General features: G+C 41.2%; 7 protein-coding genes and 4 non-coding genes across 12 annotated transcripts; 2 read left to right on the top strand and 9 right to left on the bottom strand.

Annotated features, from left to right (window-relative positions):
* The first annotated feature begins 17,104 nt into the window (after nt 1-17,104).
* LOC115786865 (protein RD3) lies at nt 17,105-19,770 on the top strand. Its single transcript, XM_030739328.1, has 3 exons — nt 17,105-17,355; nt 17,671-17,978; nt 18,302-19,770. The coding sequence occupies exons 1-3, from the start codon at nt 17,350-17,352 to the stop codon at nt 18,672-18,674; spliced, it is 687 nt and encodes a 228-aa protein (XP_030595188.1). The 5' UTR covers nt 17,105-17,349; the 3' UTR covers nt 18,675-19,770.
* A 440-nt stretch (nt 19,771-20,210) lies between these two features.
* On the bottom strand, nt 20,211-27,418 carry stx5a (syntaxin 5A). Its single transcript, XM_030739733.1, is given in 13 exon segments — nt 20,211-21,493; nt 22,163-22,284; nt 22,738-22,841; nt 22,992-23,078; nt 24,247-24,328; nt 24,439-24,495; nt 24,780-24,896; nt 24,995-25,065; nt 25,160-25,215; nt 25,485-25,558; nt 26,702-26,721; nt 26,724-26,878; nt 27,372-27,418. Coding segments are annotated over 13 exon segments (1,152 nt in total). The 3' UTR covers nt 20,211-21,333.
* Nucleotides 27,419-32,319: 4,901 nt separating this feature from the next.
* Nucleotides 32,320-50,537, bottom strand: vegfba (vascular endothelial growth factor Ba). Its single transcript, XM_030739326.1, has 8 exons — nt 49,626-50,537; nt 45,022-45,073; nt 44,732-44,928; nt 44,555-44,628; nt 44,416-44,451; nt 39,418-39,504; nt 37,776-38,069; nt 32,320-37,285 (listed from the first exon to the last, which is right to left on the bottom strand). Exons 1-8 carry the CDS (start codon nt 49,701-49,703, stop codon nt 37,264-37,266), a joined length of 840 nt encoding a protein of 279 aa, XP_030595186.1. The 5' UTR covers nt 49,704-50,537; the 3' UTR covers nt 32,320-37,263.
* Nucleotides 50,538-54,122: 3,585 nt separating this feature from the next.
* Nucleotides 54,123-58,965, bottom strand: dnajc4 (DnaJ (Hsp40) homolog, subfamily C, member 4). Its single transcript, XM_030739244.1, has 8 exons — nt 58,903-58,965; nt 58,411-58,478; nt 58,101-58,204; nt 57,875-57,965; nt 57,363-57,535; nt 55,751-55,912; nt 55,203-55,289; nt 54,123-55,107 (listed from the first exon to the last, which is right to left on the bottom strand). The coding sequence occupies exons 3-8, from the start codon at nt 58,190-58,192 to the stop codon at nt 55,011-55,013; spliced, it is 702 nt and encodes a 233-aa protein (XP_030595104.1). The 5' UTR covers nt 58,193-58,204; nt 58,411-58,478; nt 58,903-58,965; the 3' UTR covers nt 54,123-55,010.
* Nucleotides 58,966-59,949: 984 nt separating this feature from the next.
* On the top strand, nt 59,950-65,087 carry nudt22 (nudix (nucleoside diphosphate linked moiety X)-type motif 22). The gene is made up of 7 exons (XM_030739308.1): nt 59,950-60,042; nt 61,784-61,939; nt 62,017-62,596; nt 62,669-62,791; nt 63,418-63,515; nt 64,572-64,665; nt 64,809-65,087. The coding sequence occupies exons 2-7, from the start codon at nt 61,851-61,853 to the stop codon at nt 64,953-64,955; spliced, it is 1,131 nt and encodes a 376-aa protein (XP_030595168.1). The 5' UTR covers nt 59,950-60,042; nt 61,784-61,850; the 3' UTR covers nt 64,956-65,087.
* On the bottom strand, nt 63,968-73,146 carry LOC115786850 (heterogeneous nuclear ribonucleoprotein U-like protein 2). 2 transcript variants are annotated; one of them, XM_030739305.1, is made up of 10 exons: nt 72,560-73,146; nt 69,860-69,936; nt 69,496-69,738; nt 69,293-69,405; nt 68,926-69,192; nt 68,562-68,684; nt 68,327-68,428; nt 67,035-67,203; nt 65,426-65,671; nt 63,968-65,323 (listed from the first exon to the last, which is right to left on the bottom strand). In XM_030739305.1, exons 1-10 carry the CDS (start codon nt 73,015-73,017, stop codon nt 65,172-65,174), a joined length of 1,950 nt encoding a protein of 649 aa, XP_030595165.1. In that variant the 5' UTR covers nt 73,018-73,146; the 3' UTR covers nt 63,968-65,171. The 2 variants fall into 2 exon arrangements, with proteins under 2 accessions (XP_030595165.1, XP_030595167.1); XM_030739307.1 differs by having other exon boundaries at nt 65,430-65,671; nt 72,560-73,017.
* Nucleotides 73,147-74,966: 1,820 nt separating this feature from the next.
* On the bottom strand, nt 74,967-84,680 carry LOC115787487 (transmembrane protein 179). Its single transcript, XM_030740220.1, has 4 exons — nt 84,209-84,680; nt 81,970-82,107; nt 80,319-80,397; nt 74,967-78,248 (listed from the first exon to the last, which is right to left on the bottom strand). Exons 1-4 carry the CDS (start codon nt 84,529-84,531, stop codon nt 78,057-78,059), a joined length of 732 nt encoding a protein of 243 aa, XP_030596080.1. The 5' UTR covers nt 84,532-84,680; the 3' UTR covers nt 74,967-78,056.
* A 23,794-nt stretch (nt 84,681-108,474) lies between these two features.
* trnaf-gaa (transfer RNA phenylalanine (anticodon GAA)) lies at nt 108,475-108,547 on the bottom strand. Its single transcript has one exon. It is a non-coding gene; the product is annotated as a tRNA-Phe (tRNA).
* A 1,807-nt stretch (nt 108,548-110,354) lies between these two features.
* Nucleotides 110,355-110,427, bottom strand: trnaf-gaa (transfer RNA phenylalanine (anticodon GAA)). Its single transcript has one exon. It is a non-coding gene; the product is annotated as a tRNA-Phe (tRNA).
* A 992-nt stretch (nt 110,428-111,419) lies between these two features.
* Nucleotides 111,420-111,492, bottom strand: trnaf-gaa (transfer RNA phenylalanine (anticodon GAA)). The gene has a single exon. It is a non-coding gene; the product is annotated as a tRNA-Phe (tRNA).
* Nucleotides 111,493-113,255: 1,763 nt separating this feature from the next.
* Nucleotides 113,256-113,328, bottom strand: trnaf-gaa (transfer RNA phenylalanine (anticodon GAA)). Its single transcript has one exon. It is a non-coding gene; the product is annotated as a tRNA-Phe (tRNA).
* Nucleotides 113,329-116,600: the final 3,272 nt, after the last annotated feature.

The following is a 116,600-nucleotide window of genomic DNA, read 5'->3' as shown; positions in this document are numbered from 1 at the left end:
GTTATATTTTCTAATTAATTTATCACTTAATTTATACTTGAACTATTAATTAATCGAGAGAATTTATTGCTGATGCAAAGTTTTCAAACTCATTGGCAGTTTTAACACATTCACTTTATCATCACCCTCTTAAAATAATAGCCTATAATCAATTTTTAACAAAAAAGTAATTTTTGCATAATTATTCATATTTTCATATATGGTTCAATTTTGCATTTTCTGAAAAGCTGAAGAAAAAAAAAGACTTTGGCGGTTATGTTAGGTAGGTGACATTACGTGAGTATGAATGGTTGTCTATCTCTCTATGTGGGCCTTATAACAGACTGGCGACCTGTCGAAGTCTACCCAGCCTCTTGCACAATGACCAGCTGAGAGAGGTTCCAGCCACCCCAACCCTGAATTTGATAAGCAGTTAAGAAAGTGCATGTTGGATGGATGTGCCCATTCTTTTCATAGTCTACATTTAAGGGTTGAATTGATGTTTTTTAAACATTCATTTTCATTTTTATATCTGCCTGGATAACCGATTTACATGACTTTATAAACTTTTTGTATTTTGTGTGTGCATTATGAGTTGGTGTAAAATGCAAACAGAAATCTATACAAATAAACATTATTACTGCCACCAAAATAACTCCTTAGAAATCACAACACTGCAATAATAAGATGCCTTAACATTAACATTATGGGTTCTGAATGTGACTGAACCCACTAACTTTTTAAGTGGCCAAAGTTTATAGCCATGTTTGTGTCTCTGTATAAATATATATACTGTATGAGTCACTTCTAGTCTTACTTTTACATCTTAACACATTGTTTTAAGTGTTTTTTCTTTGAATACCTTGCTTATTCCAGATTAAGTGGTGATTAAGGACAGTCTCACATTGAGACAGTGTTAATTAAACAGGGGGAAGCAACAGTCTCTTTACTGCACAACTTATTGACACCAGATGGTTTTAGGCCCACTGTTTTTCCAGCTTTTTAAAGAGCCTGATAATATTCAGGGAAGAGAAATGTTTTGTTAAATGAGATCAACACCTCTTCCATGTCAAAAACAGCAGAGCCTCAGGAAAATATGGAACATTAGCACTGATATAGGACACGTTGTTTTCACCAAAAGTAATAAAATCACCACTAGCATTAGCAGTAGTGTGTGTGTGTTTACCCGTTCACTGTCCTGGGCTATGCGTGTATGTGCCAGGCTAAGTTCGTTAGAGATTTTCTGCAGGCTGAGCTCCTTGGCTGCTAGTTCCTTCTTCATCTGCACCACTTCATTCTGAATGGACTTCAGTGTCCTGTCCTTCATCAACAGCTCCTCCTCCAGAGAAGACATTTACTTTGAAATTCAGAAGACACTGATGGATGGACCAGACACAGAAAGTAGTATGGTTAATAACCTCATTTGGGTATTAAACAACTCAAAAAAACTGACAACCTTTTATAATTAAACTACAAAAAGGAAGAACTCCAAAGAAATATATAAAACATAAAAAAAAAAAACCAAACAAAAAAAAAACACAATTTCAAACTATTAAAAAGTTTGCAATTCTGTGTTAATGTCATAGAGGCAGCAAATTAAGCTTTATTAAGTAAGATATTAATTTATCTTTTTAGAACCTCAAGAGCTGAGCCAGAATTTGTGAAACTGTCATCTGTGTTACTCCTAATATCTTTCAGTAAAACAAAACAAATAAACAAAAAACAAAACAAAAAAACACTGCTCACAAATATTGAGCTGGCATCATAAAAATAGGTGAATGGTGGCTGATTGGGTGGAGGGTGAACGAGAAAATACAGGCAAATAAACACTTGAAAAACAAATGAACCATTTCCATTACATTAAGGATATCTTGATTTTTGATAAGAACAGACGACCAACAGTCAACAACACAGCAACAATTCACAAATGGGGTCAATCTATACAGGCTGTGCAATGAAACAATGTCATAACTCTGTATGATACACTTAGCCCCAGCCTGTGGAGGCCAGATTGCTGATTTTCAAACTCAAGCATAAAAATCGATTGTGCATTTTGTAATCTATTGTCTGCCTATTTTAACATCTCTATTTGCACATGTTTATCCACCAAAGTTACAACTATAATCACAATATCTTCCACTGCTAATATAAAAAGAACATAATGTGTTTTGCCACATACAACCTCAACATAAAGTTACTCAGAATAAATCCTACACTGTATATAAGTGAAGAGGAGAGGGCCACATTATAGAAACACAGCTGCAAAAAGGCACACCTAAAGTAAACACTATAACCCCACACCCACCCCTCACGCCAGTGACCCAGCAGCTTTTATTGTTTCACATTGACCGCTCTCCTTCCTCGTCTGAACAAAAACAAAAACACCCGGTGAGAGAAAGAGTGTTACATCACAATTATAAATTGTAGTAAGAGCTCTACATTATGAAGCTGGCCTGGGAGCAGGCAGAGGAATCTGCGGCTGAGCCAGTGATTTCTACACAACCTCTTATGTAACAAGTGCAGTTGAGGTCACACATGTGCAAGAGATTCATGATGACAACACTGTTCATTTATACTGATGTTGTTGTCACTTTAAAGTAAACCATAAATTATAAAATACCATCATTTGGTCAAAGATTATAATAATATTTTGAGTGAAGCGGGCAACCCCTTTCAAACAGAGAGACTGTGCCGTGTTAATTATGGCACCTGACAGTGATTTTATCCTTTATTGTTGGTAAAGTAAGTTAAAAAAATAAGAGTTCATCTGACCTCAGTTTGCTGGACAACTCAAACCCTCAGTACAAACTTACCACCAGCTATGACTGAGTGTTTGCTGGCCCTGGATCAGCCTGTCTATAGACACAAAATTGGCTAGTAATGTTGACTATAGTAAGCAACACCAGAGGGAAGAATAATGGTTTAGTGAGGTAGGTTGAGCATTAGCAAGCAGTTTTCAATCTCATGAAGGTGGTTCTCTTTTATTATGACATGATCACCATGGTAACTAATGCTGGACAGCCATAGACAGTATACAAAGATGGATGTAGCTTGCATATGAAAAATGTAGCAAACATAGTGGTGTATTCTTTCTAATGTCCAGCAGGAGAGCAACTCCTCTGCTTGTAAAAGGACTTCTGGTTGTGTAGAAGTCTATAGGAAAACTTCCCTGGGCTCCATCGCTGTGACCTCAGTAAACACACTCATGATGACTTTACAGGCTCAGCAACTAGTTTCAGATCATCTTACTATAAGACACAAAATCTCTGTCTATCCATGAACTCCTCCTACACAATCAGGAGCTAAGCAACCAAACTTGATAGACAGGTATATCTTAGGCCCCCGAAGATTCCTACCTATATCAGATGTAGTAACTACATAGCAACAGGCTAAAATGACATTTATAGAGCATGACCTGAGAACTGCACAGGACCCCCCCAAAAAATGTCTTATTTTTTTTTTCCTACTCAGAATTTACTTATCTTCAGTGTTTATTTATTATTAAAAAAAAAAGAAAGATCTACCACCTCTATTTTTTTTTTTACTTTGCTCATTACCACTAGGTATATCAGTTTAGCAACAGAAACAGAATAAAAGATATTGCTGCATGGGCATGTACTAGTGTTTATCAAAACATGGTTTTGCAAATTTCTGATTTCGGTCACTTGGAGTCAGAAAAAAGAAGGATTATCCAGAGTATGCTCATTGGTTGACAACTTTACATTATCAAGTTGTTAGCTAATGAGCATGAGTTGGCATCAGTTTTTTAGTCAAATCCAAGCCTCACTCATCCTATCCAGTTTCAAAACACTATGATGGCAACAGCAAAAATGTTGAGGCTTCATAACCGCACTAACCAACAAGTGACATAACGGTGGCAACATCAATCATTTTAACTGTGCATGTCTAACCCACCCTGGAATAGAATAAGTTGATTTTTATTTTATTTTAAAATTACTTTCATGCAACACAAAAAATTTACAGCAATTAATAATTTCAAACTGCTGCAATTTTAAAGAGTTCAGATTAAAACTGGTCACAAGTGTCACTCTCAATTTGCAATATACATTCTCAGCTGATGGCAGGTTATGTTATATAAGCAACCTGTTGAGACATGCGCTAGTGATACCACCGAACAACGCCATACAGTCTACTACCACAAACTGGATGAGTTGTGTTACCTACATGGAGTCAGTTAGTGATGCATTTTTATGCTTGATCCTGATTTGCTGCCAAGTCATTTTACATTTCTTTGATTAGATCAGAAACTAAACTGATTTCTATGCATCACATGTCATGGAACAATGTCAGACCAGGTTTGAAATTTAAGCACTGTAATGTGCAGCTGTCACCCTAGAAATAAACTGAATGAGTACAGTGCGCCCTCCTCGCTTTCCAAATGTCAAAATAAAGTAAAAAGACCACTTTTACACGAGCATACACAGAGCCTGAGGAACAAAAAGTTGATAACTACTATTATTATACCAGGGATTATATTTCTCCACACAGATTTTAGAGGCATATTAAACTATCAAGCTCTATAAAAAAAATTAAGCAGTTTTATTAATTGGGATTTAATTCACTGAAACATAAAATACATTGTTCTTTATCAACTCCTCAGAAATAACAGGAAAATGCATAGGTTTCTGTTAAACAGGGTAAGGCCTTTATTGTTAGCAGTCAGATGGTGATTAGTTGCACTGGTCACTCAACAAAGACCAATTCTGAGCAAAGATAAGCCCTAGATACCCACCATCTCTGATTGTGGTTTTAGGTTTTGTCAATCTGGCTAATGTAAAGAAAGCCTTTCTATGTCAAATTTGCTTCATAGTACACCCCTGTCTAAAACTATGTTGTTGACGACTGTATCCTTCAGACCTACGAGAAACATCCAAATGAAAATCTAAACTTTGAAATCAGAGGGTAGTTTCACAGCAGGAGTACTGAGTTAAGTAGATAACAGCATATCCATGCTGATTCCTGTTGTTATGGTAATCCAGCTAAGTTTGTAATCTTGTTTTAGGATAAATGCTGCTGGGCTGACTTGTGTGTGTATATATTTGTAATCTGCAAATGGCTGACACCGAGTTGTTCCATCCCCACTCACTGTCTGTCTCCGTCCTGTGATCTTTCCCATAATTCCCCTCCTCTGACGGGCCTTGAATTGTGGCATCAGGGGAGGGCGTCGAAAAGGGAGGGGGTCTCCTCCTGGCTGCTGGTTTTGTGTCATCTCGTTCCCATGGAAACACAGCCGAGGGAGTGGAGAAGGTGTCCGATTGGTCAGACGGGTGGCTGTGGCGTGTGCTCTTCTGTTGTCGTGACAATGAAGGCGTGGGTGTCTCAGAGAATTGAAGCCGCTGCTGAGAGGAGGAGAGAAGGTTTATGTAGAAGAAAAAAGAGCAGTAGCATAAGCAGAAAGAGGCTTCACAAAAACAAGGCTCAAAAGGTTTGAGCTTTTCTGACTAAAACCAGCAATAATTTAGTATCTTGTCTGAGTAGCCAAAGCCTGTTAAAGAATATCCCTCTGTATAAAATTCAAAAACTATTAAACACAATCAATACAGTGCATCAGTATGCTGAATGGCATACTCCTTTTTATGATGAACCTGTAATTTAAGTCAAACCCATAAATAAAGTCCATCCATCTTCTTTCACTTATCCTTTTCAGGGTCAGGATGGAGCCGGAGTCTCTCCCAGCTGGACAGGAACTTCTTAAACAATTACTGATCTTATCTTTTAGGAGCAAACACATTTATGTGCAATTTTATTTTATTTTTTTAAACTGAGCCTTCAGTAAGAATGTGTATTTAAGGGCAGAGTTAGACTTGGTCATTCTCTTTCATTTTTGCCCATCTTATCCTTTTACCTGACTACCAGAAGAAAGTACCTTGCTGTAAACCACCTAAATTCAACGAGACACAGCTCCATCGTAAGGACACCTCTGAAACCAGAATTCTCCCTGTTCTTATTAGAGGGCCAGAATAAGAGTTGAAAAATAAAACACTCTAACATGAAGCTGGCACACTGATGCTTTTGAACCTGCTACAAAAATTCTTAACTACAGATCTATCACATTTAAAGGAACAGAAATTAACTACTGTAATGTTTCATCCATTTTAGCCATAACAGAACTCATCAGCCACTTCATTTTAGGCATTTAGAAGGCTTCAGGAAAGCAAAGTACATTTTGCAATAACTCACATTTAAGAAATAGATACACCCACCTGGGCCAGTTGGAAAGACTTAATTAGTTAAAAGGAAACCTAATCAAATAAGGAGGGATGTTATGCTTTACTAATAAGACAAATCCTACAAGTAGAGAACACCAGCTTTCAGCTACAATCCACGGCAGTCTTGGATTAGCGTACACACAGCTCAGTGTAAGAACATGTTTGGACTTACTCGGACATGAGGAGCCCGGCTCTGCCCTTCATCTCTGTGCCCTGGTTTCTCTTCCAGTCGGCTTCCTACGGGGCAAAAACAACCCATATGGACTGAAATTAGTACCTACAACTGATCACAAATGCTGATGAGGAACAACAGCTGTGAATTACCAAGTGGTTTAGTGACAAGCACGGAAAGACAAACACACTGTCCCTAGGGAGCAAAGGGCTGGGAAAGCACTGTAGCTGAGGCAGTTTATTTATATCCACTGCTCATTTGGGAATCTGGTGGTTTATCTATTTAATTTTCTTGACTGTAAAAGGTTTTAATAAAAGATGATGAGTAGACTGCCATAGAGATCAAACCAAGTAATCATTGTACAGTTTAGAAAATTGTACCATTGTGTTCCCAGGGTGAGGTTGTATTCCAGCAGGGAGTAGAAAACAGAGAGGTATCTGGTGACCTTATGCTGTTCTGCAGCTTCTCCAACTCAGCTTCCAGCCTACCACACAAAGAAGACAGGGTGGAAGACTTTAGAGTGGGAAGAGAAATGGTGAGATTTCTCACAGGAAATGAGGGCAACGGTCAAATACTCAAATTTGCTTAGTAAGATTCTGAACTTAAGTGAAGAGATCCAGAACTATCTGTAGCCATGATAAAAGCTCGTTGAATTCTCCACATACTAAAGAAGGGTTCTTCAAAACTTAGTTTAACTCTTTTAGCTGAGGATACATAGAACTACCCTTTATGAAAGGAAAGTATGCCCTCCCACAATTCATAGCATGAACCATCACTGAAATCAAGACAACAACAAAACTGATAAGTGGTGCAGACCACCCTGTACATGCTCAATTCCAAATAATTTGGGACGCTGGGTAAAATATAAATCTCATAAACCAGGGCTTTCAAATCATGCCGGCGGCAGGGGCATTTTCCACCTACTCCACCACTCTGCGCCGTCTACTTTTTTTGCGCCATCCACCGTCTCTATTTCCAGTGACATATGGACGCATGTAGCAATATTTACGTTCTTTCAATCTGAGCCATTTGATTGGTTCACAACTGCCACGTGACTACTCATATCATCTGCTGCCGTCATGGCTTCAGTCTCGGTCATAAGGCGCCTGCTACTTTGGCATGCCCCCTTGCTACTCCAAAACAATTTGAAAGCCCTGATAAACCCATTTTCTTCACAATAGAACACAGAAAACATATCATGTTTAAAGTGGGAAAATGTATAATTTTAAGAAAAATATTAGCACATTTTGAATTTGATGGCAGCAACATGTTTCAAAAAAGTTGGGACAGGGCCATGTTTACCACTATGCAGTATGAACAACAGTCGTAAGCTGCCAGTTCCATAGACACTAATGCACTCATCTCATCTCATCATGCTCTCCTCTGAAGTCCGGAGAAAACGGCACTTTTTTTTTTTTTTTTTTTTTGAGATTCATCTGACCACAGAACAGTTTTCCACTTTTCCTCAGTCCATTTAAAATTAGCTTTGGCCCAGAGAAGACAGCAGCATATCTGGATCTGCATTTGTGGATAGCATGGTGAACTGTGTTCACAGACAATGATTTCTGGAAGTGCTCCTGAGCCCATGCAGTGATTTCAATGACAGAATCACACCTGTTTTTAAAGCAGTGCTGCCTGAGAGCTCAAGATCTTGGACATCCAATACAGAGTTTTGGTCCTGTCCCTTGTGCACAGATATTTATGCAAATTTTCTGAATTGTTGATGATATTATCTAATGAGGAGATGATGAGATATTCAAAGTCTTTGTAATTTTACATTGAAGAACATTATTCTGAAATTGTTCCACAATTTGTAGATGCAGTTTTTTACAGATTGCAAATCATTGCATTCTGTTTTATTTACACAGCTTCCTAAATTTTTCAGAATTTGAATTGTACATGGTACATGCACCCTCAGTTTAAGTGTTGCTGTATTGCCAGCCTTCAGGATTATCACTAATTAATTTCGCTTTAGTCACAGATTTGTGAAAGCTTTAATAAAAGCAGGAGTTACTGAAAGGGATAATGAGTGGACAGGATGACATTTTTATTTTCTTTGTCCAACATCATAAGAATATAAAGGGTAAAGTATCTTTGTAGTTCAACTTTGGGATATTATAGTTTGACCACAGCAGACCATAAAAGTCCTTATAAATTCTCCTTTGCACCTTTCCTTAACATTTTCCATCAAGGTCAAGGTAAAGTGACCAGGGAAAGACATTGAAGGTCATTTTTTTTGGACAAGTATGGGCCAGTGGAACAGGTGTTTTTGTTAATATGGTACCATTAACAGTTAGTATCTCATTCAAGTCATAAATTAAACCCACTTGTATGCAAAGTGCAGGACAGAACATAAAAAACCAATTTAATTATTACTTTTGCAAATTTAATATCAGATTGATTAATATAGGGAGTTAATGGGAAATCCCAATTTCAAATAGCTTCCTTTATCTGCCAATTTTTTTAAAATATGTATTTAACTGCCAAGTTTGATTCAAACTAAATTATAAGAAAGATGCCAAACTTCACTATACATATTGAAAACATTCAGTGAAATTTTATAAAAAATACATGACCAAAACCAGGCAAATTTGAGAATGAGCAAGAAAAAGCTTCTTGTCTCCATTTCTCACTTATACTTACCTTTTGATTTCCTGTGTGAGTTTGTTGTTGAGGGTACGAGCACCATCTAGCTGGCCCTCCAAAGAGCATACTTGGGCCTGCTTAGTCTGAAGCTCCTGTGTGAGGCGTTCCCTGCTGGTCACAGCTGCAGTGGCCTCCTCCCGAACGCTCTGGAGTTCTCTCTGCACCAACTGTAGCTCCCCACGCACCTCCTCATACTTGGCAGGAAACAGGGAGGAAAGAGAGAGAGAGAGAGAGAGAGAGAGAGAGAGAGAGAGAGAGAGAGAGAGAGAGAGAGAGAGAGAGAGAGAGAGAGAGAGAGAGAGAGAGAGAGAGAGAGAGAGAGAGAGAGAGAGAGAGAGCGAGAGAGGGAGAGAGATGGAGGGAGAGAGAGAGAGAGGAGGAGAAGAGAGAGAGAGAGAGAGAGAGAGAAGAGAGAGAGAGAGAGAGGAGAGAGAGAGAGGAGAGAGAGAAGAGAGAAGAGAGAGGGTATATTTAAGGAAATCCTGCTATAGATAACTCACCCTTCATGACAATATTTATACAGTATTATTTACAGAAGATTACAGGAACTCTATTTCCTTGAACAGCAACCGCAGGTCAATTTTTTTCCCTCTAAATTCATATATAATATTTCTTGAAAATGAACATTTAAAAGCTAATGCATGGTTTTATGCTTTTGTGAAATTCAGATGAAAAAGTGTGCATTTAAAAAAGCACTCTAAAAACACTTTTTTTCTACAACACATTATGTAACGTCTCTGCAGTCTGCCTAAGCACTTAGTGTTGTAGCAGGTGGCATGTGCAGCTTCTTGAACCAATGCCAGTGGAGCCGTGGTCTGCGATCAGTGAGAGATTCAGCTCTCATAATTTCAATAATAACAAGCTTTCCTAATGTTAACTATTTAACATACTGTTTTGGAAAAAGTATAATGGGCAGCATGGTGCTGCAGTGGTTAGCACTACTGTCTCACAGCAATGAGATTCTTGGCTCTAAAAATCAAAGTCCAGTTTAGAAGTATTCCAAAATTAGATTATTTCTTACAGACTAAACCAAACTCTCAAGGTCAACAGTACCAAATCATGAAGTTACTAATTATGTTTCACAGTAATTTGTAATGCACATTGTGTGGGGAACAGTAAAATCTAAGTGTTCATACCTTCACAGTTTGCTTCTCAAGGCTTGCATGGATATTGTCCAGCTGCAGCTGTTTCTGCTTGTTTTCTCTGGACAGCCGTTCATGATGGACCTGCAGCTCCTTCACCTTTTGCAGGACCCTTCCAGACAGCCCCACCGTCCAGTCCTCCTCAGCCCAGCTCATTTCTCTCTGCCTAGGTATGATAGGGTGGGAAAATGACATCAAGAGTTTGAATTAAAGTTCATTTTTATTTTATTCACTTTTTAAAATGAAAGGTCACTTGGTTTCTAAACAGGGTGACAAAAGACACAGTGCTAGCTAACCTTTCTTATTTACACTTGGCTGATCCAGAATAAGACAACTTCTGGAGTCATAGGATTCACCAGAACAAAGAGGAAGTACAACCCATTTATAACCCAAGCCATGTGCTATTTTTAGTCTTAAAAATGTTTTCATAGTTTTTTATTTATTATTATTAGCAGGAACTAGCCCACTGGTGTGGCAAGCATAATGGAAAGTTGTGAAATCTATGCATGTTTTTTTTTTTTTTTATTTTATTTACAGCCTTTGGTTTTCCACTTTTAATCCCTGATTATTTTAAACCATGATTATGTTTCAATGTTTAAGAATATCTCTCACAGATATACAAAACAGTGTAGGTATAATAAATGCAAACAGTTTTTTTGTATAAAATATTATGGAGTCATAACTGAACCCACTCTGCTGCTAAAAATAAATAAATAAATAAAATTTGAAGGCTAAGTGTGTAAGTTTGTGTTGGTACAGGGGATCCAGTTGAGAGCATGTATATCTAAACATGCTTCAATCATGTGTGCCTCTGACTGTGTGTTGTGTTGCATATTTAATGTTGCTATGGCTTTGATCCCTCATGGAGAAACTGGTTGTCACTGCAGGGCAGCTGTGACTCAGTGTTTCCCCAACACAGCCTGCTTGCTACGCTCAAGCAGCAATGAAAGCTGAAAGTAAATATAATCTCTCTCAAATTTCTGCTGGGACACTAACTAGCTCATGCCAAGCTTCTTCATCAGGCAATGTCACATCTGATGGCTGTTTTAAAGTCCAGTGTACAAAACATTGCGTTTGCAAGCAAAATAAAAAAGCGAGAGCATTGGAATGAAGAAAAGCCTGACTGAAAAGAGGTTTATTAAAAGCTCAGCTTTGACTTGCATTATAGCTCCAAGGCTGTCAGCACCAAACTCAAATAGTTTCTGTCATAGCATACGACTCACGTCACCGTTTACCTGCTTCTTGGCAGAAATACCCGACTATGACTGAGAGGAGCCAGTCACATAACACCCAGAGTGTCTACAAAGACTGGACAATAACACTTTTGTACAGGGACTTAAGTGTGTTTTCAGTTTCATCAAGATGAAATGCTAATCTGAGCATTACTGAGAACAGTATGCTGGTGCACAAGCTGCTTAGAGCTAAAGGCAGCAACTATCTATCACTACTAATCTATAGCTTAGACTAAAAAAATATATAAGTGTGGAAAAAAAGAGGATTTTCCAGAGTCTGAGTGAGTGTATAATTTGTCTGAGTAAAAATAAACTAAAATTTTTAATCAACAAAAATATAATACAGAAGAAAAGCAGTGTTTGAGAAGAGAGAACCTGAGTAGTAGTTCACAGTTTGTCATTAACTAATTAAAGACTCTAATCAAAGCATGTAAACAGCTGTTACCAACCAGGAATAAGTTAGACCTGCAGGTGATCTTGAGGTAGAAATTCAGGTTTTTCATGCAGTGCTAGTTTAACAATACAGGACATATGACTGTGTCAGGGTGAAATTACAGAGTCTTGAACATATTTTTCCTTTTCTTTTTCACAGACCAGAGACAGAATTGGGCAAGTGGTCTCAGACGCATAAAGTCATGTGAAAAATAAAGTTTTCACAGGACTACATGTAGTACTGTGTATACTTAGTTTTTTCACAGGACTCTATAAAGTCCTGTGAAAAACTACCTTTCTTTTTCACATGGCATTAAAACATCCTGTGTTGTCATTCCATTTTCTCTTTGAAGAACCCATTTGCTCTTCTTTCAAGATGGAAAAGACATCTCACCTACCTTAAGTCAGAAAACAGACACCGACTTCAAACTAATAATTTATGCAACAAATTATGTTTTTTGTTCCTCCACTAGAGGCAGAGAAGGCAGAAGGTCTTATAGACAAAGTAATCATATGATAAAAGAAAGCAATTCTTTAAAACAAACATCAATGGATTACTAGATAAGACATGAGGGAATGTGCATTAAAGAATATTATCTATAATATTAAGTTCACACTATTGCTCATGACACCTTAATGAATAAAGCATTGAATGTCATGAGTATACAAAAAGATGAGCTATTTTTTTATTCATTCCTACAGTGAGAGCATTTGTGTTACAGCAGCCAAAATATTAATACTTTTCACTCTGTTACACAGAGCCATTTAAATGTCATCTGATATTTGCTGTTTTTACTAGATTTAATTGTTTTATTTTACTTTTTATTTAAATTTGTACTTATCTGGCTTTACTGTGTTTGTACAGTACAGAGATATTTGTTTTGTCATATTGTATTCTACTTTATTTTACTCAGCTACACACTACTTATTTAAGCTATTATAGGTTGTGTTTTAACTTTTTTAACTAAAATAACAAAGGAAATTCCCAACCTTTTGGCATAAACACAACCTTCAACAGAATGGCTCATATACAATATAATAAATACACTGTGACGAAAGCAATAGCAACAAAAAAAAAAGTAAAATAAAATAAAAATCACCTATCTTGAATCTATGTAGATTTATGTTCATCACATAGACTTTGGAAATATGAAATATGATTTTTCTGATTTTAAGCGAAAAATATTCTCAGTGAGTCTTCATCAATTAGACATGAACAAATAAAGGATGAGGGGAGGAGGAGAAAGAGTAGGCAGAGACCCAGAAGTTGGACGCTGGCCTGATCACGAGGTTCAAACATGACGCGACAACTGACAACTTCAAACAAAACGTCAGTTTAAGTTTAACAGCCACGGCGGCAGGCAGTGAGTCACAGCTATACTAAGCCGATACTAACTTTTCCACCGGTTTGGGGCCATCAGCGTTGAGTGACACACAACTGTAGCGGTGATGCTACCAGCTAGCCATGCAGTAAAGCTACTTACCATTCACTGCTTCAGTTACAAAGGGCGCCAGCCGCCGGGGAGGCGCACACACACAGCCGTGACAGGGTTCTGTTCCCGCTGTTTGAACCAGGCTCCGGCTCTTCGCTGCTCATCAACGATAACTTCAAGTTTAAGCCAGCAGGAGCTAAGCGCTAACGTTAACTGACAGTCTTCAAACGTTAGGGATGAGATGCCGCGCGTCTCGTGCAGCTGACAAGTCGGAGTCGCTGGGGCACGAGGCGGAGCGGGGCGGGGGCTCGTGACGTAGCAGGGGAATGTTTTGGGAAAAGTCCTCACGGGGGTGTGAACCTCTGATGACCCCTAGCGACGTCCGGTGCCGGTGGAAACGTGATGCCGCTAACGGAACTGACTGCTCTGTAGCTAATATACTGCTAATATAGTGCTACTACACATACACACACACACACACACACACACACATATATATATATATATATATATATATATATATATATATATATATATATATATATATATATATATATATATATATATATATAATATATATATACTAATAAAAGCTTGTATAACATACAAATGTATATATTTATCATTCGCTGTATTGGCGAATGCATGCAGTTTTTACTAAACATGTACAAATTTATATAAATCCAATGTTAATACTCGAGGCTAGATAAACATATTTACATTCATTAACAGTAAAGGACATCAAGAGCAAGATCTGAGATTTTCTAATTTTTGTTTCTGTTTCTGTTTAGTTTGAGTCTTTGTTTTCAATTCACTGTTTTTTCAGGTAGTTTCCAAAGCGAATTTGTTTTAGTTTCGTTAATGTTCAGTGCTTTTTTTTTTTGCATTTATACTAAGGAGAGTATTTGTCACCGTTTAAGAAGCTGATATTACAACTACAGCTCTTTTTCTTTTTGAAGGCACTTGACTCACTCACAGTTATGTAGACAAAAAAAAAAAAAAGACTCAATAAACAAATGCACTAAAAATCATCAGGCAGATTGTGATAACAAAAACTATCAAATTGACAAAGCATATAACCAAAGACCTGTATATTTTTCTATTTTTTTATTTTTTTTTAGTGCTGAATATCATTTCAGTTTTTTTTCAAAAGTATAGTTTTTATTTTTATTTTAGTATTTTTTTAATCTACTAAGACTTAAATCTAAATTTAGTTTTAGTTTATTTTTAGTCATAATAACCTTGATAAAACTGTTACAATATAAGAAAAAAAAGGAATAAATAATCTGCTTTTCTTATGTTAACCTTCATCAAGTCATTGACAGTATATACAGGTGACCTGATCTACCTGTCAATCTGCCAAATGATACTGAAGAAAGAGCTAAAAAGATTTCAGTTTGATTAAACTACATTTAAGAGATACTCACACAGAATCAGCATTGCACACAGACACACTCATTAGATTTGAAGAACTGAGTGGCGAGGGAACAAATTACCCATCACACCTGAAATAAACACCTAGAAACATTTAACTTTTCTTTGATGTCAACAGAAGATTAGCAAAGAGCTACTGAGCGTGGGGGCTCACACTTTTGAGAAAACACATAATAATAACAAAATTCTTAAGTATAATCGTTGAGTAGTTACATGTACTTTAAGAGTCCAAAAACACTTTAATAAAATGGTACAGGTAAGAAATGGTTAGATGGATAAATTCTGGGTTTTCCACAAGTAAAGAAACAAAGTAGCCTAATAAAGAAAGTTTCTCTGTGCTACAGTGAAAGCTTGAAATCTTATCTTAGTCACGCTGGCACTGTTTGGCAGGGGCAAAGCAAGGATCCACCCCTGAAGTTTGGCTGCTCCACCCAGTTAAAAGGATATGCACTAACTTCCATCCTTTAAATACTTTATTTATTTTAATATTTATTTGCTGCTGTTGTTCAGTTTATGTAACAGTCCAACAAACCATTTAAACTGTAATTGTTTCATAAGTTTTATCAACATTTAAAACAGAACAAAACCAGAGTATCTGCTAGTCATTTGGGGGATATAAACACAAAAGGCTTATTAATGTGTGAGTCCACATGGTGTACTTCTACATGAGTCCACATGGTGTACTTCTACATTGTAGCCATGCCTGCATGTGCAAATGAAAAAAATGAGAAGCTAAAAAATCCACTGTATTGCTCATACTTGATCATCACAGTATAACACAGTGACAACAGGTGGACTAAAGAGGCAACAACAAGACAGCCCCCAAAAATACAAATGGTGGTGGTGGCCACAGACTGCCAGAGCCCTCCGAAATGACCTCCCCCTAGGTATTCATGTGCATGCACAGTGCTCTTCCTGCTCCTCTTCACAAAAAGGAGCAGATACCAGTCCTGCTGCTGAATTGATGTCCTGCTCTCCACCTGTAACAGTCTGTCTCCTGGTATCTATCTACACTTTTTGGACTGTGCTGGGAGACATAGCAAACCTTCGTGCCATGGCACTTATGGGTGTGCCATCCTGGAGGAGCTGTCTATGCAACCTGAATGGGCTGCTGGTGCTTTCTCATGCTACCAGCAGTGACAAGGACACTAGGAAAAATCAGAACTAAAGAAAAATCAGTCAAGACAGATAAAATGATTCCCATTTTGGGGGGCTGTCTTCTTGTTGCCTCTCCAGTGAAGCTGTTGTCACCTTTATTTGCATCTGAAATGAACCATAATGGCTTATGCTTCCTAACTGGAAAGATTGAGATCCCTGAAGTTTAACTGACTTTGTTATACTGTGATGATTGAGTGTTCCTTTAATTTTGTGAACAGTGTGTTTAGCCCACAGCAATATGCCACGCAGATGAGAAAAGAAGGACACGTCAGTTTCTTTCCCTGCCCAGTGTAAATAATGGCCTCAGCTTGGCCACTCCTATGAAAAATGCCTGAATGTGTGTTTGACTGGTGTTATGATTTTCCTTTGTTTATCAGATGTTGGGTGAGGACAATAGATGTGAGCCTTTAGAGTCACATCTTATGTACAGTTGCAGCATTTTAAATCATCAAATTAATTAAAACAACCAACACACATTGATAATAGTCAGAATTGTTTCCCCTTCCATTACAGCAGCAGCACCAGCAGCACTGAGTGTCGCAGCTGTAATTAGATTATGACAGTTATTGCAACTACTCATTCTTCCAGGTAGGCTCTGGATTTGAATGTAATCTGGGATTTGGTGGCTCAGTGCTGAGTGGTGTGGAAACCCAGGCACCACACTGCAGTTACCTTATCTACAATACAATGTCATATGCTAGCTGGTGGGACAGACGGCTAACACCCAGTGTGTGAAAGTGAGATTAGGTTAGTAGTTATGTAATTTAGTGTAACAACAGTCTGGTAATTGCCAGTGTGTTTGAAGGATTATTGTCTGTCCACTGAAAGACTATATTTCAGACTACCAGTATGCTATTTTAAAGACTGTACTGGGTATAATGGTATGTCTACCAGTTTGAAACCAAAATTCTGCTGGTTTAAGTTTCGTGACTGACTGGAAATGAGTCTGTCACACTCTGAAAGTGGTTGGAAATGTCTTTGAGGAAGGTATATGTGACCTGCAACCTTCACTACATCTTTACTGCAGACAAGAGATAAAATCATGAAAAACATGCAAAGAGAAGTGGCAAAATCAAAATAACATAGCATACCAAAGTCCCTATGCTGTTATATAAATACCCCACCTGAATTCTGGCTGTCACACACACAGAAACACAAACACACACAGTTCTCCCAGGTGTACACTCATGTCATGAGGTAAGCTCCTCTCGTCACTCATTCTTTATTAATACAGGATTACATGTATTCTCAATCCCACACTGGCACACATACTACACACACCCCTCGCAGAAATACACACACTGTCTGTCAGGGACCTTCACTGGTAGCAAAGCAGTCAGGTAGCTGTGAGCCACCAGCTGGAGTCTCAAGATCTTCATCCACTTTGAATGTCGCAAGGCCATGCAGGCCCGCTGCTGACAGAGGCTTCACCAAACAAGTGTTGGATATTCATCAGAAGAGAAGATACTGCGACTTTGTAACCCTTGTTTCATGAAGGTAAGACAACAGTTACATATATCCACTAACAAGCAGGAGAGAAGTTAGAACAGTAAGCTCATGTGTCATTGAGAAACATGTTTGCATTAACATAGGACCATTCTAACTAATATGATTTTTTTAAACTTAAATAGACAGTTAAGGTTTTCAGGTATTTTAGATCACATCAAAGTTTTAAACTTTACAGATTGGCTGCTGAGGTGACTTTAATGGTCTCTATGTGATCATTTGCTTTAAATACTCTGAACTCAAACATGCTGAAGGTCACATCTTACAGATTGTTTCTTTTTCACCAACTCTGTGCTTCCTTCCCAGATGTTTCCTTGGTCTGCTGTTTTCACCCTTGAGCCCAAAGTGCCCGGCCAGCGAACTACTGAGGAGCTGGTAACCAATACTCTGATGCTGGAGCTGGGAGCCATGGTCAAGCGCACTGAACGTATCCGCTTAGAAAGGGCAACAGAGGGTCGGCGCCGCCGTCGCAGCTCTTCCTCTACAGCAGACTACAGCTGGCTGGCAAGCACCCCGACCCCACAACCCTACGAGCTCACTCCCAATGACCTGCTGGAGCTGCAAGACCTCTGTGCCAAGATCCCTCCTGCACAGTGTGGGCCTGTGATCGTCAGGTAAGAAAGAGGGGCTGACATAGAGATAGGCTGGCAGGAAAAAGATGGAGCTGAAAGTAAAACCCAGAGACACTATTCAAAGAAGAGAGAGCTGCAGGATTCCAGTCTAATCCTTATTATACTCTAAGCAATAACTTGCTGATCTACACAACTGTCAGATCCACAGTTATTAAAGTTAACCTTTAAAAGTTAAGGTGAGGCTCATATTATTCTGTCTGCTTCTGCCTGCTTTGGTACCTGTTGTTTTTGTTTTGCCTTGCCTACAGAGAAGTGTGAATCTAAGTCTGCTCCTATTACATTTAACTCCCTTCCTGCTGCTGCAGGTTCAGGAGGCTGGTGTCACAGATGGAGCCCGAGGTTCATGAGGTTCCTCGGCTGTTCCGCTCTGTGCTGCGCGACTGCGTGGATGAGATGAATGGAAACGATGAGGTTCCGACTCAGGACGTGCCATTTGAGAAGCAGCAGCGCAGCAAGAGCCTCTCCTTTGTCACTTTCCGCACAAAGTTCCGCACAGGGCATTTCCTAAAGGGCAGCACCTTGAGAGGCTCCAGGGGGAACCTGCAGCAGCAGGTGGATTGGTCTGATGATGAGGAGGATGGCGAAGGGGAGGAGGAAGCCATAAAGTCCAGGGCGAGGAAGGGAAGGAGTAAGAGCATGCCGGAGATCACCCCTATAGAGCAGAGTGCTCAGGGTTGAGAATAGGTGGGGGAGTCAGGAGAGAAATAATGCAGAGGGCCATGTGCAAGGGAGGGGAGGAGAATCTGTAGGAGTCAGAGAGAAAAGTAGGTGAGTCCAGATTATACAGGACAAGCATTAATATGGGGAAGAAAGGACAGAGGAAAGGTAGCTGTCACGGAAACAAGGGACAAATATAAATTTGAAAAATGTTTCTTTCTAAATTTTTTTGCTTCTTTCAAAAGATGGAAAAAAGTCAAGAGAGGACTTAAATAGATTCCCTCACTGGCAGCTTTAGAGAAAGAATTATTGTTCTGATGATTTCTGTTGGGTAAATGTGAAACTGCTCTTTGATATTGTTTTATGTAAATAAGACCAAACACACTAAATACAAATTAGTTTTGTGGGTATTAAACCAAAGTACTGGACAAACTAACATTTTGATATGACTATGGCACTATATGAGAAATCCATAAAACACTAGCCCTATTACAGTTTCTAATGAGAAAGGCATAAATCCCTGTATCAAATCTGAGGGGTCCTATTATGCTCATTTCACCTCATATTTTTGAGTAGTTTTGCCTAATTCACACTTCAAAATAATCCCTCTTTGTCTAAGACTGGGCCTGAAACAAGCTATATTAGCTCCTTGCACTTTAAGACCGCTTTATTCTGATTGGTAACAGATGGGTGGGGTTTCTGTGCCTGAATACAGATCTTCTTTCGGCTGCTCTCTTGCCACAGTGGATCATCTCTCTCCATCTCAATCTATCCCTAGCATCCACCTCAGTCCCACCAACCTCCTCCATGTCTTCCTTTACTATGTCCATGAACCTTCGTTGTGGTCTTGCTATTTATCTCCTACCTGGCAGCTCCATCTTCAACACTGTCCATTATATCCACTATCCATCTCCCTCCCCTCCAATGGCTGGGGTGACATACAGATCCAGGAGACAGGGAGAAAGAAACAAATGAGCATTTAGAGCAGTCTGAATTCTGAGTTGTTGGTTCACAGGGATTATTGACCTCATAGTTTTAAACATGAGCCATGTTTAACATGAGCATCAATCATTATTACTGTACTGAGATAAATTAAGAATAATAGGTAAAAAAAAAACAAAAAAAGGGCTGTCTGATAAATAAGGAACACATCACATAAACAAAAACACATTATGTAACAGGACAGCCATCTTCTGTAGACTCAGCAGCCACAGTCTGGCTCAGATGACCAGCTCAGTTAACAGGTGCTCTCCCATCAAGCAAAGCCTTGCAAGCAGAAAATAACTAGATTCATATTGTTGTTACTACACCATGTTCTGATCTCTTCTGTGTAATTAAAACACTGCTTTTTCACAAAAATGTCTTTTTTTAAAAAAAACAGAAGCATCAAACATTTGAGACTAAATGTTTAGATGCAAATCTGTCTGACATCTGCATTGTTGTAAAAATTAAAAAAAAAGAAAGAAAAAAAGACTAAATATAAACTGCAGCACCAGTCACAGCTAATTAAAGCACTGCTGACTAATCCTCTTATCACGAGAAAATCTCACACATGAATGCCAGCACCCCATTACTGTTTTATTAATGTGCAATACATCATTATAACTATTTGCACTTTATACACCGAAGTCAAGGCATTTGGCTAAAAAAAACAAAAAAAAAAAAACAAACAAACAAAAAAAAAAGCAGGAAAAATAGGAACTTTTTTTTTTTTTAAAAGCTGTGGTCATTTAAATAACATCCTGTACATTAGGAAGATAATGAGGTGCACAGGTATCCAACCAGACACTTCCAGGGAACCAGTCACTTCACAACCAGTGTTACCCCTTCATACGCACTGATCCTTCTGCAGCACTCGGTGAGTAAGGTTTAAACCTTTTTGACCGTTAAACCTCCCCGAAGGCTGCTCACCACACAGCTTCATTTAAAAACAGTGCTGTTACATAATATTTCTTACAGCTCCTGGCTCAAATACACTGCAAACTTCCCTTCAGCTGGCTATGACTGCCTTCTTGGACCACAGCGAGTCTCTCTGTATTGTGTCACAGTTCAATAACAGTACCCATTTGGCAAATGAAGCAAAATAGAAAATAACTGGATTAAAATAAAAAAAATATATATTCCACATCATAGCTGAATGGTGGTGGGTTAAGAATTGCTGATAAATGAGAGACAGTTATGCTGTTCCAGAAAAAGGCAGGTACACTATGAAGCAAAATAATCTGAGGATTAAGTCCAGTTCTACTGTTTGGCTTTGAAATAATAATTAGAAAGGATGACATGTAGTAAAAGGGGTAAACAAGAAATCAACCATAAGACAGTTTGCAGAATCAAACCATTAAATTAGAGCCATTTGAGTAAATGTTTATGAATAGTTGGTCAAAGTACAATACAGAGCAGCTTTTTGCTCTCTCTCTCTCTCTATACAAAGTGGGAATTTTTAGACCATTTATTTATTTTATTTGAGAGTTCAACATCTTCATTCTCCACTGAAGTGTCTAATTAAGACTGAAAGTTTGTGGCTTGGGACTAACTGACAGGTCCATATTTGAGTGGATCCCAAAAGCCTCCATGAAACCGTGATAGAGAAGTCTCAAAATACGTCGTCCCAGTCTAGCTTTAATTTTATTCTCCCTCATTCGGAACGGTTTTCCCCTGACGTCGACCGCTCCTCTCTCCTTTAAGCAAAGAAGACGACAAAGATGATGAAGAAGACGACGAGGACCAGAAAGATCTTGATCATCAGCCAGCGGTTGGAGGAGACCGACTGGAAGTATTTGAGGATCTCTGTGTGGGCGGCCTCCACGTTCAGCTGGGTGTCCTCCACGTTTGCGTCGATCCTGTGAAGACACAAGCCAGTGAAACTGTGGACTGCTTTTACCTCTCATCAGCTTGTATAAAATCTGTCTATTTTTCTTTTATTTTAAAGACTAAGGAAAGTCCAATACTAACTCAAATAATTTTATTTCACATAATACATCGTCTGAACATCAATTTCATAGGCTTATATGCTTACTGACACTGAAAAATAACCTTATTCACAATATCAGTATGTTTGTCATCAATCACTAACAATGACTTCCTTTTGATTTAAGATATCAATTTCACTGTGTACCAATTAATTTCGAAATATAACATTTTTTGCTCCTTCCATTTCAAGTTATGAAATCAGAATTTTCTCTTTAATGTCTCGTTTGTATCAAAGAAAGTTGGTAAAAGCTTTTGTTTCAGGCTCCTCTGACTGGCATAAGTTACCTTAAAGTATTTGCTCCAAATCTTCTTCTCACTCACTGAAGCATGCTCTTTTTTGTTATTTCAAACCATACTACTTATATTTTCAATAAGTTACTCCTTTTCCTTTATTCTGATTATCACATTTTATTCCTTTTCTAAGTCCTCTGAAAACAAGATGCTATAATAAATGTGTCACTTCCACCCTCTCTCATTTTCACTCATGTAAAACTCTCTTTTATCCCCCCGAACCTCGTCAGTTTCCATTCCTAGCTCACCTCTGGATGGTCTCCTCTTGTTCCTTGACCATGTGCGCCAGCTGCTGGAATATGGAGCCCAGTTCCACGATGGTGCTCTCGATGTTCTGCATGGTGTCTGCGCGGCTCTGGATGTACGAGTCCTGTAGCCACAAAAAGGACACATAGAATTTTAATCTAATATTTAAGTTAAGTTAATCTTGCATAAAAGTCAGTCTTGTTGTGGTAAACCTCACTACAGACTTGATTTTTTTTTGTGCAAGCACATTATAAGCACTAAATATCAGCTGAAGGCAAGAGATTTGGAGCCAATATAGATTTGCAGAGAAACAAATAAATATTGGTGTCAAAATTTAGAACAAACATGCTTCAAACATTTAATTTTCTATACATTAAAAAATGATGTAGCAAGAAATCTGCCCAATTTTAAATGAATTTATTTTATCAGAGATCAGTAAAAAAAACTGACATTGGTAATTGGAAAAATGCTGATTATCTGCCCTAATATTCTACCAGTCCAATAATCAACTGTTCCCTCATAAGCACATGTTCTTCACCATCTGTCTGACTTTAGCAAAAAAGCACCAACATCCTACCTGCTCATCAATAAGTTGGAGCTGCAAGGGGTTTGTCGGAGAGTCCATATCAATGGCCACATCCCCCCGGCTCCGGGACTCTTCCTGCATCAGGACCGAGCCATCTGCAGGGACACACACGCACACAAAAAAATACAACACACACATGATCACAGAAATCTTCTATGGTACGGGGGGAAAAGCAGAAAGAACAGCGGGCACATACAGTAGCTAGTTATACCCGCTGGGAGAGTCAAAACATTCCCGGGAAATACCTTTTAAATTTGCGGTTGTATAGCCCTGGCAGTCATTGCGCGGCTCACGAGCTGCATGCGGCTCCTGGGCCCCTTTTTTGCGGCTCCCTAAAATATTTTTTCATTTTTGCATTACAGAGGACCAAATACAATAGTAATCATTCACAAGGACTTTGAGCAGTTTCCTATTACAACAGGTGCTGTTTGGAAAAGTACACTGGCAGTCAAAACTTCTCCACAACCAGTGCCATTTTTGAAAAAACTCAAGCAACATGCTCAGTGTAAGTACATCAAAATTAGAAAGGATAAATGAACGAGTGAATGTACACTAAAAAGTTGTCTATTCTGTTAATAAGTGATTTTTTTGTGCATATATTTGTCTGTCACAAGGGTTATACCAAGTACCTTTTAGGAGGTATTTTTCCCATTAAACTTTAAACACTGAGTCAAGTAGAGAAGCTTAAATATTTATCCCATCATCTGTCAAATGATAAACAAAATCGGCTAAGTGTCTCATTTCAGAGATAATAATTGAGCCAATTTTCATTTGGACCTGGGTTATCCCCAATAAATTTATTTAAAATCATTCTTAATATCCGTCTTTTTCCTTTCTAAAATTTCAAAGCATTTACAGTGAGCATTTTACATGGTATTTAGTCAAAAATGCTGAAATAAAGGCTGTTTATGAACTTTTTACTGGCAGTGTAAATGCATGTACATAAGCACTTGAGCTCGCTGCGCTCATTAGAGGGTCTCTGGTAAGAAGCCTGTTCAGCAAAATGTTTAATCAATCATTTTAGCAGAACGATGAATTGAGCAGGAGCCAGCCATGTCGAGTATTTGCCTCCAAGACACAACAAAGAACCAATCACGGTGTGTTCACTCTAATACACTCTTTGTATGTGTCGAGTAACGACTGTTCTCATTTGCTGGAGGAGTCCACACTTTTAGATGATTGCACATGACCATAAATGTAACATTACATTACATTACATCAGCCAGTCCAAAACCAGCCATGTTTCCGGTCCGCTTTTACCCTCGCCTGTATTACAGAAGCTAACGTGCTGCATGTCGATACTGCCAAAGTTTAAACCACCTGCAGCCCTTAAGCTCCACAAAATGTGGTTGAGGCAAAACTTTTCACACAAACAATATTCAGGATAGAGTGAACACGCCTTCATTAAGATACAAAGCATGCATTGTTTACTTTAATACTAGACCCTTGTTAAAAATCAGAATGAGCAACTTGAAACATGAAGCTGAGATGCAGACTTACTGAAGTTGTTGGCCATGAGAGGAGAAGACGACACTGGAGGCTGCGAGAACTGCTCTCTTCTGCTACGCTGCTGCTTCAGGTTCTGCAGAAGAGTCAAATGATGAAGAGTCAAAGACAGAAGAAACCACTGCCTTATACAGAGAGCTTTACGTATTATCACTGTTTGCCTTTGAATGTTGACGCGGTTCTCACCTCTGTTCTGACTTCTAGGACCGATTTGAAGTCATTGGACATAGACGCCAGCTTTGACTGCGAATAACAAAAAGGTAACAAAAGTGCTGCTTCATTTAGTTATTAAAAAATATGAGATTCAAAACTACTGAAAATTAGTATTCTTTCAGTTAATTAGCTACATATGTTCCTGTTTTACTTGTACACAAAGAGCTTCATTAAAAGGTTCAAAGGTTGAAGTTTCTTTTTAGATCAAGTTCAAATTCTCGTCCCAATGAGCAAAACACAGCTTAAAAATTAGAGTTTAGCAGGATTTTAAATAACTACTTGCACATATATAGTACAAAATAATATGGCTATACCTGCAATGACACCACTATAGTGTTAGAGTGTGTTTGGATGTGTCGGCCACCCGGAGCTCCACGGGACCTCACCAAGTCCTGCAGCTGTGCTATCTGTTTGTTTAGACTGTTAATGTCCTAAGACATAAATGAAGAAAAGGGGAATTTAGCATATGACGCTTATTAGATATAAACAGGACTGACATGCTTCACTGAACAGTGACAATTTGACTCACTTGCTTAATGATATACGTCAGCTCCTCGATTTCCACCGCCTTGTCGTCAAATAGAGATTTTCTTTTTGCCACTAAAACATTAAAATAACAGCATGTAGATAACATTGGCGGTAACACACTCAAACATTTGAAATGAAGCTGAAATGACATTAAATGAACACTTACAAATTGTGAGCTTTTCCAGTTTGGCAAACGTATTGCTCAAGTCTTTACCAATTCTCCTACAAGGATAAAAATCAAAAGTTAAATCTCCATCATGTACAGACCAAATAAGTATGTTTACTTAGATAAATCAGATAAAAAAGCCCTAGGCAGATCTTTTCACTCGAACTCAGTAACTACAACTAAGAGAAACAACTTTTTATATGCTGTGACAGACAGTGAAGACAATACTGTATGAATACAACAAATGTAATAGTCAATATGAAAATAAAGGAACAGCAAATATGTATGAGGAAACATATGAGAAAACAGACTTTGAGGAACTTACTTGGCCATAACCGTAAAGTCACTGCGCTGCCTGAGGGCACTGAGCGCTGGCTTACTGGGCTGGACTCCATTCTGCTACAGGAGGAACAAAGTAGAGGATATGAGATGGAGAAATACATTTAAAAGAGGGCATGACGTGTAACTTGTGATAAGAAGAAAACTTATTTTAAATGAATCAATTAGTCAAACAACAGAATTTATGATTCTGATTTTGCTTGACCTAAAAAACAAACAAAAAAAAAACCCTCCATCATCAATTCAATATGAAATAAAACCTAAATATTACATTATTTAAAAAAAAAAAAAAAAACATGGCTAAATAAATGTGTCTAATGGTTTCACATTCTAAGTGCCGATTATTATATCACACAAACATGCATTATTGAGATCAATAAAAACAGTGATATTTAGGGGTACAAAACTATATCATAACAAAAAGAATGTGGTTCTTTAAAATAAAATACAGAAGACAATTTGAATTTGTTGAGATGTTTTTACCATCACTACCCAGGGTTACCTGCATCCAAAAAAAAAAAAAAAAATGCAAGCCTTCCTCCAAAGAAATAACCAAGACTGTGATTTACCCAGTAGGGTTTTTAATTTGCTCACTTAAAATGGCTTTTTAGACTACATTTTTCTTTATTAATGATCATGATCAATCTTAACTATTAAGTAATCATGCCTCAAAGGCCCACTTTGAGCCTGGAAAAGAATGTAAATCACATTTGTCACTGTTATTTGGGTATTCACAGAGAGGAGAATTACAAGGAACCAAAAGCAAAAGTAAAGCCAAGTCCAAAATTACAAGATACAAAAAAACAGAACAGTAACTGTTATTTGAGCTGCCCTGTTATAAAGTTTTGAGCTAACTCTTGTCTACTCCCACATTACTTGATCTTACTCTGCGTCATTGTGGTCAAAATTGCACAGCAAGCATCCGGAGGATTTGGTGCATTTGTTATTGAGACTGGGAAGACATGGCGCGTTGTATTTGTATTGTAATACCTACTGTAGCCTTGTCCCCGGAATTAGATTAAAAAAACAAAAAAAAACATGTAAACTTATAATGGGAAAATGTTTTAAACTAAGCTGAAAACGACCAAATCAACTCTGAAAATAAATTTAATTAAAGCTAAGAAACCCAATAAACAATAAAAATATGAAACTATAATAGGTCTGGGAGGGTGATGAGTGGCTGTCTTTTTAGACACAACAGACCTGTCTGCCCTGGAGAGATTACAGGCTGACTGGAACTCGAGTGTCCGGTCACGGCACGTCAGTTGCCGCTGATTATGAGTCACCAGCCCGCTGTAGACCAAACACCGCCTGGGCTGCCGGGTCCTCCTCCTCCTATGGTCTATCTGATGGATAAATAGAAACCTCCCGTACGGACAAATTCACACCAAGAGTGGTTATCCTTCATGTCTTGGGGGGGAAAAGCCACCTGTTAGCTTCACAGGCCGACAGCTTCAAATTCAACAGACAAAAAAGACAAAAATTCATCGAAAGGACCGCGTCAGCGGGGTAATAAAGCGCGAATAACCGCGCAAAGGCACACATAAATAAACAGAGGAGCTAAATATAAAAATTCCTTAGTAACGGTGATTATGTGGAGCCTGGACCGGCTCTGTTTGGTATGAAGGCCGCCCGTCACGACACACAGCTGATCGCGGCCTGACCGGCTAACCAGCGGCTAACTTTAGCTCCAGAGAGCTAACCGGGCTTCCAACGGTCCCTCCTGCCTCCTCACCTCGGTGAAAACCGACTTCACTGACAGCGTGAGCTTTAATTTTATTCAATAAACAAAGCTAGTTGGGTTCTAACTCACCTGAATCGGTATCGCAACATATTCTAAGCCCTTGATTTTGTCTGATGAACACTACTCTACCCAGGAGTTAAAGTTCCAATCCGGTCAATTTCCGGCACTGACGTCATTGCCACGTCTACTTTACCGAGGCTGGAAATACCTTAGTGCCAGATCACGCCACGGGGGTCGACAAATCACCTGCTGAGAGGGCGCCAACAGGAGGACTTCAGTGCAGGAAACTGTACAGAAATTATTTAGTACAGTGTAACTGCTATAGCGGCCCAGGAGTGTCCTGTCTTAGCTGACAGGAGTGGCACCAGGGTAATTTCAGTTACTGTTGCCTTCCTATCAGTTTGAATCAATCCATTCTTCTCTGACCTCTGGCATCAACAAGGCCTTTTCTCCCAGGGAACTGGAGTCTGGAGTCTGTGATGATGGTGGGTGAGAGGAGGATGTTAGCAAAGCTGAAATACATTATGGACAACCCCCATCACCCTCTGCATGAGACCGTGGGTGTGCTGAGCAGCTCCTTCAGTCCTTGCTGCAGGAAGGAGCGCTTTCGCAGGTCATTCATTCCAACAGCAGTTAGACTTATAACACATCATGATGTCATGAGTCACTTGGACACGCTACCTCCACTTCCATCACTTATGCACACAGTGTACCTTTACATATAGTACATACACATTTTATTTATTTACACTCCCACCCATAATGCATAATGTGTATGCTGTATACCAATTACCGGCTGCAAATGTTCGGTATATAATGTTCTTGATGTCTGTATATAGTGTTTTGATGTATATGTGTCTATATGTGTGTATATGTATATGTGTATTGATATATATTTTATATAGATAGTGTTTTCTATTTTATTTTATTCTATTTTATTTTACTTCATCCTTCTCTGTCTACTTGTAATATGCATGCCTGTAATATGCAATTTCCCCATCGAGGGATCATTAAAGTTTTATCTTATCTGGTCTTATCTTAGTTAACTTGAACTTCAGCCATGTCTGGGCCTTTGTGCAGCTCCTTCTTCTGATTGGCTGCCCCTCATGGTAGGTGAGGCTTCTGTGCTCACAGCCAGAATTGCCTGTCTGATATAACCATTTTAGGATATCCTTTGTCTGTGATATCATACAGAGCAAAAACAAAAAAAAAAGTCTGAAACTGAGTGCCAGTTGGAATGGCTGTGGCTCAGGAGGTAGAGCAGATCATCTACTAATTGGAAGGTCTGTGTTTTGATCCCTGGCTGCTCCAGTCTCCATGCCAAAATATCTTTGAGCAAGATACTGAACCCAGAGTTGCTCCGGATGCATCAGAGTGTCAGTGCTAGATAGAAAGCATTTAGATGTAGAAAGCGCTTTCCATGGCTGCTATCAGCAATAGAAACTATGATATCATGATGCTAGTATCACTTGTTATAGAATAAAAGCCCCCTTTTTTTGGTATATCCCACCCCTAATGATAAGCACAACCATTTGTTTTTCAGCTATTCTTTTTTAGATTTGCTGCTGTACTTGGGATCATTGTCCTGCAAATCAGATGGCCTTACATTTGACTCTAGAATACGTTAGGAGTTTATGGTTGACTCTATAACTGAAAGATGCCCAGGTCCTGTGGCTGCAAAGCAAATCATCACTCCTCCACCACCGTGCTTGACAGCTGGTGTGAGGTGTTTGTGCTGATATGCTGTTTGTGGTGCTGTGCATTATTGCCAGAGTTCTCCACTTTGGTCCAAAGGACATTGTTCCACAAGTCTTGTAGTTTGTTCAGATGCAACTTTGCAAACCTAAGCTATGCTGCCATGTTCTTTTAGAGAGGAAACAGTATGCCTTCTTCAGTGCTTTCTTCTGGAAATCCTTCCAAAAACACTGAAGAAGTCATACTGTTTTTCTAATTGTTCTGTCATGAACTCTAACATTTAACACGCTGAGGCCTGTAGCATCTGAGCTGTAGCTCTATGTTTTTTTGCAATTTCTCTGAGCAACCCACGGCATGAGCTTTGGGTGAATTTGTTGGGTGGTCCACTCCTGGCAGGTTTGGCAGCATTATGAATGTTTTCCAATTGTGAATGAACTTTCTCACTGTAGAATAATGGACTTCAAATTTTTGGGAAATGACTGTATAACCATTTCCAGATTAATGGGCAGCAGCAAATGCTTCCTTAAGGTGACTGCTGGTGTCTTTCCTCTTTGCATTATGTTAACACACACCTGAATGCTCCAGACCTGCAAACTGCCAAATCTACTGCTTTTATAGAAGTGCTCACAGTTTGCTTGCTCACAGTTCTTAGTTTTTCACACACTGCTTCTGCACTTTGGCTTAATGTTTGTTCAGTAATGACATGGTGTAATATGTCACATTTTGTTGTTCATTTATGGCTGTGTTTACCTAATTTTGAAACCTGAATTGTAAACAGTAGAATTATAAAGAAGATCACTGTGTCAATAACATCTAAGTCAAAGAAGATGTGCCATTGTTACATTTAAATGCTGAAGGAAAAATTAAATCCTGAAGTTTCTGTGAGAGAAGACTGAGCAAACAGAGAGACACAGAACATGATTGGCTGCTGCCTCAGGTGATTCGACCAACCTGCAGGTACGGTATGGAAAGGGCGAGATAACATCCAGCAGGCTCTCTGATCTCCTCTCATGCCTACTGGTACCCGCATCCTCCGCCTGACGGGATCAAGCATGCCCAGACCACAAGTATGTCCTCTCCCATCTCCCTGATAGACCCCCAACCACAAACCCCACCCTGCACCTTTCCACCTACTACAGCTACACCTCATTCACCTTTTATACCTCACTTTAAACCACCAAATGTATCTCTTCCTCCCACTTTGAAATATCACTGTATTGTGTGTTTTAATCTATGCTGAAGGGAGTGTTTCCTATCAGGACAGAACAGTTTCTCCTTGAAAACTCCCTTGTCTTTGTGATTTCAATTCTTCTTCTTTTTTTTATGTATTACATTCACTGCTAAGCTAGATCTAATTTTATCATTCATAGTGTTATATTGTTTATGTATTTTCAAAACATTTATACTTCTTTTGGTCCTGATTAAATATGTGGACAATCTTTGGCTGGATTTCTGTAATGAAATCCTGTGAGTCTGAGCCATTGGATAGACTGCCATTCCCCTTAGGATTATTTGCAATAACTCATTAATCTCTGGCTTTTCTTACAGCACCACCATCATGTCACAGTATTTATTTGTCCAGTATTTAAAGCTAAAAACATTCCCATCAGCCTTTGTCACACATAGTTTTTAGTGCTAACTGGGATGTGGTAGCATGTTAACACATTACTTTGTTCACAGAGAACAAAATATAAGTATATATTTTCAAAATTGAGAGGAATTAAACTTCCTCATAACACAGACGTCTTCCTACTACATTCCCAGCCTGTTGACTCTATGCAAACTGTTTCCCATGTAGTAACAAGAGCCGTAAATCTTTTATCAAGGTTGATGTCCTTCACTGGAGTGAGAAAGACAAGGTCTGTGGATCCATGTTTCTGCTGAAGATAACACAGTTTGTTTATTCTGTAAAATGAAAAAAAGTTCTTTGTGTTCACAAGAGACTTTGAAAAAAAGCTCTCACTTTCCTGTCAGATCATCAGAACAACAGAAGCGCACACAAATCTTCTTTACTCTGCACATACTGAGCTAAATCTCACTTTTTTAAAAATTTTATCTGTGTTTCTCTCACATACACAGGAGAGCTGATACTATCTAACAACACACACAACACTCGCAGGCCAGATAGCGTCCAGTACCTGCTTGAACACAGCTGCTGCTACAAAAGCAGGGAGGAAACCATGGCTGGAGTTATTAGAAAAACAATGACGCCAAATGCAGAGAAAAGCAAGGTGGAAAAATACAGGAAAGCCTGATACAGGAGCAAAGACTGGCAGGGACAAAGTGATGAGTGCAGAGTGATGGAGACAGACACCAAGCTACTGGCATGCAGGAAGCATGCAGGAAGTCATGTTAATGTATGAAATGCACATGCACATTAGCAGAGATCATGTTTCTGCCTTTCATAACACAATTCTTAACATTTTTACAGGGTTTTGAGGAGGTGCAAGTGCCTTCTAAAAACTGCTTTTGAGGTTTGGTTGCATCGAAATTCATGACTCACTCTGTCCTTTTCGCTTTCCCTCTCCGTCTCACTAATCTTGCTGCTATATTTAGTCTTGGCGTTATGCCCTTCGACAGATAGGTTGGCAGCAGCACGTAGCTCATCTCCTCTCCAGTCTTTCCCCTCCTTTCCTTGCCTCCTCCAAATCAGATCCTGCAAGATCCAGCTGCCATTCACAAAGAGATGTTAACATTTAGCACACACTGCATCAATCATTACTAATAAGTCTGTTAGACGTGATCTTAAATATACATTCTGATATACAGGCAACCTGTAATTAACATTATCACCAGCCTCAGGTCTGAAGTCTTCTGCGTATGATGAAATATTCTGAGGGACTGAACATCACATTCCCAGCATCTTTCATCATCTTTACCACAAACGCCTGTGAGTGAAAGGCACTGTACTCGCCAGCAGGGCTGCAGACAGGTATGTGCACAGAATACACACACAAAATCTTCCCTCAGAGGCTCTCACACACTTGCAAATACAAACTGCTGGTATCTTTGCTGAGCACTGGGGCCACAAGTAGCACAAGTAAACAGACTCACTTGCACCGCAATAAAGCATCATAAATCAAACTGCTTAAGTAGATGCAGGTATCTCATGTGTAATTTTTCCACTCAACAATGTGGAGGCTGTGCACACCTTTGTACTTGCCCAGCTTCTGACTCAGCAGTACAGATGAGAGGAGGTGAGAAAACAATATTATGTCTCATAACACCGTGTCACATCACATACGCAGTTTTTCTCTGTGCCAAACTCCCAGGGTGGCACTGTAATGAAAAATGCCTGTTTATCTTTCATTACGTCAAACGAGGGATTAAAAGAAAAGAAAAATACGGGGTGGGTGGGGGATGGAGCGGAGGAGAGGGGGTGGAGGTGAGGTCAAAGCACAGGGACGTCAGTTAGACAAGGAAAGCAGAGGTTTTTATAAAAAATAAGACATTTCCTTTAATCACATCTGTAACATCACGGCTGTATCCTGGTATCATGTTGAATATATTTGATGATGCAGTATACACTTTAATGTGGACATTAAATCGATTAATTGGCATTTATATACTAATACATGAAACATAAAACTGCATTGTTTTCTACAAAGACATAGTAAAAGGGCACAAATGGCATAGCAGCAAAAAAAGAGTGTAGTTTCATTTTCTATACATGAGCTACAGTATTACAATGTATTGGCAGAGAAGAGATTTGTTGCAAGGTACAGCAATACAAATGAAGTAACAAATACGTTTCTAGAGTATGTACTACGTCATACACATTGTCATGGCAGGATATTAGAGATTATAAAAGTTATATAGTTAGTAGGGGTATCTATAGGCCACTAAGACACCGGAGGCTAGAACAGGGCTAACAGTACGATTTAGACTGTGCAGGTACAAAGCACAATGATGTTTAATGCTCACACAGGATCAGGACATCTGATATTAATATTAATATTTCCAGGTGTTACAGCTTAAAGAATTGTGATGCTGAAATAACATTTGCAAGTACATGCAATAACTGTAGTTGCTTTTACTGTTCAGAATTAGTGCTTTGAAATAAGAAAATTTGGTCACAAGAAGTAACATTTGGAGCCTGAGTGGCACCCAAAAAGTTATCTCAGCACCACAACTCCCTTAGGTGGAATGATGTTGATTTTTCACACGTCTGCATGAGTGGAGTCCATTTGCTCCTTCAGCTCTGCCCTCAACATATGTATTTATGTTTGCTTGTTATCACCACTGGACTAATCTACAGTATATGTAATCTGTACTGAGGTCCCTGAAATCTTAGGTTTCCCAAAACATTTGACTTCTTGTTCACAAGATACATTTTGTTCCCTATTATTAATACATGAAGACTGAAAAAGAAATATCGGCTCTTGCAAATAAAAAATTAATGAGCAGACATAGCTGCAGATGAGTTTAGAGGAATAGTTTGAAACAGTGCTTCCCAACTTTTTCTAAACTGGATATGGACTACATTCAGTTTAGCATTTAAACTCATGACGAGAATCTCCAGTTTCACCACATCACAAAGGTGTTCTATTAGACTTAGATCTGGTGACTGTAGAGGCCATTTGAATACAGTGAATTCATTGTCCTGTTTAAAAAAAGCAATTTGAGATGGTTTGGACTTTGCATTATCCCGTGGAAGCAGCCATCAGAAGATGGGTACAATGTAGTCATAAAGGGATGGACATGATAGGCAAAAATACTCAGGTAGGCTGTAGCATTTAAATGATGCTTAGCTAAGGGGCCCAAAGAGTGTCAAGAAAACATCCCCCATGTTTTCATGCAGTTTAAATGAGAAATTCTGTCCCTACCAACGTGGCAGCAGAAGTCAAGACTCATTAGACGAGGCAACATTTTTCCAATCTTCTATTATCCAATCTTGGGTGAGCCTGTGCAAGTTGTAGCCTTAGTTTCCTGTTTTTAGCTGACAGGAGTGACACCAGGGTTGGTCTTCTGTTGCTTAGATGCTCTTCTGCATTAAACCAGCCTGTTTGGCACCAACAACCCTGCCACATTCAAAGTCACTTAAATCACCTTTCCGCCCCATTCTGATGCTCACTTTGACCCTAAACAGGTTGTTTTGACCATGTCTATGTGCCTAAATGTACTGAGTTTCTGCCATGTGATTGGCCACTTAGATATTTGGATTACCGAGCAGTTGAACAGGTTTACCTAACATAGTGGTTGGTGAGTGTATTTAGCTAGCCATTTCATTTGTAATGTTTGTTATCAATTTCAGCTGTGCTGTCTCTTCCTACTGCTCATCCATTATTTTTAAGTTGACAGTTAACTTCAAACTTGTTCAGGTTCACTCAGCTTTTTAATTAAATTTGAATTGCTGTTAATTGTGTTATTTATTTCCAGAGTAGCTAAACTTATCTATCCACATATTCCTAGACACTGGCTAAGTACCTGGTTGGGAATTATGTAAAAAAATTTGCTTTCTGTCTGCATGTAGATAATAAGATTGATATTTCACCATGTCTGCCCAAGAGCTAAATAAGCAGTTAGACTTTCAGCTAGTAGTTTAGCTTAAAGATTAAAAGTAAACAGATGGCTTTGCTAGGTCCGAAAGTTAAAAAATCTGCCTGTTGTGCAGAACTTTTAAAGCTCGTTATGTATTAAATCTGTCCAAAAAACCATAGTGAGATGCTGCTGCATTGATTTACCTCTGGACGTAAGCGGTTCCCCTCTGTTTCCAGTCTTCATGCTAACACTAGATATGAGAGTAGTATCAAACTTGCCATCCAACTCTAAAGTGTATTTCCCAAAATGTCAAACTATTCCTATAAATTCCAAGATTGTTCAGCAGTAGTTTGAAGCTGCAAAAGCTTTGGGAAACCATTTCCTCTTCCACATTATCACACAGTGTCTGGTCTGTACTCAGAGGACCAGTTCTCCTTTCATGAAAACTCCTATAGGTTCCTCTAAACCAGTGATGATCACTACAGATCTGATGCAACTCCAAGTCTCTACAGCCGAGACAATGCTTATTGCTAAAACTATCATTATCTTACGAAGAGGTCTGAAATATCACAGAGAAAGTAACAATAATGCTCTAATACTTGGTCATTAATATGCTATGATATAGAGGTAGTGATTTAAGCACTGATCGACAGTAATAAACACTGAACGATGAATTTGAGCACGAAAAAGTAATCTCATCTGAGGAGAGTATAAATACAAAGCTTATCACAACAGCCACAGAGGCAAGTTGCGCCAAGGCTGACACATAAATAATTCCCAATCTGGACTGCACGCTGTTTCAGGGTGACTGTTCCTCAACTAGCAGGATTGTACGAATCATGGGGCAGAGTAAAGACATGAATTGAGGAGTTTCAAAGCTACTGTTTCCCATGGTGCTAAGACGTCACAAACTCTCACAAGTTTAACACAACACACAGGCTGTGAATGGGTGTCAAACAGGGTTTTAAACTCCATGACCTGCCACTTTAGGCCATTTGAGCTCAGGCTTTAGCTCGTCACAATGACTGACAAGCTGCTCAAGACCTCATCCTTTCTGAAGCAGCCATGGTTCAAATCCCTGTTCCCACCCAGCAGCAATGAACCAACATGGAGTTAGACCAAGAGATTCAGTCAGAATATAAACAAGTTATGTTCCAGCTGAACAATACTCTTTCCATCCTGGCTCTAACACGCAAAAACAACAGCCGTGTTTTCCTTTCACTGCACTGGGGATGGCTGTTTGCTTGGTTTCTGTGTGTTACTGACAACACTACCCCACTGACTGTTTGAATCGCACATTATGATGTATAGTCTCTGCACCCATCTCTGCCGAGTGAGTTTGTGTGTGTGACTCACACATTTGTGGCCTGTGTGAGTCATCTCTGTTTAAATTCAATACATTTGGGTATTAGCTGGCCACCCAGTGTGACAGATGTGGACGGATTAAAGATGAAAAAAAAAAACTAAACAAAAAACAAAGACAACTTCTGTAATATAGAATATCTTTCAAATCAACTCAACAGAATTATAATAACATATAAAACAGAGGCAAGTAATACAATACTTAGTGAAGACTTTGCAGTAAATTGCAAATAAACAACTGACATATATTTGCACACTTGGTGTGGCACAAACAAAAGCTTATGGCTACCTGCATTCATTTCACATTGCGTGTGTGTGTGTGTGTGTGTGTGTGTGTGTGTGCTGCAGCAATATCTGAGTGTGTGTAGCATCATCTGTGTTCCTCGTTTTATAAGTGTGAATGTTTGTGTGTGTGTGTGTGTGTGTGTGTGTGGTGTGTGTGTGTGTGTGTGTGTGTGTGTGTGTGTGTGCGTGTGCGTGTGTGTACGTGTGTGTATGTGTGTGTGTATGTGTGTGTGAAGTAGTGGACAGCCGCCAGGCCTCATTATTGTCATTCTCCTCACTGCCTAAAAGAGAGGCAAAGAGAGGCGATGCGGCTCTTTTCAATCGAGGAACCGAGGAAAGACCGAGACAAAAGGCCGAAATTAAACAAATGCCGGAAAGCAGCCTGGAGAGCCAGCTTTGAATAAGAGAGAGGGGCTGCACGGTTAACCCATCTGGATCTTTTCAGACCACACAGACCACACAGATATACTCCATCCCAGCATGCAGCTCAACCATAGGTCCATGCACATTAGGGTGCCAGTTTATGTGCATGTCCTATGACATTCTTGTATGTCTGTTGTATGTGTGTATGTGTCCATCAGTAATCTGTTGCTGTTGTTTCCCTAATCCTCTGCAAAATACCAGCCTTGACTTAAACCTGGAATCCGTCTCCATGTGCAGTTTCCTTGAGAGGACACCTGTGTATGACTGCTCCTCTGCATCCACATTGTTCTCATGGAGTATAATCGCGCTCGTTCCCACTGTTCTCTTATGTTTACAAGTTTAATTGCAGGTGGAAGGAACTTCCTGGATTCCAGCCTCCAAAACAACAGGGCAGCATGTTCACCTGCAGGTTTGTGTACACCATGAACAACTTTGTCTGTTTATTCCCGTGCCTCTCAAAGTTGCCACTGCCATCCTCCACTCACTGGTTGTGTTTTGCGACACTGCATGTCAGTACACGCCATGTAAATGTAGACTGATAGAATCTTTCCCACAGAAGCAGGAAAGGCGGAAAGACGTTTGCACACAGCAGATTTATGCAGTGATGATGAACTTGTTGGAGCTCTGCTACAGGTTCTTCTGTGTGCTTTCCCTTGGTTTGAGATGCTGCATGTTCAAGCGTCTGTATGGTCAATTGCACTGATGCTGAGAGTGGGCGAAGAATCGACAGGGATTTGGTGGAGAGATGGAGGTGAAAAGAAAGTGGGTGGACACATCAGGTCCTCATGGCTTCACACCTAGAGCAGTAAACAATAAAAAAAGAGGAAGGTGAAATCTTTCCTGACAAGACTGAGTCTCACATGTGAGCCTGGATATGAAGTGAGCATGTACTTTTTTTTTTTTTTTTAATGTTTTTTGTGATACAAGCCCTTGTCTAAATCAACTTCTTTATCAAATATAGCCATGTTAGGAGCTATATGGGATTAAGTGTCTTGTTCAAAGTTATTTCAACATATGGATGCACTGAAATTCCAGCTACTGTGAGAAAAGCTTTCATACTGCAACAAATGCTAATTCTTTATTCCTAAATCATTGCATTTTTGGAGCAATGCATAACCCATCTATCTTCCCCTGTCTGTGTGTATTGTGTCTAAATTGCAGTGTTATATGATAAAGAAAAAAATTATATATATATATATATATATATATATATATATATATATATATATATATATATATATATATATATATATATATATAAATAAATTTGTTTCCATGGGGACTGACTTGCAGCGGCGAGGGTTGAGCTTCCGGCCTTTTCGGCTGCAGGTTTCTGCCGCAATGGTGCAACGACACTGACATGAAATTGCATCCAAGGCCCACTTCCTCCCTCGGCACGGGCGACAACGGGTTGTAGGAGAGGGGGAGGGAGAGGGAGAGTGAGAAGGGGAAGGAGAAGGGGATGGGGTGGAAGTGGTAGAGGGAGAGGGAGAGGGAGAGGAAGAGGAAAAGATACTGGTGGGAGGCAGTGATGGTGGAGGAGGAGACGATGTGGTAGAAGGAGCTGGAGGAGCATGGGTTCTGGATGGAAGAGGGATTTAGGAAAAGTGTGGTTAGATGCTGAATTTATTAATGAACTTTTTAAGAAAAGCCAGTGAATACAGACTTAACTGACACATGGCAGACTATAATGTTTTTCATGTTCCCCAACATTTGCTCATTAGCACTAAACAGCAAAGAAATGTTTTTAGTTTTGTTCAGACTTGCTCATTAAAAGGTTGGAATAATTAAAAATGTCCCAAATAGCAGTTTTGGATGATACACTACAGACATTTAGCAAGTTTAAATACCATAAAAAGTCCCTGTCATTGTGCAAACAATAAAGGATCAAACAACATCCTCTGAAGGACATAAACGTGTGTACAAAATTTCATGACAAAGATATTTCAGTCCAGGCCAAAACTGTCCAGACTGAAATATTTCAGGCTTGTTTGAACGTGCAAACTGCCAGTCTGAAACAAAAACCCACACAATGGAGTGTGTGGGAGGCGTGTGACTAATGTGGGATAAAGTTTCCTAAGCTGCTGACAAACTTTCTCCTCTTTCTCATCATCTGCCCATTTTTTTTTTTTTTCGTATACGAGGGCTTTAGTTAACTCCTCTAGACACTCTGAGCTTTCCCTCTCTGAGGTCTTACTCTGAGAAACTTGCTTGCATCACTTGGTCCATTAACCGGCACTGCTTCTGCCTCTGTCTTCCCGGGAGGCTGGCGGCCTTAATGAAGTTACTTAATGAGGCAGAGAGGGCTCGTCTTTGTTCCCGTCCCGGTGACCACGCCTGCCTCTGGCATGGACAGAGGAGGTAGCATTTGGGAGCAAATTACACAGATTTCACCCCTGCCAGAGTTTGAATAAAGCCTGTTTTGAGTGATGGATGGGTGCGGAGAGACATCACACCAAAGCCGAGCCACCTCTGGCCCCTAGAGGCCGGAAATGACTGACAGCAAAGTGAAGGGGAAGCAGATGAAAAAGAGTGGAGAGGAAAACATTACCAACTCTTTTATGCTTCATTCAAAGAAATCATGCTGCTTGTGGCTCCATATCTTAGAGAAAAAATTATATAATATAGTGTGTCACACTAATAATGACAGTAGATGTTGACTACTGACTTGAATACTGTGATTATGGAGTTCACCTGTGTACGTGGGAGACCTTGACTTTTGTGGCTGTAAAACAAATTGTCCTTCAGCTATAATGTAGATCAGATAACCCAGTTTTCCTCTAATCCAAACATTCGCACTGATTCTGAGAGTATCCAGAAAACACTGACAAAGAGAAGCAATGCACATTTAAGCCTCACACTTTAACAAACATTAGTAAACTACAGCAAAGACAGTTTAAAAAAAGTAAGCACTTCATATTAAACATACGCAGCTCTGGTGGCTCCAGATGTCTTCTGGTGGGACTTCCTCCCCCTCTCCTTTTTCTTGCCTTTTCTTGCTGGCTTCAGATATGGCCTGGGTACACCAAACAGACAAAATGTCACACAGTTGGTCAGGAGTTAATGTCAAACTAATTGTTTTCAGTTTTGAAATCTTTTGGAAGAACAAGCTCTAAAATAAGTAATCCTGTAACTACTGAGTGAACATATTGGATGTGTCCTTAAATGAACTGTATGCCCCTGTTTCATAACTTTTTAAAATGTGAATCTGTTCTTTGTCTTACTTTTTGGGATATAATAACATGATTTTACAATTTGTCAAATTTTTATGTCACCAAAGCTGCTGGTTTAGCTTAAATTTTACATACTAATAATTTTTTACATAAAACTTATATTGGGAAAAATATTTGTGGTATTATCTTTTTAATTTCCCATATTATGCAGTAACCTGTATTCTGTTCAGGCAATTAATATTATTTTCATATTCTCATTACACTGTCATGTTTCAGGAAAGAGGGGTAATGCAAGTGAAAGTAATTAACACAGGTGAGATAATTAGATACAAAAGAAGTAAAAAATAATACAAGACACAAAAGAGAGCATGATATTAGAGGCTGGGGACCAAGCACCAACAGAAAGATAAGGCAGAAGGAGGAATAAACAGGGAAATATTATGGAACCTAGAGCTACTGCTAAAAATAATCAAGACATGTACCAAAGCCCAAGAACATCAACCTGAAACTCACCCCAAGGATAAAAAAACCCTCCATGATATCATAATTACTCAATGTCACAAAAAAATTATGAAATTGAAAACAGAACCAAAGCTCCAAAACTCATGAACATAAAAAAAAAAAAAATAAGAAAACAATGACATAAATGTAACCTGTTACCTGCATTTCCAGCTCCATATTTTTATTCTCGCACTCTACTAAAACGGCTTTGATTCATAACTCAAAATAATCCTTATTTACAACTGGGCCTTGGTGAAGCCAAGCCAAACAAGATATTTTAGCTCCTCTCCTTTAAGGTCAACTTTCCTCTGATTGGCTGCCCCTCACAAACAGAAGGTTTGAACATCAGGTGGGTGGAGCTTCTGTGCCCACAGCCAGAGCTGTGTGCATAAGATCACCAAATTAGAGATGTCTCCTCTCTATGACATCATACAGATCCAACACTAAAAAAAAGATCTCTTGCACATGTAATATCAGCTGCAGTTTAACATCAGTGGCCACGTCAATGCATTTCAAGGACCTAGAGGTGGTGAATAATTATTTAAATTGACTCCAGTATTGGGAAATTCAGAGAAACTTTACAACTTTTCTTCTACTCAGCTATAATTCAGAATTATTTTACTATGCCGCTAAATATGTGAAAACCTGAGATTTAACTCTTTTTTCAGAACCTCTGCTGAGCATAAAGGCTATAATTTGATATACTGTTATTAGCCACTAAGGAGGTTTTTTTTTTCTTTGTTTATTATTCATATACTTCTGAACAGATTTACCAAAAATTAGCGGGGCTTAGCCCACCTAAGTAGTGATTAATTTCTGGAGTCAATCCCTACTTGGAAAGAGATTTCTAATATCGTAAACCCTCACAAACACAAGGTTTGAACAGTGGGTAGGTGGAGCACAACACATCAAACACCTGAATGCACAACACATCAAACCTTAAAGCTGATGGGCTACAGCAGCAGAAGACCACACTGGGTGCCAGTTCTGTTAGCTAAGAACAGGAAATTGAGGCTATAATTCACACAGGCTAAACATAATTAGACAAGAGAGGATTGGAAAAACATTGCCTGGCCTCAATTTCTGCTGCCACATTCACACGGTAGGTTCAGGTCTGAATGGACCACTTCAATAATCAACGATTACTATCACATTTCAACTAATTAGTACAGACTCTCAGGGAAGGGTGAGAAACTGTAACTGTTAGGAGAATAATCAGCTTTTTGACTTGAGTGTCCAGCAGTCACTGAGTTAAATCTATTCCACTTTATTGTGGGGTGGTGGCTGTAATAAAGTGCATCTACAACTCTGTAGAGTTTTTCAATTTCTTTCAGTCCCATCTGTTGTATTAAACCATATCCAATTATGGGCACCAAACCATGTTTACCAGCTTAGCCCTGACATTATTAACAGACTGTGTTGCTGCTGTTGCTGCTGTTGTTTTTGGAACTCTAATTTACTATTAGAGATACGTGACTCTCCTCTTTCTGTCTGTGAGAGCACATGGCAGGGGAGATAAAAATCATCACTATGGTGACAACAGGATGCCAGCCATCCCAGGGGATGCTGGGAGAGAGTCACACAGATGCTAACTCTGAGGCTCACACACACATTCAACATCACATAAAAGCATTCATGTGTATAAACACAAAGCACAGAACATATAAAATGTCAGAAAACCACACAGCCCCAAACAGGTACATAACCTGCAACTTTAAAGTTTTAGAAAACTGCACGCGCGCGCGCGCGCACACACACACACATACACACATACATTGGAATGCTTTATTTATGTCCACATCCTAACAGGAAGCAGGCGGACATAAACATTAAAGATGCAATTATATGACTGTGTGGTTGGACCTGCACACAAACAAGCAGAAGAGATCCAACAGAAGTGCTCCTTTCACAGTGTCCAGCTGTCAGTCGCAGCTGACACGCTCCCTACGTGCTGGACAGAAAAGCGTCTTTATTTTTATCAGGCACTGAAAGAGCTAGAGTCAGACATTTTCTCCAATCAACAAGCAGAAACATCATATGTTTCAGTGGATCATTATTGCACTAAATTGTTGTAGCTCGCTAAAGCCATGGCCACACTATAACACATTTTCGTGTGTTTAAGTGTCCATAATACTCTCACTGATTTTAGAAAGTCTGAAAGAGACACTGACAAAGATGCTGTCGGGGTTTGAAAGCTCAGCTTAGTAGTCTGCATGGGCAGAAAAGCAGACTTTTCAAAATAATGACACGCACATTCACTGCGTGACGGGGTGTTGTTAGTCACCACTTGTCCTTCCCAACCCTGTCCCATAACCCTGTTCTGTACGAAAAGAAGGACACAGCTTGGATAATAAATTACAAACCCATATCATGTAATCACAGTGTCCCTGGATTGACTCCCCTTGTACGATATGTCCTGCCTGGTGCATTAAAGGCACCTTACAGCAGGCGAAAATCATTGCATTAACAGAACTCTGTGGAACAAAGTCAGTGCACCCACATGCACACACAGAAGACATGTCCCATCCAAGGTGTCACAACATTTCACTGAACTACAGCTGCTGATAATTAGTGATGATATGCAGCAACGTGCCAACACATGTAAGGCAGGACTGATTCAGCTCCATCCATCCATTCATCTGTTTTCCTAACTGCTTGTCTAGCATCCCAGCTGTCATTGGGTGAAAGGCGGGGTGCACCCTGGACACGTCTGCAGTCTGTCACAGAGATGCTTAGATAGACAGACAACTATGTACATCTACACCAGTTTAGAATAATTAATTAATGTAACAAGCATATCTTTGGACTGTGGGATGAAGCCCCTGCAGGCTCAGGGAGAACATCCACACAGAAAGTCCACAGCAGGCCCTTATCTCTCTGAGATGACATCGCTTACCACTGCACCACCATGACTCTAAGCATGTGGTGACTGCCCACACAAAAAAGAAAGTCACACAGTTTTAATATAATATTTATATGAACTGCATTTTTTTTCTATTTTTGACCTTCAAAATCACTGTTAAAGACTTATTTACCCTATACAAATATATTATTTTTCTGATAAGTTTTCTTATGCATTTGCATTTTCATCTTACTTTGATTTTATTCTTTTACCTTTCAGATTTTTTATTTATTTATTATTTACTTTTCATTACAATAAAAAGCTAAATATTAAATAGCTGGTTTGCTCTGTATTATATTCTCAATGTTGCATTTATATACAAATGGTTTCTACAATTATTTTTAAAGTTTAAATTTTTAAATATTTTTTATTGCATGTATTATGTTTTTTGTTTGTTTGTGTTTTGTTTTTAAGTATTTTGAAATGCTGTACAGTTAACTTTATTATCATTTACTGCTGAAGTGTATGTTGTGTGACTGATCACAGACATTTCACAATCAAATGAAAGACCAGTGAAATGTTGAATAAAAAACAGACACAAATCACACCTAGCTCTTCTGAGCTAGCTAGTTATCCACCAAACTTTCACTTCTGAACCATTTTCATTCAATTTGAGCAATGACAGTGTTCCATTTAGACAGCTTTAAGACCACTATGGAAAATAGCTCAGAGGGTAAACACAAGTTAATGGTTGAAATTTGGTTAGATTCCAGTCTTTGTGACAGCACAAAAAAAATGACTTCATCTTTGACTGTTCAACCAAATTTAGACATAAAACTAAATCTTTTTTATGATCATGCTCAACTGTATTTATCCCAGAAAACATGGATGTCTGATACTTAGTGGGATGCAAACGGGCCTTCTTGACCTACATGCCTGTGGATACAGCTGTGAAGCGAGGCCCAAAAATCCAGAGTTAATGAGTTAATGTACCCTGGTCAGGGTGCTTCCAGCACCTATAAGTGTGAGTGACTATGTCAGCGCTCTTAAACTGGATTAACCCAGTGCGAATCTCATGTGATGTGCTTTTGAATTCTTGAGCCACATGTTCATTCGTCACCATTTATAACTGTTGCTTTAAAAGCAAATACTGGTGTTTCAAGGACATTAATGAGGTGAATATGATTTGATGCTTTATACAGTTTTGCAGCACATAAAAGTTTTTAAATGACAAAATGGTGGAAATTAATAATTAATTAAAGCCTGCTGGCATCATATGAAAAGATGGGGTTTGATAATGTTATAAGAGAAGATGGAGCAGAAGAGCTCATAACAGCAGCTCACAAACACATCAGGAAGAATAAAACATAATACAGAAATACAGAGATACATTAGAAGGGCTTTACTGTACCTTGTTGTAGGTGTTGGCTGGAGGTGTTCCTTTAACCTGCACACAGATTTAAAAAATAGTGGGTGTCATGTATAAAAGATCAGTGAACAAGAGCTACAGTATGCACCTGAACCTCAGATCACAGGGAGTATTTTATTACCTGCACTCACACTGGCTGTGCTCGATGAAGGGCAGCTCAGTGAGATCGTGCTTCATGAAAGACATCCTCATCAGCTGCACACAGGTCAGAGGAAAATAACTCAATATTTATCATCTGAGTAGAAAGAGATTTCTTGTATACTTGTGTGTGTGTGTGTGTGTGTGTGTGTGTGTATACCTCCATGGTAACTGTGTTTGTGAGCGTGGGCACACACTCCAAGGCCTCATCGGCACAGCAGCCGCTGCATCGCCTCACCGACACGCAAGATGGGATGAAGAGGTGATGGGTTTCATCCGGAAACTCCCGCCAAACCTCCACCAGAGTGTCCCGAGGCTCACAGCCGCTCCGTGAGTACACCTCCAACCACCGTCGCACTTGTGGAGAGACAAGAACAAACAATATGTTTTCATTTTTTTCACTCTTTCACCTCCATGAAGCGAGAGTTTGTGTAAAAACATGGAGCGTACCTTCTCGACCTTCCCTGGATTTGGGGGAGTCAGCTGGCCGCCAGTGAGCGAGCTGGAGAGAGAAAGCAATAAATTAATTCATTCAGAGGGAATTCACTTTAGCGCTACAATGAGTGGTTTCATTTCAGGTTCAAATAAAATAGAAAAACAGTGAAATGATACTAAATTCATTCCTTGGGATATGGTTGGTAAGTCATCATCAAAGAAAATTTTTCTATAACTAAAACATCCTCTTATATCCTCCAATCTATAAAACGAATGAGAGTTATATATAATTATATGAACCTAAAAAGAAAACAAGTTTAAGAATTGCTTAAGTTCATGTTTTATCTATTACATCAGATTTAATGCAAAGTTTATCTCACAAATGTGTGCAACAAGATAAACATCATATATTAGCTGTTACTGATCAGCTAAGCAGCATGTATTTGACCAGCTATTATCTGCAACCTTCTGTTTGGCACTGCTGTAAAAGGCTGCTGGTGCAGCTCAACAGATCAAAGTATTTCCCGTTAATGAACACCACAGTATTTCACACCTGGCATTTGAGTGTGATAAGCTCAATAAACCGTGGCGGTAAACAGCAGGAAGAAAGCACAACCGCTGAACTTTGATACAGAGGGCGAACTTTGAAGGAGAATATGAGCTGTGCCGTAGTGTGACAGCTCAGTCAAACAGGCCTCGCTTTTCTGTATCGTGAGGTTTTTTTTGGTGTATTTGACTGAAAATGTTGATGTTTATGATCAAATTTCAAGCACATTTTCATGTGGATGATGGAGAGAGCTGCTAGAATTTTTAAGGCTTACAGTACACCTGCTACCATTGGCCTTAAAATTTGATTACCGATTTGGAAGCATTTTCTCATTGTAAGACACCTGTTGGTCTAAATATCAAGAAAATATTTAGTTTTCCTTTCTCGATTCTCTTCATATTCCTTCATGATGCCCATTTCTGGACACATAGTAGCAACATATCTTGAAGGACACTCATGGAGTCTGTTCTCCACCAAACCCAATGCCCTATTTTGCTCTTCCCCTTGCCATGCCCTCCCATTCCAGGCTTTGTGTAATTTTGCTTGGTTGGTTTTGGCTTATCTTTCACATTATCATCTAGATTGACAGCTTAAGAAATGTCACATATTATTAAATATTAAACCAGTGCTTCTCAACCTGTTTGGCATAAATAAATAAGTGTCTTACTGTGGTTCTGCAGATGTTCATGGCTTTTGATCAGTTCTACCTGAACTCACTCAAATAACTGATTGAAGACCAAAGCGATAAAATATTTATGCTTTTCGAGACCTCTCAGACTAATCTCATGAATATCTGAAGGGGCCCGATGCTGATTGGGAACTAAAGGACTGAGCGGCTTCAACACAAAAATGGTGCTCACACATTTGTCCATACTGGTAAGCTGACAAGGACACTCATAGAGCCTGTGCTCCACCAAACCCAATGGCCTATTTTGCAGTTTTAAAGAAAGTGTTTCAAGAAGCACAAATTTATAAATTTATAAGCACAAATTTCATAAGTTCTTGCTTTTGCCCATATCCGGTCTGTTGGGTTTTACGTGATTGTTGTTTCATTATCTTGCTGACAGACTAATCAGATCTTATCTGTCACCTTAACAAGGAAGAAATATATCAAGTACTTTTAATGAAATACTTTTATTATATTGTAAAGGAAACATTTTTTGAGCCTGTCATAAACACGCATAAACAGAACTTGAATTTTATGGGACTCTGTTTGTACCAAGGTCACTTGAAAGGGAATGTAGACTTTGCCCAGTTACCCCCTTTAACTGATCCACCCCCTTATATACACACAGGTTTGGCCCACATTGATTGAACAGTGTTGATTTATGCTGAGGCCATTTTGTAACTGCTATGATCTGAAGTAAATGTGTCTTCTCTGTATCATTCTTAGAGACAAGTCTAAGATTAACTCCCTTTGGCAGCCATATCTGCACAGAGCTCCCACACACACAAACACACACACACCGGGACAGACTCCTGAGTGCCAGCCCAAAGCCATATGCACTGGCATTGGTGTCTGCCTAACATATCTAACTCCCTGAGCACACTGTGTACATGGGCCATGTGTGTGTATGTGTGTGAAAAAGACCCTGCCCTTGAGCTAACCACCACATCTCCCACACTAAGCTTCATCACCACAGGAGGAGCAGAATGACCCCTTTTTTAAATAAGCTGTCAGGGAGGCAGACAGCATGAAGGCGGAGAGCCTTGGGTGTGAGATGGGCTGCGAGCAGGTGAAGAGGCTCTCTGAGTGCACACGGATGTCCGCCATGTAGTGTCTAGGATGATGAATGGCTAAAACATACAGTATAGAGCAGCACTGCAGACTCAGGGTTGGATCCACTTTAGAGCACTGCCTGTTCCTGATACGCGTTTCCAGACATAAATAAAAAAAAAAAAACAGCACAAGCAGATTCCTGCTATATGTGTATGTGGAAAAATGAGCCCATATGTCACATTGAAGGACACGCCAGTGCAATCAGTGAGAATTTTTTTAATGAATGATTTTCATACTAACTCCCTGTAACAGCTGGGATAGGCTGCAGCCCCCTCACGAACCTCACTCTTATAACTTCAGGCTATAAGATATTGATAACTTTTGAGCTCCCAGACAGAAAAAACCAAAAAAAAAACCCAAAAAAGCAAAAAAAACAAAACAAACTTCTCTATGTTTTCTTTAAATAGTGCTTGGGAAGACATCTGAAATGAACTGGCATGTCCATGACTTATAAGAATACTTTGACATTTAGAGAAATTTGTAAGATCATGACTTTGGCACTGTATGCCAACACATTAGATTTAACAGTTAAGATGTCATTACAGTGCAAACTGTCATCTTTAAGTCAAGACGTTGAACAAAAATATTGTATGAAACATTTATAAGCAGTTCCCTGTTTTTGGTGCTCTTTATGACTAGTTTATGTATCTTCTTTTTTCTTTTTCTTTCTGCCTTTAGTTTTGTCTTCAGCAAGTAAAATATATGTTCAGTCAGGGTCAGATCTGTTGATGTGTTTGACTCAGCTACTGCAGAATATTCTACTTTTTTACCTTCAAAAACCCCTGGGCTGCTTTTGTAGTGTATTTTGGGTCATTTTCCATGCTCACAATTGGAGCAGACAGTATTTCCCTAAACATTTCATAATTCATTCAGCTGCTTCTGTTTACTGTCATATCATCAGTAAAAACCAGTGACCCACTACCACTGAAAGCAATGCATGTTCATGCCATCTCACTGCCTCCACTGTGTTTGACAGATGCTACATGCTTCAGACTATGAGCCCTTCCAAACCTTCCTCACATGTGCTATTGTAGAGCTGGCCTGCCTTTGCTAGACTTTTGTTTGGCAAAGTCTAATCTGGCCTTTCTGTTCCTGAGACTTAGAAATGGTTTGTGTTGAACCCTCTTTATTTCCTCTTGTGAAGTCTTAAGTAAACTTGGGTAATGACATGCCACCCCCCCCTGCACCTTTCTAGATGATCTTAAGGCATTTCCTTTATAATGGAAAGGATCCTGCAATCATCCAACACTGCCGTCTTCTGTGGATACCCAGGCTTTTGTGTTTGTGTGTGTCTGTGTCTGTGTTTCCGAGCTCACAAGTTTCTCCTTTTTTACTCTCAGAATGAACCAAACTGTTGATTTGGCCACTCTGGATTTTCTCATCTCTCTCTATTGGAACTGTTTTGTTATTGCAGCCTAAGGATGGCCTTGGCTTGCTTGCATTAAGATCTCTTTTGACTACATGTTGTAGGTTTACATAAACACTTTCCAAATGCAAATACCACATGATAACAAATAAAATAACAAAAAGTAGGTCAGTATTCATATATATGGATGTAACTGCATGAGTTGGATGAGAACATTGCTCCCAGCCAAAATGGTGTATAATTTATTTCTATAGATCAAAAAGAGGTCAGATGTGTTAATTGGGGATGTGTAGTAGTATTGGTAGGCAGATTTACTCTTCATGTTAACCTAATCAGCTCTGAGAAATATACATTTCAAAAAATGACACTACTCCTTTAATAATAATGAGCTCATAAATTGATTTTTTGGTGCACATGGCCTCCATCTTTTCTCCTCTAAAAACAAAAGGTTTCATTTGATGAATGACTCTATCAGACAAAGCAAATGCATAGAGGAGGATTTTCCATAATCTGGCAACTCAGTAATTTTCGTTGTGAATGACTTATAATTGATCGACCTAGCTTTAACAGGCCAAAGTGTACATAACAACCAATAAACTCCAGAAAGCATGCCTTATATAAAGTATTACTGAATAATGATGGTGCGAAAGGAAGCAATGAACCCGAATGTCACAATAAAGTAATTACTGAGAGCCACAGTTAATCCTGTTTTTGTTGTGTTTTTCTGTCACAGGACCTGAAGTGACAGGTGTCATTGACCCAGAGGATAACTTCCACAAGGCTGCAACTTCCTAGAAAACCAAATTCATACCAAAAAGGACTTTAGCCTGACTTTATGCAAATAGAGTCAGGAAAATAGGTTTCTTATATCTAAATATTACATATATTTTGCGGATCAAATGATCCATACATACAGATATACATACCTTGGCATGAGAAGTCGGCATTCTGGTGAGCAGCAGGAATTGAAACATTCCTAGAATAACTTGAAGCATAATCCCCATTGTGCAGGAGTCGAGGGGGCACGCAAAAAATATTATTTGGACCAATCCAAAAAAAGAAGGTGGCTTGTCCTCCTTGCGTCGCCTCTGTGTCCGATTAAAGGCGCAGATATCCCGCTTTCACTCTCCAGTCTCCCTTCCTTGAAAGGACTCCCAGGGTGCCATCATCTGGGTCGTAAAAATAACTTTATTGTGTCGCATTTTAGCTCAAATGATTCAGGACTCAGTTCTCTATATAAACTCTATGATAGTTAAATCCTCTATTAGTGAGACTCAGATGTCTAAATTGACCCTCTCAGCACAAACTCTGCCTTTGTTATAATATTAAATGTGGCACCAAAGAACCCAAATCATGATTTTTTTTTTTTTTTTTTTCCAGAAACTTGAATGAACTTTCAAGTGATGTTGCCCTTTATTTATTATGAGCACCGTCCGTCTTTTGGTCCGGATCCCATGAAACCGGTCTGGGGGGTCCGGGGTGGCGTGACTGGAGGATCACACAGGCTACAGATTCCCGCTTAAACGTGGTCCGATCATAAATCCTGTGTATCTGAAGAAAGAAATCGCATCATCCAGCTACAGGACGTTAATCCGGAAAACATCCGACGCCCTGGCCCGACGTACAGAGGGTCTGTGCCGCATATTCCTCTCCCCGGCTCGGTCACAGTCTCACCACACCGTCGCTCGCACTGAAAATGTGACGTTTCCCCTCCAGGCGCATCTTTCCGTTTTTTTCCCACTCCCCTTATAAATAATCCTAGAATAACATCCTTGGGTATTATGGCAGACAGCGCAGCTACAGCAGAGCCAGTAGAGCAGTCAGCAAGGAGACACAGGCAGGTCTGGAAAGGTAGACGTCTTCATTTGTTGCTGTGATCGGTTTCCTCGTTTGTTTTGCCCTTGAGACGCACGCAGCGTAACCATTGCGCTGCCAACTTTTTCCAGACGGGATAGGCGCACTGCATGCAGGTGGAGTGCCTCTATTGGTCCCACAGCAGGGGGTCAGCGGGCCTCCAGGGGCCCCTTGCAAGTGGGGAGCATGACTGAGGACACCAGGGTCATGTCACTGGTGTATTTATTTTAAAGGTCTGGCAGGTTTTGGTTGCCTGGGGGGCATATTTTGGTATTTACATGTGAATATGGAGCCTAAACAATAAGGGGATTAAATTTTTTAGAAAGTGGTGACTGTTGTGTGCATCAGTCGAGACGTTTTTTTTTTTTTAAAGAGGGCCAGATGTTCACTGGGTTTCTTACTTATCCAAGAGAAAAACTGTGACTTGGTTATTGGCTGGACAAAGCAGCGAACATAAAGACACCATCTTAAAACTGTGATGGGGATAACAAGGAGCCGATAAATATATAAGAGACATGCAGCCCTACATAAATATACTCAAAGGGGATTACTTTTTTGTCAAATAAGAAGCGACCAGAATGTGATTCCTGGCAGTGTTCTTGTGTTGCAATGCAACACATATTGACAGTGAAGAGCTGATGATTAATAAATATTTCCTTCAGTTTAAACTTGGAAATTATTTACAAGAAATTCCTCAACAAGCCAACATGACCAAACACTGTAATGCACAGTGACCCTGCGTGTAAACACATACTGACACGTCGCGGTAGGAATGCAGCTCAGGTGTTACTAATAACACTGATGAATGATTTGCTCTGTTCTCTTCAGATGTTCCACTGAGTCATGACAGTAAAGCAGCTAAATGAAAGTCAGCCTTTATTCATTTTATTATTTACATATTTTCTGTCCACCCACTGTGAAAAAAAGACAAGATATTTTCAAATAAATAGACCCTAAAACAAAGTGTCAATATAACTGATATACTGTGGTATATTTACTGTGCTGGGCAAAAGTTTCAAGCCATGTCTTATTTTTTTATATTTTGCTTGGAAAATGGGAAATAGGTGCAGTGATTTATTGAAACATCTGCAAACATACATGGAAATACAGTTTATAAGGCAATTCTAACAAGCCTGAAAGTCAATATTTGGTATGACCACCTTTATTCATCAACACAGTCTGAACTCTCTGAGGCAGATTTCTTGTAATTTCTTTAAACAGTTTTCAGGAATAGTTCTCCAGGCTTCTTGAAGGACATTCAAAGCTCCTCTTTGGATGTTGGCTGCATTTTGTTCTGTCCAGATGATTGCACACAATAATGTTGTGGTCCGGGCTCTGGGGAGGCCAATCCATGACTGATAATGTTCCATTGTGAGTTTTTCTATCCAGATATGCTTTTATTGCATTGTGTTTGGGAACATTGTCATGCTGAAAAATGAAACTGCTGCCAATCCAGATGGTATTGTACAGTGGATTAAAATCTGCTGGTACTTTTGTGCATTCATAATCCCATCAATTTTGACAAGATCCCAGTTGCTGAAATGCAGCTCCAAACCATGACAGTGTCCCACAGATGGTTGTAGACACTCACTCCTTTCCTCTCTCTCCTGACCTCTTGAATACATATTGACAATGATTTCAAATTTGAATTCATCACTCCATAAGGCCTGTTGCCACTGATTTTCAGTTTTGTTCTGTTCTTTATAATTTGGCACACCTCAGCCTTACCCTTTCTTAAGAGTGGGTTCTTTTCTGATGAGGCTTCAGTGGATGGATCCACTGAAGGGCCAGATGCATCATATATTTGCTGAATTTATTTCCTGTTTCTTAAGGACACAACTGTCAACTACTGTTCATCTGCTGTAGATAGTTCTCTAGTCCTGACACTTCTTTTGTCCTCCACTTGTCCAGTTTCCTCAACATTTTTAAATGGTAAATGGACTTGTTCTTATGTAGTGCTTTTCTACTCTAATTGTGTACTCAAAGCACATTCACCCATTCATACAAGTACTTTCATAACTAAGCTAAGTGCTTATTATTTAACATTTACACTCTGACATTTGCATTAGAGACCAGCTTGGGGTTCAGTATCTTGCCCAAGGATACTTTGGCATGCAGCCGGGAATTGAACCACCAACCTGCTCTACCAACCGAGCCACAGCCACATCAAAAATTTTAAGGACACACTACACACCATATTGAAATACGCCAAGTTTTGGGCAAACAGCTCTTTGTGAATCATCTTGTTGGTGTAAAAATACTGTTTTATTTTTCATAAATGGAATTAAATAAATGTGAACAAAATGTGTGTTTTTGCCACAGGTTACTGGTAACAAACTGCCTAAAGATACAATTTTAAATCAGTTATTTGCTAAGTGGTCTGTTATAGGTAGACACAACACTGATTCATCCCTTGAGTTAGATGATCTTTTGGTGCTTGATTGAGTCATAGGTCAGTGTAAAGTGGCTTAACAAATAAACAGAAAAACATTCACCTGAAACTGGTCAGGTACAATGACGAGACTGAAAATACATTACATTAAAAATGACATAAATTTAAAGAAAATCTGACTTTGTGGAAGGAAAATATTAAGAAATGAGGAGCACTCAAGACTTTTGCACAGAACTAGAGTTATGATTCCAGGAGGTGGATCATTGTGGTTTGGAGTCTTTTAAAGATCCTTTTTACTGCCCAGGGAAGAAAACAGTAACGTTTCTCACACACACACACCCCTCCCCCTCCAAGTAATCAATTAAAAATAATCTCCAGTGAGCACGTCACACTTTTATTTCAGAACATGATTTGACACAGTTTCTCTCTGCAGCTCATTGAACTAAAGATAAAAGTCAATTAAGCTGCATTTGGGGGCTGGTTTTCCTATGTAGCAGCTAACCCTCCCATAAGACTCATCTCCTATCAGTATGTGTGTGTGTAGGCGCGTCGGCACGAGAATCTCAGTCATTATGGCGTGTTTGGGTTATGACAACGTACTCACGCCACATGAGGGTGAGGGTGTCTGAGAGCTATGCGGGGACACAGTATGTTATCTCCTGCTGATGTCTCAGGGCAGGGGCCACTGGTGACAAGAAAACAGAGAAGGAAAAGGGGCGATATCCTTTCTTAAAAACAAAATTCATCCTGGAGCTCTTCATCTTTATACAGTCACCCCATTACTTAGAAACAACAACAAAGCAAAAAAAAACCCCAAGCCTTGGTTTCATAACGGATGTCTTTCCTGGATGATGTTGGGAAATTTTTCGCACAGCTGTCATGTGAAAGCAAACATGCAAATAAACTGCGTTGCTGTGTCTGCAAAGTTAGTTTTGAACTAAAAATGCATGATTCACTTTCACTGACGTGATGGAAAATAAAGATCTGAGTTCTGAAGCAGGGAAGATAAATTATCATCCACTTACATCATTACAGATTTTTCTCTGCTGCTGCTCATAAAAAGGTAACTGGAAACAAACATGACTAAGGTAATAAGGAAGAAATCACATAACAAGGAGTATGTAGAACCAAAGTGAAAGTGAGAGAAAGGAAACAGGAAGCGATGTTTGATGAGACATTTTAATGCTTTCTCTCCGATGTCCCCTGAAGGATTTGATAAGGCAGAAAAAAAAAACATAAAACAATATGATGTCTAAAGGCTGACAGGCAAAATGGTAAATGTTGGTTATGGAGGATGAAACAACCATCAGCGATTAAACTTTCTGTGTCTGAGCTTTCCTTTAAATTTATTTTCTTAACATTATTACAATAATTTACAATAAATAACTTACTCATTGGCACTTTTTTTAGATCATTCAGAGTTTTTGTTTCAAACAAATTGATATTTGTTGGCAGGAAATACAGAGGGTCCAAAAATTAAATACTATGACTATATATCAGGCGTGAACCACTATAACCAACAAAGATTCCACACTTTGTGCGTTCAGACATTTTTTAACAAAAAGAATCACTGGTGTGAATAAGAGTCTCTCCCTTCATGACTTAATCAGCTGTCATGTTGCATTATTCACTGTTACATGCGAGTTCCAGATGCTGCACAGCTGTAACAGAAATGAAGCTGAGCACAATAAACACCAAACAGCATGTTCCTGTGAGTCTGTTTGGGGCAGTTTGATTGAGCTCATTATGGCTCCTGTGGACAAACCATTAACAGGTTTGGGATTGGGACCGCTTACAGGTTTGCACCTGGACCCGTCTGATGGTCACATCGCTATAAACAGAGTAGTCCCATAAAATATAAAAAGCTTAGTCTGGTCAGGATATATGACCAGATGAAATCCCCCTGAATCACATCATCTCTCTGCAGATTTCAGCCTCACATCTGAGGGCAGAAACAGGTGTGGAAATATGTTTAAAAAGGTTTTTAAAACTAACACCACAACTAGCTCAGTCCACCTGCCGGCAGTTTAAGCTCCACCATCACTGAGGACAGTTAGAGACTCTGCTACTTGTCGTCTCCAACATCGCTGCGTTTGTATTTCTCCTTAAACTCCGTGTGCTTCTGCCGCAGGATTTCCATCTGTTTCTTAAAACCGTTGATCCTGAAAAACCGCACATGTAATGCCGTCAGAAAACCACACACCATCAGAGAGGAGAAAAAAAAAAAAAAGGAATTTGAAGGAGCTCCTGCACTCACCTCGCCCTTTCTTTGGCTTTATTGTAAATTTCCGTGATGACTCGGTCTTTCTCATCCATGAAGTTACTGTGAACTTCTTCCAGTTTCCTGAAAGCATTGGAGGGAGAGAGAAAATTCTCTTTTAGAGAGCTTAACCTAAAAACTCGGTGCTCTGCAGGCACTCTGTATGCTCGGCATTATTTATGGGTTTGTACAGCTGTTAGAGCAGCTCCTCACATTACAAAGAAGTGAATCTCAACAAACACAAGTGGCACCTGGTCAGTGTGTGAAAGCAAACTCAAGGCCACAAGTTGTGAGCTTGTGCCAACACACGTGGCACTGAGACACGTATGCAACATTCCTCATTCATCTGGATGTGAATGAACACCAAATAAAAGGACACAGCGTGAATGGACTGAAGGACAGGATGGGAGCAAGAGGAAGTTTACCAAATACACACTTTCTTTCTAATATTTACACTTCACATTCTGAATCATTTGTTTTAAATCAGCTTGTCTGACATTACAAAGTACTGAACGCTCCGTAGTTCACATGTGTGAAGCTTTTACTTGAAGAGGACAGCGTGGGCTCCTATGCTGAGCATCATAGCGATGACACAGTAAACCACTAGGCGGAAGTTTCTCTTCCTCTTCTTCTGCTGCTCCTCGGCTTTCGTCTCCGGAGACTGACGAAACTGCTCCCAGTAACGGATGTTCTCGTAGGTGTCCGCACTGATGGGAAAGGCATCAAAGATTGATTGTGATTAGTGACATTAGAAACAGCCCTTGGGGTAATACAAATCACGACTGTAATCAGATTTCAGTTTTGTTGTATTAGTTAAGGTTCCTTGTTTGTTTTGCAGTTACATGAAAGCGAACTTTATTGTCATCTCAGACAACAACTATATATCCATCAATCCATTTTCTTCCGCTTATCCAAGCGGCCTGTCTCAGCTGTCATAGGGCGAGAGGCAGGGTACGCCCCGGAGAGGTCAAAGTCCATCACAGAGACAGACAACCACTCACATTTACAGCTACAGTCAATTTAGAGTCACTAATTAACGTAACCCCACTACCTGCACTGGACTGTGGAAAGAAGCTGGAGTACCCGGAGAGAACCCATGCAGACACGGAGAAAACCTGCAAACTCTACACAGAAAGGCCCGATTTAAACACTGCTGTGTTCAAATGCTGTAAGGCAACAGTGCTAACACCACAACACCCTACAAGTATATGAACAGGTATATGAATACAGATAGACAAAATTGCAAAGCTCAGGGTCTATGGCATACACATACTGCAAATATGAAATTAAACTATATAGTTAATCTGTAATATACACTCCTCAAAAAAATTAAAGGAACACTTTAAAAACACATCAGATCTCAATGAAAAAAAAAAACATGCTGAAATTAACTGGTGATTCTAAATTGCCCATAGGTGTGAATGTGAGGTTGAATGGCTGTCTGTCTCTCTGTATTAGCTCAGCAACAGGCTGGCGGAACTGTCCAGGGTGAACCCAGCCTCTCGCCCTATGGCAGTTGGGATAAATGTGTAAGGGATGAATCAATGGACCCTGAAAGATTTCTTAATTATGATGCTATAGGTTCAGGCTGCTAGGTTACTTCCCATGATGCCCTCTGGATGTGTATATATTTTGCTATTGTATATTCTGTTTTGTCCTTGTCTCTCTGTGCTCTTCTCTCACCCTCTTCTGGTGGCAATAGATGGCTGCCCCTCCCTGAGCCCAGTTCTGCTGGAGTACTCCTCCACTTTCACTAAGTGCTGCGCATACAGTATTATTTGATCACTGGGGTTCTCTCTCTAATACTACAGGAGCTTTACCTTACAATACTAGTGATTTAAGATGACTTTTGCTCTGGCCTGGCAGTATATATAAAAATTTGAACTTTTCAGACATTACCGAGCAATACTGTATGTGAGAACATCAATGATGGTATCAGCTGCATCTGAGATTAAACAGTTTTTACCCTGCATGGTCTGTGTGATGTCCTATTGAGCCCATTGCACACATCTGATGCTGTTTTACTGTGACACATGTTAGCAGCTATACTCTCAACACTGGGTTTTATGTGTGAAATTTGCTGCTTTTAAAGAGGAATTTCTGCTTATGTAAACCTAATAAGTAAGCGCACACTAACAGATGTGGGTGAATCCTCACCTGGCTCTGTAGCTAGAGGTAGTTCTGAAAGTCTGGCCCCCTCCGTATGGCCGTTGGATTTTGAAGTCATATTCCTTCCTGCTCAGCTCTTTGCTCAGCACCCTGTAGGCATCGTTCAGCTGCACAAACTGGCTGTGTAGCGCCGGGTTTGATGGGTCGCTGTCTGGGTGCAGCTGCACAATAAATGGGACACAGTCCCCATGAAGCCAACAATGTCAGAAGAAAGGATCTGGTGTAGGTCAAGTATACATCCATTAACAAAGAAAAATGTTCCTACTTTTTATGACAAATAGATGTTTGGTTTGCCCTTAGAGCTAAGCTACTTTCTTACCCCTTAATGAGGCCAGAGCCACAAGGTAAACACACATGTCCATCTTTATTTAAACTGGGAGCCACAACATGAAAACAAACAGTGAGGAAGCCCACGGTGGGAACAGTTAGCAAGTACTGTGCTGTGAGAGGCTGCCCTCATGTGGCCAGATATTTTATTTAAATCCAAATGGGGACGATACCTTCTTGGATTTGTCAAAAAATGCATTTTTTATTTCCTCCAACGTGGCATCAGATTTGACTCCCAGGAGGTCGTAGTAGGTCGCAGCTTTTCTGCGGTGAGAAAGCAAAGAACTCAAAACCAAGCAGGCACTCAGACCTGTTTGAATACAGAGCACACAAACACAGTCACCAAGCTGCTCTCAGCAACTCTAGTTAAAATTTAACATACACATTTACTTCATCTACCTTTGCGTATAGCTCTGGGAGAACAGCCGGAGCCCACTCTTGCAGCACCAAAAACAACTCTGACACAGGCGCAGCTGAGCCTCCAACTGCATGATGGGAAAGTTCTGTGGTTCCACACAGAGGACAGGTGTATTAATGCAAAACGCCAAACCAAAACATTAAGTACTAAGTGAGAAGGTTAAACAGACAAAATTTAAGTAATAAATGTATATTTAACAGACGTTAGTTTAGTTAGATTTCTTCTTTGTTATGGTGTCAGGTTTAGTTTTAGTTAACTATAATTTTTAAACTGTGTTTTCTCAGATTTTACCTTTCACTGTCTTCCCACTGAAAATGTTGACGTCAGCATCTATCCCCTCACCTAAGGTCCTCACGTGACTGAGGACCAAAACAAAGGACGAGATGAAGGGTATGTTTGCAGGCACCTTTCACAATCAGCTGAAACATTAAGCACATAATGTTTTTCTCTGTTTTCCACTCACGGTAACTACGCTCATTACTTAGACCAGCTGCTACGGTGACAGCTGAGTTTACACACCAGTGATTCCGTGTAATAATCATATCAGTGAAGCAGAAAAGCGGACAAATCCCAAATCATGAGTTTCAGCAGGAACACTTCCACTATCAGAGGCGTGCTAATGCTAGCCGGCGGTAGCTCAAAACTCTCCACACTGCCGGCAGCTTGCTAAAAACTGTTTAACACGAGGCGTTTTATTAAAAAGGACAAAACAAATATCAAACATAATTTCAAACAAGAAGTGTTGTAAAAGTAGGGCTGATTAATGTAGGAGAGGCAACATACCAGTGGAGCACAGTTTCATAATATCGCAGAATCGTGTCAAGCCAGCGTCAATTAAAGCGGAAGTCTACTAAATGAGAGCGTGGACCTTCAAAATAGATTATTATTTATTTTCAATATTAAAAGCATTTCGGTGACCAGAGGAAGGCTATTGTGGTGAAATGAAACCAAAAAAGATAAATGAAAATTAAAACATTTAGTTAACATAAATACAAATTAGACTTATAATAAAACCAAAACAGACAGGAAATTGCTGCATTTTTAGTCTTCTTCAGCATAACCAGCCTTAGGAGCCATTTGTGCACCTGTTTATTGAGACTAGGGTAACCAGGATCCCCCCCCCCCCCCCCCCCCCAAAAAAAAAAATAAAAAATAAAATAAATAAATGTGGAGCAAAGAGTATGTTTGTGTGGGACAGCTTAAATACTACCAGGTAGAAATTCTGATACCCAAAATTTAGGGAAATTAACATGAACAAATGATGCATTACAGGTTTGGCAATAAAAAATCTTATAGTCATAAAATGGAATGTCTTCTTCTTTCAGCTGCTTCCTTTTAGAGGTTGCCACTATGGATTATCTGCCTCCACCTCACTCTATCCCCAGCATCCTCCTCTGTCACACTAGCCCTCTGGATCTTTCATCCATCTTTCATTTTTCCAGGACCTTCACTGTATCAGGCAATGTGTTGCCCAGTGAGGAAGTTATTTTTGATTATGACCGGAAGTTGGGGGTGATTGGAGGGAGCTTGATACGTGTAGGCAAACACCGTGTTTTCTGGGATGCTATGCGATCACATGCAGAGATAAATATAAGTTTGTCCTTAAATCTATGAACATTGTTAAACATATACAAACATGCAGTCTTTAATAATATGCGCAATAACTTACATTGTAGAAATATTAACTAAAAATTATATTTTTTCCACAGTTGTCTTCCTGACAATATAATGTTTTTCTTCTTCTTCTTACTATTATTATTATTATTATTATTATTATTATTATTATTATTATTATTATTATTATTATTATTATTATCATCACTCTTTGTCGCTAGGTGGTGGTAAGTAGCACATTTTCCCCTTTGTGAAAAAAGAGGAAGAAACACGTTAAGCTAGTTTTGCTTGTTCATCCACCTCGGAAAGGTAAACGAGGCTTTTAAAACGTTTATGCTTTTTTTTTGGTTTGATAGCTTATTATCCAGACAGCATTAGCCCAGAATAACTGAGAACACAAGAGGCGTTATTTTAAAAGTTTATTTTATCAGGAAGTCGAACTTCCTACCTCATCCTCTGTCAGCTCTCCTCTGTCAGCTCTCCAATTCATTGAAAGTTTTTGACTCTTTACGGTCAAATGGTTAAAAAAAAAATCTAACTTATTCGCACCAGTTCAAGTAAATAAAGAATCATTTTATTAGCAGTAGCAAATCTGGCTCGATTCTGGGACTTTTATGGGACTAAAACGACCCTCAGTCAATTTATTTTTGAATGTCGTCTCTGTCTGCCGCTTTAAACGTCTCCCTTTTTAACCTCACTTTCAAAGATAAATGTATATTAATCTGTACAAAACGTTGAGACTTTGAAGACGTTTTTTTTTTTTTTTTTTTTTTTCTTTTTTGGTTATGTCACTGCAATGATGCCGTCAAGACACCATAGGGTTAAAAATCAAGGTCCAAATTGTCATGATATACCCATGAATATAAAATGCCACTGCACTACTAAGTTATGCATTAACCCTGTCAAAGGTCGGATTTTTATTTGGTGTCTGTTTGTGCTTGAGGAGTGGACTCATAAATCTGTACAGAGTTGATCACTTGGTTTGTTGTCTTCATGGGCCTTAAGGTTAAAGCTCCAGCTGAATATTTATATTCTTAAAAACAGCTCACGTTTTTCTTCTTCTTTCGACTGGTCTCTTTAGGGATCACGACAGCAGATTAACTACCTCCATCTCACTCTATCTCTCATCCTTCTCTGTCACACCAACCCTTTGCTATAAGATAAGATAAGATGGTGTTTATTCGTCACATGCACAGTTATACACAGTACAATGCACAGTGAAATGTATTTTGTACCTGCAACCGTATATACACACACATATAAATAAGAAGAATAAAAATAAAAAAAAAGTAATTCACACTATACACTATACTCTATATACTATACACTATACACACTTTTATGTGGAATTATAGATTATAAATTATAATATTTACATTGTGCAATGATAGTCCAGTTAGGGCTCAGAGTTGAGCAGACGGATGGCTTGTGGGTAAAAACTCTTCTTCAACCTTTCAGTCTTAGTCCTCAGGCAGCGGTAACGCCGGCCTGATGGGAGCAGGGAGAAGAGAGAGTGTCCAGGGTGGCTGGGCTGTTTTAAGATCTTCATGGCCCTCAGCCTGCACTGCTTGGTGTAAATGTCCTGCAGGTTGGGGAGGGTGGTTCTGATGGTCCGTTCAGCTGAACGAACCACCCTTTTTAGGGCCATGAAGTCCTGCTTGGTGCAGTTTCCCATCCAGGTGGTGATGCTCCCACGCATGATGCTCTCGATGGTGCAGGTGTAAAAGTTCCTGAGCACCTTGAGTGGGAGCTTGAAGTCTCTCAGCCGCCTGAGGAGGTAGAGACGCTGTCTGGCCTTCTTCACAGTGATGTTTGAATATATATCCATGAATCTTCTCTGTGGTTTTCCTCTTTTCCTCCTTCTTGGCAGCTCCATCTTCAACATTATTTGCTCAGTATATTCCCTCCTCTGCACATGTCTAAACCATCACAGCCTTGCCTCTCTAACTTTGTCTCCAAAGCGCTTGACCTGAGCTGTCTGCTCATTTCTAATCTTGTCTATCCTGGTCATTCCCAATGAAAATCTTAACATCTTCAACTCTGCCAACAGCTCTTCTCAAAAGGACACAATTGGATCAAGTAACTCTGGTGCTTCCAGTGATGAGCGACAGTGAGAAATGATGGACCCTGAAGTATCTGTGCTGCTGCACTGTGCACACTGGCGTGGTCTGCTTGAGTATCAAGTACAAGTGGAACTTTCTGAAAGGTGCAAACATACAGTGCAATACATCCTTAAAATACAAAACACCACACATAATCTAAAATCAATTCCTCCTTTCTCAGGTTTAACAGGCAGACAGATGTGGCTCTGGAGCGTCACATAGATGAGTTGTGGACCAAGCGGGTGTCCAAGGAGCCGTGGCTTTTCAACGGGGCCAAATTCAGGTTGCATTCTTTCTGCTTGGCACCTCTACAAAATCTGCCTTCCACTCCTTCATCACGTAGCACCATTTTGCACCATACAGAGGACCCTGACAATCAAAGATGGGAGGATTTGGGTGACATAAGAAACAGGTGTATAAATCAGCCAGAAAATACTGAGGGTGCCTCCCCTCATGACTGCAGAGAGTTAAATGGCATTGCAGATGAACCTTCTCTGCACTCTGGACCAATCCTCACTCTGAGACTAGGCCTCACATGCTACAAGGACTACTTGGGAACAAATTGGTCAGGTGGGGTGGCAGAGCTCCGACAGCGCGGTGAAGCCAAGTTCAGAGATCCTCTGGCTCTGCTGGCTCAGCCTCTGGGTGTGGGCGCCGTGCTGTGCACCAGTGATGGTCAGGTGGTGATGATCAGAAGGAGCCAAAGGGTGGCAGAGGCAGGAGGGCTCCTGGATATCCCTGGAGGCCACCCAGAGCCAAAGGTAACATTTAAAAAAGATTAAATTGCACCAAAATGCTTAATGTGTTTCTCATATCATTCCTGCTTTCCTCAGGCTGTGTGTGAGCGTCTGGGTCAGATCTTGTGTGCGCAGATCAGTGTGGCCACAATGGAGACAGAGCCAGAGGCCATCGTCTCAGAGCTTTTCTTCTCTGTGTGTGCTGAGATCAGAGATGAGGTGATAGCAAGTCACTCCTTTTCTATTTATGTGCTTCCCCTAGGCTAGATTATTCAAAATCATAATGTCTCATTCCACTTTTATACACGTATACTTACCGCTGGAAGCTGCTAGCCACTCTTTTTGACTGTCTAAATGATGTCAGCAGATGGATGGCACAAAATTTCCTTTGGTTAAGTACCTCAAAATCAGAATTCTTGTTCATGTCATCCATGTTTTAGGCCCCACATCTTTGTGAAACCAGCTGCCAAAAACTTAGCAGCACAGTTTGAATCAGCCCTAATATTTGATCCACATATCAGAAAAATTACTGAGTTTTTTATGAAGTGGAAAGTTGTTAGAACCTTTGAGATCCTACACATACCGGCTTTATTGATAATCTACAGGTGTTTGTGTTCATAATTTACTTTAATGATTGTTGAACATCATCCCCAAACACTGGAGTAAGAATAAACCTTCACAGCTTAAAACCATGGCATTATCTCTGTTCATTTCATTCAGAGAAGATCAAAGCAGTATTCACACATACTCATTTTTTAATAACTCTTTGTACAAAACCAGCTGCTTCTCTCAATTAAGAAAAGGCTAAAATATGCATTTTATAAATCTTATTGTTTTGTCCCCAGGTGAATATTCCTCTGAGCTCCCTGGGACCGCCCATCCTGATGGGCATTGCTCTGAATCACACCAGTGCTGGAAGACCGAGTGCTGAGTTTTATGTCAGGTACTCATTCCTAGAGTTTTAATCTACATTATAAAAACTGCAACACAAATATAAAAACACAAGCAGACTCCATGTAGTAAACTATATAGTCTTTGGTAGTCTTGATGTGGTAACAGTGATGATGAATCCTGTCTTTATAAAAATCTTCAATAAACTAATTTTATTCCTTCATTTTCTGAGTAACTTTACCGACTGAGCTAATTCAAGGAAACTAGCATATGGCCCTTGAGTGAGTTGTAATTTCACTATGTTCTGTATTTTTTATCTTTAGTTTAATGTGTTTATTTGTTCATTTATCTGTAGCAGTAGTTGAAAATAACTACAGCGAGGTTTAAACAAATATACATTTAGGCTGCAAGCTTACAGTATGTACAATATGTATGTTTAGGGGGTCTAAATGTCATCAGACTTCTCTTTGCGTTCTTGGAGTCCATTAATTCAATTCAATTCAATTCAATTCAATTCAATTTTATTTATATAGCGCCAAATCACAACAAACTGTCGCCTCAAGGCGCTTTGTATTGTGGGTAAAGACCCTACAATAATAGACCCTACAATAATTAGTAACTGATGTCTCAGGATTTCTTAAACATATAGTCTGGAAATATATCTATTTCTTATTATGAATAGTTTTCTTGGAGTTAAGAAAGTCAGCAGTTCAGTGTTGTAACAACTGTGTTACTGTCCGTTATGAAAGTTAAATATTAGGGCAAGAGTTAAGTAAAGTTAGCAGAGTTAAAACAAGAAAAAAGATTAGATACAAAGCAGAAAATAAATAGAATAAATAATGCATACTAGTGAAAGACTAAAAGCAAAGGCAGAACTAATAAAGCTGAGCAGCAGCGATAAAGATAACATCACAATAGTAAACCTACAAAAAAAAGTGTCATGACAAAAGTCCAACGTTGAAGTCACTGTTAAATTAAGTCTCAACTTATTTAACCAGATTTGTACAGTTGAGGTTAAATCTGCACACAATGCTAAATCAAACATTGTGAAATAAGTTAGCTTTGAATGGTGCTGTAAAGATGTACATTTTTATCTGTGTGCTTTCAGTTGCTGTTTGAGTTCTGATGAAGTGAGAAAGTTGTACTCGAAAGGAGGAGTGGAGGCCAGTGAATCCACAGAGGTCATCTTTGTCAGCAGAACGGTGAGCAGTTACAGATGTATAAATGTCTGCAGAGCGACACCAGAATGAACTTCTTGTATTAAGGAGCAAAGTACAGTCATCACATGGAGTGATTAGAAGCATCTCAATGTACTGAGTATTGTTATATATTTTGCATATTGTAGGAGGTTTTGCAGCTGGACAAAAGCAGCCCTCTGTGGTCAGAGTTGTGTCCATCAGCTAAAGGAGCTGTGCTGCTTTATCAGACAGTGAAACCCGATGTAGCGTCAGACCGGAGTGGACAGGGCGATGCCGAGCTCACACCAACATAGGTGCACAAAGGGACAGGTTGATCAAAGTTTGGGGATTTATTTACAAATTACTCATAATTCAATGCTGTATAAATTATCATTGGTACACTGTACAGTAATAACAAGTACAAACTTATTAAAATATTTTGGATAAAAACCTAAAGAGTCTCCATGTCTTTTCATAAAAGATATTATAAACTATGATTCTGATTATCTTTGAGCAGGGAATCTGAAGCTCTATATAGTAAAACCTGACATCAGCAGCATTGTTGTTGTTGATGTTGTGTAAATGTAGCATTGGCATCTGAGTCCTCTTCCTCCAGGTTTCTTCACGAGTAGCTCTCGTACACATTGTAGTAGTATCCCTGGTCCTGATAAGGCACACTCCACTGAAATGTAAACGACAGGAGTAAATTAACATCTGGCAAACATTGCTATGGTTTATAGAAAAACTTTTAGCAGGTAAAAACAGAAACAAGAAAGGTTGGCACGTGCATATCTTGGCTGCTGACTCCATTTCTCTATGCTGATCCTGTGAGAGAGTGGAATGCTGTAAGGTGGGCGGAGTCTTTTCCTGTAAAGTCGCCGTCCCTTCTTTTGTTTGGGGATGGGGGGCAGCAGTCTGCGGGCCTCGTCTTTGTACTCCTGCAGGAGCTTTAGTGCGTCTTCCTGCGGCAGCTCAACATACTGCAACTCCTCCAGAAGGTCGTCCTGCTGCTCTGGAAGACTGCAGCTCACTGAAGAGAGGAAAATATTACAGAAATGATAGCTGTTTAACCGTCAGCAGCAACAGAGGCTCGAGCCTGTAAAAAGCTTTAATAAACGATGTGGCTGCCCATGTATTAGAGACCTTCAATGGTATCAATAAACAGAGAAATGAGAGGAAGAACCTGTGTTTCTGGAAGGTTCACTGATTTAACCAAGAAGAATCCAGATCCATTCCACAGTAAAGGAAATTGTCGGGAATACCAAGCAGACCAAATCGATTATATGAAACATATTGATTTTTTTTCTTTAATTTCCAACCCACTAATATCAGACCTGTAATGTAACATATGTAACATTACAAATATTGGTAATTTGTCAAGAATTTAAAGGGTTCGTTACAGTGGGTTCTTAATTAAATGTTTATTATTCTAGCACACATTTTCAGTACTATATCAGTATAGTGATAACATAATCTACAACATCATCCTTCTACTCTTCAAGATTCTGACTACACAGATTAGTGGCCTAAAATTAATAACTGGGTTAGGGTTAATCACTTAAAAATTAGTATATAAAACTATGAGTCATCTGATGTTACATGTTAACATTTTATTTCAACCCTAACCCTTAATGTGATCTGTGCTTTATTTCCTCCTCACTTTACTGTATTATTACCTTTGCAGACACATGACCACTAACCATGTGACGTTAACTTGTCCACCATTTGAACAAGTGACAATTATGGTGATGATGTAAGATCATGTGAATAAAGTCCTTGTCACACATGCCTAGACTTGTCCACGACCATCTGGCAACTGATTGTGAGTGGCTGTTGGAGGCCAGTGTACTCCTAGTGCCGTTCCGAATCCCGGATAAATGGGAGCACTGCATCAGGAAGGGCATCTTACATCAAGTCTGTGCCAAATCAAATGTGTGGATCCAGCTGTTGTGGTGACCCCTTGGGATTGATATCTTGGCAGCCATAACAAAATGATTTCCCAACTTTTGGATAACTAAATCAGATTTTATTATCTTATTTCTGCAGGCTGCAGCAGTGAGCCTGCTGACCATAAGATCACAGGTGTATGACATGTCCGAAAAGCCTGCCAATAGTGGCTTCTGTGGAAACTAAATTTGGTGTTTTGATCTTTTTAAGACTGGCAGATGCCGTGAAAAATAAAATGACACTTCAGTCTGATTATCAACCAAATATGTTTCTGCTACACTGCTAAGTATCTCCCTCCTTGTTTCTCTCTTTGAAGAGTTGTTCAGTTATTTACATAGAGAGACAATAAATAATGATTTAACATATATAATAATAAAATTGGCAATGAGGCATTTTGAGATTCTTCAGTTAGATTGTGTGTTTCCTATAAAATGAAGGCGTCAGACCTTGTAATTTGAGCAGGGCAGTCTCTGGGATGTGCTCCCCGTCTCTCGTCTGGTGCTGCGACAGTCGTCTTTTCCACTCGTCCGCAGAAGGAAACACCACCACCACCCGGCGCCTGAAGCCTGTGAACAGTCGCAGCTTGTGACGGAGTGCAGAGAAGAGGATGTTGCACTGGAAACAAAGACAGAGAGATGAGGTGAAATATATAAGAGAAATAAATAAGAGTACAGCATAGTGAAATATTTTGTTGATGCTAAACTGGCAAATTATTTGCTCATAACTGTAGTGGTTATGGTTTATATTTTATTCCACATATAACTGCTTTAAAGTAAATATTTAGAATGTAATGAGACCATTCAATAATCTCAAACTTCAGACTGCCGAGGCTCATTTTGAAATCTGAAAATCTTGCGTTGCCTGTGCAAACCTTTATCCCACAAGCCTAAGATCAAGTATTCCCTCCTTTGTCTTTTGATCTCCTGGCACTTCGCTTGTAGGGGCTGATTCTCTAGTAACAGCTTTACTTTTAGCACCTGATAGCCACGGCTTCATTTTAGCTTCTATTGATGAGATGTAAGACGAGTTCAGAATCAAAAATAGGTCAGAAAATGAAGAATAATGTGTAATTTTTATTATACATGGCTTTTTGTTTCAGTAGTTGTCTTTCTTTTCTAGATGTAAATATTTACTGGAAATTTTCAACTAACTTACAAAATTAAAAATCAAGTTGTTTTGTTTTTTAATTTTTAATTTCTTCATTGTAAATTACTTCTTGTGGCCCACAATGAACTTAACTTTAAAATGAAACAAATTAAGCTTATGTGTAAGTTCAATAAGGAATATCTATGTTCATTTGCCTGCTTTCCTGGGTATTCAGGCTGCTATAGTCTATTCTTTACATCACTTCCTCTTTCCCACGCTCTCAAACTCAGTACTGACATCACTCTGGCCCAATCATTTTCTTGCCCACCTTCTGCAAATCAATCAGCCACTATTCCATTTGCTTTAAATCTCTGGTCCCCTGTCACCCTGGTCTCTCAGTGCCCGACCACCACCTAAAGAAGGGGATCTTGTCCTAATTCCTATCATTGCTGGATCTCCGTTCTGCAGTGACGGCTCATCTGAGTCTACTCGCCAAATAGCTTTTATTTGAATTCTGTATCTCAATAAATCTTGTGTACTTTTCCAAATGATCTCTTATTTAAATAGTCATTGGTAAGTTTCACAAGATGACATATCCCGTTCCTCAGAGTTAAATCGATGTAATTTGTTTGGTTTTTTCCAGTGAAGTTACCTGGTCGAGGATGTAGTTTCCATGAGTCTTAGCAGCCATCTTGATCATTTCAGTTAGACACTGAGAGGCCTGCTGCAGCCTGCTGTCCGTCTCCCCACCACTCTACACACACACACACACACACACACACACACACACACACACACACACACACACAGGTTGTATCAGCCAGTCAGGGATGAACCATAATCTATGAATATGAATCATGAGAGTAAAGCCCAGAGATCCAACTGACAATCATACACGTGAGCAGCTCCTCTGTTCCCAGCAGTCTGTGCTGTTTCTCTGGATGCTGCTTCATGTAATTCCTTGCCCATACGCTCTTCCCAGAACCAGGAAGACCCACCATCAGCACCACCTGGTGGAGCAGAGAGGAATGAAATTTTGTAGACACTCATGGGTCCCAGAGGATGATGCTAATGACTTTGGTGATCACTCTTGTAGCACTTAACTTTGTCTTTATGCCATTTTCTCCTCTGCTTAAGTTCTCCTCTCCACTCCTAACAGTTTTTCACCTTAGGAGGTCCTTCAAGAGCTAAAATGCTCTGTGAAGAAGACCTTACGAGACCTGTTTAGTCCAAACTAAATTTGACTCTCACCTCACACTGTGCCCTGGAAGCCAGAGCTGCTGTGGAGCGCATCCTCTGTCCAGCAGGAAGAGTGGCCAATGGTGTGAACCCTGGAGGGCCGGGGTACCAGGGTTGAGCTGCGGGGTCCAGGAGCAATCTGACCGAACAGCTCTTACAGAGGACATGAGGGAACAAAGTACGACCCAGCAGCACAGATGCCCCCACGGAGAAGGCCACGCCCATGAAACGTCCGTTTTTATGGAAGGAGAGCTCAACGGCACTGTCTGAGGAGAAAGACTGTGGGTGTGCAGGTGCAAACATGACAAACACAAATACATCGTGAAAATTAGAAAAAAAGTCACTAGAGTTCTGGCAAAGCTGACAAAGTGTGACTCACAGCATAACAGCCAATGATATCCCCTTCTGAAAAAGGCTCTCCAAATTCCTCTTCCTGTCCAGCTGACACTTTTTTACCACGTCCATCATAAGCAAAAGAGAGTTTATCCTCACCTGGCATTAAAACCAGAAGGAATCAGAAGCTTTTTAACACATACTTAAACATTTAGAGAAACTATAAATAAAAAAAGACATCATCCTTACCCAGCAGCAAAGTGGAGTCAGCCACTGACCAGCCAACTCTCAGTCCGTACAACTCCCTTGCTTGTTGGTCATCTGGCTGTATACTCAACAGTTTCCTCTCCAGCCTCACCTCAAAGCCCACCCTGCCCTGCTGCACCCCATGGGTGAGCCTGCAGCCTGACCACAGCAAGGGGAACCGAGCCCAGAATCGCGGCTGCCCACAGGATCCATCAGGACCCACCTCGAAGTGCAGGTGAGAGCCATCTGAGCAAATGACAAGGGCACTCAGGGATTCAGAATCCTCCATCTCAGATGGTTCCCAACAAAATTAAGTCATAAGAAACTGGTGGTGAGTAAAGTGTGTGTGTGTTCAGAAAAGACTCACATGGATCTAATCTGACTTTATCTTCATCTTGTTCCTCTGCCTCACTCCTCTCCAGAGGGAGCTGTGGTGATTTAGCCCTGGTTGAAAAGAAGAGACACATACAGCTTCACAACACTGACTTATAGACATTTCAGAAAACACATCAGCCTATGTTATGAGTAGAATTATCTTTACAAAAGAAAAATACCACATTTAATGATTTAATTTTCATAAAAGCCTGAGGAAAGAGAGTCCGCTTTATTAAATCTAAATCTACAGGTAAAACTTGGCTGTAGGATTTCTGCTTACATACTAACTTGGCCTTTACAAAAACAACTGCCTCTTCCACACATGTATACTTCTTTGCACCAGTATCCACAATATAAAAGTGGTGCAGCAGCCAGGACCACAATATGGAAAGGGTTTCAAAACCCTTTTTTTCTTAAATGTTATTAGCAGCAGAAGTAAACAATGACTGTAGAAAAAATGTAGTATTTCTGTTTTGTTTTTGTTAAAGATTTATCATTTTGTTCATACAAAAACACCCTAAAAACAGAGAAAACCTATGTTAACATGACTCCTTTACTAAAGATACAAGAGGTAACATGTTCCAAAGTAATATGAGAGGAAACTACACTCCCGCATCGCGGTCAGCCTCTTGTAGTCTGTGATGAATCACAGGTCTTTTCAAACCAGATCAGGTGAGTATTATGACAATTAAGACACTGATTTTGCTTTTTATGATGTAGGCTTGTAACAGTTGCTGTTTAATAATAAGAATTATTAAAATTATTAGCAGTCACACTGATAACAAATATAGAAAAATAGACTGGAAACAATTATATTAAACTTGTTCAACCTCTTAACATTGACCAGACTGTCACCACATTCTGACTGAAGAGCACACAAACCCACTAAACAGGGAAGAAAAACTTCCTGGTCTGGGCAAAAGGACCATTAGATGAAGATGTGAAGGTGTAAACTGTAATTTTTTTGTTGCTGTCAAAAATTAGACAAAAATGCTCTGAAAAAAATATTTAAATAAGAATAAGTCAGAGTCGAAACCATAAACAAATCAAGAGTAAACCCTCTAAAGTTGATCCAGTGGCTGAAATGTCTGTAGTAAAAATCACTGTTTTCTAAGCTGGAAAATGATGTAGCCAATGGGATTTTTCAAATTGATGACTCCAAACACACAGTTTTCAATACTTGTATCCACTTCTCAAAGGTAGCTACAGTTAACTGCTGCAGCTTTAAGATGAATCAGTCAATTTGAGTGCAGAAACACTGCTTAATCCCATCTAGTGGTGATGATCCCTCCCACTCTGCACGTTCCTCCTCTATGTCCTCTTCCTAGTTTGGCATGGGAGGCAGGCAGAAGGTGAGAGGTCGGGCCTAAGAGGTAACACACCTGTTGGCACTTGACTAATTTTTTCAAAAGGGGCTTGGCTTTTGTGTCTATTTGGTCCATAGATGGTGCCTTTAAAGCAGTATTACACTACTCTTGTTGGGAACTAATTTGCTATACTTTTATCATAAAACACAATAATAGTAGGTCCTTCTCAGTACAGAAGCTGGAGTCTGATGACTTTCTAATGGACCTGAAAACTGAATAAAATTATATTTTGAGCACTTGAAGAGAAGGCAGCTGGACTTTTTTTTTTTTTTTTTTTGGTTCATGAGGATTTTTCACCTTCCATCCAAGAGGCTTCTTCAGTTCTGAAACAAGAGTACCACAAGTTGTTTGAGGTGGTATCCTCAGGACTTTTTGACCTACTGTTAATCATGTGAGTCATTAAGGGTCACATGAGCCAAGGTGTGAAACAAAGCTTTACCTTAAAACGTACACTCTAAAGGCAGACGGGAAAGAAAAGATACAGACTAGGAAAGCACTTAAAGCAGGCTGTAATCTAAACTGGTTCTTTGTTAAATCAGTGAAGATGCACAGGGAAGAAACTCTGATATTAACCAGTGAGAAACAGAACAACATTGTCATCCTTATGTGGCAGGCCTGTCAAAGAAACTCAGAAGAATCTTCTCTAAAGCATAACATCCCAGAGGACTTCAGACTCGGCAAAACTCAGATAAAAACTGGATTAACCCAAGAACAAAAGACCCAAATACATGCTAAACAACATAGTGAATGCTGTGCTATGCAGCAAGAAGTGCAAATGCATGGCACAACATGGAAGAGCTACCTCAGCTGGACTTAGAACTGCACTTAAAGGAGAAATAACACTCTTTTGCGTTCACAACTTTGAACCGAGAAGACGAGTGGCTTGAGAGAGGCGTAATGAAGGTCATCGCTATTATGACACCAGCTATCAACCACCTACAGTCTAGAGATTCCTTCTGATGATTCAACCCCCACTCTCACCGTGACACAGATGACCTTAATAGCTCACATGATGGTGGAGTAATGTCTCACAAATGAGTCACGCCTTGGCCCCTGTGACAATACTGACCCACCTCCAAGGGGACTCTCCATCACTTATCATAGAACTGAAGAAGCCTCTTGGATGAGAGGTGAAACATCTTCACGAACAAAAAGCAAGTCCAGTTGCCTTCTTAGGTTCTCAAGACCAGAAAAGATGACGTGGTTGACCGAGAACCTACACAGATTGATGTGAAACTCCACAGTAATTACAGTATGTTATGGACAGATGTGCGGGATTTTCACTGAACCTGAAGTCTTTAAACAACTTCTTTGCCACACTCTACCTCTTGTATCGTATCTCCTCTTTGAACTCGTAGAAGGATCTTCCTCTGCCCATGTCCTCTTCTCCAGGACCTTCCGCATGCCCCTGTTCTGCTCCCTCTGAAGGGAAGGCAGTGGCAGCAGCCTCAGAGCCGGGCTGTGGTGCAGTCGGATCAGGCTCAGGCTCAGTCTGTGTGGCCATGTCCGTGTAGGCGCGGTCTACTTCATGTCGCCCAGTAACACCAGCCTCTGCGGATGGAGGATGGACATCTACTGGCTCCATCCGTACTGGAGGTGTAGGTGAGTTGTCCTGTAGCTTCACTTTTTCTCTTTCACCGTCTCTCCCGCTGTGTCCCCCCTCCGCTGCGGACCACAGCCGCTCCACCAGCTCAGCCTTCAGCCCGCAGCTCTCCAGCCCCAGCTCTTTAAGTCTGGACCGCAGATCGGCCACTTTTAACTTTTTAATGTCCGCCAGCTTCATTGTTACCGCGCGAGTATTAACTTTATTTGCCTTTTTACTGTAAGCGTGGCTTATTTAAGCTTTAAAAAGTCAAATGCAATATAAAAACTGTAAAAGAGCAGCAGATTCCCTCAAAACAACGGTTCAATATGGTGCCCTGGATTTTGATTGGCTCGTCACTTCTTCTTCATTCTCATTTGTGGCAGAGGTTTTGTTTGCTGTCACCAAGCGTCAGAAAATGTTACTACATCAAAATAACGTTACAACCATTTTTTTAAATATATAGTTAACTTGATTATATAAATCCTTGTTACTTATAAATATAAAGTATGATGTTACTATTGATACCTTAAAGTAAACAGTGGACTCCAGCATGAGCCCCGTTTTATCCTGTATTTGTTCACATTATGGAAAATTAAGTGCATCAAATGAGCTCTTAACTCTTTTTGTCACTTCAGAAATCCAAATGCATACAACCATGGGAGAAAACTATTTTCTCAGATATCTGCAGGTCAGAGACTAATAGAAAACATACAAGTAAGGATAGTGTAATTTGATAAATGTGTCTGTCATTATAAAGATGAATGAAAAAAACTTGTTTCAGGAATGTTTAATAGATTTAACAAATTGCAGTAAATGGGCCTCTGAGATTGATTAGAATCATATTTAGAAAAGGCAGGCTAAGAACTTTTCTGGAAGTCTTGAAAACATCTCAGGAGAGTCTTTTTCATGTTTTATGCATAAACTATTATTGCTGCAGTTTGCTGAGGAGATGAATATCAAGATATAGTGTCACCCAGCTGTTTATTCTCTAACATGTCATTTATGTTTAATCAGCAAGATGGGTACACTGGTCGTAAAGGCATGGACATTATCAGTAGTAATACTCGGGTAGGGCCCAAAGTGTGCCAAGAAAATATCCCCCACACCATTACACTACCAGAAGCAGCGTGAGTTGTCAATACAAGGCAGGCTGGATCCATGCTTTCATGTAGTTTACACCCAATTCTGACCCGACCACCAGAATGTCCCAGCAGCAATTAAGACTCATCAGACCAGGCAATGTCTTTCCAGTCACCAAAGTATCATTTTGGTGAGCTTCTGTGACCTGTAGCCTCAGTTTTTTTTTTGCTTAGCTGATAGGAGTGGCATCTAGTGTGGTCTTCTGGTGCTGGAACCCATCTGCTTCAATGTTCAATGTGTTGTGTGTTCAGAGATACTCCTCTGCATACCTTGGTTGTAACAAGTGGTTATTTGAGTTATTGTTGCCTTCCTATCAGCTCAAAGCAGTCTAGTCATTCTCCTGACCTCTGGCATCAACAAGGCATTTTAGTCCAGAAAACTGCTGCTCACTGGATATTTTCCTTTCTCTGTAAACCCTAGAGATGTTTGTGTGGCAAAATCCCAGAAGATCAACAGTTTCTGCAATGCTTAGACCAGCCAACAACCATGCCACGTTCAAAATCACTTTAATCAACTTTCTTCCACATTCTGAAGTTGTTGAGTAGGTGTACATAAAGTGGCTGGTGAGTATACTTTGGGCTTGCCCTTTAATTTAAATGGACTGCATTCTCTGCCACTGTGTATGGGATGTAACCTACTGTCTCTGCACTATTGTGTAGCCCAGGATACCCACAGTTAATTAAATGAAGGAAATATTAAATAGCAGTCCAGTCTTCCACTCAATTACAATATAACAAAATTAATATCATAGGATGAAGTGACTGTAAATGCAACTTCAACGTGCTGTCAAGACTATTAAGCTGCTTAGTACTCTGCAGCCCTTTACATAAAGGCTGTGGTAGAATAATTAAAAGTACCAGTTCAACGGTAAAGGTTTAAGTTCAAATTCCTACTCAGTAAAAGTGCACAAATATGACCAGTGTAAGATGTAAAAATCCACCAGGTCTTTAGGGAGTGATGATGGTGCAGAGAACACAGAAGCAGGCGAGGTAAATAAATGAGCAAAGTTCTTTCATACTGAGGCTTTATTTGTAAACAAGACAAATGCAAAAATGTATCAATGAGCACAAACGGGTATCAGAGGTAAAAAGCAGGACAACAGAATACAAAAACACTTCATATATTACAATCAGATTTAAATGACAGAGCTGCCTCTTTACCTCAGATTTCCACCTCTGCTTTCTGCGTGTCATCACAGCTGCTCGGGTCAATAACAGAAGAGCGTCGAACAATTTCAAATCATCAACTTCTTTGCTCTTCACTGACCCCGCTGGGCTCCACATAAATCTCTCTCAAAAATCACAAATCAGAGTTTACCCGCTAATCAAACCATGTGGATCATCTGAGAGGATTCGACTGCTTCACTGACACCCTGAGAGCAGCTGCCTCCACGCAAACAGCATCACGACAGAAATCGTCACAAGACGAGAGGTCAGCGGAGATACCCCCCCCCTTTACACAACAGAGCATTCAGGTCATGTTCACACAGTGAGCATGTTTCACAAACACGGTGGCTCAGTCACACACCACATGCTTCACAATAAAAGCATCTGTATATTACACACAGAACAATATGACGCATTTTCCCTGATGAGGACACGACTGTGCAAAATGTCGAGCTCCTGCAGAAACACAACTAAACATGCATCTTAAATATATTCAGAACAAACACCATCTGGCTGCTTGGAGTGAATGAACAATGATTTAGAAAAATGTGGTGAAAAGACAACAATAAGCAACAACACTGGCTGCTGGCTCACTGAATGATGTGCTTCAGCTATTCTGATCCGTTTCTATCCCTTCTTGTTTGAAGACATGCGTTCAGTCCTTCTCCAGACTGACAACACTTAAGGAATGTTTTTACATATAAATGTCTTTAAATGCTCTAACGGTCTTTATCACATTGCATTAAGATTTGACACTAAAATTAACTCTTGACTGTATTCCTCTGTATATTTTATTTATAAAGTCCTTCAGTACAATCATTGCAAACTGTGGCTCATCATCCAATCATAATCTTCGATCACAAGGCGTGCACGTCAGAGCGCCGACATTTTTTAATAAGTGCTTGTGTTTTAGCTCATAAAAATTCCAAATCCCAAACTAAAAAAAAAAGGAATATTGCATCATATTTTAGGATTTGTAAGCCATGATTGGGCAGTATGTCTCTCACATCACAGCCACAGTTTGAGCAAAATGATAAAAATACACTCCTGCTGAAAATAGTTTCTTGGAGTCTGGCCCTTTCTAGATTCACAGATTCAGTTTTGACATCTTGTAACTGTCACCTGAGGGGAGTACAACGCAGTGAGATTAAATGGTGAGCAAGCTGTGTCGAGCTGAGTGTTTAGTGTCCCAAAACTGGTTCTCTTTTTACCTGACTAAATCACCGTGGTGCTCAGAGTTTCAGTAATAAATAATTAAATAAAATGGGCTGATTCGTTGTACATGTGCAGCTTGTTAAGCTGTACCTTACTAAAACCACTGAATGAACCACAAACTGTGCGTTGAGAATGTGCATGTATTAAACTGGTGATGCAGAAAATGTGTAAATGTTATACTTGATTCTGATATGCTGCTAAGTCTCTTTAACATTGCTGGGATTGCAGCTACAAGACCACAACACATGCCAAAAATACCTGTTCAATCAAATTAATTTCTCTTTGATCTGCTGAGAAACTAGAGTGATTTCCACATTTCCTCCACTACGCTGTGTGACAGTAACCTGTCCAGGTTGAAGTTTCAGAGCTCTACTGTGCAGCTGTCACATTAGAAATAAACAGCAGCACAGAGAGCGCACTCAGTGATAAAATAATTCACATGAATTAAAATGTTTGTGCGCTAAATCACCAGATTAAAAACTTTCTGCAGCATTAATCGCTTGTCTCATTGTAAAAATCATCAGTTGCTGCAGCACATTTTTCATCTGTGATATTATTTGGACACAATTCCTAATTTAAAAAAAAAATAAATAAAAAAAATCCTTCAACAGAGAACTTACAGCATGTTTTCAGGAAAAGGTGAAAAGTGCTTCCAGACTATTTTAAATCAAACTAAACATAACCTGCTCCGGACCACGTTACATGTTGAGCATCAGTTAACATGGTGATTTAGCCAAGTAAAAAGAAATCCACTTTCATTACACTGGAAACTCTGGCTTTAAGCTCAACACGGCTCATTTATCCACTACCCTTTCTTCATAGTCACCCCAGAAGCTCAACGAACGCACTGAATGCTGTTCTGAGACCATTTGCAGAAACTCTGCTGCCAATGAAGCGTTAGAAAGAACACACTTTTCTAAGCTGCACTGTGTGACTGGAAATGGCATAATTTATACTAAACTGTATGTCATACACCAAAATTAATACATTATTGTTATTTTAATCGGTCTATACAGAAATACTGCATTTTGTTTTATCTTGCAAGACAATAAGATGGAAGATAAAGAGCTTAAATTTCCGTCTTCGGCTTGTTCTGTTTTCTCGTTTTCTATATTTCTGCATTAAAGTGAATCCTGACACAAATAAGTTGTGTACATTTCCTGTTTTAACGTTTAGAATCTGTGTTATTGTTAATATTGGATTTTATTTAGATGTAACTGCTGGTGCTGATGCTGCAGTGGGAAGTAATGGTTTCCAGCTATTTTTAGGGGTATCTGAAAAGGTCTGAGGACCCTTTTGAAATGTGAAAACTGTCTCAGAAATTTATCATCCAGATGGTTGAAAGGTTTTAAAGATTTTGGGAAAACCTTTAAACAGCAGTAGGTGGGATTCCACTGATATTAGTGATGATAGTAAGCAATTAACTAACATAAACTACTTGATAATTGATATTTAAGGACAATATGGATCAGCCAGTATTTATTTAAAGAAATATTTTACACAGAGACATATTCTAATTTAAGTCTGAACTACTTCTGTTGTATCTTTGGCATCTCTGTACTGCAGTTGGCTGATTAATATTACAACTATCAAATTTAGTGGTCAGGCTCGCGTACAGCGGAGTGGACATCATTAGTCGTGACATGAAGAAAAAAAATATTGGGTTTAAATTTAAATACTGGAGGCTCCTTCTGTTAATACCTCACACATTCTGGGTTAGACTAAGAGGGTGGGTGTTACAGGAGGAGGCGAGGGCGAGCCGCTGTCCGACAGGCTGTGTCCAAGCAGCAACTCCTTCTCCCGGTGCAGACAGGGCCCGGTGATGTGCTGGCTGTGAGAGTGGTAGAGCCGCAGGAAAGCCAGGATGGACTGAACCAGCCACAGAGCCGTCATGAACCACAGCGACGCCTGAGGATGAAGAGGCAGGCTTACACTCATACAGGATCAAATACACTGAACAGAAGGATAGTAATGCTAATTGCTTTGTTTTAAAGTAGCTGGTGTTTTGATAAATGATCTAATGTTATTTATTCAGTAATTTTAGCAATGAAAATGCAGATGTGCCACTTGAGGTTGACTGCAAAAATGAGTCAATCCCCAGAGACTCTTTAAGAGAGAGAGAGGGAGTTTTGGCTTTTGGATAGTTTACCCCCTTCATGACCTTCTTTGAACACTTTGATTGGTTACAGCTTGCTGTGTCAGCAAGCTGTAACCAATCGCTCTCACCTCCGTTAATTCAAATCAGTAAATTGAACCTCTTCGCTGTGTTTGTGCTGTTGGCATCCTCTGGAGTATTTTTTTGATTAATTTATCCGTCTAATAATGTTGTCTGCAGTCTAACAGAGAATGTCCGAGATGTTTGCACTTCAGTTTGGTAAAACTCCTTTTTTTTTTTTTTGGCCTGTTTGTTCACAATAATTAGCAGATATTTGTGTCTGTACTTTGCATTCATATAGTTTATAAATGCAACTGTTTATCAGTTGCTGACAAATTAGCATGCCATCCTTTCATCTACATAAGGTAACTTGTTTTATGAAAACCCTAAACATCGAAGCTTCAAAATACGGAGACCAAAACCATGAAGTGTGGACCACAGACAGTATAAAAGATGGACTTTCATACTGTCTGTGGTCCACACATGGTCACTTCTGGCTCTGAATGACCAGCACGATTAAAAACTAAGCATTTTAGCCCAGACAGGACAGATTACAACTGGAAAACTTGAAAAATCACAGTAGAAGAGAGCGTCACTGTGTTTCATCAATACGGACTAAAATAGAAGCTGGTTTGGTACGGAGTGAACCTCAGACACTCGGATCATTGTTTCAAAAAGACAGATTAGATCAATCCTGCATGGGAGACTGAATGGAGCTACAGAAGCTGCTGGAACAGAGGCTGACATCAGCTCCTGTGCCGATCAATGATGTTTTGTAACCAAACACAAAGCATTATCAACATCAAAGAAACCCCTAAATGATATATGCTGTTAATTACTGGAAAATCTGCTTTAAAAAAGAAAAAAGGCTTCAGACAAACTAAACCTGCTCTCTTGTTTTACATGTCTGCTTTCCTAAAATAGCAATACCGTGGCAACCGATTTCTGTTGCCATTAGAAACCGCTGACACACAATCGCTGCAGTCAACAGTTTAGTCGACATTGAGCACCACAGCAACGAGAACCAACAAGCTGAAATGACAGTAAAGTCCATGATGGTGACTGAGATAAAAGCAGCAGGGTGGGAAAAAATAAACAAGTGACTCAGAATCAATCAGAAATCTGGATAATGATGTAATCAGGAATAATGTTCATGTGCACAACATACAAGCTCAAAACTGGGATAAAACAGTAACTGCTACACTGACGTAAGCTCATGCCTTTTTTTGGTCCTTAATGTTGAGCCATTTTATAGCTGCATCTATAATTTAGATAAATTAGTCTGTTGCGATCACTTTAATGCTACTTAAGTTGTCCGTCTAGTATATGAACTGTTAATTCAGTCTTTTTTTCATTGTGTTGGACCTGCTCATCTAAAATCATATGAATCCAGTTTTCAATACTTTGCTCAATCATCTCTTTCCTGACAAATGACCACTCTGAAAAAATTTGCTATATACAACCAAATGTCTATCAATCTAAAGGTTTCATGATTGCTTCCAGAAACACAGCAACTGTTGACAAAGCGGCCTGCATTAACAAAACTTAAAGAAAAACGCTTGAAGTGCTTTGCAGGCACCATTTATTTAGTTTTTTTTTTTTTGTTGTAAGTTAAATATTGAAGAATAGAGAACTTGAAGAAAAAATGTGTTGCTTTATCGAAGAGTAAATGCAGACCGATAATCCCAGCATCGTGTTTCAGGCTGCACACAGCGGAAATATGTTTGAAGATCTCGGTTCAGAAGGCAGGGAGGAAGTCGGTGTTGCTTTAGCTTTCTGTTGTGCACAATGTGTTGTGTTTGTGTTTATTTGAGCATTCCTACCTGCGCCAGACTGAGCTCTGTGAAGAAAGTCGACGTGTCCACGTCCAGGTAAAGTGGCACGAACTGCGACTCCGCACAGCTGAACACAGAAAGGAAGGGATGAGAAAAGAACCCCCAGAAACACTCAAACACAATAACAACTACAGACAGTTTAAAAACAAAACAAAAACACACAAAGCTGTCTGCAGCAGCATTTAAACATCAGCACTGAACCAAAGTCTGAAACATGAAGATACAAACTTCTTTATAGTATGGTACCTCTCTCTTTAACCTTTGAGTGACTGAGCCACTTTAGCATCCAAAAAAGACCAAATGTGATTTATTATTATTCAGGAATACTTTGATGGTTCTATTTTGTGTTTATTATATCTATACTTTTTACTTTGAAGCTGGAATATTTTAGCCATAGTTAATTATGGTTTTCAATCATTATGGAAGAAGACATCAAAAACACAAATTGTACAAACAAAATTATATTTTGACAATCCTTGTGTTCTACTTCTTACAAAACAATTTTTCTTAGTTTCAATAGTACTAGAGAAAAGGAGCCTATTTCAGCTGTCATAGGGTGAAAATGCAATGACTGGCAAATGTAATTTTCTTCACAGCAGAATATAGAAGACGTTTGAAATGTTTAAATTAAGATATTTTACTTTTTCATAAAAAAGATAAAACAGCTCATTCTGAATTTGGTGGCAGGAACACCCAAAAACAGCTGGGATGGGGGGTGACAAAAGGCTGGAAATGTAAGTGGGACTGAAAAGAAACAGCTAGAGGAACATTAATTAGCAGCAGGTCAGTGACATGACCGGGTATAAAAAAGCATCTCAGAGAGACAGAGTTTCTCATCAAGTTGAGCAGAGGTTCACCAATCTGCAGATTGAAAATTTTTAAAATAATGTTTCTAAACATAAAACTGAAGACTTTGAACATGTCATCATCTACAGTATATCACCAAGAGACTGAGAATCTGGAGAAATCTCTGGACAAGGGCAAAAATCAATACTGAAGTCATAATAAACTTGTCATAGCCAGGATGCTTCACTTCCACACTTCTGTTTAAAACAATCATTTTAAATATGTTGTGCAGAGACAGTCAATATCAAGGTTTCTGGAACAGTAAGTCTTTCTACTCATGGTCAGTTAGACATGGTTCACTAAAAACATAATATAGTGATCAGAGGTAAAAAAAAAACTGCAATTGAAAAAAGAAAAAAATCAAAGCTTGCATGTTAAAGCACATACATAAACAAGCCCAAACTATTTTCAATTATCCTAGCCACACCAAAGAGCCAATTCCTGTAAAACCTATGAAAAGTTTTCAGAGATGTATACTGAATTCATGGTATGAGGAAATTTCACAATTAAAACGATAACAATGGAAAATATCAATATAGATGGGCCATAACTTGAAGGTTAAAGGATGTGTTTGGGATTGCTAACATTACATTACAATACACACTCCCCGAATGTCTGTGAGAATAGGTTTATCCCTCATATTATTACTGGCCCTAATTATTATTATTATTTTTAAATCACAATATGGAGCAACAAAAGAAACAGCCGGACCAATTTGCAGGCTTCTCGATGCTGAACTGAGCAGGCATCCAACCATAACACCAAAAAAGGAACCTGCATGTAGAAGATGTACCTGTATGGCCGTGTGTCATTTTCAGTCACGATGTTGCACCAGGAGCTGAATCCTAGTGACAGGATGACGCTGGCTCCTCCAGACAGGAAGAGCACGCACACACTCAGCAGGACCGTGAGGAAGGACGAAAACAGAGTGCTGGGCACAAACACACATCAGAACACAGCCATCAGACACACAGAGCTGAAGCTCAGGGTAGACAATATAGCGAATGCATGATTGGTTCATAATATAAAATGCAGCTATTTTGAAAGCCTATTAATTTACAAGCGTCCCCCTGTTCCTGCTGCTCCAATAATTACAGTATTGATTTGTGTAGCATATTTCATCAGGAGAGACAGACATAATCACAGCACAGCCTGCTATTATTACCAGCAACATTACTACATACTACAGTAATGTGTAAAAGTCCTGAGTCACCCTTCATTCTTTATATATTGTGTGAGGAAAATGGGAAAAAGATGCAGCTATTTATTGAAATGGCTGCAAACATACCTGGAAATACTGTATATAAGACAAAAGTGAGTTTGTGCAATTCTAACAAGTTTGAAAGTCAGTATTTGGTGTGAGCACCTTTATTCTTCAACACAGCCTCAACCCATTAGGCAGTTTTCTTGTAATTTCTTTAAGTAGTCTTTGGGAATAGTTCTCCAGAAGGACATTCAAAGCTCTTCTTTGTTGGCTGCCTTTTGTGCCATTCTGTCAAGATGATTCCACACTATTTCAATAATGTTGAAGTCCGGGCTCTGGGGAGGTCAGTTCATGGCAGTTGGTGTTCCATTGTACCTTTTTCTATCCAGGTATGCTTTTACTGCATTGGCAGTGTGCTTGGGATCATTGTCAAGCTGAGAAATGAAGCCGCTTCCAAAAACAAGCTTTCCAGACTGTGCTGCATGATGAATCATAATCTGACAGCACCTTTATACTGTAATTGCATCAATTTTGACAAGATCCCCCAACACCACTGGCTGAAATGCAGCCCCCAAATCATGACAGAGCCTCCACCATGTTTTACAGATTGTTGTAGACCCCCACTGTTGTACCACTCTCCTGACCTTCTCCATACATACTGATGAAGAGTTGAACCAAAACTTTCAAATCTGGATTCATCACTCAGACCTGTTGGAACCTATCATATACTACTTATTCACAAACAGCTACACACGGTCCATAAAGTCATATACATTCATAGAAAGAGGAAGAAAAACAAAACAAAAAAAAATTCGTTAATTTTTTACCAACATCCAGGAACACTTAATCCCAATATTCAATTCCCAAATTAAAATATGAATATTTTTCCAGATCCAAGTGACATTTGTTATTAAAACATCACCTCTTTAAAAAAAAAAAAAAAAAAAATCACCATTTTCAGATTTTCACACCTGAGGACTTCTGTATTTCTGTGCACCTCACTGTATAATCATCTGTATTCATTTCAGCAGGCTGCTCACATGTTTGCATACCGTTTCGACTACACTATAACTGCTGTGATGACTATCAGTTTGTTTTCGTAGGTCATGTGACCCACGTATTTAGGTTGGAAAGAACCAGCAGCTAGTTGACATCAGAAACCTGAGACTTAGTGGTGGGTGTCCTTGGGGGCCAGGACTGGTCACCAGAAGGTCCAATTTGGCCCACCTGATAAAAAATGTGAAAACTGCAGTTGAGTCCTTGTTTATTTTTTCCATTAATAAAATGCATCCAATGCTCCTTGTGCATTTTTAGATGTAGTCTATCTGGTAGCTGCAGTATGTGGCCCATCAAATAAAATGACTAGAATACATAAGATGCACAACTGGTTAGTCCATTTTCTCCTCTCCTGAACATGGCAGACAGCCTCCTGTGCTGATGAACACACACACACTAGAACTGCACACTGCCCCCCCCCCCCCCCCCCTACACACACACAGACACACACACAGACACACACACACATATCACTGGTTTACTTGCATTTTTGGTGAATAAACTAACTCACAATGGACTCTTGCTTGCAAGTTTTAGCCACTTGTAAGCCTATACATATTAATGCTTTGGTTTCTACATGCAACCATTAGGAGCGATCTTTTTTAATGTGTCTGCTGTACATTCACATACCACTGCAGAAACTACCGTGACACTATGCTGCATTATCTCATAACTGCAGTACATAAGCAAATGTAGGTCAGTAGCGCATGTAGCCGCCCTCTTCAGTGTTTTGAGGCGTATGTGTGGATGTGTGTGGTGTAGGGGAACTCACTCGTCATGTCGTCCATGCAGATAGAAGAGGCACCTCCAGCCCTGCGCGGCTCCGTACAGCACCGTGAAAATGCCCACAAACGTGGCGAACTGGCAGGCTGCCGGCGGCCCCCATTGCTGCACCACCAGGTGATCTACGACTCCGGTCGTGCCCGTCGGCTCCACTCGTTCATCGGTCCTCCAGTATCCGCTAGAAAACAGGGCGCAGCGGCCTTTGAAAGCAGAGCCGTTCAGAGCCATCGGGACGACCACCAGCAAGCCCACCGCCACCGAGAGGGCGTGAGCCGCGCAGTGAGCCAGCAACAGCCGCCGGTCCAGCTCCATGGTGCAGGACAAACAACAGCTACACAGTTAGAGTATCCCCGATGTGAAGTAGCAGATATCAGCACATCCCTGTCTATACTGACCTCGTTACGGGGTATTTAAAAAAACAGGGCGGGGACCGAGCCGGCACTCCCACCGTTACACGATCCACACGTACTGCCAGAGAGGAGGAGGAGACACAGAAGGCTCACTCCGCCACTAAATCCAGGGACCAAACAGGAGAAAATTCATCAGTATAGCCATTCCCTGCACTGATGCTGCAGAAATACTTCATAAAAAGAGCACCGATTATGCTCATTTTGGCTCTGCTAGAGTAGCTCTGCAAAATTCACTGTCTGAAATAAGTCATTTTAGCTCCTCTCCTACTAAGGTCACCTCCCTTTGAACCAAGTTTATTATGACTGGCTGTCAGCATCGAGAACCATATTAGGAATATCTCTTCCATGACATCATACAGAGCCAAGTGTAGAAAAAACTGCTAGAAACCGAGTATTTAATGTTTGAGCATTTGGTTCACAGAGAAATAATTATGAGATATACAGTTGAGTTAATAATTTTTGTAATATAATAATCTCACTCAATATGGTCTGAAGTTCATTTAACATGCTACATGTCACCCTTGTGGAAGGATTGGTAACATTTATGTGCGCACTGGTAACATTTATGTGTACATTGGTAACATTTATCTATGCACTGGTAATATTTGCCTGTGCACTGGTAACAATTATCTATGCATTGGTAACATTTGTCTATGCACTGGTAACAATTATCTATGCATTGATAACAATTATCTATGCATTGGTAACATTTGTCTATGCATTGGTAACAATTATCTATGCATTGGTAACATTTGTCTATGCACTGGTAACAATTATCTATGTACTGGTAACAGTTATCTGTGCATTGGTAACATTTATCTATGCATTGGCAGAGGTGGCAAAAGTACTGACATTCTGTACTTAAGTAGAAGTACAAGTACTTATGTTAAAAAATACTTTAGTAAAAGTCGAAGTACTGGTTCAACTTCTCTACTTAAGTAAAAGTAAAAAGTACAGGCTCTGAAATATACTCAAAGTAAGAAAGTAAAAGTAGTTCTTTGGAGGATGTTTCTACCTGCTATTTTTGTGTAAAACTAACCGAACCTCATTATATATTATTGTAATAATATAAAATAATACTACATGAGAATACAAACGTTATTCCAATCTAAATTTTAATCCTAATGAATGTACTCAGCTTTAATTTGTTATGTAGGACACAAGCTGTGAAAGGGAATTTAAACACAGCTCTGTTCTCTGTGTCCTCCATAGTAGAGGGTGACTGTGCCTCCACCTAAACACCAACATGAGGATACTCAGGGGTTACAGTGGGATTCAGAAGGTGGAGGAACCCTAAGATCAGCTGTAGTGGCTCTGCATGGGGAGAAGAATCACAGCTTTCTATTGTGAGCTGCAGTAAATGATGTTGGTGTGCAGGCTGTGATCAGCTGACCTGCTGCTGCTGCTCTGAGGTTTACTGCTCTGTGTGGATGAACTGAACTCACAAAGATGTAACCCAGTATTTCACAGCTATCTGAGCTGAGCTCCATCCCCTACACTGACAGCATGCAGGCTGTAGAAATGTTGGATTCAGTGAATGAATCTCAGCATCAGCAGCTTTGGTTCAAACTCATCTCTGCTGCACTGATGTAACCTGTAACTCTGACCATGAACACAGCCTCTGTGCACCAACACAGAGCTTTACTGTAAATACAGTACAACAAGCTAACCTAAACTGCAGTATTTTCATAGAATCTTTGAATAACACAAAGTCAGCATACTTCAGTTTGTTTTCCAGTCCTTACCTTTAAATCTAACCTCTCTTCTTCCTCTCCTGTCCTCTTTCTCCATCTCTGAGTGAACTTCTCTCTCTTTGCTCTCCCTGAAATACAGCAGCTCTTCTTTTAGCTAGCAGACACACTGTGTGACAAACTGCACACACTTTGTGTGTTTGCTGATATTTGTTGAGCATTTAGAAACGTTGCATTTACCTGCCACACGTTACTCCCTTCATGCTCGCTCCTCTTCAGTAGCGCTAGCTAAGCTGTTTATGTGCCGCAGCGCAACTTACGGACTCGGTCCGGCCCGCTGTAACCCCTGATTATAGCGCTATAAATGATACATTAATTATATGGGTTTGCGTATTTAATCCCTTTGTACGAGATAAGCCGGTGATGAAGGATACGCCAGTACGATTGTCTCTTATCTGTTATTATTCCTCCGTTTAGGCTCAGATCATTTGATGTTTGACGGCGCACTGACCGAAAACGCAAACTTCTCTCTGACGTGTTAAAAAGTAACAAGTCTGTTTGAAAATGTAAGAAGTAGAAAGTACAGATACTTGTGTAAAAATGTAGGAAGTAAAAGTAAAAAGTAGTCAGAAAAATAAATACTCAAGTAAAGTACAGATACCTGAAAAATCTACTTAAGTACAGTAACGAAGTATTTGTACTTCGTTACTTCCCACCTCTGTGCATTGGTAACATTTATCTATGCACTGTAACATTTGTCAATTCACTGGTAACATTTATGTGTGCACTGGTAACATTTATGTGCGCACTGGTAACATTTATGTGTGCATTGGTAACATTTATCTATGCACTGGTAATATTTGCCTATGCACTGGTAACAATTATCTATGTACTAGTAATAATTATCTGTGCATTGGTAACATTTATCTATGTACTGGTAACATTTATCAATGCACTGGTAACATTTATATGTGCACTGGTAACAATTATCTGTCCACTGGTAACATTTATTGGTGCACTGGTAACAATTATCTGTGCATTGGTAACATTTATGTGTGCATTGGTAACATTTATGTGTGCACTGGTAACATTTATGTGTGCATTTGTAGCAATTATCTATGCATTGGTAACTATGCACTGGCAGCATTTATATATGCATTGGTAACATTTATCTGTGCTCAAGCCAGTTTGCCCACATCTTACGACTATAAAACATATACATGTGTAAATTATACATGCAATAATATAGGTGTACACAACACTATTTTTCCAAGAAACACTTGAAAAAGAAGAAAGTAAAAGATCAAATAGCATTTTTTTAATGCTTTGCTCAGAGTATTTATGGATCTGTCAGGTTTCCGATTTGTGTACCCCCCCAATAGTAAACTCATTCCTAAGCCCCTGGATTGGAACATCTGCCAGTTCCATGACTGGAATGGGTGAGTCAATCATTCTGGCAAGGGCAGGGTATTGTTAAGCTCTCACACTTTTCAGTACCTTTTTGGATTCTCTTTCAGATTGGCCTGTTGGTGCTGAGCATCAACTCTGCTTACCTTTCCATAGACACAGTCCCTGTGGGCAATGAACTTGTAAAGCAAATGCTCAATCCAGTTCACTCATAATCAACAGGTTATAATATGGTAATACAAATATACTTATAGAGTTCAACCCAGGACCTCTCATACCCAAAGCAAGAATCATAGCCCCAGACTAACGAGCCACACAGAGAGTCACACAGAGAGCCTGAAATTATGGAAGCCATCATAAAACCTAACTTGTTTAATTCTGAGTTCAAATGACTGAAAGCTCCAGAACTACAACTACTGGATCGTATGGTGAAGAACAAAGATGTTTAAAGTGTTGTCATGGCAACATAGTGCAGCAGTTCCATTTCAGGACACTGAGGAACATTTAAGCTTAAGAACACTTAAACTGGTTACAACTTCAAAGGAGAGACACACACACACACACACCTCTGACTGACAACTCGGCATTTAAACAGCATTTTGACCGCACTGCACCGCTCATCTCTACAGCACAAGTTGGGACTGCGACCAACTCCATGATAGAAAGTATTAAAACAGCTCGATGCTGTGAGACCCCAACAAACAGAAATGTTATTAGTCTTTTAGGGATATCTTTGAACTGGGTGAAATGACAGTGCAACATGCATCTTTAATGACTTTCAAAAACAAGAACTGGGTGCAAAAGATAGATTTTATTTTGGATTTGAAAGATCCAAAATATTCGATTTTTTTCCCCCGCCTTGCTACATCCACTTGCATTGCTTCTTCCTTTATCCTTATTTTCCCATTTAGCTTCCTTTTAATAACAAACGCCATCAAAGCAAAACACAGGGATCCAGTGTTAAGAAAGCTTGTTGCTGAGGGCAGCGTCAGCGTTCCTTCGTTGATCCGGTGTCGGTCACACCACTACCAGGTGGATGTGGCTCGTGTAAGTGTATTCCCAGGAATGTGTAGATGTGATATGTCAGCGTGTGAGCAGCGTCAGTCAGCGGACTGCTGCTCGCTGGATATTTTCTCTCTTTCACAACATTCTCAAGCCCAGAGATGGTTGTGTGGGAAAATCTCAGTACATCAGTAGTCTCTGTATTCAGACCAGCCCTTCTTGCACTGACTGCCATGTTCAAAGTTACTGTAGTCACCTTTCTTCCCCATTCTGGTGCCCAGCTTGAACTTTAGCAGATCACCTTGATGGCCTTCCATCCAGGCTTCTGTCTTCTGCTTATCTTTCTACATGCCTAAATGTATTGATTTGCTGTGGTTGATCAGATGTGTATTAATGAGCAGTTGAACATGTGTACCTAGCAAAGTGGCCGCTGAGTGTGTATTCATATCATTATATTATATGTTTTTTTAATCAGCCAACTTTTCCAAAATTGTCAGTGTTCAAAGATATGTGGACTAAAAATGCAGCTCTACCTTAAAACACTTTTTTAATGCCAAGTTTGGGAGTTAATAATGAACAAGTTTCAATACCTGAGACAGCGGCTGAGTCCTGTGAGTCAGTCCCAAGAGCATCAAAGAGTTCAAAGTCACTTCTTTTCACCTGTATGACATTATTTTCTGTTCCAGTTTTAGCAGTCACAACAGCCTGGGAAAGAGCATTTTTTTTTTGTAAATAATAATAATAATAACAATAACACAAACTGGATGAAAATGTGTTTTCATAAGTGCCATTTTTCATTTGGTTCTATTTATTAATGTGGGTAAAACGTTTAGGATGATGTCCAGATAACAAGCTAAACATTTAATCCATCCACTCCAGGACTCCGAAAAATGTGGCGGACTCAAGATTTATCCCAAGGTCTTATTAAAGATCAACTTGTCACAAAAAAAGAAAGAAAGAAAAAAAAAAAAACAAGCTTAAACTACTTAAATCACCCACTGTGACCACTGCTGCAGTGCAGAATGAACAACAGTGAGGATGAGGCCATCCGGGTTTGTTGTTAAATTCCTGCTCTTGCAGGATCAGTGAGTGACTGAAAATCAAGAGGTGAAAAAATGAATAGAACTTTGGAATTCTCCCAGCTGTGACATCATAAAGGAACATCAGTATAGCTGCAGAATGGAATTCTGTTCTCAGATCTACATCCACCTTTGGAGAGGTCAGACCATTTGCTGGTAGGATGAAGGTGTTTTTACATTTTTTTCCTTGTTTAGTCTTCCTGTGGGCAAAGTCTAAAATTCATTTCCAAGCACTAGTTTTTCACTTTAATTATCTTTTTGTTTAGTTACATTTCAAATAACAGGTACCAACAGGTATGCCAAGCTTTTGCTGTAATCAGATTTCTGAAGTGTATTTTTTTTTTTTTTTGCACAAGATAATTTTCATTAGTAAACTTTATTACACTTGGTACAAGTTAAATATTAAAGCACGTTAAAGAACAAGTTAAATATGTGCTTAATTATGGAGCTATTATTGTAGCAAAACTTTTGTGTGTCCGTAAACGAATCCATGTGTGTGCATCACGATCTGTGTAGAGATTTGTGTGTGTGTGTCATAACCTAGGGGGAGGGTCTGCGTGTGTGTGTGTCTGTATACATGTGTGTTTGTCCTGCGGGCCACAGCGGAGGTTCCGGTGTCTCCGCCTCCCTAGGGCGGAGATCACCACACCTGCTACGGATCAAGCCATCAGGCAGGGTCTTTTTAAGCTGCCAGCAGACCATCACTCTTCGCTGGATCATTGACTACTTCTCAATCCCCGTGTCAGTTCCTGCTCGTCCTTTCGGAACCCCGGCTTTTCGTCAACCCGCCGCTCCACGCCGTACCACAGCTGGCCCCTCACCACCTGGGAATTCCTTCAGCCTCTCGACCCGCTTCAGCCGCCTCCCCCCTCGCCTCCCTGGACCCCCTTGTCTTTGCACCTCTATCGATCACTGTAAATAAACTTGCACCTTGCTTTCATCAGCCACCGCTTGTGTGTCCTCTTCCTCCTCGAGTCCTGACAGAATGATCCAGCCAAAACCGGACACCGCGGACGCTGATCCGGTTCATCGGGCCCTGGCTATTCAAGAGGAAACCCTCCAGCGTCACGACCATATGCTCCGTCTGGTTTCCAGTCAGCTGGGCGCAGCCACCCAACAGCTCGCCGATCTCCGAGGTATGTTGGAATCCACCATGTCATCCGCTACGCCCCGTCACCAGGATTTATCCCCTCCGCCGACAGATCCGCCGGCTGGTTTGGCTTCCGCGACCGAGCCCGCCGTAGCATTGGAGAAAGCCCTGCCCATCCCGGAGGTGTTCCGCGGTGAGTTAGGGAAATGTGGAGGTTTCCTCACCCAATGTTCCCTCGTTTTCCGGCAACAGAGAAATGCCTACGCTTCTGATTGTGCAAAGATTGGTTTTATGGTCAATCTGTTCCGCGGTAGAGCATTAGAGTGGGGGCACGCTGTGTTACGGGGAAACCCCGATCTGTCTTTCCATGCGTTCTTGTCTCGATTTAAGGAGGTGTTTGATAAAGGAACCAGCCCCGAATCCGCATCCCAGAAGTTGCTCAGCCTGCGGCAGGGACAACAGAGCATGGCGGATTTCTCCGTGGATTTCCGGATCCTCGCGGAGGAGGCCGGCTGGGAGGAAAAGGCGCTCAGGGGAGTATTCCTGAACAATATTAATGATGATCTCAAGTATGAACTTGCCACTAGGGATTTGCCTCAGTCCTTGGAGGCCGTGATTTCATTGTGTATCCATGTAGATGACCGCCTGAGAGCACGACGGACTCCGAGGAACTACAACTCCCAGCATGCCCCTCGCCGGGCGGTTTCCGCGGACCGGAGGAGCCTCCTAGCGGACGACAGCCCGGCTACGGCGCCCCCTTGCGGCGCGGAGGAGCAACCCATGCAACTCGGCCGCGCACGGCTGTCTCTCTCTGAGCGACGACGGAGATGGGAGGCGGGGGAGTGCATCTACTGTGGCAAAAAGGGCCACTACATCGCGTCATGCCCTGTTTGCCCAAAAGACCGCGCCCGTCAGTAATGGTGGGGATACTGGCGGGTCAAGCTAACGCATGCTCCTCCCTGCCCAGATTCACGCTTCAGACAAGGATAAATCTTCCATCAGGCAGTCACACAGTCTTGGCACTCCTCGATTCCGGAGCTGAGAAAAATCTCATGGACCGTGCCCTCGCCCAGCAGTGGGGTGTTCCATCCACAGCGCTACCCACGCCTCTCCTGGTCTCCGCTCTGGACGGCGCCAAGCTTTCTGAAATCACTCATAAGACCCAACCGCTTTCTGTGACTCTGTCGGGTAATCACTCTGAACGGCTCTCCTTTTACCTGTTTGACTCTGCACAGACGCCCATCGTCCTCGGCTTTCCCTGGTTGCAACTGCACAATCCACAGATTAACTGGGCGAATCGCAGCATCTCGGGTTGGAGTGAGCGGTGCCACCAGCGCTGCCTCAGATCCGCAACTCCCTCTCTCCCTCGGTCCACCGATTTGGGGGAGGGGACCCCACCTGACCTGTCCGGCGTCCCCTCGATCTATCACGACCTCGCTGAAGTATTCAATAAGGACCGAGCTGTTTCCCTGCCTCCCCACCGGCCTTACGACTGCGCCATCGACCTCATCCCGGGGGCGCCCTACCCCTCCAGCCGCCTCTACAGCATCTCTCCGCAGGAACGGGATGCCATGGAAAAATATATCACCGAAGCTCGGGCGTCCGGTCTGATTCGACCCTCCACCTCTCCCATGGGCGCGGGGTTTTTCTTCGTGGCCAAGAAGGACAAGACCCTCCGGCCCTGTATTGACTACCGCGGTCTGAACGAAATCACTGTGCGCAACAAATATCCTTTGCCACTTCTCACCTCTGCCTTTGAGCTCCTGCAGGGGGCAGCCATCTTCACCAAACTGGATCTCCGGAACGCTTACCATCTCGTCCGGATCCGGCAGGGAGACGAGTGGAAGACTGCCTTCAACACTCACCTCGGCCACTTCGAGTATCTTGTCATGCCCTTCGGCCTAACCAACGCGCCAGCTGTGTTCCAGGCCCTCGTAAACGACATACTCCGGGACTTCATCAATCATTTTGTGTTTGTCTATCTCGATGATATTTTGATCTTCTCATCCTCATTACAGGAGCATCAGGGACATGTGCGGCAGGTGTTGCAGCGGTTACTGGAGAATCGTCTGTTCGTGAAGGGGGAGAAGTGCGAGTTTCATGTGGAGTCCACGGCGTTCTTGGGATACATTATTGGTAAAGGGCAGATCAAGGCGGACCCAGTTAAGGTACAAGCGGTCCTGGATTGGCCCGAGCCAGCGGATCGGAAACAGCTGCAGCGTTTTCTGGGCTTCGCCAATTTCTACCGCCGCTTCATTAAAGATTACAGCTCCATCACCCATGCTCTGACCTCTCTCACCTCTCCCAAGATTCCTTTCAGATGGACCCCCGCCGCTGCAGAGGCTTTCGCGCTCCTGAAGGGTCGGTTTGCCTCCGCACCCATCCTCATCCAACCTGACCTATCCAACTCATTCGTCGTGGAGGTGGACGCGTCCGACGTGGGGGTAGGGGCAGTGTTGTCCCAACAGTCCATGGGTAGCCTCCGACCCTGCGCCTTCTTCTCTCGCCGCCTCTCCCCGGCAGAACGGAATTACGACGTAGGGGACCGGGAGCTGCTGGCCATCAAACTAGCCTTGGAGGAATGGCGGCACTGGCTGGAGGGCGCGACGCATCCCTTCTTGGTCTGGACTGATCACAAGAACCTGGCCTATCTGCGAACCGCCAGACGTTTGAAACCCCGGCAGGCCAGGTGGGCCTTGTTTTTTACCCGATTTAACTTTACTATCTCTTATAGACCTGGATCACGGAATGTCAAGCCCGACGCTCTGTCCCGACAGTTCAGCTCCACGGACTCCTCCTCGCAGCCAGAGTTTGTCTTGCCTCCCTCTTGCGTCATTGGAGCCATCACCTGGGAGATCGAATCCGCCATTCAGGCAGCTCGACAGACTGAACCAGATCCTGGGACGGGACCCCCCAACCGCCTTTATGTTCCCTCTCGAGTGCGAAGCCGCGTACTGCAATGGGGACACGCAGCCAAATTCACGTGCCATCCCGGGGCCAATCGCACTGTGGCCTTCCTCCAGCGTTATTTCTGGTGGCCTACATTGATTAAGGATACCCGTGAGTACGTGGCAGCATGCAGCGTTTGTGCACAAAATAAACCTTCTCTGTCACCTCCATCAGGTCTCCTCCGGCCCTTACCCACCCCTAAGCGACCGTGGTCTCACATAGCTCTGGACTTCGTCACAGGACTTCCTCCCTCTGAAGGAAACACCGTGGTCCTGACCATTATCGACCGGTTTTCCAAGGCCACCCACTTCGTTGCGCTACCCAAGCTCCCCTCCGCCTTGGAGACGGCCCGGCTTCTCACCACCCACGTTTTTCGGCTCCATGGGATTCCTGAAGACATCGTGTCGGATCGGGGGCCCCAGTTCACATCTCAGGTCTGGAAGGAGTTCTGTACATCTCTCGGAGCCAAGGTGAGCCTCTCCTCTGGTTATCATCCTCAGACAAATGGGCAGACGGAACGGGCCAACCAGGAGTTGGAGGCAGCATTACGGTGCGTGGCGTCCACCAATCAGGCCACCTGGAGTTCCCACTTGGCGTGGGTTGAGTATGCACATAACTCTCTCTCCTCCTCCGCCACAGGGGTGTCCCCCTTCGAGGCCTCCTTGGGTTTCCAACCGCCACTCCTCCCTGCCATCGAGGAGGATCTCACCATTCCCTCCGTCCAGCATCACCTTCGCCGCTGTCGCCGGCTATGGAGGTCCACCCGCGCAGCTCTACTTCGGACGAAGGAGCAAAACAAACGCATCGCTGATCGCCATCGGACCCCTGCGCCGGACTACCAACCAGGCCAAAAGGTATGGCTCTCCACGAAAAATGTTCCAGTCTCTGAGAGTCTCTGAGAGGAGAGAGAGTCTCTGAGACACACGGAGTCACGGAGACTATGCTGTAGTCACGCGAGACTTTGTGAATCTCGGCAGTATCGTTAATGGCGGCGTGACTCTATCAGCAAACATTTGCGTGATTAGCCTTTTTTTTTTTTTTTCGCCAATTTATAACTAGACAGGCTTAAAACCAAAAAATATAGGTAGTTTCTTAGCCTAACTTAAATTATTTACAACAATCTGGAGGACGGTGAAGAGGACCTGGATAGTTTGCTGCGGTACATCGACGGGTGTTTTGAGCGAGTCGTCATGGGGAAAACAGACAAGACGCCGACTCCCTCCACCAGCAAAGCAACGCCGTCCACAAAAAGAAGCCGCCCAGAAGATTCCCCAGAGGCAACTTCGTCACCCACCACCAATATTGTGGACATTCTGGAGTCCATTAATAACAAATTGTCCAGCTTTGACGCCCGCTTGGCCCTGGTTGAAATCCTTCACAAGGAGTTTCAGGCCCTGCGGGAGTCAGTCGAGTTCAGCCAGCATCAGGTGGAAACACTGGCTGCTGAAAACGCTGTCCTCAGAGAGTCGGTGAATTCCCTCACCGAGGAAACGACCCGGCTCTCAGAAGAAAATAAGAAAATTAAAGAATCGATTATCGAGCTTCAGGCCCGCAGCATGAGAGAAAATCTTGTGTTTTCAGGTATCCCGGAGAAGGCAGAGGAGGACCCGGAGGCTACAGTGAAGGAATTTATCCAAACTCACCTGAAGCTCCCGGAGGACGCCGTGAAGACCATCGCCTTCCATAGAGTCCACCGCCTGGGAGGGAAGCGACCCGGAGCACGCAGACCCAGACCGATCGTGGCCAAATTCGAACACTTCAAAGAAAAAGAGCTGGTGAAGAGCCGCGGCCGGGAGCTGAGAGGGACGGACTTCAGCGTCAACGACCAGTTTCCAAAGGAGATTCTGGAGCGACGCAAGGCCCTATTCCCCATCCGGAAGAAGTTCATGCAGGGAGGCTCCCGGGCTGTCATCGCCGTGGACAAACTGTATGTAAACGGACAGCTTTACCGAGACAAAAACACCACGCCATGGCTCAGCTGATCGATCAGGTGATCTGTGTCCATATTAACGTTCTTTTCTGAGTTTTTTTTTCAACCAACTAAACAGTACCATTAAATAGTCTAAATCTGTCTAAGTAGTACCATTAACGCCGACGAGTCAGCATAGTACCGTGATCGTTTGTTTGTTTGTTTGTTCTGTTTTGTTTTCCCCTCATCTAATTTCATTCTTATGTCACTTAGGTCACTTTTTACACGTCTTTTTTCTTTCTACACTCAGCAATATGTTTACGTCACTTACAATGCTACAGTTTACTACACTAACATACAGCGCAGATGCACACACACCAACATACAGCGCACATACACACGCACACATCAATATAAAGGGCACACGCCAACATACAGAACATATGTACACACACACACACATCCTTAGTGAGCACACAACAGTCCATCAGTTAGTTTAAATATGAGCACACTCAGATTTGTCTCATGGAATGTGCACGGGGCTGGTTCGAGGGAAAAGAGACTAAAAATTTTTAATCGGTTAAAAGACTTAAAAGCAGATGTTGTTTTTCTACAGGAGACACATGTGTCCAAAACATCTGTGCTCACTCTTTCCTCTCCACAGTTCCCTCACACGTACTCAGCCTGCTATAACTCCAAACAAAGAGGTGTAGCTATATTGATTAACAAGAAGATAAACTTTAACATTAGCAACAGTACAATAGACCCTGAAGGTAGATTTATAATACTTAATTTATCTATACAGAATACAGATTTATGTATTGCTAGTATATATGGACCAAATGTTGATGACCCCTCCTTCTTTCATGCTTTGTTCACTTCACTCTCAGATCACTCTGACACCACACTTGTAATAGGAGGAGACTTCAACCTGGTACTTAATGCAGATATTGACAGGCTCAGTACAGCAGTGAGTCAGAGGAACTGGCAGTCTGCAGACATTCTTAAACAGTACATGAAGGATTTTGGACTTTGCGATGCTTGGCGTTCACATCACCCTACTTTGAGAGATTATAGTTATTTCTCACCAGTACACAAATCTCATTCCCGCTTAGATTACTTTTTAGTTAGCAGCTCCATAATGATGGATATCACAGACACTCAGATTCACCCTATCACTATTAGCGATCATGCACCGGTGTCTATGTCTCTGACACAGAAAAGAGTCACACCACCAATCAGGAACTGGAGATTTAATACATCATTACTTAAAGAAGAAGATTTTATTAATTATTTCAAAAAGGAATGGTCAGCATACTTAGAATATAATGATATTCCAGGAATATCACCATGTGTTCTTTGGGAAGCAGGAAAGGCAGTAATGCGGGGCAAAATAATATCTTACTGCTCGCATAGGAAAAATAAAGAAAAAGCACTTGTGTTAGAATTAGAACAAAAAATTAAATCTTTAGAAACTGCTTATGCCGCTTCACCACAAGAACATACAATTATCAGCCTGAGGAAACTGAAACTGGAGCTAAATGAAATAATTGATAAAAGGACACAATTTATGTTGCAGAGGCTGCGTTTGGAAAACTTTGAGCGTGGAAATAAATCTGGAAAATTCCTGGCCAAGCAATTAAAACTGAATAAAGAAAAAACAGCTATTTTTTCTATTAAAGACTCGACTGGTATTATTACTCATGACCCACAACAAATAAATAACTCTTTCAGAGACTTCTATGAAGCCTTATATTCACCACAGATTAACCCATCTGATACTGAAATTGAAGAATTTCTTAATAATATAAATCTACCAAAACTAAATGACAGCCAGGCTGCAGCTCTGGATTTACCTCTTTCATTGTCTGAACTTAGTGAAGCCCTACAGCATCTCCCAAATAATAAAGCCCCAGGCCCAGATGGTTTTCCAGCCGAGTTTTATAAAGAATTTTGGTCTGAGCTAGCTCCCATTTTTTTCAGAATGGTAACTCAGATTCAGAATGACCACATCTTATCTCCAACCTTAAACTCTGCTAACATTAGCCTGCTTCTTAAACCAGGCAAAGACCCCACACTCCCATCCAGCTACAGGCCAATCTCTCTCATTAATGTAGATCTTAAAATAATTTGCAAAGCCCTTGCCAAAAGATTAGAAAGTATTACTCCATTTATTGTACATCCAGATCAAACAGGCTTTATCAAGGGTCGGCACTCAGCCAATAATACACGTCGACTGATAAATATAATAGACTATTGTTCTATTAACAAATTAGAGACGACAATCGTGTCTTTAGATGCAGAGAAGGCATTTGATCGGGTAAATTGGAAATTCTTACTAGCAGTTCTGCAAAAATTTGGATTCGGTTCATCCTTTATAAACTGGATCAGAACACTACACAGCTCTCCGAATGCGCGTGTTAGGACAAATGATCTCATTTCACAAAGTTTCAGTCTGCAGAGGGGCACTAGGCAGGGCTGCCCACTCTCTCCCTCTCTTTTTGTAATTTTCATTGAGCCGCTAGCAGCAGCAATCCGTCAAAATGCAAATATTAAAGGGATTCAAACTGAAAATATGGACCATAAACTTAGCCTTTATGCTGATGATGTATTACTTTTCCTTGGGAATTCACAAGGCTCTCTTTTGAAGACTATCACACTGATAGATAAGTTCTCATCTATATCTGATTACTCTATCAATTGGAGTAAATCAACAGTTTTGCCTCTGAATTGTAATTTCCAGAGAACCTCTAGGACCCCACTAAAGTCAGGAAATATTAGATATTTAGGCATAAATTTTTCCGCCAGGCTCTCAGACTTGGTACGATTAAATCATATCCCCTTATTAAAAACAATAGAGGATGATCTCACACGTTGGAACAGTTTACCTATATCACTCATGGGGAGAGTTGCTGCCATTAAAATGATGGTTTTACCAAAAATTAATTATCTATTTTCATTGATCCCTAATAAACCTTCTATTCCTTGGTTCAAGTCACTAGATTCAAACATCTCAAAATTTTTATGGAAAAACAAACCGTCAAGAATAAGCTTAAAAACTTTACAAAAGCCAAAACACAGTGGAGGTCTAGAATTACCAAACTTTTATTACTATTTCTTAAGCAGTAGATTGCAGTATATTTCAAAGTGGATCAAATCCAATTCATTAGACAACCCATGGCTGGATCTAGAACAGGCGTTTTGTGGAAAAATAAAAATCTCAGATTTACCTTTCATTAGTTCCAGTATTAAACATCATAACTGCTATAAAGTCCTTAGTATAAATACCTCTCTGACAGCCTGGTGGGAATTTTTAAAAATAACTAAGTCTTCACTCATCCCCTGTAAACTAACACCCATTTGGAACAATCCAGATATTTGTCAGAAAAAGAAAATGCTGAATTTTCCGTTATGGCGTGATAAGGGTATAAATAACTTAGAACATATTATCCAAGATGGAAATTTTATCACGTTCCAAGAACTTATATCAAAATATAGAATTGGCAACGGTAGATTTCTGGAATATCAACAAGTTAAGTCCGTCCTACAGGGAAGATTTAACCTTAATCAATTGAATCTAGAAATGCCTACTTGGGTAACAGAATTTCTTAACCTCTGTACCCCAAAATTGTTATCAAAATTATATAAATTATTAATAAAAACTGATGATTCAGTTTCCCTCCCAATTACAAAATGGGAGCGTGATCTTTCTGTCAACCTGGATCAAAATTTATGGACAGAAATATGTTTAAATATCTTCAAAATGACTAAAAGACCCCAAATACAACTTGTACAATATAAGATTCTCCATAGAACATACTACACTGGACAAAGGATGTTCCAAATGGGCCTTACACACTCAAACATATGCACCCACTGTACAAGCAATTCAGAGGATAATCATCTACACGCTCTGTGGTCTTGTGTACCAGTTCAGAGATTTTGGCAGAGGATTTGTGAAGATCTATCCACATGGTTTAGCTGTCATATCCCAACTTCCCCCAGACTATGCATCTTAGGTGATGTCAGTGAATTAATTATGGAGTTAAATATATCACACATAGTTCTTACTGCCTTGTGCATCGCTAAGAAGATGATCCTCATGAACTGGAAGACAAAAAATAAACTATGTATTACTCAGTACAGAAATTTATTAGTAGATCATGTTAGTTTAGAGAGAATGTCTGCTTCTTCTAAAAACAAATTGGAGGAATTTGACTCTCTTTGGTTCCCACTGCTCAGCTCCATTACTTAGTGGGGGTGGTGGGCTGCGGGCTCTGCTCCTGATGTGCTTTGTGGGGGGGGTGGGGGGGGACTCCGGGGGCCTGGGTAGCTGGTAGCCTCCTGAGGCTGGGGTCCTGGGGCGACCTTCTGGTGATGTCTGTGCGCCTGTCCTGGTTGATGGTGTTGGGGGCTTGGATGGTGCTGCCTTCGGTCCTGGGGTGTGGGCGGGGTGCTTGGGGGGGTGGTGCCGGCCCTCGGTCGGTTGGCTGGTCTTCCCTGTATGGCTTGGGGGCTGGGGTCTGGGGCCCCGGCACTGGGGCCGCGCCGGCTCCCGGTGGGCCCCCCCTGGCGCGGGGGGGGCCTCTGCTGGCCCGGCCGCGCCGCCGGGTGTGGTGGGTTGGCCTGACGTCGGGATGTCCGGTCTACGCTTTTGGGGCCCTGGGGTGCCTGCATTGCAGGGGGGTGGGGTGGGGGATGGGGCCGCGGTGGGGTGGTTGGGGGGGACTGGGCACTGCATTTCCATGCCCAGGCCAGTATGTCCTGTCGCCTGTTTGTGTCTATTGTTGAGTGAATGGGCATCTAGGAGGAGCGGGCCGCCCTCTGCGGTGGGGGCGAGGGCGCCAACCTCGGGTGCTGCAGTGCTCCGGGATGCTGTCACCACGGCCCCGGGCTCACCTCCCCCTGCCCTGTGCTGGGGTGTGGGAGGTCGGGGTGCCTATTGAGCCAGCGGCCAGCTGGCTCTCTTCTTCCAGGATTTTTCCTGGTCATATGCCCCCCCCCCCCTCCCCCTCCCCATACACAAACACACACACACACACACACACACAGAATACACATCACTCACAGATGTAGGATGGAGAGGCCACGTGGAGAGCTGCACCACCCCTTGCCTCTCCGTTTTAATTGCACTTTAGTCATTATAACTCACAACACATACACACTTACACCCTGATACACATAGGACCTTTGGGGCAGGCATGTTAATCAGAGGTTGATGAGATGGGCCGCTGAGGTGGCCCCACTCGGATCCTCGTCACTGTCTGTCTCCAAATTTTATTTGCACTTTAGACATGGAGGGTTTTGGGGGGGCAGTGTGGGCAAGCGCTGACGACCAACAGTTGGCGCTTGTGGCATAACTGTCCCCTCAATTTTAACTGCACCCTATACACCTCATTCACTCACAAACATTAACACATAGACCTACAAGTTGGGGAGGAGGAGGGGTGGATGGGTCATCTTACACCCCGATTTCTTGCGTCTCGCCCGGGGTAGGGGTCGGGTGGTTCCTTGGGGACCGGGCTGGTGGCGTCCTGGGGTCGCTGTTGGCCCTGGGGTGGTTTCCACTTGCCCCGCCTTCAGAGGGTGGGTAGCTATGGATGAATGTGTGTCTTTGTGTATTTGTCACCGTCTCCGTGAGTATGGGTGGGTGAGTGAATGTGTATGTATGGCATATCTGTGTGTGGGTAAGTATGTATGGGCATGTATGAGTATCTGTGTATAAATGTGTACACGGGTGTCTGGGTGTGTTTGTATGTATGGCTGGACCTGGGTCTGGGCCTTGTGCCTTGCCTCCTGGCCGCTCCTTGCTGGTTGCCTCCTCCCCCCTACCCCCCTGGGATGGGGGTGCCTCGGAGTTCCTGGGTGGGGCTGGGTGTTCTGGCGTGGGTACTGGCCTGCCCCCCTTGGGGGTGCGGTGCGGGGCTGCGTTGGCTTCCTCGGCGTGGGGGGGGGCTCTGTGGAGGGTCGGGCGGTCCTTGGGTGCCGTGGGCCCGGGAGCCCTGCCGCCGGCCAGTGCAGGGGGCTGGCCGCTGGGGGGGGGCTGGCTTCTCATCGCCTTGGGTTCCCTGGAGCCCTCGCTCCTCGACTGGGGGGGCTCCGTCTGAGACCACCCTCTCCCGTCTGCTGGGGTAGGTGTGCGGTTGTCTTTGGACTGAGTGGCCGGGGGTCTTCCTGGCTCTTGGTGGGCTGCTGGTGGCCTGGGGTTCCGGGGGCTTTCCGTACCTGCCTCTGGCTTCTGATGGGTGGAGCTGCAGCGTTTTGCCCTCATTGGTGGGTACGTTCCATGGCACAGACACAAACATGACACAGACACAAGCGCCCACTCGGTCACAACTCAGCAAAGTTGTTGGTGTGCGTGGCATGCTTTGTTGGTTTTGTTTTTCACACACAAATTTATTTTTGCAAGTATTGATAGTATTTTTTTATATGTTAAAGTGATGAAGTATCTGATTGGTGGACTTGTGCTCTTTCCCCCTTTTTTTTTTTTTTTTTTTTTTTTTTTTTTTTTTTTTTTTTTACTCCCTTTCTCTCTCCCTTTTTCTTCTCTTTATTTTCCTCTTTTTCAGCCTGTCAGCTCTGGCTGTTGCATAGTATGTGGAAAAATAACTCAGATAAATAAAATAAAGGGTTGGAACAGCAACAAGAAGAGCCTATTGAGAACCTATAGAGCTCATCTTGAAATAGCAAATATGTTTGGCACAACAGCGCATTCAGATCACAGTTCTGCTTGCGAGATCTACCAGACATGACAGGCTTAAAAAAAAAAAAAAAAAAAAAAAATGTTCCAGTCCGTGCCGAGTCTAGGAAACTGGCCCCCACCTTCCTGGGGCCCTTCGAGATCGACTCCATCGTTAACCCTGTGTCTGTCCGCCTCAAACTCCCTCGTACCATGCGCATCCATAACGTCTTCCATGTCTCCCAACTTAAGCCTGTTGCCACCAGTCCTTTGTGCCCTCCAGCTGCCTCACCTCCTCCTGCCCGTTTTCTCGATGGCCAGCGGATCTACACCGTCCATCGCATTATGGACGCCCGCCGTCGGGGGCGGGGTTATCAGTTCTTGGTGGACTGGGAGGGCTACGGTCCCGAAGAGCGATCCTGGGTGTCCCGAGCTAACATTCTGGATGCGGCCATGGTGCGGGAGTTCCGGCGGCGCCATCCCGAGAAGTTTCGGTCGCCAGGAGGCTCCCGTTGAGGAGGGGGTACTGTCATAACCTAGGGGGAGGGTCTGCGTGTGTGTGTGTCTGTATACATGTGTGTTTGTCCTGCGGGCCACAGCGGAGGTTCCGGTGTCTCCGCCTCCCTAGGGCGGAGATCACCACACCTGCTACGGATCAAGCCATCAGGCAGGGTCTTTTTAAGCTGCCAGCAGACCATCACTCTTCGCTGGATCATTGACTACTTCTCAATCCCCGTGTCAGTTCCTGCTCGTCCTTTCGGAACCCCGGCTTTTCGTCAACCCGCCGCTCCACGCCGTACCACAGCTGGCCCCTCACCACCTGGGAATTCCTTCAGCCTCTCGACCCGCTTCAGCCGCCTCCCCCCTCGCCTCCCTGGACCCCCTTGTCTTTGCACCTCTATCGATCACTGTAAATAAACTTGCACCTTGCTTTCATCAGCCACCGCTTGTGTGTCCTCTTCCTCCTCGAGTCCTGACAGTGTGTGTGTACACGTAAGTGAATCTGGTAACTAAATCCATGTGTGTGCATCGCAATCTGTGTGATGATCTGTGTGTCCGTGTTCAGATCCGTGTCTGTAATAAGATTTGTAAATGTGCAAAGAAATCTGCTGCGCAGATATTAATGGTTGGAATGTCTTAAAGTTTTGCTCGAGTCACTGAAAACACACACAAGTCGGCAGTTCCAACTTTACAACTGGCTCTCTTTACACATGTGACTTTTGCTACACTTCTGTCGCCGCAGTAGTCGAAGAAATTAGAGTTGTATTCACAAGACTTTGCACTCACAGCATTTAGATTACTCACATAAAAATCCACACAATTTCTCAGACTCACATATGTTTCAGTGCAGATTTAGGTACAAGAATTTTATTGACTTACAAATACGAATACGACTGTTAGAATTATGCACACATCTTTTTGACAGTTATCTTACTCCATAGACTATGAAGTCTTCCCTTCTGTGTGGACATGATTTCAGGTTTGTGGGTACGAGTAGAAAAGTGTTGAAATGTCGTCACAGGGCGGAGTAATCGATCTGCGTTATACCAAACACAGCATGCTCCAAATTCCAAGATGGCTGAGGACAGTGGATCGGGTGGAGCTACCAGCTCAGGTGCCGCATCACAGGTAAGCTCAATAACATGTGTATCCAGTATTTATATACAGTTGTGTTCAAAATAATAGCAGTGCATTTACAAGCATGAGTAAAGCTCGGAATCCTTAAATTGTTTTTATTTCCAGGCACTGGGAACACTGCACATTATATTCTAAATCAAAACATGAAGAAAAATGTATAATTTTTCCAATTACTTAACAGGAAATTAAGAAAAATGAATGTTGGGCTGTTCAAAAAAAATAGCACTGTCTGCATTTTTCTTTATAAACTTAAATATTCACTTTATGAACTGAAAAATCTTTAGGAATTAGCATTCCTGTGAATCACTAAATTAATATTTAGTTGTATAACTACTGTTTTTGAGAACTGCTTCACAACTGTGTTGCATGGAGTCAACCAACTTCTGGCTCTTGTGAACAGGTATTCCAGCCCAGGATGATTTGACAGCTTTCCACAATTCCTCTGCATTTCTTGGTTTTGGCTCAATAACAGCATTTTTGATGTCACCCCACAACTTTTCTATTGGATTAAGGTCCGGGGATTGGGCTGACCACTCCATAACTTTAATTTTGTTGGTCTTGAACCAAGATGCTGCTCACTTACTGGTGTGGTTGTGGTCGTTGTCTATTTGAAACACCCATTGCAAGGGCATTTCCTCTTCAGCATAAGGCAACATGACCTCTTCAAGGATTTTGATATATGCAAACTGATCCATGATCACTGGTATGCAATAAATAGGCCCGACACCATAGTAAGAGAAACATTCGAATATCATGATGCTTGCACCACCATGCTTCACTGTCTTCAGAGCATACCGTGGCTTGAATTCAGTGCTTGGGGGACATCTGAAAAACTGTCTGGGGCCCTTGGACCAAAAAAGAACAATCTTAATTTCATCAGTCCACAAAATGTTTCTACATTTCTCTACAGGCCAGTTGATGTGTTCTTTGGCAAATTGTAACCTCTTGGCACATGCCTTTTTTTCCACAGTGGGACTTTATGGGGGTTTCTTGCCAACAGATTAGCTTCACACAGGTTTCTTCTAATTGTCACAGTACTCACAGGTAACATCAGACTGTCTCTGATCACCCTGGAGCTGATCATTGGCTGAGTCTTTGCCATCCTGGCTATTCTTCGATCCATTTGAATGGTAGTCTTCCGTTTTCGTCCATTTCTCTCGGGCTTTGCTTTCCATTTTAGAGCACTGGAGATCATTTTAGCCAAACAGCCTGTCGTTTTTTGCACTTCTTTACATGTTTTCTCCTTTTCAACAACATTTTAAAGAACACTTTTCTTTTGAACAATGTCTGGAATGGCCCATTTTTCTCAGGTTTTCAGTGAAAAATGCATGTACAACATGTGTTGGGTTCATCCTTAAATAAGGGCCTCCTGATTGACGCCTGTTTTTTCACAGAATGAATGACCACACTGATTGGACTCTACACTGCTATTATTTTGAACACATCCCTTTCAATTAATTATTCAATTACACAGACTCATGAGTGTGCATATCATGAATGTTGGGTCTGTTGGTTTTCTATGACTCTACTACACCTACTGGTAAATTGTTTGCCATGTTGTAATATGATTTCTACCAAAAAGATTGATTAACCTGGTTAGTCATGTTGGACTGCTATTATTTTGAACACAACTGTACATAGATTAAGAAAAAATTGAATTTGGAGCATGCTGTAATCGAGTGTTCTATCGATTATTACATCAATTGACCATAGGCATGGTCAGACATGACAGTCTTAAAACAAACAAAAAAAAATGTTGAAATTTATTTGATTATGTTTTATGTTTAAATTAAGAACTTTTTTTGTAGCTCATGCTGAGCTTTATAATCCTGATTATGTTAGGGGTTCCATATGTCTTTTAAATTGCCCCATAGTGGTTCAAACTGGATGCCTCAGTCTGGCAGAGAGGAATGAGGGGGGGAGCAGTGTGACTCTCTTCTCTTCAAGACCTGCCTCGTCACCCTACTAATAAACCAAGACATATTTTCCTAAAATTGGTTCAATTTATGTAGAGGAGGCTTCAGTTTCACACCAACTACGAACAGGGAAAACAAACAGAACCAAAAAGAACTGGGAGAAGTGACAAAGGGTGAGGGGTGGGGTCACAGATATTTAGATTTTGTTGTTGATTTTGTTTTGTTATTGTTGTTTTGAAAAATCAATTAAATGACTATAAGACATTTAAAAAAAATAACCAGAAAAAAAAATCATAAAATGAGTGAGAAAAAACAATGAAAGTACTCAAATTAGCAGTCAGTTCATTTCATCGTGTCCACGCTGGCTTTTACTGCACATCATTCCATAGATGAAACTATAAATAACAGATGACCTAATATATTTCAACTGAAATATATTAGGTCATCTGTCAATACAAAAGTAATTGCTCCAAATTACTTTTGTACTGACGAATTTGAAACAGGTCAATTATTTATTTATTTATACTGGAAATAAATTGCTATTTTTTCAAAAATATCAGTGCTGCCTACTTTAAAATTGTCATTTAAAAAATCTGTTTTAATATCATACTAGAGGTTTTCAGTCACCACTGCTGTAAACAGTGTCTACAATGGCCTTTATGTTCACTTCTATGTAACTGCATTCTGCATGTGACTTTGCTAATATTTTTGGCAGATACAAATAATTTTAGAAGCATGGGCATGGAAGAGTACTTTAGTATTGTGAATTAATATGTTGTTCTGCCAGTGTCAGGATAATTGTCAAAATGGGACTTCCCCTTTTAAGTGACTTAGCACAGCGGCTGTTGGAAGGTGGAGACACTTGATTGGGTTTGAAGACATTTCTTATTACAATTGAATGACATTTTATCATGCTCCTGAGGCTTACCGAGGTGTGGTTGTGTCTTATTGCCCCATTAGGTAGAAAGGAACCTTGGGATAGCCGAGACAGTGAGGGATAAGGCAAGTCTACTGAAATCAGATGAATAGCCAATTGGATAGCAAACCATAGGAAGGATTGTGAATATATACGGCTTATATGGACTAGCTGCTCCACCACTGCTCAGACCTTGGTGATGTCTGCCTTCACCTGCCACCTCTGAGCTTCATATCTTCATATGAATCAGTGATCTACCTTTAAAAGGTGGTGGCTCCCTGCAGTTGCTCAAAAGTACATGACAACCGAACCAACCAACCAAAAGATGTTTATTTTTAGCAGTGATCTGGTTCAAAGCTCGGAAGGGTCAAGACAAGCAAGTATGTTGTCTAGTACTCAAGACAAAACCATCAACCAAGCCACAACCAACACCATCATTGCTATTGTCTTTCTGTGTCAGGTCTCTGTTCGTTTTACTCTTGAAAGATAGGGTTTTGTCTCCCATTCTATCAAGAATGGGAGAACCAGGGACCTTCAGATCTTCAGTCTGACGCTCTCCCAACTGAGCTATTTCGGCAGTGATGAAGAGCCCACCCCCTCCTCCCCCAGTCAATCATCCGTCAGTATATCTACAGTGACAGACAGAATGCACCAGGACTAAGCAGCTGATGGAGACTGACATCTACCCCCCAGTGATTTTGGAGATCATGGGTGTGTGCAGGTTAGACTGAGCTGCTGCAGTTACTCATTTTCCTGTCTTAGCTCTTTGATAAGTGCTTGATTAACTCTCTATTATATAAAGCTTTATTATCATCTCGGGGCGTGGACACTTACATACGCAATAAAAATGACAATGAAGTGGTTGATGAAGTCCCAAAACATGTCATTCACCAAACAGAAGAAAGAAAGAGCCCTTGTAAGTCCAAAAGGTATCACTCGGTACACAAAGAGACAAAATTGAGTGCTAAAGGATTCTATTCATCTCCTTCCTTGATGCCGACCAGGCGGTAGGTGTTGCAGAGGTCTAACTTTGAAAAGGTGGTGGCTCCCGTCAGTAGCTCCAAAGCAGATGACGACCAAGGCAAAGGATGCATAGTTTTAGCAGTGATGTGGTTCAACGCTCAAAAGTCGATGCACGGGTCAAGACAACCAAGTATGTTCTCTAGTAATCAAGACAAAGCCATCAACCAAGACACAACAAACACCATCAGTGCTGTTGTCTTTCTGTGTCAGGGCTCTGTTTGTTTTGCTCTTTAAAGATAGGGTTTTGTCTGTCATGCCAACCAAGATGAAAGCAGCACCAAGAATGAAAGACAAGGGCCAGATGATACCAGCAGCCCCCTGGCTGGCTTCCTTTGCCACGCATTCTTGGTTGTTGCATTTGAATGCTTAGGGAATGGGAGTAAGCCTCACGTGGACAGTAGAAGAACCTTTGGGCACTTTAGTGTTGATTTGATTTTGCTGCTGGGTGCCCTGATACATTTGATCAGAGCATTGTGATGAGCTCAAAATTGAGGAACTCGGCATCTTCAGCTCTAGGAACACATGCTCCATTGAACCAGACCATGATGCCGAAACCCGGGATTGAACCAGGGACCTTCAGATCTTCAGTCTGACGCTCTCCCAACTGAGCTATTTCGGCAGTGATGACGAGCCCACCCCCTCCTCCCCCAGTTAATCATCCGTCAGTATATCTACAGTGACAGACAGAATGCACCAGGACTAAGCAGCTGATGGAGACTGACATCTACCCCCCAGTGATTTTGGAGATGATGGGTGTGTGCAAGTTAGACTGAGCTGCTGCAGTTACTCATTTTCCTGTCTTAGCTCGTTGATAAGTGCTTGATTAACTCTCTATTATATAAAGCTTTATTATCGTCTCGGGGCGTGGACACTTACATACGCAATAAAAATGACAATGAAGTGGTTGATGAAGTCCCAAAACATGTCATTCACCAAACAGAAGAAAGAAAGAGCCCTTGTAAGTCCAAAAGGTATCACTGGGTACTCTAGCTTATTCACCATTTGATTGGCAACAGTTGTTTTGTTTAACATTAACATAGTCTGAAGCAAACCTTTTAGCTCCGGTGTTGGTCTTCCTTTAATTATTATCTTCTGCTTCGATTGAAAGTCCAGTTTAGAAAATTCTTTCAGTTGAGTTATGTAATCTTCCATGTTGAACATAAGGCCAAGCAACAGGAAAAACTAACTGGCCTTGCTAACTGTTTATGGTAGCTTGCCGCCGAGGAGTCGTAGAGTCCCTGGGATCACCAGCGCCCCCTACCATGAGGCACGAGAACTGCGTGCCTCACCTAGTGTCTCTTCGCAGCAGTTTCATGATCGCTCAACACAAGAATGCATTACACACACATACAGTTGTTAATGAAAAAACAAAAAAAAAACTGTGCATTATATACACCAGCTAAAATATGGAAATTTAGTTCATATAGTAAAGTGTTAGAACATTTTAATAGCCACATGCAAAGGGAAAGTAATCCGGTCTCACTGCATAGCATGCCAGCACAGTTAGTAGTCATTGGCAATGACTATACTGAGCCGCACCACGGATTGCGCAATCCGTGGTGCGGCTCGCCGGGCTGGTGCCTCACCGTTCGTCTCTTAGTATTTGACCGGCAAATGCGAAAATTCAGCGATTTTGAAAAACTAATCTAAAAATGGTGTAGTTAAATGGAAAAGAACTTTAAAATACAAATCACTGAATGAATATAACCATTTAATTTATTTTTTAATTTTATATTTCCACGATGACAGGTGAGGCCGTGCCTCACCTGCCTCCCCTGACTGCACGTCACTGCTGGGTACACAAAGAGACAAAACTGAGTGCTAAAGGCTTCCATTCATCTCCTTCCTTGATGCCGACCAGGCGGTAGGTGTTGCAGAGGTCTAACTTTGAAAAGGTGGTGGCTCCCTGCAGTAGCTCAAAAGCAGATGACGACCAAGGCAAAGGGTGCATAGTTTTAGCAGTGATGTGGTTCAACGCTCAAAAGTCGATGCACGGGTCAAGACAACCAAGTATGTTCTCTAGTAATCAAGACAAAGCCATCAACCAAGACACAACAAACACCATCAGTGCTGTTGTCTTTCTGTGTCAGGGCTCTGTTTGTTTTGCTCTTTAAAGATAGGGTTTTGTCTGTCATGCCAACCAAGATGAAAGCAGCACCAAGAATGAAAGACAAGGGCCAGATGATACCAGCAGCCCCCTGGCTGGCTTCCTTTGCCACGCATTCTTGGTTGTTGCATTTGAATGCTTAGGGAATGGGAGTAAGCCTCACGTGGACAGTAGAAGAACCTTTGGGCACTTTAGTGTTGATTTGATTTTGCTGCTGGGTGCCCTGATACATTTGATCCGAGCATTGTGATGAGCTCAAAATTGAGGAGCTTGACATGTTCAGTTCTAGGGACACATGCTCCATTGAACCGAACCATGATGCCGAAACCCGGGATTGAACCAGGGACCTTCAGATCTTCAGTCTGACGCTCTCCCAACTGAGCTATTTCGGCAGTGATGACGATACCACCCCCTCCTCCCCCAGTCAATCATCCGTCAGTATATCTACAGTGACAGACAGAATGCACCAGGACTAAGCAGCTGATGGAGACTGACATCTACCCCCCAGTGATTTTGGAGATGATGGGTGTGTGCAAGTTAGACTGAGCTGCTGCAGTTACTCATTTTCCTGTCTTAGCTCGTTGATAAGTGCTTGATTAACTCTCTATTATATAAAGCTTTATTATCGTCTCGGGGCGTGGACACTTACATACGCAATAAAAATGACAATGAAGTGGTTGATGAAGTCCCAAAACATGTCATTCACCAAACAGAAGAAAGAAAGAGCCCTTGTAAGTCCAAAAGGTATCACTGGGTACACAAAGAGACAAAATTGAGTGCTAAAGGCTTCCATTCATCTCCTTCCTTGATGCCGACCAGGCGGTAGGTGTTGCAGAGGTCTAACTTTGAAAAGGTGGTGGCTCCCTGCAGTAGCTCAAAAGCAGATGACGACCAAGGCAAAGGGTGCATAGTTTTAGCAGTGATGTGGTTCAACGCTCAAAAGTCGATGCACGGGTCAAGACAACCAAGTATGTTCTCTAGTAATCAAGACAAAGCCATCAACCAAGACACAACAAACACCATCAGTGCTGTTGTCTTTCTGTGTCAGGGCTCTGTTTGTTTTGCTCTTTAAAGATAGGGTTTTGTCTGTCATGCCAACCAAGATGAAAGCAGCACCAAGAATGAAAGACAAGGGCCAGATGATACCAGCAGCCCCCTGGCTGGCTTCCTTTGCCACGCATTCTTGGTTGTTGCATTTGAATGCTTAGGGAATGGGAGTAAGCCTCACGTGGACAGTAGAAGAACCTTTGGGCACTTTAGTGTTGATTTGATTTTGCTGCTGGGTGCCCTGATACATTTGATCCGAGCATTGTGATGAGCTCAAAATTGAGGAACTCGGCATCTTCAGCTCTAGGAACACATGCTCCATTGAACCGGACCATGATGCCGAAACCCGGGATTGAACCAGGGACCTTCAGATCTTCAGTCTGACGCTCTCCCAACTGAGCTATTTCGGCAGTGATGACGATCCCACCCCCTCCTCCCCCAGTCAATCATCCGTCAGTATATCTACAGTGACAGACAGAATGCACCAGGACTAAGCAGCTGATGGAGACTGACATCTACCCCCCAGTGATTTTGGAGATGATGGGTGTGTGCAAGTTAGACTGAGCTGCTGCAGTTACTCATTTTCCTGTCTTAGCTCGTTGATAAGTGCTTGATTAACTCTCTATTATATAAAGCTTTATTATCGTCTCGGGGCGTGGACACTTACATACGCAATAAAAATGACAATGAAGTGGTTGATGAAGTCCCAAAACATGTCATTCACCAAACAGAAGAAAGAAAGAGCCCTTGTAAGTCCAAAAGGTATCACTGGGTACACAAAGAGACAAAACTGAGTGCTAGAGGCTTCCATTCATCTCCTTCCTTGATGCCGACCAGGCGGTAGGTGTTGCAGAGGTCTAACTTTGAAAAGGTGGTGGCTCCCTGCAGTAGCTCAAAAGCAGATGACGACCAAGGCAAAGGATGCATAGTTTTAGCAGTGATGTGGTTCAACGCTCAAAAGTCGATGCACGGGTCAAGACAACCAAGTATGTTCTCTAGTAATCAAGACAAAGCCATCAACCAAGACACAACAAACACCATCAGTGCTGTTGTCTTTCTGTGTCAGGGCTCTGTTTGTTTTGCTCTTTAAAGATAGGGTTTTGTCTGTCATGCCAACCAAGATGAAAGCAGCACCAAGAATGAAAGACAAGGGCCAGATGATACCAGCAGCCCCCTGGCTGGCTTCCTTTGCCACGCATTCTTGGTTGTTGCATTTGAATGCTTAGGGAATGGGAGTAAGCCTCACGTGGACAGTAGAAGAACCTTTGGGCACTTTAGTGTTGATTTGATTTTGCTGCTGGGTGCCCTGATACATTTGATCCGAGCATTGTGATGAGCTCAAAATTGAGGAACTTGGCATCTTCAGCTCGTTGATAAGTACTTGATTAACTCTCTATTATATAAAGCTTTATTATCGTCTCGGGGCATGGACACTTACATACGCAATAAAAATGACAATGAAGTGGATGATGAAGTCCCAAAACATGTCATTCACCAAACAGAAGAAAGAAAGAGCCCTTGTAAGTCCAAAAGGTATCACTGGGTACACAAAGAGACAAAACTGAGTGCTAAAGGCTTCCATTCATCTCCTTCCTTGATGCCGACCAGGCGGTAGGTGTTGCAGAGGTCTAACTTTGAAAAGGTGGTGGCTCCCTGCAGTAGCTCAAAAGCAGATGACGACCAAGGCAAAGGGTGCATAGTTTTAGCAGTGATGTGGTTCAACGCTCAAAAGTCGATGCACGGGTCAAGACAACCAAGTATGTTCTCTAGTAATCAAGACAAAGCCATCAACCAAGACACAACAAACACCATCAGTGCTGTTGTCTTTCTGTGTCAGGGCTCTGTTTGTTTTGCTCTTTAAAGATAGGGTTTTGTCTGTCATGCCAACCAAGATGAAAGCAGCACCAAGAATGAAAGACAAGGGCCAGATGATACCAGCAGCCCCCTGGCTGACTTCCTTTGCCACCTATTCTTGGTTGTTGCATTTGAATGCTTAGGGAATGGGAGTAAGCCTCACGTGGACAGTAGAAGAACCTTTGGGCACTTTAGTGTTGATTTGATTTTGCTGCTGGGTGCCCTGATACATTTGATCCGAGCATTGTGATGAGCTCAAAATTGAGGAACTCGGCATCTTCAGCTCTAGGAACACATGCTCCATTGAACCGGACCATGATGCCGAAACCCGGGATTGAACCAGGGACCTTCAGATCTTCAGTCTGACGCTCTCCCAACTGAGCTATTTCGGCAGTGATGACGATCCCACCCCCTCCTTCCCCAGTCAATCATCCGTCAGTATATCTACAGTGACAGAATGCACCAGGACTAAGCAGCTGATGGAGACTGACATCTACCCCCCAGTGATTTTGGAGATGATGGGTGTGTGCAAGTTAGACTGAGCTGCTGCAGTTACTCATTTTCCTGTCTTAGCTCGTTGATAAGTGCTTGATTAACTCTCTATTATATAAAGCTTTATTATCGTCTCGGGGCGTGGACACTTACATACGCAATAAAAATGACAATGAAGTGGTTGATGAAGTCCCAAAACATGTCATTCACCAAACAGAAGAAAGAAAGAGCCCTTGTAAGTCCAAAAGGTATCACTGGGTACACAAAGAGACAAAACTGAGTGCTAAAGGCTTCCATTCATCTCCTTCCTTGATGCCGACCAGGCGGTAGGTGTTGCAGAGGTCTAACTTTGAAAAGGTGGTGGCTCCCTGCAGTAGCTCAAAAGCAGATGACGACCAAGGCAAAGGATTCAAAGTCCTCAGATGAGGATGAGGAGCCGTCAGAGTACACGATCATCTCCAGAGCCTGGTGTGTGGTGTAAGGTCTTGCCATCTCCAAAATGACTACTCCTGCACTACTGCTCATACTTATAGCCCCGGCCGCAGTGTAACTGCTAAACAAGAACATGGACTTCCAGCTTACGGATTTCGTGAATCCGTCATTTTTTTCTTGCAGTGATTTTGTAGTCCAAGTTAAGTTATTCCAAAGTTGCAAGTAGACAAGTCAAAATGTTCCGTTATTGGGTGTATTAACCCACACGATTCCTTAGATGGCCCCCGGCATCAGAGCCTCTTCTAAGTGCTTGTTTCTCTACCGGTAGATAATCGTATCACTGCTATCAAGCTACAAAAATGGCCGAAAGGGGTGGAGTGGAATGCTCTGCGACCTGGAGCGAGGCGGGGTGTGAAATGTCTAATTCACATTTAAAGAGACCGCATCAAAACGAGCCGTTCTAAAACGCACATCAAAAGAGGGTTAAAAGAGGGGTCTGTGAAACTACAATAACGAGGAATTCAAACCAAAGCATTGCAGTTCTACTTTATATAGACCACGTGTATGATTTACATATGAAAAGAAAGGATTTAAAAGCATATGTGCCCTTTAAAGCCAGAAGTCCAAAATAAAATCTTATCATAAAGGAATACACAATACATGATGAAATACACTGCTCAAAAAAAATAAAGGGAACACTCAAATAACACATCCTAGATCTAAATGAATGAAATATTCTCATTGAATACTTTGTTCTGTACAAAGTTGAATGTGCTGACAACAAAAAAAAAAAAAAAAAAAAAAAAAAAAAAAAACATCACACAAAAATCATCAATGGAAATCAAATTTATTAACCAATGGAGGCCTGGATTTGAAGTCACACACAAAATTAAAGTGGAAAAACACTACAGGCTGATCCAACTTCGATGTAATGTCCTTAAAACAAGTCAAAATGAGGCTCAGTATTGTGTGTGGCCTCCACGTGCCTGTATGACCTCCCAACAACACCTGTGCATGCTCCTGATGAGGTGGTGGATGGTCTCCTGAGGGCTCTCCTCCCAGACCTGGACTAAAGCATCCGCTAACTCCTGGACAGTCTGTGGTGCAACGTGACGTTGGTGGATGGAGCGAGACATGATGTCCCAGATGTGCTCAATCGGATTCAGGTCTGGGGAACGGGCGGGCCAGTCCATAGCTTCCATACCTTCATCTTGCAGGAACTGCTGACACACTCCAGGTACATGAGGTCTAGCATTGTCCTGCATGAGGAGGAACCCAGGGCAAACCGCACCAGCATATGGTCTCACAAGGGGTCTGAGGATCTCATCTCGGTACCTAATGGCAGTCATGCTACCTCTGGCAAGCACATGGAGGGCTGTGCAGCCCTCCAAAGAAATGCCACCCCACACCATTACTGACCCACTGCCAAACTGGTCATGCTGAAGGATGTTGCAGGCAGCAGGTCGCTCTCCATGGCGTCTCCAGACTCTGTCACATCTGTCACATGTGCTCAGTGTGAACCTGCTTTCATCTGTGAAGAGCACAGGGCGCCAGTGGTGAATTTGCCAATCCTGGTGTTCTCTGGCAAATGCCAAGTGTCCTGCACAGTGTTGGGCTGTGAGCACAACCCCCATATGTGGATGCCAGGCCCTTATACCATCTTCATGGAGTCGGTTTCTAACCGTCTGTGCAGACACATGCACATTTGTGGCCTGCTGGAGGTCATTTTGCAGGGCTCAGGCAGTGCTCCTCCTGTGTCTTCTTGCACAAAGGCGGAGGTAGCGGTCCTGCTGCTGGGTTGTTGCACTCCTACGGCCTCCTCCACATCTCCTGGTGTACTAGCCTGTCTCCTGGTAGCACCTCCAGCCTCTGGACACTACGCTGACAGACACAGCAAACCTTCTTGCCACAGCTCGCATTGATGTGCCATCCTGGATGAGCTGCACTACCTGAGCCACTTGTGTGGGTTGTAGAGTCCATCTCATGCTACCACGAGTGTGAACGCACCACCAACATTCAAAAGTAACCAAAACATCAGCCAGAAAGCATAGGTACTGAGAAGTGGTCTGTGGTCCCCCACCTGCAGAACCACTCCTTTATTGAGTGTGTCTTGCTAATTGCCAATAATTTCCACCTGTTTTCTATTCCATTTGCACAACAGCATGTGAAATTGATTGTCAATCAGCGTTGCTTCTTAAGTGGACAGTTTGATTTCACAGAAGTTTGATTTACTTGGAGTTATATTGTGTTGTTTAAGTGTTCCCTTTATTTTTTTGAGCAGTGTATATTAAAATAGTCGACCCCAACTATAAGTTCTTTAAAGAACATTCAGAAACAGTCAGTCATTTATTCTGGAATTGTCGTATCACAAGAAAATTTCGGAAAGAATGTAATAACTTTATAATTTGTAATATTGATACTAAATTTTCACTAAGGTATGATCATATTATTTTTGGTATTCATGGAAAGAATGTGAATGCAAACCAAAGTGTGACAATTAATCTAATTATTATAGTTGGCAAATGTCATAACCACCCTTTTTTACAGTTTTGGTTAAGCAAATAGAACTGTATTTATCCACTATTTACAAGAGCACAAACAAAAAAGCTGTAAACACATATGAATGTTGCAAATCATTGAATGTTTTTAATTTATCATAATGTCTGTGATATCTGCTTTCTGTTTTTGTTTTTGTACCAGTGTATTTATCGTAGAAGCCCCTGACATACTTTGTTTCACA

Source organism: Archocentrus centrarchus, chromosome 10 (genome assembly GCF_007364275.1).
Source record: "Archocentrus centrarchus isolate MPI-CPG fArcCen1 chromosome 10, fArcCen1, whole genome shotgun sequence".
Lineage (NCBI taxonomy): Eukaryota > Metazoa > Chordata > Actinopteri > Cichliformes > Cichlidae > Archocentrus > Archocentrus centrarchus.
This window is presented reverse-complemented; position numbering and strand designations above follow the sequence as displayed.

Coding starts and splice junctions, on each gene's coding strand:
- LOC115786865 (XM_030739328.1), top strand. Junction 17,979..18,301: donor TGTGGGCCTGTGATCGTCAG/GTAAGAAAGAGG, acceptor CTGCTGCTGCAG/GTTCAGGAGGCTGGTGTCAC.
- vegfba (XM_030739326.1), bottom strand. CDS start 49,703: ATGGGGATTATGCTTCAAGTTATTCTAGGAATGTTTCAATTCCTGCTG. Junction 44,452..44,554: donor CACAGCCAGTGTGAGTGCAG/GTAATAAAATAC, acceptor ATCTGTGTGCAG/GTTAAAGGAACACCTCCAGC. Junction 38,070..39,417: donor TCTGGAGCCACCAGAGCTGC/GTATGTTTAATA, acceptor TCTTCCATCCAG/AACCCATGCTCCTCCAGCTC.
- dnajc4 (XM_030739244.1), bottom strand. CDS start 58,192: ATGCAGTTGGAGGCTCAGCTGCGCCTGTGTCAGAGTTGTTTTTGGTGC. Junction 57,536..57,874: donor TTTTTGACAAATCCAAGAAG/GTATCGTCCCCA, acceptor TTTATTGTGCAG/CTGCACCCAGACAGCGACCC. Junction 55,108..55,202: donor AAAGCCAAAGAAAGGGCGAG/GTGAGTGCAGGA, acceptor GCGGTTTTTCAG/GATCAACGGTTTTAAGAAAC.
- nudt22 (XM_030739308.1), top strand. CDS start 61,851: ATGATGGACCCTGAAGTATCTGTGCTGCTGCACTGTGCACACTGGCGT. Junction 63,516..64,571: donor AGTGCTGAGTTTTATGTCAG/GTACTCATTCCT, acceptor GTGTGCTTTCAG/TTGCTGTTTGAGTTCTGATG. Junction 64,666..64,808: donor TCATCTTTGTCAGCAGAACG/GTGAGCAGTTAC, acceptor TGCATATTGTAG/GAGGTTTTGCAGCTGGACAA.
- LOC115786850 (XM_030739305.1), bottom strand. CDS start 73,017: ATGAAGCTGGCGGACATTAAAAAGTTAAAAGTGGCCGATCTGCGGTCC. Junction 69,937..72,559: donor GAGGAGATACGATACAAGAG/GTAGAGTGTGGC, acceptor CTTTTCAACCAG/GGCTAAATCACCACAGCTCC. Junction 69,739..69,859: donor TAAAGTCAGATTAGATCCAT/GTGAGTCTTTTC, acceptor TCATTTGCTCAG/ATGGCTCTCACCTGCACTTC.
- LOC115787487 (XM_030740220.1), bottom strand. CDS start 84,531: ATGGAGCTGGACCGGCGGCTGTTGCTGGCTCACTGCGCGGCTCACGCC. Junction 80,398..81,969: donor AATGACACACGGCCATACAG/GTACATCTTCTA, acceptor TTCTGTGTTCAG/CTGTGCGGAGTCGCAGTTCG. Junction 78,249..80,318: donor CAGAGCTCAGTCTGGCGCAG/GTAGGAATGCTC, acceptor CTTCATCCTCAG/GCGTCGCTGTGGTTCATGAC.